We start from the raw sequence: 143,548 nt of genomic DNA on the forward strand, positions 1-143,548 counted from the left end.
TTTGTCCAAGACATTGTTTCAGCTCCCTAATTGACTGACGGAAATTTTTAAAGCAGAACAATGAAATGGCATTCTTCTGGGAAAAAAAAAAAAAATCTGGTTGTCATCCAGCTATTTGCAAATAGTTCTGATTGCAGAAGCCAGAGTAAAATAAAGTTATTATTTGTGAATACGTTTGGTATTTTGTATTTTTCAATAGATTCTGCTTACTTGGGCATTGCTCTGTTTGGAGAAGGGAAACCTATTTCCCATCCAGCATCACCCGTTTCTCACCCATTTGATCCTACTCAGTAAATACAGTCACACAGCATAGCAGCTCAGCTTTCCTCCATCTTATGCTCCATGAAGCTTTAACTCATTCTGATAAGAAACAAGATATCTAGAGGTGAACAGGAGGCCCAGCTAAAAATATAACTGAATTTAAATCTCACTTTTTGAATGCCTTTCTTGTTATTTAAGGCCTGCTTGTCAAGTGAGGTGATGTTCAGCATTGAACTGGATCTCAAAATCTCAGGCGTAATCATTTCAGCTTAATGCAATAACCTCTTGAATGAAATAGTTTATTTCCTGGCAAAGGGCTTAACAAAGAAATTAGACTGTGCTCTGGCATGGCACTTAAATTGGCTTCCAGAAAGCTTGTGATTATCTTCTGAAGCCCATTGAGCCAAGAGTCTGTTCTTTATCAGCGCTTCTTGGTCTGTTCTCTCCTTTTCATACCTGTTCCACACAGACTTCAAGCTAATGACTGGGATAACTTGGGAAACTGCTCTGATTTGGCTCAGGACATGACTTCTAATTTTTTTGTAACTTCATTTTCTTGCGGCAGCCTGTATCTTGTGCACATGTAGGAATCTTGATCACCATGTGAAAAAATGACTCAAGCTCTTAACCGACTGCTAATAATCTCCCTTATTGATTATTCTTCCACTCATCTTTCTTTTCACCCGTCTACTGCTCCACCTGGTTACTCTTCCAAACTCAAAGTGCTGAGCTTCACAATTTTGTTCTAGTCTAACACCCACTGAAGTCAATGGAAAGACTCATATCGACTTCAGTGTCTCTGTGTTATGGTCTAGGTCTAGAAAGACATTTTCAAGTTATGATAATCATCATAGCTTAAGAGATAAGTGCTTACCTCTGGGAATGCAATTCACAGTGGTAAGTAGGCACTTACTTGAAAAAGAGAATTATCTTTTTCAGCTTCTACAAAGAGAGTTGTGCCTCATTCCTAGCAGATGGGTAGGCACCATTATCATTGTTTGAGGATACACTAGCATCTGAACAGAGAAGCCAATATTCAACCAGTGTATTAATGAAATTATTTTATTATATTATTTGAGACTGCATCCAGAATATTGTGTCCAGTTCTGGGCCCCTCAGTTCAAGAAGGACAGGGAACTGCTGGAAAGAGTCCAGCGCAAAGCCACAAAGGTGATGAAGGGGGTGGAACATCTCCCTTCTGATGAAAGGCTGAGGGAGCTGGGTCCCTTGAGCTTGGAGAAGGGGAGACTGAGGGGTGACCTCATCAATGGTTGTAAATACGTAAAGGGCGAGTGTCAGGAGGATGGAGCCGGGCTCTTCTCGGTGATGGGCAATGACAGGACAAGGGGCAACGGTTACAAGCTGGAGCACAGGAGGTTCCACATTAACATAAGGAAAAACTTTTTTCACTGTGAGGGTGACAGAGCACTGCAACAGGCTGCCCAGAGAGGTTGTGGAGTCTCCTTCTCTGGAGATATTCAAAACCCACCTGGACGTGTTCCTGTGTGATCTACGCTAGGTTGGACTAGATGATCTTTTGAGGTCCCTTCCAACCCCTGGCATTCTGTGATTCTGTGATTCCATGCCCCTGTGATTATCTCTCTCTGAAAGGTTGTCCCTCCAGAAAAAGACTGGAACATGTGGGATGAAAGAGATGTTAAAGCTTCCATTGCTGCTGTTTATGCAGTTCTTGTTTTTAACGATGTCTAAACTCCCACATTATTCTGTAAACATGAGTTTGTCAGACAAAAAGCCTGACTGTGTAAAAGAGAAAACCACTTTTATTATCAATATAATAGATCAGTCACAAAGGACTATAGAATGACTTTCTTCTGCCCTTGAGACATTCCCTCTACAGGTGAAGTGGTAGGTGATCTCCCTGTCATTCATTTTTTAGTCTATTAGCTTGGAAATGGCCACAAACTCACAGAAAATACCAGGCAGTATGAGGTTTTTGACAGACGTTCCCATGAAGGGAAATGGGACTGCAAGTGTGAAACATTTTTCAGTGTGCTGCTGGCCAGTCTTGAATTATTACAGCTTGCAGTCTAGAAGTGAGTCACTAGGAGGTGAAAAACTTCAAATCCTTTTTTACGAATCCCTTGAGGTGGTCAGGCCCTTTCCTCTCTTGGGCACAAATGCAGAAAAAGAATTTTCCAGAATGCTTGAAACATCTCTATCTAAGTATTTTTGCGTACGCGGGCAAAACATGCAAAACCATTAAAGCAAAACCAGATAAGTACAGAGGAATGTGAGCTGTTTTAAAGTGACCAAATGTTACAGAGGGTCCTTCGTGAAACTTAGGCAGTTTGTTAAAGAAAATGAAATGTTAAAGAAAATGGTTTCTTCCATCATCCTGGAGAAATCTATAATAGGAATACAAACCTGTTTAATTCTGGAGAGTGACCAAAAGGAGGAAGAAGTTAATAGAAACAACTTTTGCTCTATTGACTAATAACAGGATATTGAGTTAAGGGAAGAAAACAGCAGGAACCACTACTTCCATGGTGCCATAAGAAAGGTGCTTCAACCCTGATCTGGATTGCTGACAAGCCCCAAGAAGTTTGGGTGTAGCCAGTCAGCACCAGGTTCCAAAGCTAAAGTCCATGAAGATGTTACTGGCAGTGTGCCGGGAACTTGCTCTCCTCTCCCTTGCTTTCCAGCCACTAAATTGCTTTAAAGGAGAACCTAAAAATACATCAAATGCTTCCCAATAAATATTTTTCCACTTACACCATTTCTGTACTTGTCATAAGGCTGTTAGGAGAGTGAAATGTTCTACCAGCCACTCTTTCTGCTGAGATGCCGGGCACACAATGACTGTGTTTGAGAGCCTGGAATTTGAATGTCAGTAGATCCAAAGCAGAGGAAACCCAAAGAACTTCATAGCTCTAACAGGGATGTGGAAAAGCTTCCTGGTTTAAAAAAGTAATAATAATAAAGAAAGCCTGTGAAAACTGGTAGCTCCACATTTACTCCTGGTGTTATGTGATCCTTCCTCCCTTTGAGTTACAGTGGATACCTTGTTCCACCTTCGGAAAACATCCGGCTCAGTGGAAAGAGGATGTTTGTTCTGTTCTTCTGAAGAAGTTTGAAGCAGAGCCCAGTCTGGGGGCCCCTGATGAAAGGCTTTATGATGCCGCACTCCCTTGAGGAGATTTTAGAGGAATCTAATTTGCTGTGAGATACAAACGAAACTGTTTACTTGAACAGGTTTTCCCCTTTTGTGTGTAATGCAATCCTCCTTTTAAGCTGGTGGATTCCTGTCGTCCAGTTTTGCTGAGGCACTCACTGACATCCAGTTACACTGTTAAACATACTGAGTGCCCTGACCAGCATGGCTGGCTTATTCGCAACTACGAATTACCAGACCTTTCAAATTTGCTGGCCAAATTTTTGGTCATAGCAACATGTTTCATAGCTGATAATCTGGGTCACCTGGATATTTTTAAGGCTGATGTCATTCTTTGTTTCTTTACGATGACTGCAGAAGGTATAAAAACAGTTTGTGTCTGGTTTATATTTATCCTGGAAAAGGGATAGGAGAACTTGCAAAAGTCTTATATAAAGTAACCAAAAATTAGTATTATCGGGACAAAGTATTTTGTCCACTGTTCAAAGCGTAGAATTTTCATTTATTTCTGTCATTGCTACCCATTAACTCCAATTTCAGGGACATACCCTGAAGAAAAGCCTATCTGTTCAAGATCCCATACCTCATATTTGTTTAGCTGAAACTGCTTAAAATTCTCTGCTGAAACAAAGGAGAAAGCTGATTTCCAGATTTTTAAAAGATAAACAACAATCAAATAAATTCCCAAACAAATGGATTGCGATGCCTCTAAAAATACACCAGTGAAGCCATCTCTGTCTCAGATGCCTGGTTCTTATATCGTTAAAACCAAGGCAGTTTATCTTTCTACGCTGCACCACTGTGAGAAGATCAGTGGTGCTGAGTGTGTCAAATTCCCCTGAAACTGCAATCTTGTCTTCTTTAGCTAATAACTGGCCAACTGGGGCCATGCTTGGCTGCTGTTGACATCAGTGATTCTACTGAAAGGACTAAATAAACAGTTAAATGCCTAAAAGTGCTCACCCACAGAAAAGCATCCCTACAATCAGAATTACTTTAGCTTTACAGTAGCAGAAACGGAGTCAGAGGCTTGCCCGGTCCCATTCTCATCCCTGCTAATGAGAAGTTCACTGAAGACAGCAGCTTCTGCCTCTAAATGCAGGTTGGAAATAAACCAAATTTTGCCTCCCAAAGTTTTTTTGGACTATGTGTTTGGCTTGTAGTGCTGGTCCTCATGTCTGTACTCCACTCTGGTGAAACCCCACCTGGAGTATTGTGTCCAGCTCTGGAATCCTCAGCACAGGAAAGACATGGACCTGTTGGAGTAAGTCCAGAGGAGGCCACAAAAATGACGAGAGGACTGGAACACTTCTGCTGTGAAGAAAGGCTGAGAGAGTTGGGGTTGTTCAGCCTGGTGAAAAGAAGGCTCCAGGCAGACCTTATAGCAGCCTTTAGGCTTAAAGGGGGCTTATAAGAAAGATGGGGACAGAGTTTTTAGTAGGGCCTGTAGTGATAGGACAAGGGGTCGTGTTTTTAAACTAAAAGAGGGCAGATTTAGACTAGATACAAGGAAGAAATTGTTTATGATGAGGGTGGTGAAACACTGGCACAGGCTGCCCAGAGAGGTGGTAGATGTCCCATCCCTGGAGACATTGCAGGTCAGGTTAGACGGGGCTCTGAGCTGCCTGGTCTAGTGGAAGGTGTCCCTGCCCATGGCAGGGGTTGGACTAGGTGGCCTTTAAAGGTCCCTTCCAACCCAAACTGTTCTGTGATTCTATGATTGTCTGATCTGTTCAGCAGATGCCAAACCCACTGCTTCTTAGAAAAAGTCGAACAGTCACTACGCTCTGCCAGTACAGCCTACCCCTGTAAAACCCCTTTGGAGCCATCTTGTATCTACCACAGAGCTAGAAAGACTTCAGAGCATTTTTATCAATCAAGCTTCTTGTTTGTTAAGTAGCAAACAAAGTGGATCAGATTGTTTCAGTTCCAGCTCCAGTGGGTACAGCTGCTATTTGATCTTGGCATGTTCCTTTTAAGCCTCGCTGTATGAAAGTGGTGACATTTTTATTTGTTTATTTGCAAAAAGTCCTTGTAAACATATCCACTGCTCCATTTGGGGGTAATTTCATGATGTTCAAATAAGTCAGTATTTAATCCTTCTCCCACTACAGCATGGGAAGCTACAGAAAACTGTTGTCACTTCTGACATCTCAAGCAGGAACAGTCCACATCTGGGTTTGACTTCTTCTGATGACATTCAAGAAATTCCATTCCTCGAGGAGTTCTGTCAAAGAAATACAAGGAGACAAAAACACCATTACATAATGCCTCGGTCTGGATGTCTTGGACTAGGGAAGCTAGCCAGAAATACTATCTTTGTCAGACCCCCTGAGCTCCACTGATTTTTGGACTGACGGGAGTGACACAGGTGTGCCTCCTCTGAAAATCTCAACCCCAAGAGCAACCACAGCCAGTCCAGCCTCTAGCATAAATTAAAGCAAACTCATAGAGACATCAGCTCTGCCACTCATTACTCCTTACTCAGTACAACCTTACAAGCAAATTTCAAATTTGCCTTTAAAAGAGTATTTATAAAGAACATAATCTTGTCCAAGTGGTGTAAGAACATCTTGCTAATAGCTTCTATGCATTATATAGGATGAAAACAACTGATTAGATACCCTACATAAACATGCTCTTGGCTTTGTGGTTTATCCATTACAATACTAAAAAAATGCTATGTGAAAATTCACTTTAAACATTTCATTAACCTTCTTAACTCTGACCCAGCATGATGATACATGCTAAGAAACTAACAATATATTTTACATAGCAAATATATGTCTCTGTCCCAGTAGTTTCCGAGCACAGAATAAATAAACATGGATTTTCCAGCTGCACCAGCTGAGGAAATTAAAGACTCTCCTCAGTAAAGCACTTAGCATCTTGTTAATTTGAACAGCTCCCAGGGAAAGCTTTAAGCAAAATAAATGACCCCTTCCCTTAACAAGAAGTTAGGGGCAGCAAATAAGCAAATTTGCATATGGGAAATACTTAGTACTCATGAGCACTGAATGTTTCCTGTTCAGATTGGCAACAGAGAAGAATCTAATTCTCTATAGCATTACTGAGGAGCTAGGACGTTAATGGCAGAAGGAAGACACTACCCATGTCTACCTCAGAAAATAAGCCAGCACTGATAGTTCTGCTGAAGTACTCCAGTATTCTGTATTAAATGGGCTATTCTTTGCTTGTTTAAATTTGTATCTAAATAAGACAGGTCTGAGGAGGGTTCAGGATTAATGCAGGTGGATTCTGATAATACAATCAAGCTTGCAGAGTCTTTTAAAAAACTACATAATAACTACGAGGTCAAAGATTAACTTTGCCAAGACTTTCAGAAGCGTCTATGATTTTTGGTACTACCCATTTACACTGTGACAAATGAAAAGAGCACAATTTCACAGCTGAGGAGGACTCTTTTTCCAAAAACAGGCTTTCTGAGATATTTCAAGGAGGCCGCTCAGATATTAAAGATGTTAGTGCATTCAAATCATCAGTGTCTTTGGAAAATCTTAGCCACAGGGGAACTGGCTTCTTAATAGTGTTGCAAGCTGTATGAGACAACCAGCTTGGCTTTACTTTTCTGGCTGGCTCATAATGCAGCCCCTTCTGAGAAAAGCCATGAAAACAGTTTGCTTGCAGTATTGCAAGAGGCTGTACCATTAGGGAAGCAGAAAAATCTTATATTCCTCTCTTGCTGTGCGACAAAATCCAACCAATAATGCCCAGATGTCATCTTTAAGTGACCTAAGAGAAGTGACTTCACCATTTTGGCAGCCATCCAGAGTGTGTATTTTGTGTCCAAAGTTGAGGAAAAAAGGCCATAGAGGCAAATGATTTTGCAGGAAGATTGACACCAAAAAAAAAGTGGTTGGAGTATTTTTAACAGAAGCAAGTATTTCACAGAGTTTTACTTTCAAAGGCCTGGCTTTGGCTTTTGTTTAGTTTCTTTTGTAGTTGGCTAGACTCCGGTGTACAATTTGCAGAACATGATCTGCCTTTCCTGTACCTATGGGTTTTTTTGGTAGCTCAGGATTAGCATCTGTTAAAAACCACATCTTGGAGAACTCAAGGCAGAATATTCAACTGTACTCACCAATATCTTCTGTTAACAAGATCAGTAGCAGCGTGGGGGTTGTATGACACGGGGAATAGCTCATCTTGGGCACCTCATCAGTCATTAGCAGTCACTGTAAAAGCCATAGGTTTCCAACAGTGACTGAAGGTGGGTATCAAATGTAATAGCAGCAAGAATTCAGTGGTTTTAGGTTGGGGGGCTTTTGTTTAAACAGCTGTTTAAATGGCATAAGACTGGCCCATTACAAGTATGTAGCTATTTCATATGAAGCACTGCTTATACAAATAGTACCATAAAGTAAACCTAGAAATGTAAGTTGGCTTTCTCTCAGCTGCACAGGTGCTCCAGTGCATGTTGGCTGCCCTATTCCAGTGATGCACAGCAGCCACAAATCTACTGGGATGTCTGGTGTGATATAAACAGCACAAGGTAGCAAGAACATGCTGGTAAATCTGACTGAGAAAGAGCAGGTACGCATGCATGTGTAAGGGATGTGAAGACAGAGTGTAGCTTGGTTGAAGAGTTGTGCCTTTAGATCTGCAGAGATCAGATCTCACCTGACACAGAGCTGTGTAAGGAGTTTGAAACTCTGCTGTCACTATATCACCCCCGTTCCAGCTGTGTCAGCAGGAGCATCCCACTGCACTGGACAGACAGTCTGGCCTTGGTGGGGAGAGAGGTGGAGGGGAAAAGTAGGACGAAACTGAGAATGGAGCGCACAGATGAAGAACATGTCGCTCCCACCTCTGGCTTTGATTTGAACATTGTCTTTATCCTCCTTCCTGCATCCCACAAAAACTTCGTATCATGTGCTCTCAGCAAGAGGACTGTTCTACGTTGAATGTCCAGCCTAAATCACACAAGGGCTGAGAGCTCCTCAAAGCCTTTCTACATTTCCTAAGTGACACTGAACAGCCAAGCTTTTTAGGCCACTCTCCACTGTCTCTTCCAGTGCAAGAGCATGGGGCCATCAGGTGAAGCTAGGAGAGGCCAGGTGTGGAACAAACAAAAGGAAGCGGTTCTTCATTCAACAGTTTGGCCTCTGTCCCCTTTGTCTCTGTGTTTTAGGGACAGGGATCAGTCCAACTCTCAAACAACTTCAGAGCCGTCCCTCAGAAACTAAGGAGGTTGAAGAAAGAGAGAAGGCAGAGAAAAGGAGAAGCCAAATGACTACAGGGAATAGTGACCGAAAAGAAGGAAAGAGATGGCAACAAAGGTTTAAAAACTCAAAAGTGAGGAACTGGAGTGGGACAAAAAGCAAAGGACTCCCCAACAGCACCACCACTCTGGTAAGCTGTTGAAACAGCAGTGCTGTTCTGTTGAGGAGCAGAAGGACGAATGAAAACAAGCCTCACAGTCTTGGGGATCAGTCAAGCTTAATCCTCCTATTAGCACAACTGTCTGGCTTGGCCAAGGCTGCAAAGAGGTAGGTGAGGAAGTCCCACAACACATGGTGGGGTCTTAGCTGGGACAAGTGCAAATCAAAAGGTGAGGAAAAAAATGCAGCCTCAGGAAGAGATTCTGGGGGAGCAGAAAGAGGAATGCAGCCTGGCAAACTTGAATTAAGTGGGTGCTAGGCCTCACCTTGCGAAAAAGATGTAAGTCAAGAAACATATTTGTGTCATAGAACCATAGAATCATAGAATGGTTTGGGTTGGAAGTGTCACCTGAACTGTTGAAATCATTTTGGCGACCAGATGGGACTTTGCTTCTACATCTAAGCCCATGTTTTGACTTGCTTATGGGCCTTGAAATGATTAGTCACTGAGCTGTTTTCTCTCTACCATTATTTATGATGTAGTTTCAAGGTTTAGTTGTCTTCCTGACAAATGTTAAACACTAGATAAAAGGTTAGAAAGCCAATTAAGCCTTTGCTACAGGCCTGAGAAACAAGTAGGACCTTGCTACAGGCCTGAGAAATAATTGATAAGCATTAGAAAGGCAATTAAGCCTCTGCTACAGGCCTGAGAAACAATTGATAAGGGTTACAGGCAATTAGGCCTTTGCTACAGGCCTGAGGAACAGTCAAGCAATGGCCACAGGCCTGGTCCTCCAGGCTACAGAAGGGGGCCTTTAAAGAACCTCTAGTCCACCCCTTGTCGTGGGCAGGGACACCTTCCACTAGACCAGGTTGCTCAGAGCCCCATCCAACCTGGCCTTAAGCACTGCCAGGGAGGGGGCAGCCACAGCTTCTCTGGGCAACCTGTTCCACTGTCTCACCACCCTTACTACAAAGAATTTCACTGCTTGAGTGGGAATTTTCCATTTTATATCCATAGTGATCAGATCAGAATACAAACTGGGAGACTAGATATCAGAGTGACTAAGATCAGCGAACAAGCAAACACGAAGAGAAGAAATCTCACCTTCAGAAAAGAACGTCTTGGCTAATGATTCCCCTGTACATAGGAAGTGAAGGCACAGAGATACAGGAATGATGACCGGACTCTCTTGGCTTGTGTTTTCAACAAAGCTTGGCACTGTTACAAGTACAGTTTTGGTAGTGCTGAGAAGTCAGGGATCCTGGCCACAGGGCTGCCAGTGCTGCATATGCCAGCAAGCCTTAGCTCTCAAGTCCACAATGAACACAAGAAACAAGAAGAGACAATAAACAGAAAGGGAGACTTTAAACAAAAATGGTAGGTTAAGGAGGAAACACTTATCTGTCTTATCTGTGACATTTAGAAGACATCTATCACCTTTTTTTCTAAACCCCAAACAAAATTACAAAATTACAGAGTTCAGAGGAACCACATATTTCTCTCAGCCTCTCTGGAATGACAGTGGTAGGTGAACTGAATCTTAAACAGATGATGGATAGAGGCATCTCCTTCCTTTTCCAGAAACTGGAGTCATTGCTGAAGTGGATGGAGGAAGACAGCTGGATGGAGGAAGACCAGTTTGTGGTGTAAACTTAAGTGCAAGAACACAGAATTTTTTGCTGGGTACCAGCTGTTTCGGAGAGTCATTTGGATGATTTTTAAGTATAGGAGCTGCTTCATTTTACACAGAATTCATAATTCTCTCAGGAAATCCTATCCAGCTCCCACAAGGAATGCCTTGTCGTAAGGGTGAGGGGAAGATGCCTATCTAGCACTATGATATTCACCCACAGGGATATAGTCTTCCTATCAAGTTAGAGGCCCTGTTTTGGCCCCCTGTACTTAGATTACATATCTTGTTCACTGGGAGTTATGGTCTTTGCAAATGCGTTCCAAATTCTGCTTGATTTAATCACTGTAATTTTCTCTTTCCTAATGGATTGGCCTCTCCCTCTGTAAGCCAGGAACGCAGCTGCAGCGAGAGCAGGGAGGGCTCACTGGTGTGACAGCAAACCTTCCACCATCCTGCTGTTCACCGTGTTTGTTTCCCGCTCCTTTACCAGCAGCAACTCCTGTCAAGGTCCACTTCAATTCAGCGAACTTTGCAAGAAGCCCTGTCACTTCTTACGGCCATCTCACTGCCACTGTAAATCCAGGCTCCTTATTCACTCCGTGTCACTTTCTGGCTGCCTCCTGTCTCTGCAGTGACAACCTGCAACCTTCAACTCAGGCTGATGGAAAAATTATGCCATCACACAACTCCCTCCTACCTCCTTTTGTCATTCCCAGGACCTCACAGAGACCTTACCTCCAAAGGTTGTGGCAGAGCTGCTTTTAACAGGCTCCAAGGAATGGTAGGAGTTTGCCCCAGACCTGCCCCCACATCCTGACTTTCCTCCCCTTACTTCAGTCAGAATTCAATAAATTTGTCTCTTTTCCAAGAATGGAAACAAAGGAGAGAATATCACCTTTAATCTTTATGTCTTGTTTTCCTCATCAGTAAAAAAAGGATAATAAAACACATTTGCACACCTCTGAGGGGCGTTGTGAAGGGTAAATTAATTAATGCCTGTGAAGCATTCTGTAATTGCTTAAAATGTTGTAATGAAAAGTGTGAGCAGCATATGAAAAAGGGATCACCTTCAGAGCTCAAGTGATGCTGAGCTGAAGCCTTACAGAAAGAGCCATTTTAAGAACAGCAGCACTATGTACTGAGCTCACTCTTGATGCTGATGAAAACACTGTACTGAGGAAAGTGGGGAAAAGCCACCAGCCGTGGGAAGTGCCATCCACGTTGGCCTAAAGCTCTTCATTTGCTCAGAAGGAATATAACTAGTTGTGGAGGCACAAGCAGTGCCTACCTGACATGACTTTTGAGGAGTAAGCAAGTATCAGGAAACCTGTTGTACTGCTATTACACAGCGCAAACTGCGCACTTGGTCTGTGACCAGATGTGAACAAGTCTGTGGGACTATGCAAAGGACATCAAAAGCGGCACTATCAGCAGCGCAGATCTTAAAACATCATGACTCAGATTTCATTACCATGAAATTTGCTTAAAAATCTCAACATTTCCTATAGGTAGCAATTGTGGAGAGGGGTTCCCCTTCCTTCTAACTTCTGAGCCCTGAATTCCCAGGTCCTTTCTTTGCAACTCTGAACACTAGAAAACTTCCAAAGAAATAAACGAAAGTTGAATTTCTCACATAACCACTCGATTCTAAAAGCTGGGCTTTAATGTAAAATGCAACGAATTATAAATGTCAACAGCAGAGCTAAGAGCTTGCAAAGTATCCTCTGTTCTTGGCAAAGGCTTCCTACAGGTGGCAAGTTTGGGCTCTGGTCTGTCTGCTTCTCGTAACGCACAGAAAGGGGCAGGCTGAGGGAAGGACACCTGTCACAACATGATCCCTCACATGCGAAATCACCTCTGTGCAGCGAGGATTATTGCTAAGGTATAAAGTCTGCATAGATTTGTACTGATTTGCTGAGCAAGTGACTTCAGAAATAGGTATGGCTCGTATCTGTCCTCACATTTTTGAGTCATTAGCCAGCAAGGCTGTGGCTCCGTCGCTTTCCTGCTACATGAACAGCAATATTTACAGCACCCAGAAATAGACTGAGGCGGCAAGACACCCAATCAGTCTGAAAGCCAAAGAGCTTAGCTGGTTCCATAATTATGTGTTAAAATACCTGCAGTCACATCTGGAGAGCAAAGCAGGATATGTGTTCTCCTCCCTCTTCCTCCTCCTTTCCATGTGAAAGGTATGGCACTATGATGCAGTGTCCGAGGGCTAAGGTCATGTTTGCTTTGATCTGATAACAAATTGTATAATAATAGCTGGTTGGCATTCAAGAAAAAATCCTGCTTGTTTAAACTTGTGGTTTGTCATCAGAAGTGGAAACAAGGATTACTTCTTTTCAGGGACACACCAAAAGAAGGACAATTTTTGCAGGAGCTAAATTCCAGGCAACTGGTCCACTCTGAAGCAACAACACAATAAGCCCCAGCTTTTAATGTAGCTTCCAGCTAGTTCTTGTACAGGAAATTTTGATGGTTGTGAGGTGGCGTGGGCTTGAAGCCCAGCAAGTCCCAGGATCTATTCTTACTTCTGCTACAAGCTTGTTTTGCAACTGCTTATTAGCTTCTAGAGAAGAACTGAAGAGTTCAATCTTACTTAAAATAAATTCCAGGGCGTATCACCTTCAGCAAGCTTCTGTATGGAGATAATACTGTTTACTCCTTAGCTTTACAAGGGTATTTGGGCTGTTATTACAACTGTAGTACTTTGACCATGTAAATGCTACGTTGTCATAATTTTCTCTCCTTCGCTCTGTTATGTCTAAAACAAGACTTCGAGATTTATAGGTCTCTCAGTGATTCTTCTTTCCTGAGTGTCAAAGATGTCAGGAAATCATTCTTGCCTGTGACAAAAGCTTGTGATTCAATATTAAATACAGCTGAAGCTTTGACTCCCTTTTGGACCCTGTTATTACATCACTAGAAGAAAAGGTAACGTGGCTAGAAGCCACAGATCAAGGATGCATAGTTTATCACCCGCTCTGTCGGTACCAATGGCACTCACAGAATCATCTTCTTGGAAAAGCTGGCCCTCTGACACCATTGAGTTTCTTTATTTCATAATCAATATTATCAACAAACCATTATTTCCTCCTTCAAGGGCAGATTTTTACTGCAAATAAATGTGCTTCAAATTCTGTCATCTTCAGAACTGTAATTCACATTTTATTGCTTGGAATAAAAGTGTTATTCTTAACATTAATATCTTAACTAAGTCAAAGCGTACATTTACCTTGTGACTACAGACTCTCTCTGATGCCAGCACAGAACTCCTATACAGCCCCTTGGATATGGGCAGAAATTCTGACATATGAAGCAGTCCTTCAATTAAAAGGTCACTTAAGATTTCTGGTTTTTAAATGCTTCAACTCTTTCTCCCTATTTGAAACCCTCTAAAGTCTCAAATGAAGATTTCTGTCTTTCCTGCTGAACGGAAGTCCTGTTGCCTTGCTTAGTCATTTTGAAAGGCTGAATTCTCACCATTTTATTTAAGAACGGGGAGAAAAGCAGTGGAATATTCTGTTTCGCATTTGTTAAATATATAAACGAGATGATCAGCCTCAGGGGACTGGAAAGGGAGGAGGGCTGGAAGATAAATCACAGTGGAAATCCAGTAACTGTATTTCTCTTTTAAAATAGCCTTGCAATAATTTCAAAAGACATTATTTATAGAGCACCACATGCAATAAGAGTTTAACAGGCAAGTCAGGCAGAAAGTTTCAGTCCCAAAGCACGGTTCAGTATTCAGTCACTGGACTGCCAAAGACCACTTGCACAATCGTCATATCCCTGAACTCCCACTCTTGCCTGCACGTTCCCACCTCTCATCGCCTTTACTCTGTGCTGACACACTTTGGAGCCACATCACAAATTGGATCAGGGAACTCTGATGCAACGGAAAAAGTAACTCTGCAAAAAAAGGGCCAGTAATATTTTTTGGTCAGATAAGTTCCCTGGTCGGATTCATCACCCAGCAGCATAAACCCTGCAAGCCCAAGGGCAGCACATGGGGAAGGGATGGCCGTAGTGGGAGGAGGAGAGGAATGTCACAGTGTCTGCTTAAGCCACCAGCGATGCTGACAGGCTGATTATTAAACTAGGCCTCTGGTGCCTTCACCCCGATGGTCTGAGGACAGGCTCACTTTGGACATGGTGAGTCATTCCCTTCACTAAATGGCGCTGTTCACAGCAAAGGAAGCCTAAGGTTGTCCCCAGTTCTTATGAGCCTGAGCCTGGAGCCTCAGCATCCCTTTGGAAAGGACAGTTTAACTTGAATCCCTCCTGGCAGTGGAGGAAAAAAGCATGGAAGTCAGCTCCTAACAGCTCAAAACACTTAAAGCGAAGAGCAGAATCTCAGACCCATAACAGCAAAAATATAACGACTTCACAGCCCATGCTACACCAAATGCATGGCTTTTATTGAATTCTTTTTTATTAGCTATTTTGTTTCCTGTTCATTAGGGGAAAAGCAGAGTTCAATGCATCCTACTTAAAAAAGTGTGTCCCAAGAGGAGAGCAGCAGAGTGTAGACCAGGATTAGGGGCACGAGAAGACTGAGGGGCAAACAATTTTGCGAGGAAGGTAAGGGGGGAGAGGGAAGGAAGAGAAGGGCATAGGAAGCAAGGACAAGATGGAAAAAAAGTCAAGAAAGAGACAGAGAAGACCTAAGGGTACCTTTACTCCGCATGAATGAACTGGCCGGGTTGCAGTACACACTGTAGGTATTCTAGCTCAGCAATCCATCTCATTACTGCACCTACCTACTCGCTAGGCTGCTATAGTGCGCTCTGTAGGTGTAGCCTGAATTGAATTGGCCTTGCAAAAAAAAATAAAGAGCTCTGGGAAGATGCAGGAGGAGAGGGGAGACCAAAGGCAGGCATTCAAACCAGGGGAGAAGATAATAGCTGGCTGAGCAGATGAAAACCATGGATTTTATGGCTGGTTTCAGCTAGGTTATGGGGAACAATAGAGAGTTTGGGAGGCTCATTAGAAAATCTTTTTCATGCATTTTGTCATGCATAGGCCATCCAGCTTTCATAGCTCGGTACTCACATGTTGTGACCAATGGAACTTTTTAATTAAACAGAGTCTTGCTTCAGCATGATGCCGTGCAAGCTTCAGTTTCAGTCATCAAAGCTTCTTCTGTTCCTGTGCTACAGCAAATGCCCTTGCAGCTTCTTAGGGCTCGGAAAAGTGTCAGCACAGTTCTAAGGCAGAGCATGTGACTCCTGAGACTTGTGTCTTGCATGGGATCAAAGTTGTGTCAAAAGCCCTGTACTCATGGGAAATCCTCTTCATAATTAACATTTATATAACGACTCCTTTCCTGGCCAAACACATGTTTACATTCCTCCAGTCTGTTTTTTTAAGAGACAGTTCTGGCCAGAAGTTTTTGCAAGAGCACTGGAATTTGGTCTTTGTTTTCAGCTATTTTCCATCTACCCATGAGATGTTTAGCAAGTCTCTAAGGGGACAAATGCTCACACACATTCCTTTGTTTACAAAGAACCTGGATGCATTTTGCTTTTCTTGAGAGTACGCATCAGGGAGAAGTGATAGAGAGCCTGTGGGGTGACTGAGTCATCATCCTACCTCCCCCCACCAGCCGGATATGGGGCTGGGGTAGAAAAGAGATCTGAGGATCTTTGAGGAAGGATGACCAACAAATGTCTCTCACCTAAGGAGGTCACAGCTCTGTGGAGTGTGCTGCAAAGTGAATCAGTGGCTCTGACTTGAGGAAAGGCAAGATTTCTTTGGGGCCTTTCGTGTCTTTGTGCCTACTCTGTTGGTGTTTATTGTCTGTAAAACCGTGGGCTGTAATAAGCTTCACCCACTGTGACTATCGGATACATCTTATAGACAGTCTGATGTGTGCAATCATCAAAGTCTCAAAAGTCGGAAGCTGGTACAGGAATAAGATGTGGCCCAGCTGGCTTTTGAGTAACTCTTCTGATTGCAAGTTCCTCTTCAATCTGGCTCACAGCCCCAGAACTATCTAAATGATTTAATTTTGGCTGTAATCACAACCTCACTCAGGAATGCTGCAACCTCATGGAGGGTCAGAAACCCAAATTTGGGAACTATTGCCTAAGAGTGCTCATGTTCAACTGTGGTTTCTGAAGGATAGTTTTTTAACAGGCAAACCATCTGTGCAGGGAAAATTCAGCCCTATGAAACGATGAGCTGTCCTTTCTAGGAAACAAAATGATCTGGTTTAGAGAAACACCAAGACATACGTTCTGTGATGCACTTTTGAAAAGTTCTTCAGGTAACTGTTTCTTCTAAAGCTGCGAAATGTCACATTTGGGAATGAGATGATCTTTATAGTTAAGTTCTTGAAAAAAAAACAGTTAGCATTTCTAAAGACAGAAAAGGCCAGCAAATGTAAATTGAGTAGCTGTCTGCACACAGCCCTCTAGTCCAGGGGCCAGTGTGGCTCCCGTACTGAGTTGTGCTGTCTACAGAGAAGTGAACGGTGAGAGTAGATGCCAGATGCACTAATTTATTGGATATCCTTCACAACCTTACTGGCAGGAACTCAAATTGCAATTTAAAGCAGTAAAACTTTGCAGGGAGGGTAGCAATGCCCCTCCTTAAGGAATTTCTCTGGATTCAGTCCTCACTGTTTCAGGAAGAATCACTTTTACATTTTTGTAACAGGACTGGTTTGAAGCCCACATCTGATTTCATCAGAGGCTTTCTTATCGGACTTTTCATAAGTTTTTCATGACTCTTGAGAGTATCTTTGCTTAAGGATGTGCGCTTGAGAATGACAGAATTCTGCCCTTAAATTTGGACAAGAAAGTATCTGCTCAGTAAGACACTGCGGTTCCATCATGCACAGGCAGGTGCTACACCTAGGCTAGATGTTGTAAGCATTAATAAGATGTTTACTCAGTCGATGTTTGTTCCTGTTTAATAAAGAATTTCTCCCATGTTAATAGAATACCTCTAACCTCATTGAAACCCAACTTATGCAACTGGGCACATAGAAATTAAAAAGTGGTGGCTTTCAACATCTGAACATTTGAAAATGTTCACTCAAGTTGGAACGCCTTGCAATTTCATTTGCAATAAAAGACTGGATTCCCAAATAAACAACACTACTCGTAGGGGACGATGTGTCAGTAAGAATGCCAGGGTTTACTAAAACGAGCTTACTGATTTCAACATATAAGTATTTTTCCTCAAGATTTTCATGATCAATCACTTTCTCTAGATTTTGTTTCTTTCAGTAGTTCACAACTTTAAAACCGTGCTCTGTTCTGTTAAAATATGTGGATAATCTCTGGTAAACCACCATATTTGATTTAGTCGAATGTGTTTGAATAACATTTTCAGTTAGCATAGTTAGTTCATGTTCCAACAATTACATTTTTTCATTCCCCACAAAATCAGGACAAACTGTACGTCTCCTGCTGTGTCCGAAGCCGATTTGGCTAACTTTCAGCTATGCTAATTAAAGAATACAGCAATCCTATTTTTATCTGATTTTAAAATACTACAGATCGCTGGCACTTTTACTTGTATTGATGCAAAATTAGTTAATTGCGCAAAAAGTTCAGCGGTTTGTTTTCTGCTGCTCATTTTCACATCCATGCACAGACCCACACTCAGATACATGCCGTAATGCTAAAAGATGTCAAACAATTACAAAGATTTATCAAATCCACTTTCAGGATAAGGCTTGAGAATATAGATTTGGATAAACTTCAGTAAACTGTCATGGAACAGAGGAGAAAGTAAAAGAAAGAGACTAACAATGCCAAGGTTTAAAGACCTTTACTGAACAAAACTTGCTATGATACCAAAAAGTTCAATAGAATGTTTCTAATGTTTCCAAATACTTTGTTTAACCCTTTAAAAAATATTTACTAAATAATGTTTATTAGCATTAAGCACTGCAGCTGACAGACCTTAAAATATTGTGGGCCTAAAAAAAACCTGATTGATATAATGTCCCAAGAGTAAAAGGGTTTTCTTGATTTGAAAATAAAAGCATTAAGATCAGGCAGGCACTAAATTTGCAGTACCAACTCCCTCCTCCTCACCAACACGATTCATTTCTATACTGCATTGGTATTGCTGGCCGTACTCTTAGCTTACAGGGCCAAAACCTATTCTGTTTGAAGTCAGTGGGCATTTTGCCATAGATTCAACCGAACAGAGTTTGGCACCTGAAAGCATACTGCATGTGACGAAATATGGACCAGCAAAGTATTTGATCTGTGGTTTTACCTGCCGACACTACTGTTTTCTTTACAGCTGTTCTTAGTTAAATGTTCTTTCAGGCATCTGATCTTTCAGGTCAACAAGCTGTTGCACAAACTACTTATCTTCTCCTGTTTCCTTCAACTGCGTTATGTAATCTGAATCAGTTCGATGCATCTGATATTCATTTTTGCTCTTTATCTTTTGCTGTTTTTTTTAGGCTGTGAGGGCTAAAAAACACAGGTGCACAGACTGTTCGTCAGCATCTTGCTTTTGTAGCTCTTCCTAGGTTTCAGCTGTTGTTGCAATGCACAAAGTCTTCAGCAATGAACAGGCTCTTGGAGAATGTTAAAAGTGAATACCGACACATGCAGGGTTAGTGTTTGACTTGAGAATATCCCAGTGCAATTTGAGAGACTATAATCCTTTCTTTTGGATCATTATTCCTCTCTTATTCCTCCGGTAGCAAGCGCTGCCAACACGTCTGGCTTTCCAATGAAAAGGGACACTGTATGAAAAGGCAAGGGAGGGCTTAATTGATTAGCGAAAGCATGCAGAAGAAGTGGTCCAAAGAGAAAAAGTGGATAGGTGGACACGTTAGAAATGAGATAGAGATCCTCTACCACTCTTCGCTCCTGCATTCAGATAAAAACGACCAGTAAAAATTCTGGGGATTTTGTGATCCATGGAAAGTGAATTTGTTGGCCTGCAGCCAGTTGCCAGTGGCAAGGTCCACATCACACAACTTCCAACACAGTAGGCATCTTCTGATCTGAAGCCACAGAAGTCTGTTGCCAGATCCACTTGTAGCTTTAAACCGATATGGATTTACCAGGAGGCTTCCAAGGGAATTTTAGCCTTCTTGTAGCCCCTTTCCCACTCCACTGCTGTAGTTCTGGCAATTCACTTGTTCCCAGCGTATCACCTCATCCTCTCTCTGGCACCTCAAGCCCATCTGCAAGCAGTGGGGAGTCGGAGAGAAAGCACGACCTGAGGCAGAACCGTGAGTGCGTGTTCTCCTGCATGTGGCCCTGCGCTGTGGGATCTCCCCGACGAGCTGGCAGGAAGGTGGGTGCCTGACATATGGTTGTGAAGGGAGCGCTGTGTCCCTGCCATTCACATCTGGCCTGCATCTGTCCCTGGCCTCAGTGGAGGAAACAAGCAGAACATATAATCCGATGACTTCTAGACCGGGTCGTGGCTGAAGCACATTATCAAGACAAGCCCGCACCACTGCTACCCAGAAAGTGTTGCCTTCTGAGCTCTAAGAAATAAAACCAGGAAGGACAGGATGACAGAGAAGGTGAGAACAGTCACCCAGTATTACTTGTAATTCTTTGCTTCTCAGATCGTGAAAAACAAAGCAATTTTAAGTATCCAGTTCATTTCTTTTTTTATGCATTTCCTCCATTTCACTAAATGGAAAGCACTTTCGTTTATGTACTTGTGGGGAACAAATTAGGACAAATATCCTCTATCAATTTTAAGATTCAGAATAGCTTATACACCATCAGAATATTGGGAGGCATTTAGTTAACGTCCTTTTCAGTGCAGCAGCTTGATTTAATCAGCATGAAGGCTGCCCACGTGTAAATGCAGTCACTGACCCCTGAATCACAGAGCCAAACGCTGATAGCCTGACTCACTCCAGCGGGCAAGATTCAGATCTCATATAAAGACCGGGGAGTGGGACCTACCTATACAAGGCTTGAAACCGACTCATTGGCATAAATGGATTTATTCATCTGAGGAAGGGAACCAGGATTTACTTTTGCTGCACAGACCCAGTCGTGAGAATACTTTTCACACATAGGTTTTCTTCTGGGTGAGAAGCCCCATTCAAGTCAGCATTGGCAGGACTGGACCCAGCTATTTACTCTCTATAGTTGGCATTGCCAGCATCAACATTTTTGTTTCAGCTCCACATCAAAATTCATGTGGGTGTAAAGCTTTCCCAGACATAGAGCATGAGCACATGAGCCTCAACATTAATGAGGGAAGCTATTAAGCTCTGCTGCACGTATGTGTATGCGGGAGTGTGAGCATGAGTACCAATTTTAGCTTGGCAGCAGGCTGAAGAGGCTGTTCCATTCATAACCTGCATTTTCATTTGCTTATAACTTTCCTTAAAAATATTCTTTTGGGGCTGAAGTGTGTTATGCTTGCTTTTGGCTCAGAGGTGACTGAAGAAAATGATCGGAGCTGCTTCTGAGTTACAGGAGCCCGAAAGGAATGCGGCTCCTCCTGCACTCGCTCTGCTGGCTTGGTGCTCGTGAACTGGCGGGGGAGTGAAATGAATGACAGTGCCCTCGCAGAAGTGCCCAGCGAAGGATTCTTATCAAGTGCTATCTCCTGCCAAGTCTCACAAACACTGTCAGCCTGGAATGATGGGGAGAAGTATTTGGCAGCAAGGCCCTAGGTTGTCGAGATGATGGAGGGGGAAGGGATGGAGACAGTGTGGCTAGCTGGGACCAGGCCACTTGTTTCTCTTGTGTGAAAGATGGTCTCCAGAAACTTTGGGGAAGTATATTGGTGCAGGTATCATGCCGGTAAGGCTGTGTTGCAAGGCTTGTTTTACCCCCCGGAGCATCTGAGCGAGTTAATGTGGAGTGCCCGCCGCCGAGAAAGGATGCGCCACAAAAAGTCCTTAGGGGAGAGCAGCGGGAGTGCGTGAGGAACGCTCGCTGATGGGCAATGCATGGCAGACACAGGGGACAGCACACCTCTCGCTCTTCAGAGGTGTCAGTGTTTGACACATCCCCTGGAAAGTGTGAACAAAATGTAGGGGAGCTTCTTTCCTTTCTATCTCACACTCGAAAAGACATTTGTTACAAGCATTTGTCGGTCAGGTAGCAGTTTTGAAGGTATTTGCTTATAGCATCAGTGACACTATCCATTTTGCAGCGTGCGAGTTTCCCCTCAGGGCAAGGAGAGAAAGCTGTTACAACACACGACAGAATTCAGAAGCATCATATTTGTTTTCCACCTTCTCATACGGCATGGGAGCTCCTACCCAGATATCCCACTCCTAAGTGAATGCAGTAAAATGATTTCTGATTGCTCCCCTCCCGTGAAGCGGTACTGACTCACTTTTCTCTCTTCCTACCTGCTTTTCTCATGTCACAATTAGTTAGCTCTCGGACAGCTGCTTTCTTCCTTGACAAAGTCGGCTTCCTTTTGGGGAACAGAACAGCAAGGGACATGGACAACTAGTTAACTGGAGCTGATGAGAAGGTGACACAAGCCGCAGAGCTCAGAATACTACCTATGAGGAAGAATGTTGGATTTGGGTCTTACATAGAGAGGCACAAAACAGGAAATGTGAGGGGAACAAAAGAAACATCAAAGCTGTCACCATTTCCAGAAAGAGGGACGAGAATTAAAAAAGAGATGGCTGATTCAACAGGGACTTGAGGAAAGTGGCTTTGTCTGCAAGGACTAGATGTGAGGACAGTGAGGAGCTAGGAGAAAAGCAGGTGCTGTGAGAGGAATGCAGAGCAATAGGTGATTGCAGCAGGAACATTCTGGATAGGCTCAAGGTGAGTATTTAGATGGAAGAGGATGATGTATTTGAAGCAGGAATGAACGGAGCATGGAATAACGATCATTAGGCAAGGAAGGAGCTGAGTACTTAGCGTTTGAAGGATCAGAAACCATTTCATACAAAGTGAATACAAGAGAAGCAAAAGTAAAATCTGGTGGGTCTTCATGTTACACGTGGGCAAGAGGAAATGTTGGAGGTGTAAACAAGCACATCTGGAGTAGCGGAAAGGGGTATCCATTTAAAAACTATCCCAGCTCCATTGTGTGTTACGGCCATTTTGCAACATTCCAGCAGTCCTCAATGGTCACGCCGCCTCCTTCCCCCCACTTTGCACAGCTCTGCTGGCTGCCTGGTCGTGTGGGCAGCATGAATGAGTACTGGGAGCCACGCGCCTGCGCTACGTTACTTCACTGTGCCACTAACAGGTGTTACTTTGACCGTAACTTTTCCATGTCCCAGTTTCTTCATGTTTATCTTCTTAGAGGTGTTACAAGAACAAATTAATTATTGTCCGTAAAATTATTTGATGAAGTTGCTATGGCGACGCAATTTATATTGGATCCTTATTATAGTCAATCTGGAGTATGACTCTAATGTCTTTCAGAGAAAAGCAACATAGGGTACATCTTTACCAAACTCTTGGAAAATGGTTTTGAAATTATTATACTGCAGTTAAATGGGCAGAGTCCTACTAGGCTGGGCAAAATTAGGCTACTCAAAAGTGCATCAACATCCTCGGGTTGTTGTGGCCTGGTTCCAGCCATGCAGCTGCTCTGGAGCTCTCTACGTTGCCAGAGGTGCCTGAGAAATGAACCATATAGCCCTAAGAGACCACGGACACAGGCACATGTCGTAGCTAGCTACACCCGGGAAGCCAAAGAGCTGGTGTTTTCTGTTGCCTACAGTCCATGCTATATCCTATGTCTCTAGCTTAAACGCTAAATTCCTGGGGCTGACACTAAATTCACCCTTTAAAAGTTGGGGAAAATACTATAACCCTTAACAGTAAATGAAATTGTGGTGATCCTTGAAATGGGTCATGGGAAACATCTGGATTGTAATGTTTCCAAGTCATTTGTACAACACTGAAAGTGTTTCTTAACCAGTGCTGCCTCTGGTTTTCCTCCCCACTCCCTCCTTGCCCCATCGCCATCCCTCTTACCCTTCCCTTCAGCAGTTCCACCTCTGTTGCATCAGCCCAGCCCTATTTTGACTTTTTTGCCTCTGCAACTTTTCTTCATCAGCCCCCTTCACGCCCCAGATTATGGTTTTTCAGGGGTTTTGTTGTTCTTTCCAGACATGCCCTCAAATCCGTGGCCACGAGCCTGCTACAGTTTATTAGCACGTGCTCAGCTTTGCGCCTCACCAGTTTTGTGCCCCAGAAGGGCTGATCTCTAACAGACCTCAAATTCAGCCAAAAGACGTGTTTTAAATCTGAAGCTACATCTGATTAACAGTGCCCCCACCCCACAGCTTTCCTAACCGCTGCCACATGGAGCATGGAGAAAGGGCACGGGTGCCAGCAGCACTGCGAACCCCGAAGCACCCAGTCGGATCACAGCGTGGCAGGCCCCGCACAGAGTAGAAGTGACGCTGCCGCAAGAAGGTGATACACCGAGTAACTCACAGAGGTCACGCTGAAGCAAGGTTTTCAGCGCTCCACCTGGGCAGAAACAGCCCCATCAGCTTGTCTGTCCTTCCAGGCAGGGTAGCTGGACGCCAGTGAAACACTGACATTTTTGGGAGCTTGTGAATCCAAGATGCAGTGTTTTCTCAAGAGCTGGATCCAGCCTCTGGAAGAACTTTTCACAAGAGAAAAGAACGCTGTTTCGGTTTGCTGCTTTGCCAAACACAGGACTCCTATCTTTGTATTAGTTTCTCTTCAGACACGTACTCCTTTCTCCTTTCTTTCTCAAGCACACCCAGGCACACAAACAAAAATAAAGGAGTTACAAACTAATCAAACTTGTTTTCTTCAGGTTGGAAAGGAAAAGAGATAATATTTTGATTTCAATTTCCAAATCTTTGGGAGGTGCTCAGATATTATCTACCACAGTGCTTCAAGTTCCTCACTGTAATGGTATCAAGTGGCTCCTAAGCAATTAAAAAGCAGCAAACAATTACAACAATATGTTTTCCCATCACTTCTCTACCCCATTTCTGCTTATGAACAAAAATAACGAGCAGAATTTTTAACTGTGGGGTAAAACTGCGAGGTTCCTGTGCTTATGAAGAGCTGTAAAAAGGCTAAATTTATTTTTGGTTTTGGACCTAAGACTAAGGTCACTTTTTTTCCCCTTAGGAATGAGATATTTTGTCCAAATCTGGTCTCAGTAACTCCTAGAGTCACAAGCTTCCTCTGTTTGGATAGTTTCACTGTTCCTGGAGAAAGAAATGGGCATAATCAGAGAAGAACCCATGGAGCGTAAATTACTTAGGCCAATTCCATGGAACTTGTCCAAATAGCAACTTGAAGTGGGGTGTTGAAATCGCCGTTCTAGCTGAAGTTAGCATAAAAAATACCAGCAGTGTCAAAATTATTTATATCTCTGATTTACAGTATAATTTGCAAACAATACCAAAAGATGATGTATTCACAGTGATATGTGTCGCTTTGTCAATAGCCTATAGCAGGCTCAGTGTTTTCATGGTGCGAAGCTTTGTTCTGAAGCTCTTATCTCAGAGTCCACCACTGTACATGTCAGTGATTGATTTCCCCGGAATGGATATTTGGGACTCCAGAAGCAGTTCAGAAGGAGCCAAGAAATACAAACAAGACAGGATCTTCAAAGAGCCCGGCATTATGAAGGAAGCAAATTCTACATGTGCAAGCAAGCGCACCTTCCACACACGCAGCAATGGCATTATTTGGGTTCGGCTTTCACCAGACGTCCTTCCTCTGACACCGATTTTCCTTACGCATTATAAACAGATAATCCTACTTATATATCCTGTCAAGCAGACAGAGACGAGTATCGTATGTATACTGCTTCTGTTTAAGTTGCCTAATAAATATTTCAGTGGCTTCATGGATGAGGGACAGTTCCAAGACAACTCCTCAGGAGGCACTTCTGGGAGAGGAAGAACATTTGTCTGCTGGAATCCTGTGGTTTCGCTGTATTATTTGCTGCTGAGCGCTCGGGAAGGAGGAGAAGAGCCCTGTTGTAACAAGTGATGAGAGCTGCGGGTAGCTGGGAGGCTGTGACTGCGCTTGGGCAGTGCACGGGCGGAGGGAACGACTCCGGTAGCTGCTCCTCATCGTCCGCTACTGCGTCTGGGTCATACAGGCACCAGGCTTACAGCCGGCAGGGTAAGGAGCAGCCAGCTAACTTCTATGAACGGGAACATTAAGAAACTTCGAAGAAAATCCCAACGAGCCAAAGACAGACCCCCCCCCCAAGTCCAAGAGCTCTGACAAGCATTATCTGAGCAGCAAAACAGTGGGAGGCTGATCATGAAAGACCTGAAAATCACCCATTTTTTATGCCTGCCGTGATGTACATTCGAGACATTTTTGGCCACCTTTCCAAGAAAAAATAAGGAGAAGCACGATCACAGCAGCGACACAGCTCCAAACTCCTCATCGCCTGCGAACACCGATCCTTCCCCTACACTTTTAATTGTCTAAGGTGACACCGAAGGAGTTTCCACGAAACTTTTCCAAGCTGAGAAAAAAGGAAAACTTCCTTCGAGGCGGAGACACCCCACTTGCTCCATACAGCGCTTTCACCCGCCCTGCTGACCTCAAACGGGGGCCCCCCAGCGCTGCCTGCCGCCCCGCAGGCTGAGGGGACGCCGCCCGCCGACCCCCCCCCCCCTACCAGGCGCGGCCCGGTTTTGGCGGGCTCTGCCCGTCCTCCGCCCTCGGCGCTGAGGGGACGGACCCGTCACCCGCCCCCGCCCCAGCGGTCGCCCCGCAACGGCCCCAGCCCGCCACACCCGCGCAGGGGCGCGCGCGGCGCCACGTGACAGTCGCTCGTTCGCCCCCCCCCCCCCCTCTGCCCCCCGCCCCCTCCCCACAACCGCCTTGTTGCACGGCGGAGCTTGGCCGGCGCGAGGAGGGGCGGTGCGTGTCACGTGGGCGGGGCGCCGGTGGGTCACGTGACGCGGGCGGCCCGGAAAGATCTCGAGGAGGAGCTCCGCCGCCGCCATTTTCCTGCGGCGCCCAGTGTGTGTCCCCTGTCCCCGGCCGAGCGGGAGGCGCGCAGGGGGAGGGGACGGCGGCTGGGGGAGGGGGGTGGGAGGAGGAGGAGGGGTCCCTGCTCGGGTGACAGGTCCGTCCCTGAGGGCGGAGCAGGGGCCGCCTGCGGCACGGCGGGGTGAGGAGTCCGTGCAGCTCCTTCCCCCCGGTTAGTCCTCCCGTCCCGGCCCCTGAGGAGGCAGCGGAGCCGCTCGCAGTACCAGCGCCGCCAGCAACCCGCCATGTCCGGCCAAAGCCTCACCGACCGCATCACGGCGGCGCAGCACAGCGTGACCGGCTCGGCGGTCTCGAAAACCGTCTGCAAGGCCACGACCCACGAGGTCATGGGGCCCAAGAAGAAGCACCTGGACTGTGAGTACCGAGGAGGGATGGCGGCCGAAGGGCTTTCCCCGCGCCTCTCGCCGGGCTCCCCTCTGTCCCAGGGTTCTGTGGAGCGGAGTACCCGCTGTGGGGCTGCCTCATTTCCCACCGGCCTCGCAGGAACGGGAAGCCTCGTCAGGCAGAGGAGCTCTGTTTCAGCATAGGACATTCTCATGGGGGTGGGGGGGTGGGGTGGGCGTAGGATCGGGGACGTGGCGATGGAGAGCTTGGGAGAGGCTGTTCAGTGTATCTGCTCTCCAGAAGGGGCCTTGTTAGCTCTTCCCTGTGTACAGGGCCCTGGAGAATGTGAGCTTCTGAAGGACAGGACTTGCCTGTACCCCTTCCTTGGAACCACGGAGGCCAAGCAGAGGAATGGGCTGTAATTTCCGTACTAATTGATCTCGTTTGTGCTTTTCTAGGGCAGTACTGCCCCATTCTGTAGAGGAGGTGCAGGAGTTTCGAGAAGGAATAGCTGATCAGTTATCTTAATTCTTTCTAGTTTCTCTACCAGAAAAAAAAAATAAATTGCTTCTCTATTGTTCGTTTAACTCTTCTGTGTAAAAGAACATGTGAAATGAGTGCTTCAGAGGCTAACCTCTCTCAGTAAGGGTGTTCTTAGTCTTACCTTTCTAGTCTGTTTTCTTCACTTGGGAAGGTGGGCCTAAGAGGACTTCTTTAGACCTTCAGTACCTGAGCTCAACATCCCATACAGGGACTGGCCATTTTTCAGCTTCTGTTAAAAACACATCCCAGGTGTGAAGGTCTAAAAGGTTTTTGTCAATTCTGTTCCATCCAGGTGATTATGAAGAGAATGATGAGCACTGAAGTTTGTATTAGTCTGTCTCCCACTAAGCTATAAGCTCACAGGACTGAGGATGTTCTTGGCTGGAATACTTGATTATCTTGTATCTCTTTATTCTAGGCCTTTTCAGGACCCTTCTCTCCCTTCCCCGCACCTTCCCTCTCCAGTACCTTTCATTACATATTGGGGGAAGTGATGTGGCTATGCCTTCTGTATGTGTGCTTTCTCATTTTGTCTCACCCACGTCTGTGAGGAGAAGGTTGAGTCTTCATGTGTCTTGAATTTGTGCCTTCTGAGTCTCTCTATCCAAATGAGAAGACCAGATGATAGTGCTAGGATTAATTGAACCATAGTTACTTCTTCTTTCCACCAAAACATGTCTGACTTAAAGGTTTGAGAAATTCTTGTTCTGTGAGTACCCAAGAGGGTTGGGGTCAATTTTTTAGGGTAGCCCCAGAACAGCTGTCTCTGTTTCTTTCTGGTATTCCCTCTTCCGTGTCGTCTCTTGCCTGAAGACTGAGTAGTAATTGAGTGACTTTGTTATTTTGGTCAGCCCAGAGTGTCAGAAGGCTGAGGATATCTTTGGGCTTTAAGTAACTTAGTCTCAGGTAGAGAAAACACCTTGTTGTATGGCTTATGTATGAAGTCGTGGTGTTACTGCATTTCACACAACAGAAGGGAGACTTTCTGGAAAAAAAAAAACAACTTTGTCAGGTTTAGCCTGGGATAGTGCTAAAAGTACAGTTTCAGTAATGAGGCATTTAGCAGCTCATTTATTTCATGGTATAAGCTTTATGAAAAACGCTATCAAACTGACCAAGTGACTGCTTCTCAGACTGGCATATGTATGCAGGGGTTGTGTTCTGAACGTGGTTGCTAGGGGACATCCTTATGGTGACCTTTAGGATGCTGCTGGGGAACGGTGCTTGACCTTCCTAGAAAGCTCTCTGGTAGTTGCTGGATGAGAAGAACATTTCTGTATTTCCTTTCTACTCTAGACTGTCAAAACTCCCAGTTCCTGCTGCTTTCTCAGGGAATTCTATTAGAGCGAAGCAAACTTGTTGGGTTTTTTTTAATTAGTTTTACTTCTAGTCACTTTTTTTAGATAGTCTCGTGCTGCTCCTAGTATGTTTGTTAGGAACCTCTGTTCCTGGCATCAGGAAATGACACACGGTTTTGCATTTTGAAAATTTTCTTTGTTCATACCGTTTATGGTTGTATGCTTAAAAATGAATGCTTTTTGCACAAGCTGTGACACAAGCTTAGCCCCCCCCCCACCCCCACCCCCGATTTATCTGCACATACCTTCCTTTTACAACAAAGGGTTTAACTACTAGGTAGGTCCTGTGAGCTGACATCTCACTGTGAATGACAATTAATATACCAGTCTTTATGGGTGGCATGCTGCTTAAATATTTTTCTAATTAGTTTTTATTGTGATAATGACAGTTAAAACTTACTTTATTAGAGGTTATGTCCAGGATGAGTTGATAAGATGAGTTTTCTAATGCTGCCCTGGAATTAAGTCTTAGTTTTGTAGCATTTTCTGTGACCATGATGTACATTCTTGCTAATCTGGTATTTGTATTGCTTGTACAGATCTCACTATTTCTGACTGTGCTGTTTCTGAAATTCATTCTTTATTAAACTTGAGCCATCATGAACACGTGAGTAGCTCAGCCTCACATTAACCCATACAAATGGGGGGAAATTCAGCATAGGTACCTGTGCACGTGATTATTCCTGTCCTTACATATCTTGCTCTTGACTGTCTATGGAGTTGCAAAACTCCTCATCCTAGGTTTGTATATTCCCTCTGTATTTCCCTCGGTGACCGTTACCTTAATAATCAAAGGCTGTAAGAAGGCATTCTTAGCCCATAGTGATAAAAATATAATTACTGCAAAGAACATTCTTTCTCTCCCATTAGAAAGCTTAGTTGCTTGTTTGGTTTGAGGGAAAAAGAATTCTAATTTGCAAGTGCACGTGGCTTATGCTGGGTAGCAGCAGTCATCTTACAGTCATATACTTGTACTCGGGATATGTTGGGGTTTTTTCCTCCTGTTTTGAAGGTCCAGTCTTACAGCTGAGATAAGGATTCTCTGTTTTCTCTGATTCTGTCTAGGTGCTGCTTTTGTAACGATGGATTGCTTGTTTCACAGTAATCAAGATAGGTTTAATAGTCTTGAAACCCTCAAAGCACAGTTCATGAAATTTCTTTCACAGAAAACCTAGTTTCACTAGGACTTTGTCCTAGTTTTTATACCTCTCTGAGCAGTGATAGCTCAAAACTGGTTTGTGGGTCGAACTTGTACCTGGGATTTATACAACCCTTTCTTTTGTGTTTAGCTTTGTGTTGCTGTGTTCAGCACTGTATAGTGATGGGAAGAAGTGGTGCTTTAGGTCGTTTGAATGTAAATGGTGCTGGTTTCACTCTTTTACATGATTCTAATGGGGAGAGGGTGTGTGTGTGTGCTTGTGTACCTATGTGTGGTGGATAATTCCGATTAGGAGAGCCAGAAGATACATAGTTAATGCCAAGTAGGAGGCTTCACTAGGTCAGTTCCCTGAAACCTCTGTAGCAGTGGTATCTCAGTAGCATAAAAATGTTTGTGTGCGTGTTGTGGAGCGTGGTTAAAACAGCTTTGATTGGAAACACGCTTAGGGTTGGGCTCTTGAATGAGTATGGCCTAGTAACATCTGCTTGTAGCTGATGGAGTAGCGCTCTTTAAAGGAGAATGTGGATGGATGGCTTGGAAGGAAGCTGCAATGCTGTAATTATCCATTCTTAACAGGAAATCTCTCTATAGTTATGCCAGAGTGTGACTTCCTTGACTTCTTATTGTGAAGAAAGACGTGTATTTTTAAGGAGGACGGTAAACCAGAACCCTGCCCTCTGTTGGGTAGATGTTTGTGAGAAGCTGTGTAAGTGAAAGTGAACTTCACTGAGCTCATTGGGAATTTACTTCCCGAGTCACTAGTGTCAGCTGTTTTGGTTTTGTCGGGAGGCCACTACTAGTACAAATAAAAGTCCAGCTAAAGACTTGCTTTATGTCTGTGTTGGGGGCAGCTTCCACTTCCCAAAGAGACGGTATGCAGAGGGAATCTTACAGAACCGAGGGACAAGGGTCGTTGCTTTTCCTTGTAACTCACAAGAGACTTGTAGTAAAGCTGGGAAAAAACAGTGGTTTAGGTATTTGCCTGCTTTTACATACTGAAACATAAATGGGTTATTTCAGTGATGCAGTGAGTTAACTCCTGGTGTCTGTGGATACTACTGTGTTCTCCAGCAGAAACAATTATCCACATTCCTTTTATGGTATTGTAATACTTCACCAAATTCATACTTTCTGGTTTTGGCAGGATTACCTGAATTTTCCCATGACTTTGCCTCCCATTTTATAGTTGACTTAAATTTCTGGAGGCAATCCGTTGTTATTTTTGCTTAGAACTGTTCTGTGTAACTGTAATTATTTCAAATACAGATAATTGCATTATTATAACTTTCTTTTGAAGTATTCATTTTCCTCTCCGAGCTCTTCCATGATTTCTTTATCATTCTTCCTTAGCCAACTTTTCCTAACTTTTTCCTAGAATTCCTTTGCAATATTTGTTTGTGCCTTTTAGTAGAGTACAAGAACTATCATACTCCTTTAGACTGCTGGAGGGCCAGTTTTCTACCACAGCTGCTCATTTGCAGAAAGAATAGCCATTTAGTTTTGCAGCTGTTGTTTTATTTCACTTAGCCTGAAGCGGTATTCCACTTTCGGTGAAGTAAGAGGCAGGAGCTAAGGAGGAGAAGCTGTAGGACACCTGCAGTCAGCTTACTGTCAATCTTCGTACTGCCATTGTTCCCCATCAGCTGTGGTTATTCAGGTGCCATGTAACTGTGGGCTACAGCTCTAGTTGTGATTTTTAAAATTTTTTTTAATGGTGCAATCCTCTCTTATACCATCTAAAAGTCTTTGGAAGAGGCGTTCTTTTGCAGTTCAGGCTGTGACTTAATGATCTATTTCCGTCTTGGGTTCCTAATCCTAAAATCAGTTTCTGATCTGTAGATGTGAAAGTTTTAACGTGTTCCTAGTGGACTGGCTGACAGAGTAACACCAGTTTGCATAATAATACACAAGAGATGACTTGTCCAATGTGGAATTTAAAGCTTCCCTTTTTTGCTTTGTATATGTTGCCTTGTGTAAAGTACGTGAGTGAAGTACATGATCAGTAAAATACTGATGATGGTAGAATGCTGAGAAAGTTCAAACATAAAACATTACTGACATCTCGCTTTCCCTGGAAAATTCAACACCTCTTCTGAAGCAGAGACACCTTTTGTATTGGAAAGCTTTTTTTTTTTTAACAGCCGCTTTAAATTTCAGTTTCCCCGTATCTTTTAAGTCATCTCAATCATTATTTCTCCAACATCAATTGCTTTTTTAAAAATAGCCCAGTTACTGCTGGTCGGATGTGTGCACTCTTATTTTCTGTAAACCGTGCAGAAGCTGTTCCTCAAGCATGTTACAAGAAATCAGGTAAGTATTGTCAATGACTTGTTTATAAAATCTTGAAGTCCTGTAGTCGGATGGTTATTAAACATTTCCAGATAGTTCATAATACAAGTTTAAAGCAATAATCTCAACTATATGTTCTTACTTCTGAGTATCTTGCCAAACTCTAATGCTGCAGCAATGAAAACTTTGCTTTGTGTCAAAGAACTGGGTTTTTCTGTCCATCAGTATGTGAAATCATTCAGATTTCCTGCCCGTTGAAGTCTTAATGCTAGAAGTAGTTGTAACTTGGAGCTGAATGTTATCTGGAAAAGGCTTAGGTAGGAGAGAGATTTTTATTACTGATTATATCTGCACCAGATTAGAGGTAAACAAGAAATAACTGGCAAAAAGCTGCAACCAAGTAGAAAGGAAAGAAGCTGATGTTGATGTAAAATTGTTGGGTTTGATGTTTTTCTTACTTTCCTAGCTGTTTTCTCCATTATGAAATGTGATTGTGAGCAGGCAGGGTATAAGCTATGTATGCTTCTAAACTCAAAGTAGAAATACTGTTGTACTTTGTATTTCACCCCTAGCTTTACATCAGAGCTTTGTCAATTAGCTGGTAGTTTTTAAACCTCAAAATGATGTTAGTGAATTCAGTGCGAACTTGTGGTACTTCCAATTCTACTGATGGCAAATCCGAGTTGTGAGTAATATGTGACAAATCGGGTATTGAGATTTGAGAAATTAGGGAACTAAGCTGTATTTAACTGTATGAAAATAACTTAATGAAGTTAAGCGTTTCATGAAGACTTAACAAATACGCTGGATTTTCCAATTGTGACTAAACATCTCCTGTGCCTTTTTGCTAAAGGAGCTTTATTAAAGTAATGCTTATCTGGATCATTTGCAATATTAAACATGGGTAAACTGGGCTTTTATAAGTTTTACCTCAAAACAGAGGGTGTAAAATAACAAGATCTGCACCAAAGCTTACCCTGGGAGTGTCAGTTCCTAGCATGAAGCATAAGGAAAGTCTGGAGTGATGCCATAAAGGAAAATCCTGTGGTTTATTTTAGTTCATGTCATGACATATACATGGTCTATAAAATAAAAATAGGAAAGGTGGGTTTTACACTCATACTGAGCTCTCCTATATAATTCCATTCAGAGCTATGTTAATTTACTGAGGAAGAGCTCTCTGCATCAACCCCTTTTTGCCTTTCTCCTGAAAAGAGACTTTTGAAATCTTTGCTTAATGTTCCTTATTAGCTTCGCCCCCAGCAAGCAGTCCTCAGCCACAGCACCTGTACGCTCTACCAGTGGTGCCGTCCTAGCAGCAGGGATTCTTTCTTGTGTAGGAAGCGATAAGTTTGCACGGGTTGAAACTGCTCTGGTATTTCACATATTTACTCTAAATACGGTACTTGCAGTAGCATGTAGCTCAGCTATTCCAGTTGCCAACCATGTACTATGACATCAACAAAGCATCTCTAGTGTTTGTAACTGCTGTTGATTTTTAATAGTCAGCTTAATACAATTTAAAGTGCAAATTATGGGTCCTTAATAACACTGTTTCCTAGTCAAATAGTGTATAAAAAGTTTTGCCACATTAAAAGCTTGTAAAAATTAATTTTTTTTTAATCTTGTTGAAAAAAGTGATAACAAAGTTCGTGTCATTCTTGAATTAGTTTTGTTGGGAAAACAAAACGAAACAAACCCAACAGAACAACACAAACTCACTGATACTCCTCTGCATGGCAGAAGTTTCTAAAGTAACAATAGTAACCTGGATTTCAAGACCCTGAGTGGATAATATCCCAAGTGTTAAACTAAACTCAGGTTAAAACCAGAAGTAAACATGTTTTAAATGTTTATTTTTATTTTTTTCCTGTGCCTTTAATCTGGCAGTAACTCCAGTAAATCGAAGCATCTCGCGTCTGATTTGTTGCTCCATCTGCCAGATCAGGAGGCTGAGTGTCTTGGCTATCAAAAGGTAGAAGCAGGTGTCTTCATGTTCCTTGGCTTGCTTAGGGGCTGCTTGTAACTCGTGTTGCTGTTGGCGATGTTTGGATTCTGCTGGGGCGGATACTGAGCTGTAATGCGATATGGCATCGTTTCTGTACCTGTCTCTTGCTCTTCGAGTGTGTGCTTTTGCGTTTGAGTTTAGTTTTGTTAGGTAGTGTTGTGGCCCTCTTCCCCCCTTCCCATAAGCTCAGAAATCCCATGCGCATTTCACCTACAGTTGTTTGCAGTTGCTCTTGGTTTATTTGCTCTGGCTGACAAATGGGTCAATATTTAATTGGAAATTGGGTCACACTTGAATTTTAATTTCATTTATCCCCTTCCCCTCCATCCCCACCCAGTGTTGCTGTAGTAGTTGCAGCCATCATTGCAACCTATTTCAAACTTCATGAATTTTTCTGATTCACAACTCTTGTGTATTCTTTATCTTACCTTATTTTTTGTGAGATGTTAAAAGTCGTTTAAATTATTGTGATGGTTAAGCCTTCGTACTGAGAATGGTGGTGTAATGTGATCAGATTTAGTTGTCTGCCTCTTTTTCTATTTGCCAGAAACTTGGTGTTCATAGTTCAGCAAATACACTGTTAAAAAGAGATTAAAAACAATTTTCATTTAAAAATCAGTGTGTTAGGAATGTTTACTTGCTTATGTATGACAGCTACGTACAGCTGTAGTTCACAAAGCAATTCTTCATTTCTGTACTGATGTAAAGCCATCTTCATGGAATCTAGCTTACTCATGAAATGCCTTCGTCCTTTTCTTCTGTCTTACAAGGGGTACTGAAGTTTAATATTTACATAAGTGATTATGTCAGTTTGTCATTTTTAGGGGTGAAATTCAGGTGTTCTGCAGGTTTTAATCATCATGAGCTATAACTAGTACCGTTGAAATCATAGCTGCAGTTAAACATGAAAAAATGCCTTTCTGAACAATACCCTTGTGTTCTTTTTTTCCTCTTGACAAGCCAAGTTTGTTTACTGTTTAGAGATATACTGGTATCCTTAGGTAGATTTTAATTTTAAATTAATTCTGAGGGTGACAGTCCATGTTGCTTTGCTTTCATTGATACAGACGTGCTCTAATTAGCTGGGTTTTATTCAAATTACTGAATTTGGGTTTATTATCCTTTTAGTAAAATTTTCTGTAATATACTAATAACCTGTCTTAAATTCAGTAGGAGATATTTCTCCCTGGAGTGCTGCATTCAGTCATGAGTGTGACAGTACAGCATTGCAGAATGAAATGTAGAGTATTGAAAATACACGTGGAGTGGGTTTTAATCACAGGAATCAAGGAGAAGTCAATGGAAACCAAATATGAACACTTCTGCATTCCTGGGCTGCAGTTCTTTATTATAAAGAGCCACAAAAACAATCAGGGGGCTGGAGCACCTCCCCTATGAGACCTGGCCGAGAGAGCTGGGGTTGTTCAGCCTGGAGAAGAGAAGGCTCTGGGGAGACCTTAGAGCGGCCTTCCAGTGCTGAAAGGGAGCCTGTAAGAAAGATGGGGACAGACTTTTTAGTAGGGCCTGTAGCAATAGGACAAGGGCTAATGATTTTAAACTAAAAGAGAATAGATTTAGACTAGATATAAGGAAGAAATTTTTTACAATGAGGGTGATGAAACACTGGCACAGGCTGCCCGGAGAGGTGGTAGGTGCCCCATCCCTGGAAACACTCCAGGTCAGGTTGGACGGGGCTCTGAGCTGCCTGATCTAGTTGCAGATGTCCCTGCCCATGGCAGGGGGGTTGGACTAGATGGCGTCTAAAGGTCCCTTCCAACCCAAACTATTCTGTGATTCTATGAATAAGGGTATGAAATGCATAGTAAGTTGCTGCATTTGGTTAGCTGTCAAATGGAAAAGCTCAAGATGCACAACTGCTAGCTGTAAACCATTTGGAAGACAGGGACTAGCACACTATGTTGGGCTTGGGGGGAAAATGCTGTTCTGCCTACACACCTTCAAGTTCTTGGTAGTTAACAGGCAGCTAGCGCAAACTTTCTTCCAGATCCCTTCGGTTAGAATGCTTTGCCACAACAGTAGCATCAAGCCTATCACATGTGACTAAAGCTAAATATATTAACTAAATTCCCTAGCAGATTACTTTGCATTAAAAATATGGAATATGGGGAGTTTGTTTCAGTGCTGAGTTGGATGTGTAAGTGGATGGAAATCCAGAGAAGCTTTTGTGTTAATTCTCAAATACCAGGGAACAGCACAGTTAGTTCAACGTCTGATGTTTGGAATTGCGCTGTTACGAATCTGAAGCTCTTGCATCTCCAAGGACTGATTTTTCTGGTTTGTTTTGTTCTGTGTGTTTTTTCTTTATTTTTTTTTACACACAATTATTTTATAAGGAGACTTCAGATTTAATTATCTGTGAATAAAATACAGAGCATTAAGTAGATACTTTTGTCCTTTTTTTAAACTGTTAATGAGGAGCCTTTGTAGACAGGAATGTGGTCAGCCTCTTGGTATGTAGTAGGGCTGACACAAGGTGCTGTAACACCTAGTTTTACTATAGCTCTATATTCTTTTTAGCTCTTTGAGGTTTTAACCAGTGAACAAATCTTACTTTGAAGCAAATGGAATAACTACATTTTTGCATTGTTAGAACTTTTATGAAACAATTTCATTTTAAAAATAGAATCTGGCTGGAGTAATCTTTCTTTTACTGGGGACCAAAATTTTTTGGATACTTACTTCAGTTTATCGTAGAGGCTGTTGGTGATAGGGACATGTCCTTGTGCATGGTGAATAGAGCAATTCCTGTCTGAAAGCTGTGGAATACAGAGGAGTTCTTTCAGTGTACAGCTTCCTTTACTGGTGCAGTTTCAGGCTTAAGGGTTTGAAGCTCCATGTTTGCTCTAAAACTTTGTGAAGCTTGGTAACCACATGGTCACTAATAAAGTGCTCAAGAACGAGGTCAAAAACCGTGAGCCGAGGGGAAGAGCTGATCTGGATTTGTGGAAGTTGAACATAACAGCATTGTAGGAGGGTGGGTTCCTCTTTGTAAGGTCCTCTGCTTTATCTACTGAAAATCGGTAAAGCTTGATGTATGGTGCTGGAAAATGCAACTTTGTTTTCACTCTCTCTGGTGAAGACCATTCCTGCTCCACCCTAACCTATATCACAGTATATTTTGAAACTTTTACTCTCAGAAGCTTTGACATGGGCTGTAAAGGATGGTGGTGATCCGTTAGTTGTTGTGCCCTTGTAAAAGGGTGCTGTTCAAATGGGTGTTGAAGCTCTACTTGGGATGAGCCAGGATGAGTTTTGTTTGCTCAGAGCTCCAAATATCTCATGGGAAATGTTAGTCTAAATTGAAGAAGGAAGTAAAAGCTAAATTAGGCAGGCATTTCCAACATTTCTATTAATAGCATGGAGGATTTTAGCTGTTCCTTTACTTGACTGCCTCCCTTCATGGGAGAGCTGCATGCTACAGTACATGAGCGCCAGCTGAAACAGTTTTGTGAAGATACCTGTGTTTTGATGGGGAAGAAAAGTGTTTGGTTTGGTTTTTTTTCCCTTTGAGCTCCAGTGCTCTTGTTTTATCCAGGTTGCTAACAGTTCATGTCAAAATCTGATCCTGCATTGGCCAAAAGAAAAGGTAAGAAAGTGGCTGTGGGTGTGACAAATCTCCTTTAATGAGTTCACCTACTTTAAGTGCAAAATGTGACATAGATGGCATGGAGTTGATGGAGCTTGCATTACAATGGCTGCAAGAAATAGTCTAGATCCAGGTATCTTGAGTTTTAGTTACTTAAAAATGGTAATTTAGAAAGTAGTGACACTGTTTTAACCAAAATTACTGGAATTTTGCATGTCACCAAATATGTTAGCATGGAAGGAGGAGCTTAATGTTTTTGTTTTGTTTTTTAATGCTGCTTTCTTCTGTTCCTGCTGGGAAAGAGTAGACATAAGTCATATAGAGATGGCTGGTATGTAGATGGCCTTCCACATGAAGAAATCACTTGTGAAGGTTAGGGGAGAAGTGGAAGGAATAGAAGGAAAGCAACACAATTTCGTGTTTGGAATTGATTTCAGACTTTGTCTCAGTCCCCATGCTTTGTTATGAAGCCGACTATTTTCTTCCAGTTTTTCAGCATAGACAAAGATAAATCTCAGACACATTCTGCAAAACTGTGTGTTCAAGCTGTTTTGTATAACACCAGGGAGTACAAAACTTAGCCTGTTTGATCTCTCAGTTAGTAGCCCAGTAACCCAACTGTGTAAACCTGTGCTGTGTTGTGTGATTTTTCTGATAGTCAATTTGTAGGAGAAGGTTGGTGTTTGATTTTCGTTGAATGATGAACATTTGAAGTTTGAGGATTTGCTGCTTTGCACATTCAGGTCATTTGTCAGGATTTTTTTTTTTTAAGAAAACACATTGTATGATATAATAGGCAAATAATTTAAATTGCTTTCTTCCTTGGTCTGTTAACTGAGAGTTGGTAAGGAAAGCTTTGCAGCAAGCTTTGGGCAAGTGTTTTTATTGCCTCTGCATTGTCAGTGGAGAGAGAAATGGTGAAATCTTGAGGGTTACTTGTTTGGGGTTGACCAACAGGGAAAAAAAAATTCCTCAGCAAAACTCCGTAATGAAATCTGTTTTGTTTTGTGGCTTATTAGCAGCATTGTTTTCTTTACTTTGCCTTATTTTCCCCAGTTTTCCCCTTTTTCCACTTCTGGTGGGCTACTTATGTTGTGGTCTATAAGATCTTAAATCAGAGCTACAGTTTTCATTAACACCAGTTAAAACTCTGTTTAAACAGCCAAAAGAGTGGGCGATCATCTGACAGGGCGCTGCTGTAGGTATTTTCTGAGAGATCAACAGAAAAGTAAGTCCTCCACACAAGATAGGAAATAGTGCATGGCTGGATTGTGGCATGGTGTCTGTAAAGTTTATTCATAGTAAGAGTCTGGGCCGAAGCCTCCTATCTGAGGCGTTTTGCTCCGGTAGGTGAGCATCGTGCTATTTATAAGGAAAAGCATATAAATAGTAATAGTGCTAATGTAAAATAAAAAGCTAAATAATTTGGACTTCCTTCTGTTTCTTATGTGTCAGAAAATGCACCACTTGCAGTGAGTTTGTCCTGGCTTTTTGATACTTCCTATATTAAAATTAACCTAAATTATTTAAAGTAATTTTTGCATCTTTGATGTTGGAACAACATGATTTAATAGTCATACCATTTTGGGATATGGCTTAAACTTCTGTGATGTTAGGTGCAAAAGTTTCCCAGATTTTTGCCTTTATCGCCTTAAACTCCTGATTTTGCTACTTTGTGTAAGTATATAAAATTGAAATGTTGAGTGTTGTTTTTTAACTAATGTACTGCAGGGACAAAAAGACCTGTAATAGATGCTCTTGCATTATTAGAATCTCTTGACAGTACAGCTTATTTTGTACACAAAGTAGCGTGAACTCTTGACAAAAGAAGGCATATTTCCACGAAATAGGTCTGAGTGTTTTTTGCCAGTAATTAACTGGACAGCCCTTTACTGTAGGTGAAGCTGTAGAGGATGGTATCTGCCAAGAGGTGTGTCCTACCATGCATTTAGATCGTTTTACAATTACATTGAATGTATTGCCCTATAGAACTTCTGGTTTGCTGAGGACACCGTTACACTCTGTGCCGCAGGCATTGCAGAGTCTGGGAGTCTGTGTAGTAGATGATGTGTTTTGGCATAAGCGCTTTCCAGACACTGGAAAGCCTTTCATGTAGAGGAGGTCATAGGCTGACGAGAAGACTTGGCTGTACAGAGGTGGGTACATACACACATCTTCACCTATAGCTTTAGCACTGGTGGAGGTAGGCAAACACAGCAGCACAACTCCTTTAACTCAAATATGTGTCCTGACAGCTCCCAAAGGCATTCAGGAAAAATGTGCTCTTCTTGCACTGAATTAGATTCTGTTTAGAAGGAAATCTAATTTCCAAAGTCTGATTTTTAAGATGGGAGAGCATAAAAGATATTCCAAAAAACTTTGCTAGAATAAGACTTTTAAGCTAGTGAAGTGAGACAAGTGTTGAAGTAGGAAAACCTCAGATCAGGTGGCTTTGGTTGTTTCTTATTTTTGTTTTTGTCTATTAAACTGTCTAATTAAAGATGCAGCATGCCATTCAAAGGGAGAAAACGTGAATTATGTGTGTGTGATTAGTTCTAAAATGACAAGCAGCAGGAGAATTTTGTGGCTTGGAAATCTGTTCAGTGAGATGTGGTGGCAGGAGGTCAGGCTGGTGTTACCACACTCAATGGTTTCAGTTTCACTGGGCTGTGAAGTGATGGTATACCACTACTGCAAAATTACTCTGATTCATCTTTTAGAATAAATTGATGTGGAAGTTAAACATCTAAGAAACACCTAAATTACACTTGGGTGAATACTTTGTCTATTTAGAAGATGCATAGATTCAGAGGCTGTGCTAGGAGTGTTTACTGACAAAATGTGCTGTGCACGTCAGGCGTGTTTTCTCTGTGTTTCTGTGATGCAGGATTAAGGAAGTCACAGACGTTGGAAGGCGGCGTAGGTACTTTGGCCACCTTTGGGTATACTTTTTAATGGGTTTGGTCTGAATCCCATGAGGACCAGGTGAGCTCTGGGACTGGAAGCTTTGAAGACAGGCCGTTCAGTTTCATCACAAATGGTGGCATCACAAGTGGCTGGCTCCCACAAGTTGCGATCAGGAGTTCTTTGCAGGGTTGAAGAGGGTTAGAGACACTGAAGCAACCCTAGTTATGTTAAAGGCCCACCTTCTTGAAAAAATAAAAGCCATCTTGCTGCAAAAAAACTGTAGAGTTGTGCTTATTGAGGATTTTTTGTTCTGCAGTGTCTGCTCTTGACAAAATGGTTTCTGTGTTCCAGTAGGCAACAATAAGGTTCCTGTACCACTGCTAGCCAGCTGCCAGGTAAGGGCATTTGTTAGTCCTTTGCAGGAGTGCAGGAGGTGTTGCAGAGCAATCTGCAAGGATGTGTTGCGTACTCTGGTCAGTACAACAGCGACTTAGAGGTGTCTTTCCCAAGAGTTGTTTTTAACACATGTCCATTAGCACACCTTCTTTTTATTCTATGGAGGTGTAGTAGCTATGGAGTATTTACAGACGTAAATTCCTTTAGAGCAGAAGGAAAGGGCTGTAAGTGCATACTATAACCAAAACTTAGGGTGTGCATAGGCAGATGGCTTGGGTGCTGTTCTTGTCTGAGAGAAAGCTTGATAACATATTCGATGTGTATGTGATCATGAAGACACCTGAGGGTTAGTATCTTTGGCATCACATACCGATCTCTCTCGGCTATCTATAAACTGTTACGTGCCTTCTCTATGCACCTTGAGGTAAAATCATAGGCTAAATTGCATGTGTGCAGGCTGTTTGCTTGAAATAGCTTCGTGGTTGCATTAGGAGAGAAAAGTAATGTTAAAGCTGTACAATTTTCAAAGTAATTAGTCTTGGTCAAAATAAAAATGTTTCACCTAATGCAGTTCTTTGTGCTTCCATCCACTGGGTATACTAGCCATGGTATAAATATTATATTGGATACTTAAATATTTATTACAATATTTAATAGAGTGGTTTAATATTATACTCTAATATATTAAACTTAACTATTTATTTCAATATTGAATCAGATTGCTGTCTTGCAAAATCGAAGCCTGTCTGATCACCTGTCCTAATGTATTCTCAAACATTGCTGCCCATGCAGAACCCTTAACGTATGTACCTGCTTTGTAGCTTGTCAGAATTTAAAGACTGGATGCATCCTCAAGTTTGCAGTTATGTGCTCTGAAAATACTGACTTACTCTTGAACAGATAATTCATACCCTTATTATAGAATCACAGAACAGTTTGGGTTGCAAGGGACCTTTAAAGGCCATCTAGTCCAACCCCCCTGCAGTGAGCAGGGACATCTTCAACTACATCAGGTTGCTCAGAGCCCCGTCCAACCTGGCCTGGAATGTTTCCAGGGATGGGGCATCTACCACCTCTCTGGGCAGCCTGTGCCAGCGTTTCACCACCCTCATTGTAAAAAAAAAAATAATTCTTATTTCTTTTTTTCTGTTCAGGAGTGTGTCGAAACTAACATATGATCAGTGAAAAGAGTATTTGTCTCTCCCTGGTTTAAATAGGCCAATGGGTTAAATACTCATATTGAATGTACTGCTTATGCAAGAATTGTCATGTTAGTTGGCAGATACAGGCATTTTTCATCTTGTAATCAAGCATCACCTTTAGAATATGATTCATAGGCTCATTATTAAACATGTTTGTAAAGATAGGATCAAGGCTCTAAGGTTACAGACATTTTCAGTGGGAATAATGTGTTAGTGTACATGTGGGAGCTAATACTTATTTTGGACTAGATTTCATGATAAAATGCTTTTGAAAGGTACTGTAGGAATTGAATGTAGAGCAAAAGTGTTCAGCAGTTGTAGCATATCTTGTATATTGCTCAGCTTTAGGGTGCTGAAGCATTAGTTGATTTCTTGTCTTTACAGGAAGAACTCAAAGTATTTTCTTAAGAATAATGCAATATTGATAAATGCTTTAGCAGAAGCAAAATACATGGATATCTGAAAAGTCATAAGAAGTGTTACTTAAATTAGAGGGAGAGAAAAATCTTAGCTGTGTGGGTAATCTTATACATTCATGTCATCTTTCTATGAAATACAGGCAGTTGACAGACTTTTTGAGAATGACAATGTATAGATGATGTGCAGGAAGAAAAGTTTGATAACGGTGTGAACTGAATCATTCATGCTGATAGCTGTGCGTCCCTAGTTTAGTTTGTTAAACTTGATATAGATGTTTCGGTTAAATAAGTGTTGCATCTGGAAGGTTGTAATTTTTGAAAGGTCTTTCAAACTGCTATCATGATAAGTAGGAAAGCAATGTTATCACTTTGAGGTATGAGATGATTCAAAGTCAAGCTTTCACATCCTCAGCCAAGACAGTTCTAATGAACCATGGACTATTTGATGTAGGCTGAGCCGATAGAAACCTCCACTGGTACGAACACTAGTTGGGAATCACTGTTGACACTTTGTGCCCAATATAGCTGTGAACTTCCATTTCTTTTGTCTTGTATTCATTGAGCATAACTTCATCATATATAAATGACATCACTATATGTGTGTACTTAAAAACTGTCTCTGCATGTTGCATTTGTAATAAAAATGTGTATTTTTGTACTGAAAAAACCTTGTAACTCTTTAAAATGGCATATGAAGAAAGCTGTGATAGTAGGTAACAGAGAACAGTGTTTTTCCATTGTGTTAATGGCTGTTGTGTGGAGGGTAGATAGTCTGTCTCCAGAGAACGACAAGAAGTTCCTTTCTTCATCTGCACTGGAACATCGGGCTTTTGGGCTACAAGGTAGGTCTGAGGAAACTTGGAATTATGGAGGTGTGGAGTAACCGCTGAAGGCCAAGGCAGACATCTTTGGACAACGGCGGGTAGATGTAGCTGCATGGTTGAGTCATATAGTAGCTCATTGCTGCTGAAAGTGGGAGGACTTATCCACCTCCTTTTTTTTGCTTGTTCTTGCTTTTGCATGTCATCATCTCCTCTTCTGTAGTGGCTTTTGCCAGTTTTGGTCTTCTGTGAGCCATTTTTTTTATCCTGTAGGACAACGGAAAAGCTGTGTGAGGTTGTGTCCCCCATGTGTTGTCCCACATCATCCCACCCACCACCACTTAAGTTATTTTTTTTCCTCTTCTGAGCAATTAATGTGTTTCGGAGAGAAGTACACCAGTGCTGGCATAACGTAAGCAATGGAAGTGTGTGGCTGTTAGCAGGTAGAGACGGGAATGGGACCACCCTGTTCTGTGTCAGTGAGCTGCCATGAAAACATATCCTGTGGGTAATTGTGTCTAAGGTGAAGCAGGGGAATTGCATGTTAACTGAGGTCCCTTCCAAACTGTATTGAAATCTGTGATTTGATAGTGGTTGAGGTGTGATAGGCTGAACTGAAGTTATGAGGGGCTTTGAAAATGAAGTAGCCAGTGTTTGAAATGATATAAAGGGTAGTTAGTTGAGGGAGTCAGAAGGAAAGTGTAGTTTAAGGTGCTCTCTTGCTTCTCCATTGAGTGTTCTGCTAGATTAACGGTTTGTGTAACCATGCTGACCCGTTCTTAGGAATTTGTGGTGGTCTGAAAAACTAAATTGCGTGATATGTTACACTTGCATCAAGATCTACATGAATTAAGCTATGGTTTGTATTCAACTTGAGGAGTAGAAATGTTGAGAGAAGGAATGAGTTTGTTTGTAGCAGTAGCCACATAAGCACGGTCCATTAGCTCCAAGTCTGTTCAGTTGTGAGCTTGCTGGCCTTTTCCTTCTGTAAGGGAGAGGAAGAGTCATAGAACTGAACAAAACTGGTTGTTACTGATACTGGTTCCACAATCAGATGCCTTTGAGAAGTCATTCCTCAGAAGGATCCAGGCTTCAACAACCTGTAAGTTTAGTCAAGACTCTGCAGTAGCTGAGTGGAGTTTAGCAAACCTAGCTGGGTCTAAATGGATCCGTTTCAGATGTGGTATTAGAGTAGATGACCTCCGTAAGTTCTGCCCAGTGTGAATTATTTTATAACTCAGTGATCCTAACTGTGTATAACTTACTTCTTCTGCTATGGTTATTTGGCAGTTCCAGTTATTTCCTTATATTGAGCTTAACAGAATACCAGCAACTTCTCTTGTCTGAAAGGGTGACATGATGATGCTTGCAGGATGAACGGGACAGCTTAAAATTGTCATTTTGTCCAAGGAGAAATGTGTGTGATTAGTTAAGCAGATAAGAGGAAGGCTCGTGGTGTTGGTATATTCAGTTTCTAAACGGCTCTTACTTGTATGTTCGTGGTACACTTATGCTTGTTTAATTGTGCCTGTAACTGTTTCTGGTTTAGCGAGACAAATGTACTTGAAATTAGACTGCGTTTCACCTGGCTGGAGCTGCTGCCATGGCAGCATTTTAGTGTTAGCCTTTAAAGTGTGACGGGATTGCTCAGCAAGTTTAAAGGTGAGAAACTATTTGGGAAGCAGTGTTCTGGAACATCTTGAGAAGTTGATCCTGTGAAGGTAGTTTAGCCAGAATTGTCACTTCCTCAGTATTTGTTACTGTGGCAAACTTTGGATAATCATTATGAATGGTGGATCAAAATGGTGATTTAGCACCTACTTGTATGTGGGAATTAAGATGAAAAAATAGTAAAAAAAACCCACCAACAAAACGCAACAACAAAAACCCAAACAAAAAACCAAAAAGCTTGTTTGTCAGTGTGACTTACCTGTTGGTTTTTGAGTTGCGCTCCCCTTATTTTTAACTTCTTTTACTGTTTCATTTATTGATGCTTTTGAGTTTTGGTAGACAATTCTAATGTTACCCTGAGAAGTCTTTGCTGAAATGATTGTCCAGCTGAACCCGTTTACTTGATTTTTCACAGAAAATATCTTAATCACTTTTTTTTACAGTTCTCAAACATAAGTAGTGAATGTTAGCCAAAGAGTTTTGCTCTAAGAGTGCATCTAGACTGTTAGAGATGCCTGAGGCAATAATGCTGAGTTCACAGGGTTACTGATAGAGATTTAAAATAGTTTCTAAGAATTGCAATTAGAAATTGCAGTTTTAGGTAGGAGAGAGAACATGATAGTCTTACTTAAATTGGAAGAAAATTGCAAGATGCAACTTGATGAAATGAAAATATAAATTATTGGCTGTAGAACAAGTTATTCTACATTATATTAAACCTGCTCTCTGCCTTTTTTTTTATTCTGCTTATCTAATATAAATAAGATTAAATCACATTCCTATTTAAACATGGAAAGCCCTGAACAGAGTGGGTCTTCTCAGATTTCTTTAACTCTTGCATATTTCCTGAGTCAGAGAATATTATTATATGCAGAGGAAGGATTTTCAACCAGAATATTTATTGTTAATTATAAAAAAATGTGTAGTCTGGCTTTCATTATCACTCTTGAGGCAACTTGGGTGAAGTCTGGTGTAGAAAACTCCTTCTGGTAAAGAAGTTTGGTACAAATGGGCTTATTCAGAAGAGAAACAAAACCAAATCTAGAACAAAAATTGCTTATGGCATATTTTGTTTTAAACTGCGAGTGTAGATATTTTCTGGTAATTGTGAAAACATTTAAGTACCACTCAGTTTTCAAATACATGGTGGTTATATAATACTCTTCTGTCAGATTAAATGTCATTTACTGGCTCAGACTGAAATTTAACATCACTCTCTCTTTCTAGCTTAATCACTTAAGTATGCCATTTGGGATTTCTTTGTTTTGGCACAGTCTTCATTTGCAGTTACCAATTACATCTTTTTGAGGAAGAAATCACTTCAAAAAATTGTCAATTTTGCATGCCTGATGATTGTTTTTAGACAGATTGTTTGAATCTCTAGTGAAAATTGCTTATTTGCATCCAGCAACTTTCTAATCCTGTTTTCTATATTTAAATAAGGACATCCCTATTGAAGATGTGGGAAATTATCTAGAAATTTAAATGCATACATTTAAGTTATCTGGGTTTAAAAAGTCAGTTGGAATGTGTGGAATCCAGATTTGAATGTGTTGGGTTTCATAGTCATCAGAACTGTTAATCTGCAGAAGCAGATTTTAATAGTAGGTTTTTACAGCCAACCTCTGTATTTTGTTCTTATTTTAGTATTTCTGATTTGCGGTTTTTTTATAAGTGTCCAAAATACCTTTGTGGCACAACTAAATCCTCTAAATATTGAAGAAGAGTACATGTTAAATGTTCTATAAATGTTTTCAAGGGATTTTGCTAGAGTTCACAAACTTTTCAAGTAAAACTGGTATGTATTTGTGAAATAATTTCAAGTTTTGGGGCTCTTTGGAAAATATTTTTTTGAAACTGGGTAAAATTAGAATAGGAAATATCCGAAGTGCTTGTTACCTTCGTAATCGGCTTGTCAAGATGAGTGGAAAAAAATAACCACCCTAATCCAAAATAGTTGTCAGCAGCAGCCAGTTGAAAAAAATCTTCTCTTTGATACTTTATACAGGGCGTTTGAAAACAAGGGACTATGTTGACTTGCCTTCTATTCAAGGTAGGAAGATGATCTGTTATGGAAACTTGAAGAAAACAGTGCAACTAGAAAAAAAGTATCTAATATAGAGAGATTAGGTAATTCTAATCTTTCATGTTAAACTTCACACAAACCACCCAGGCTAAAAAGAAAGTTTTAGTTCAGCAAATGACAGAATTGAAACTGACCATGGAAAACTGCAGCTGCTGCTGCTGTGCCTAAATTGACAGCAAATCCTGAATGAAGCAAAAACAAATGTTCCATTAATTAAACTGGAGTGTCTGTTTGTTTGTTTGTTTTTTCCTCAATAACCTCTATTTTTCCCTATTGCGTAACTTTTTTCCATGTCCTCCTGGAAAGGAAAGTTGTGGCAGGCATGTGTGCCTTGCCAGGACCTGTGATGGGACTATTTAAAATCAACTTGTGTGCATAGATAATGTCAGCTGTTTTGGGGATGGGGGAAGTTAATCCTGAACCCATAAAATTTCTTTAGAAATAGTAAATTAAACTTTACACCAGCACTAGTGTTTGCTGTAATTGTATTCCTAACACAAAATCAAAGGAGGGAATTTCTTGTCTAGCAGCAAACTTCCTATCGGCATAAACCCTGTCACTTGATTGTTTACCGATTTGGTGCAAACTTGCTGAAATCTTTGAAGTTTTTCACCAGATTCTTAGACAGTTGGTGTTAGCTGCTACTGCAGTGTGTGTTGTCATGTGGGAAACAGTCATGTCTCGTCCAGCCCTTGGTGATGCCCTTACCTGTTGAGCTGTGTAACAGATGTTTGTATTCAGCATTTGCATTTCAGTTATGGTCGCTTACCAAATGGGGGAACACTTCACCTTTGTTGCTCTGTTCCCGTGATCAAATATTTGTCTAGAGTGAGAAGTATTAACGTAAGAAAATGAGACCCTAACATAGTGCAAGGTGGTGTGACGTGGGAGTTACGTGAATTGAAATCTAGACAGCTAGAGAAAGGAGTTGACCGTGGGTCTTAGAGCAGACACCTATATGGGTGTTTCTAGTTGAGTTTTTTGGTGTTTCAGCTGTTGGGTCAAGTGGAGACACCAAAATCTTCCCCACTGTATGTGATTTTCAAAAGTGTAATATAATGACAGCATTTCAGCTTTGAATGTTCTGTCTTGTGGAGAAGAGGTGCTCCCCTAGAGGAAAGAAAATAATCCTGTATCAATAGCTTTTTAAGTCTCAAGCACTTTACTAAAATCCTTTGGTAAGGCCGTAGGTGAAAGAGGAAAAGACTGATTTTAAGCAAATGCACGCTCTTTTTAAGTATAGATGCTGTCCCATATGCCACCATTAATGATTAGCCACAAGTGTTCCCTCATGTGAGTGGAATGTCAGTCACTAGCATGTTATCTCTTCAGTTTGAAAGCTAATCTGTATGCTAAATGGGTTGTGCTCTACTGAACTGCTCCAGGTGGACATAATTTTATAAGAATACTTATAATTCAAGAGATGTTTTATAATTTTTTTGTATTTAAAAAAAAAGTCTTTGCTCTGTGTTTTGGCTTCAGTTATAAATTTACCAATTAGGTAAACTTGATCTGATGCATACTTGGCTTATACTTTGGATCCTTCAATATGTATTTAAATTCTAATAATAATTTTTGGCTTTCGTCCTGTTAAGAAGAGGTGAAGTGTTAAGGCGAGTCAGAGCTTTCTGACAGCTTCATGGAGTTTGGGTAATCTCACATCTCCTGGCATGCTGAACTTCTGGTTGTTTGTGTTCTAGAGTATTTAGATTCTGAGAGTTCTGGTAGAGTACGTTATTAAGAGTTTTTCGTGAAAGTGTTAATTTGTGTGTGATTATATGTGTAGCCCTTCTATTGCAGTATTTTTCTTGTCTGGGCGTTTTGTTTATCTGAAATAAAGCAGCATGTGCTGTCTAAAGGTGTATAGTCTATTCAGAATGACCTTTAAGCTCTGACAACGCTTGTGGTAGGGCAGAGATATGTAACATGCACATCTGCCCAAAGGTAACAATATGAAGAAATTAGCTATTTGCTTAATTTAGTACAGTGGTACTTCAATAATTTTTTTTTAAAAAAAGAACTATTCATATATGGCAGTTGTTTTTGGGCATAACTGTGTAAGCATGTTTGTGGAAGATCACAGAATAAATTGGAGACTCCTGTTGGACCTGGAGGTAAGTATATGCATATTCTGGCTATATAAGCTCAGGCTATTAACATGTGGTTTACTTGATTAATCATCCATAGTGTCTTCTGTATGTTGATTTTGTGTTCACTTGGGACAAATCAAATATTTGTTTAATGTGATGAAAGTATACATGCCTGGCTCTAATTGTGCCTTGTACTTCTAGTGTTTGTCAGTGTCAGAAGTTACAGGCAAACTTTGCCCCTTTTGCTGTTCACATGGCCATTTCCCTATTGAGTCTTGCACTAGGTCGTGATGCTGCATTTGTGACACCAGTTCCTGTGACCGTGGGTGGATGTCAAACACAGGCCTGACTCCTGTAAGAAGCTGTTTTGGGGAGCACTGAGTTTTTGTAGCAGTAGTGCCTCTAGCAGGGATCAAAACACATGCTGTCCAAACATGTGAAAACCGGGTCCTTTTAAACCAGAACAGTAGTAAACTGATCTGATTGTCTTGTGGAGCTCTTCTTTTTCAGCTCTGTTTTTAATATCTTTTTAACAATAAATAAATTGGGCTAATTCTTAAAATGCAAACTTCTTGAGTTTCTAGCAGGACCTGCGACTTAGTTTGTTTTCTAGTTGTAGTTAGTCTGAATATTGTGTATGAGCTGCTTCCCAGGATTGCAGTACGTGTTTCCTGATTGTTTTCCAGTCAAGTTCATAAAACTGCAATATTCACAAACGTGTGTGAATGAAGAGCAAAGTGCTCTTATTCTGAAGATTTTTTTGGTCCTGTTTTAGACTAAATTTAGCCAGTCTGGAAGAACTATACATTACTGTATTTTCACTTCATTTTTTTTTTTTCATCAACACTGGGGTAGTGAGCTGCTTCATTGCAACTATTACTTGGAGATGCTGTTCTGTAGATAACTCGTTCTGTTGTAGCTTCCCAACTTAGGAAGACAGGATGTAGTCTAGAATCATTTCTATTCCCAAGTAGTTTCCCCGTAAGTGTTTTTTGCAGCAGTTTGTCCTGGGCAAGCTCAGCTGCCAAATCTTGCACCAGTATAGTCTTAAGTCTTTAGTTGTTTTAGGAAATATGAATTCAGATTCAATGACATGTAGAAAACGGGCAGGTGAATTACTGGGCAAAGCGGTTCAGCATTTCCAGCTTTCTGGTGTTCAACCAAAACTTATTATGAGGCGTTGATTTCATCGGAATTTCGTCTGTATCTGAGGGAATACGTAAATAAAGAACTAACTGGGATGTCATTTACTTTACTCTCCTTTTATGTTTTTGGTGAGTATTTTTATCGAAGAATGTAATGTGTTTAACTCTTGGCACTGCGTGTGCCTACTAACGTTGAACGATCAATATTTCTGTTCCCTGCTTACTGCATGGATACTGTCTCTCATGTTATAAAAAACCAAACAATGAAAACCAACTGTCAGCATGTTGGAGAAGATAACCAATTACACGCTCGCGCTAGATAGCATCTCTGTTACAGTAGATGAAAAAGCAGTAGCAAGATGGGAATCTGTCACAGTTGCTTGACCTATTTTGGAGTACCTAGAGGTGTGGGGCATGCTTTCTGGCCTGGAAGATCTGGTTCTTGTAAATATGTTCAGGTTGATACTTATGTACAAAATATTGTTCAAAATATAGCTAAGCCATTGGAAATAATCAGTACACGAACTATGTCATTCTGGCTTGTGTTCATTTAATTTACCATTCAAGTTACTGCAAATCATACAGTCTTAGCAAAGGCTATTTTCAAGCCAGATTTTTATGATCTTACAGCAAATTAATATGGATAAGATTCTGGTAAGAAATTCATAAAATGTGTTCAGCTTACCTGATGGTTCTTTTTGTGGGGAAGTAAACTAGTTTTTCATAGTTTCATCTTGGGAGGCTGCTTAGTGCAGACGAGGTTCTGCACAAGGAGTTAGGCCACAGGCACATGCTGAAAGGAACGTGTTCTCTAGGATAATTTGTGGCAGATGCCTTTGATGCCCTATTTCATAGCCCGACTGCCTCGTGTTTGCCATGGGTCAAGACTTACATGATCACTTGGCATGAGTTGGCTGACCCTCACTTGCATGCCTAGTGTGGAGTATGCTGTACTTCAACATCTTAGCCTTGTAGTAGCTGCTTCGTGTAGAGGATTGCTTCTTGTTTCTTGGGTATGCATCTTCAGTCTTGCTGTACTTTTACTCAACTTTTCAACTTTATACTTTTCTCACCTAGTAACTGGCAATAGGTTAAAGCAATGAATCATTTAGTTCTTTCCTGTAATGAAGGCTGAACAGTTGTAAAGACTGTAGATATCTTAATTGGGAGTGCAAATACATTCTTTTTGTTACCCAGAGTATTATACGGTATTTTACTGCGTGTTTTGTACTAGTTGACTTCAGTAGGGTTAGGCAATGTAATGCCTTTGATACAGGCGCAATTGCAAATTCTCAATGTTACTGAAATGTCTGAAGACCAGACCTTTGTAATGATCCTTTGCAAAATCTTGGCATTGTTGGAAAAATGCTGTAAACCCAAACAGAACTGAATTATGTGAGTCACTTAGCAGTAGAAATTTTAACTGTTAAAAAAAGAAAGATATGGTTTAGTTTCTTCTAGTTAAAAACAAACTAGAACTGTTTTCTTGGAATATCTAGTTTTGATACCTCTGCTGAAAATGGTGTATGATTTAGTGTAAGTAGGTAAATGGAGTTCTTCAAAATGTAAGTCTCTTCACTTAAAAAGGTCTAAGGTTTTAAAATCTTTATAAATGTACTCCTGTTGGACTACTCTTCTGGACTTTAACTTACTGTGTTAAGTCACTTCTCTGTTTTGGCCAGTCTCCATTTTTCTCCTTCTCTTTCCATAGACAACACATACAGTTGTAGGTTACTTGAGGTTGAACGGGACCTCAGGAGGGGCTCTAATCAACCCCTGCTGTCAAACTTTAAAAGAGCTGTGTTTGCTTTCAGGCTCTAGTGCTTGACCACGTTCATTGTGAAGATTTCGAATTTCTTCAACTGATAAGAATTTCCCTTGTCACAGCATGTCTGCTGCCTCTCATCCTTTTGCTGTGAACTTCTAAGAAACACCTGGCTGTGACAGTAGCATTTATATTCCCCTTCCCTGCCTTTAGCCTTCTGTTCTGCAGATGGGATAAACCCCCCAACTTCAACTGCTGCTTGTGCATTGTGTGCTCTAAGCCCTGGCCATCCTGGTGGCCTTTCTCTGGGCTGTCTCCAGGTTCATCCGTGGCTATGACTGTGCATTCATTGCTGTCTCAGCTTCCCTCATACAGCTCTCCCAGCCAGCTGCAAGCTTACCTTAAAATTGTTGTTGCTAACCGCTGCCCTCTTTGAAACAACAATCCATGTTTATTATTTGATATCTGTATGTTGTGAGTCTTATGCTGTGGAAGTTGTAGCAGCTTTTGGAGTTGGGAAGGTGGTTTGTGCTTCCCAGGAGAGTTTCTTTCTTTTTCAGCTGTGAGGCGTTGTGGGCATTAATGCAGAAAGTCAATAGGGAGAGTGACTTTCCTTTCTGTAGTATTGATGGGGGTAAGTATTCAGTCCTCCTCTTTCTGTTCTGTGACAGGAAGTTCCCAGATGAAGCGGTCATCTCACTTTCACCAAGGGTTAATCTTTTTTGTTTGCTTGAAATTGCTTCTTTTTTTTGTTCTTTTCTAAGGTTAAAGATATTCCCCTTAGTGCCTTGCCCCTTATATCTGCCTGTGGTATTGCTCATACCATACCCAGTAACTAGCAGTCTTGAGATATGTTGCTTTGGGCACTTAGGTTTCTAAATATGTAGCTAGTATTTTCATAGGTGGGTGTGAGACTAGTTCTGTAAAGTGTAGGATGTGAAAATAATTATATATTTGTTCTTCTCCCTTAATGAAGGGTGTCTGTGGGAATAGGATAAATAAGCGAAAACACTCCATGTGACAGTCTTCCTGAACAGGCAGTGCAGCAGTGTGAGATGCAGAGTACTGGCTTCTCTTCTGCTGCGTCTGTGCTATGCTGCTTCATGGTTAGCACAAAAATTGCTGACCTAATTTGGATTTAACTGTACAAATATTTCTTTACCTAACTATCATCGTTCATGTGAATACTTTCAAAGAAGCTTTTAGACAGATGTAACTTTTCTGAAGTGTATGTGATATAGGCACTTTGGGGTATCAGGACATACCAGATTATCGAGCATCTGTGTTGTTCAACCTGCATTTTGTAGAGAAAGAAACTTCATGTTTTGCTAAACTTAGTTTGTACTAGCTGGTATCACAATGACTCCCTTGTTTGCATTTGCAAATTTAATTCCATTCAAGGCTAAACTTGCCTGTGTGCTTCAGGTCTTGCCTATGTTCTCTCCCAGTTGGCTACTAGTTCTCCTTCCTAATGTGCCTGCCCTCTCTCCCCCCGCCCCCCCAAGTTCATTCATGTGCTTTTCACATAAACACGCATCAGTTCTGTGAGGGATGACTTTCTGCAGGGTTACAGAGCCTGTGTTCTTTCACACACTGCAACAGGTACCAAAACGTGATTTGGAAGTCCAATGACATTTTAGAAAACATTTCTTCCAGCACAAAGTATCATCTAGAACGGATAAAATTTTCTTTAGTAACTTTAGAGAGTGGATTTCCTGTGGCACCTCTTTCTCTGTCACTGACTAGTTGGCAAATCTTGCATTTAGGAATAGAAGTTCTCACTTTCTAATATGCGTTTGCACCTCTTATGCCAAAATGTATGACTTGACATCCTGTGATGTGTATACCTTTGTATTTAACGTGCGTTCCTGCCAGATAGCCTTGCACAAAAGTGCTTGTGTTATTACTTAGTGGGAAGACCTGAAGATCAAGAAGCTGCAGGGCTTGGTTTTAATGATCCAGCTCAGAGCATGTCTCTTGCTGAGTAATATCCTAGCATTGTCTTAACAGCCCCAAATCATCATCCAGTAATAGATAACTGTGACTTAAAAATGAGGTCATGAATGCCTGTAATCATCACAGTTTTACTTGTAGATAAAGGAATGGCTAATCTCTCCGTCTCATTACATTTTGAATGTGGAAATCATTTCCTGCTTGCTTCCTTTAATTCTTAAAGTTGTAAGTAGCAGCTTTTTTAGTTCTGACCACACCGGTTCTGAGTTTGTGGTAGCCATGCTTACCTGCTGCTGTCTTTCAGGAGTCCGTTGTGACGAATGATTGTTCATAGCAATCACGGGTATAAAACTGACTTCAAAGGTTGAATGTTTTGCTTCAGATTAAACGGATGCTTCCAGTTAGTCTTAGTAGCCCATAGACAGGCAGGCATAAGGCTCAATAAGGACCAAGACTTCTGTAAGCCTATCTGGCCTTTGACAGGGCTAGCAGTTTGAGTGAAAATTACTCTTTTATTTTTGGGGTGGGAATAGTAGTGAGATGTCATCAGTACTATGTTGAATTAAGTTAAGCTTCATATTAAATGATGGCAACCTGTGTTCTATCACATTTGGGTGTTAATATAGTTGCTCCTGTTGTATTGGTCACTATAGCATCGTAATCTTAAATCATAGTTTCCTTCATTGGCATGTGGAAATAAGTTACTGGATTATATATGATTATATTGGTTGTATTGCAAGTGTAGTTTTTCCTGGTTATACAGTTGGGACAGTAGCAAATCTAGAACAAAGACAGTAACTTTTTTTAACAACTATTTGAAGAGTCACTAGATCCTGTCTACTAGAAATCCAGGTTGAGGGAAAACTGGATAGCTTTGTTTTAACTAGCCAACCTTGGGGTTTACTGTGCTCCTAACCATCTTTTCAGTTAACAACCCACTGTGTTTTAACTAAATTCATCTGTCAACTTCTGACATTGTAGCTAGAGGCTCCTTTTTTTACTTAACATTTCCTTGCCCTTTTGAAGATGCTGATTGCATTGTATATTTGAATCTTTTATTACCCCCATTGAGCCAATGTCTAGAAGGGTTTACTGGTCCATTAAGAGGCCAGAAATCTGAAGTTACAGTTAATTCTAGTCATAATCCTTCAATTAAAACTTGATTAAATGGCAGTGTGTAAGAATTATTTTATTGTTTAATGCTTTAGATGTTTGAAAGCTGGCAGTTGTTAGTCAGAGATAGTGTGAGTCATTATGGCACTTCTGGTCTAGGACCTTCTAAGGCAACTGCAAAGGCAACTGAGGACCTGGAATCTTGGCAGTGAGCAGTGTAGAGGTTGTATTACAAGGTTCTGGTAGACCAGTGCCGTAGTGCTTTTCAAACGATTATTTATTTTACTGGAAAGCCCCTCACTTTTCATGGAAAATATTACTATACAAAATGAGTGTACTGCTCTTTCTTTTGTATGTTATTGATCTTCACAGAACTCATAATAATACCAACAAAAAATTCTGTATTGCAGATTTAATCCAGTGCACAAATGAGATGAATGTGAACATCCCACAACTGGCAGACAGTTTGTTTGAAAGAACTACCAACAGTAGCTGGGTAGTGGTCTTCAAATCTCTCATCACAACCCATCATCTAATGGTATATGGAAATGAGGTAATACAAAAAATATGTCTGAGAACAGTTACAGCACTTCATTCCTATACATGTCAGCTAAATGCTTCCACTAATTATCTTTGTGAGATTTTTGTGTCTAACTTTGCATGAACACAGGTCTTGTTATATGTTTGTCCTCTTAGTTTGTTTCTACTTTAAAGCTGGTAAATCTAGAATCAAAAATAAGTGTCCTGGGTGCTGGAGGTACCTCTGTTTGTGGTGTTATTCTAATAAATCAAACAAAGCCAACAGAAATGAACTTGAATGGGATTCTGAAGGCTGAAAATGGAAGTGTTTTTTAGGTTCATGCTCTAGCTAATCTGGATGGTGTTTTCTCCCAGATGACTATTCTGAACTGGCTTCCACCGTCACCTCCTAACCTTTTGCAGTGAAGACAAACGTGTGCCTGTGAGCTGGCTTTGAGTGTGAACAGCTAAACAACAAATGCTGTAGAACAATTAAACAAACAAAACCCCAAATAAACAAAAAGGAATGTTTGTTTTGTTCCACAACTGGAATTCCTATGGGGTCTTATTTTTTGAAATGCCAAGCATAGCAGCAGCTTGAATTTTCTGCATTTAAAAAACCAAAACTATACTTTTAAGTCTTTCTTAAACATTCCCTTTTACTGCAAACAGTCAGTAGAATGTAAGCTATATGAATCTGGGAATTAAGAGGGATAGCTTTAGAAAGTTACAGTAGTTACAATAGCTTTAGAAAATTACAATAGGATTTTGTAGAGAGGACCAAAACTTTTTCATTTCAGGTTGCATTCAGAGTTCTTATAAGTCATGTAACTACTTCCTCTGGCTGACTGGCTGGATTGTGGGGGTTTTAAGTTTTAGGTTTTAAAAAAACCTTGTAGGTTAGCCTCAGCGTATTTCTGGTCTTGGTGAAAATCTATTCTTTGAAGCTAAGCAAGCCACAAGAGGGCAAACTTCTCATGTTGACTTTAAGCATTATCGCTGGGATAATTGACACTTTCTGAAATAGAGGCTATATGCTTTTGCTCTGCTTGCGCTTTCAGTCATATAAATTTTAAACTGATATCAATGCTCTTCATAGTAATGAAAGGTATTTCATGGGATCGTTGTCTGAAATACTTTCCATTTTAAGAATAAAACTGCCAGATGTGTTACAGAAGTAATGAGGGTAAGATTGCTGCTCAGGATGAAACTTTTCACAGCTAGAAATAGTGCTTGGAACAATGAACGTGGAAATTGAGTGCTTATGAAAATGTCTAGAAGTTTATAGATAATCTGTAAATCCTTTTGTAAAAAACGGGAAAGTGTTTGGTCCTCCAGCTTTTGCTTATTTCATTTATAGCTCAGCACTGAATGCCTTTACTCTTTTCCAGTCTTTTTTCTATGTAACTCATGTATTTATGCTAATGAAAATAATTCAGTAGTACATTGCATTAATCAGAACTATTTTTTCCTCTGTCTAAATGTTATTGCAAGTGACTGATTAATTTTTGTAGCAGCTTCCTATACAATGGTTCATAAGACAATTGTTTTTCCTACTGAATTAAGATGTGGTACAAGTGATCTGAAATGTCTTTACAAGATGAAAATAGCATCATTAATTTTGTGAAACGTAATTCAGAATTATGTGTAACTAATGAGGTGTATTAAGTGTGATACTGTTAATGCTTCGTATGGATTCTTATGTTTGTTTAATGTTTGATTTATAAGCAAACTAACATGTTTATCACCTTATTTTCATATTTAAGGAGTTGTATGCTGAGCAAAGATGCTTTGGCTAATTGGTAAAGTGAAATCAACTGTTACAAAATTGCAGTCACTGTAGCTGTGAGCATGTAAAATGAAAACATATTCGGGGGGATTTTTTCAGAAGTTTCCAGTTCCATATTCTGGCTTAAAATAAAGTCTTTCAGTCAGAGGCTGTCATGCAATGTCTACGTGACTTTGATTTGTTCAGATATTTTTTTACATAAAAAATAACTAGCTTCATTTGAGAGTTCAGCTAAGTTTTTGTAATGGTTTCCAGATTTAAAGCCAGTCTTAAAGCATAAAAGCTGAGTTTCATAAGCTGGCTAAAAAGAGTTTCTAGTGCTGTTACCTTAGTTCCAGCTCATTGGTAATGTAATAAAAGCATTCAAATTTTTCCTTTTATCTAGCGTTTTATCCAGTATCTGGCGTCCAGAAACACATTGTTTAATTTGAGCAATTTCCTAGACAAAAGTGGATTGCAAGGTAAGGTATCTTTTCCTTTAAAAGTTAGTGGTGTGCTGGGGGGGGATAGTAATTACAACTTGGTAACTCTAATGGGCCGTGTCGTTTAAGAAGTAATTTTTCTGTCTGTTTTACCCCAGACTGCATTTCTTAATTTAAAATGCTGTTGTGACATGGCAGAAGCTGTCTGCTGGAGGAATTTGTTGCATCTTTTAGGAAAGGCTTACTTATAAATGCTTCTAACCTTCTTGGTTAAACAGATCTGACTTAGTATTCCTCCTGTTTCTGAAGAGATTTCACCATTTGTAGAGGTGTATTTTGATTAGCAAGTTAAACTTTTTTAAAAAAGCATTATATATATATTAGATACAGCATGTCAGTGAGACAAGAACTGTGTATAAAAAAAAATAAATTAACTTTTTTGGAAAATGTTCAAAGACAATTTCATCATCTTTGAGACAAATTCTGTGGGCAAATTTCTCTCTGGTTCAGGGTTTTCAACTGAAATACCCTTCCAAACTGTTATGCTGCAGTTCTAATCATACATGTAGCTGTTGCCTCCTGAGCTGGTTTCTTACTTTCTGTGCTACTTTATATAATTGCTTCCGATTTTTCCCCAAACATACTAAAACAGGCACACAGGGTGGTTGCCTGGGCACAGAAACCTCAGTGATAACCAAGAGTCTACCAAATTGCCTCATTTTATTGAGTTGTAACTTCTGTGGTCTCGGTGTAGATTATGAACAGATCTTTTTCTTGGTCTGTATTCTTAGACTGACAGTTATCAAAATATTTTGTCACCACTGTCTTAACGTAAGAAAATTTCTGTCATGTCTCATGTTTCCTTCAGTGCCTCTTTTCTCTATTCCCTTGTAAGTGAGAGATCATGTTGTGGAGTTGATGTGAACATCTTTTGAATGGGTCATTTCATTTTTTTTGGTAGCAATTTCTGTCGCAGCATGAGAAAACTTGCATAAAAATACTTTGTATTGCTTTTGGAAGTAATTTACTTGAAGTGTAAACGTCTATGTAGTTCATGTTTTCGAGATATTTGCAGTAATGTCTGTTGATTTACATGGTGACTACAATGACATACATGGTTCTTCGTGACACAGATTAACTATATAAAATCAGGGAAAATTATTATCAAGCTGCCTTGTGTTAATAACTTGGTCTTTATTTAGAATAATGTTAATTTAGAGTAATTGTTGATTGACTAGGTAGGTAATAAGCTTCTGAAACTTGTTTTTTAGGTTATGACATGTCAACGTTTATCAGACGGTATAGTAGATATCTGAATGAGAAGGCAGTTTCCTATAGACAAGTGGCTTTTGACTTCACAAAAGTAAAAAGAGGGTAAGGACTGTGTTTTGTTCTGCTTAGCTTGACGTTTTGTCTTATGTCCTGTAATGCAAGTGGAAAATACCGGTGTTGGCTCCAACCTAGTACAGATGGCAATGTCTGCTTTTGTCAGTTGAGTGTCTCCCATGACACACAAAGGCTCAACTGCTCAGTTACGTATGTTGCAAAAATATTTTACTTCTGTAAACGTTAACAGTTTAATGTAAAGAAATGAAAAATGGTACGTATCAAAGTATGTATCAAAAAAGTAGAAGTTTGGACAAATCTTCCACAATACATCACGAAGTTACTTAGTCTTGCATGTAGTACACGGGACTGTGCAATTTACCTGTGCTTCTAGCTCTGGAATGGTTAAATGACAGGCGTTCTGAGAAACACTGTGCAGTCTCTCCTGGTGTTTCTCTGTTCTTGTCCCAAAATGTCTATGTGAAGTCTACAACCTTTGTAAAAGTAGTGCAATTCATGCTTTTAACAGAGAATTGTGGTAGATGCTATTCTGAGTTTGTCTACAGGAATTTAAAGTTTCCCTGGAAAGTGAGCTCCTTTAAGAGAAATAGGTTGGTTGAGACTAGGTACCAATTTACTTTGTCTATCATCTCTGTATGCAGTGCTTTTTAAAGTTTAAAAACATAACTTTAGTTTTACGTTTGGTCATCCTTTATAATCCATATATGGGATAATTTATACCAAAAGCCTGATTCTTAACCCACAAAAATCTCATCTTAAATGAGTTAACTGCCGTAGTGGGCTGTCTAATGATATCTTGCATTAGCATTACAAAGGCATTTGGAATTGGCCTGAGAATACTGTCCAGATCCCTTCGGTTTCCTTGCTAATACTCTACAGTCCATTTGGTTTTGAAACATGATGGCAAAGTAAAAAGGAAACTCTTGGGCTCCTCCTGCTCGTTCTGCCCTCAGAGGTGGTTGGAGCCCCAACACCACAAAACACTGAGCCTTTTCCACATAGACGATGTGTGAGTGGTCAGGTGGCTGCAGATACACACTAGAAAGATACACAACTGTTTCATAATCAGGTGTTTTAGGTCTAATGAGGTGAATTATTTAACCCACAGCATGTGCCTGGAGGTCCTTCTGTGAGCCAGCAGGGATAACTGCTCTGGTGGCAGTTTTCCACGCCTCAGTTTTTCTCAGGGGCTCTGCACCCACACTCTGCCACATTAGGTTTATTGCAGTTGCTGTTAGGAGAGAGCACACAGCATGAGTAGAAAGCTGGAAGCAGCCTGTTCCCAATTGCCTTCCAGTCTGGAGAGGAGCCACAGCCTTTTCCTTGCAGGTGCACTGTGAGATTTGCACTTGCAGGGGAAATTTGGTTTGCTGTGTGCTTACTGATGAACTGCAAGGCTGTCTGATTTGTCTTACAGAAAGCAGTTGTTTCTTGTTACTGAGGTGTTTTAATCTCTTCCTTGGTGGCTGCTTTTCTTGGATTTTTTTTTTATCTTAAGTGTACTTAATCTGGACAGTTAATAAACGAGCAAATATTGGTAGTCAGCCATTAAAAGGAAGCATCATGTAGTCTCTGTCGTCTTCCTGAAAAAACTTGAAAAATGTATTGCCACCTTTGTTCATTCTTACTGCTTTTAGTTGAAAAGAAAATCATGCAAACTGACACGAAATAATAATCAGATGATTGGAAAAAGAGCAAGTAGAAATTTGCTTCAGAAATAACCTTCAGAGCATTTTTTTTTGGCTACATGATGCATCATAGCCCTGCTATATTTCTAAGCACTATGAGTTTCATTTCCTCTGAATAAAAATTCACCTTGGATTCAGATTTTGGCCAAATAAGTGTTGCTTTAGTACACTCTAGTTACAGTTGTATTGGCTAGACAGCATTCCTAAACACCAAAGTACCTGCTTTGAATGGCAATGATTTAAACATGTTCTCCAATGACCTGTTTTATTTTCTATGTCATGTTTCTCACTAACAACTGCCTTCGAAATTGAGGTGAAGAATTTTCTTTTGTTTTGCACAACAGGGCTGATGGAGTGATGAGAACAATGAGCACAGAAAAACTCCTAAAAACTGTACCAATTATACAAAATCAAATGGATGCACTTCTTGACTTCAATGTAAGTTTAGCAGCATGTGTATGTCTAGCATACCATTGACTTTGTTGTACAAACCTGCACAAGCTTGTAAAATAGGTCAGGATTAAAGGTTTTGAACCTGGTTCCATGTTATCTGCACATCTTAAAGAGCACAAATTGTTCTATTCATTGGTGTACCCCCAAGAAATCAGTAAAAAGAAATATGATGCCCACTGGCGAGAATGCTTTGTGCTAAAGCAGTGTTATGTGTGTACACTGTGTAAGAATTGTTTATTCATTTAAAAGTTGATTGTTTCTGCTCTCTGTCCTCTGGTTATGTTAGCGAACATTAACATTAGTGAACAAAAATGACTGCCAAAATGATTTAATTCTGTGCTGAGAGATCCTGTGTTGATTTGCTATGCTGCTGCTTTCCACTAATAGCCAGTGAGATGATTGGAAAGCATGCCTTGGGATAGAGTAGTGGAGTTCAACTAGAAGTTTTCCAATGAGGGATCAATTCAGTTAAATTAACTTTTTTCTGATCTTCCTAGGTCAATAGCAATGAGCTTACAAATGGTGTAATTAATGCTGCCTTCATGCTTCTCTTCAAAGATGCCATTAGACTGTTTGCGGCATATAACGAAGGGATTATTAACCTCTTGGGTAAATATAACTCATTTTTCAATGTTAAACTGGGGAGGGAGCTCAGTAAACAATCGCAAAGAGCTGCTCTGTTTTGAGAAGTTGGAATAGCCTTACGGTAAAACATCAGAATATTACTGTAATTTCCAATTCAGATTTATTTCCAAGGTTTTTCTGTCCAATTGAATTTTCCATTGCATTGTATACAGGGTTGGGTAAATTTCTGAAAGCAAAGCCTGTTCAAAATTTACTTACCTTAATTTTTTTTTTCTGGCACTGCATTGTTGCTGGGTTTTCTGGGGGTGGGGTGGGGGGTTGGGGTCTTATTGTCTCATTGAACTGCATGGCAAACCCGAATCACGGTATTGATGTGTTTTTCTTTAAGAAACAAGATCAGATTTTGTATCTTATTAAGTGGAATAAGTTATAGCCAGTTACAAATTTGCAGTCACAGCATCTGTGGTTGCTTGAGTATTGAAACTGTAATGTTGATTGGTTAAATAATCGGTTGGCTTAGGTTTCTAGAGCATATCTTACAGTTTAAGGGGAATTACAAATTCAGGGTTCAAGCCCTTTCACTTGCACACACTGGAGATGCAGGGGAGCCCAAATCTGGAAAATAATTAAGTTCAAGTAACCTGTCGATTTGCTTGGCTTGATAGTATTCTATGATGGGATCAAGCTACCTGATTGCTCTTATTACCCGATGCTTGCAAAATGGAAAGCGAGATCCAGAATTAGCCAGTGAAGGACAGTCGTGCTTCCAGTCTGAAGCCCTGTCTACTTCTCTTCCCTCAGTAAGAACAACTAGCAGGCAGTTGCTTTCACTCGTGTTTTGAGTGAAGCTTAATATAGAAACAGGACTTGAAAGGGCTATTTCAAAAAGGAGAGCGGGACCTTCTCACTCTGGGCACCAGTGTTTTGTTATCAGTTGCACCTTGCTGCAGACCACACCATAACAAGAGGCATTACTGGCAGAGAATATCAAAATCTTACCTGATATGTGGTCACTGGGATAGAATAGGTGTTTGACTGCCAGACTATAAAATTGCCTTTTTTTTTTTTCTCCCCTATGAGGATGAATTTACATTTCTTTGGGTGACCTATTCTTAAACTTAATTGTCCTCTTCAGGGTGGTTATGCTTTTGTGAGATCTGGTACCTGCAAGGTGATGTGTAATTGCATGTGTGTGATTGTTAGCTCATGTTCAAAGGAGCTTTTGCCATTTGGTGCAAGTTAGGCATAGTGACTTCTGCAGTTAATGTGATAAAACAGACCTGCAGGTGTTTTCTGTTTGTCTTGTTCTATATGCTTTTACTTTGCATACCCTTTGCAGAATGCTTGATTTCATATTTAATGCAAGTATTCTTACTGTTCATAGAAAAATACTTTGATATGAAAAAGAACCAGTGCAAAGAAGGCCTTGATATATATAAAAAGTTCCTCACTAGAATGACACGGATCTCGGAGTTCCTTAAAGTTGCAGAGGTAAACTTTAGTTGGCCAAACTTTGCCCTTTATGTGAAACAGTTTGTGAAGTGCTTATTTTCTCATAAAGCAGGTACTTCTTCCTTCCAGCCTCATTGCAGTTCCATCAAGGGTGGTCTTGTCAGTCTACCCTGGTGATTAGTTCATTTGAGGGCTGTATTGAAAAACCTGAGTACAAAATACTTACTGGTTTATCTTTTACTTTAGGAGGATGTGTAAATAATGCGTTTTAAAATTTCCTTGGTTACATAATAATTGGGAGCTTTCCTTGAAAAGCCTTGCTTTAAACAAATTAAGTAACTTGATGCTGATCTGTTACTTTCTATGATTCTAGCTGTATTCTGGTTTGAAACCCACAATTCTGCCATAAGTTTTGGATGAAATAAGTTTCACAAATAATCTGAGACAAGTAGATGAACATGGGATTATTTTTTTTAAAGATGTCTTGGCTATAGGTGTGTTTAGAGGAAGAAGCGGCTACCCTGCAAAATGTTTGTGGTTTTTTTAAACTGTATTTAGTCTGTTACATTCTTGTGTCTGAAGCATTGCTGAATTGATGTCCTAGTGTATGGAATTCCTCAGTTGAGATGCACCCATGTTCTCATTTTGCTTTCCTTCATTATTCATATCTCACTTAACAAACAATTAAGCTTGTAAAGCTTGGCTTGCTGTCTGCCCTGACAAATATCTCTATCCAAGATACTACCTTCAGCTGTCTTCAGCTGATAACACGATCAACTGAAGTTGAAGGTATTAGTCTTTCTAATGTAACAATATATAAGATGTTCTGCAGCAGGATATGTTTGATCTGCATTTTAGAAAACAGCTTCTTTACAAAACTTTGAAGGTGCTTTGTTTTAGCAAAGATATGCTTGGTGTCAGTAGGTCTGAGAATTTACTGTGGAAGTTGTGGGATAGGCAAGCCTCTCTAGCCTTAGTTCTGAAACACTTGATTTCACTCTGTTTTATTTCTAAGGTTGTATCTGTTAAAATATCTGTAACACACCTACTTCAAATGTGTATACATTAACAGAAGAATTTATTGTAATCAACCATTATACAGTTGAGATTGTGGAGATTTAAAATGTATATGGGCAGGTTTGTGCTTTTTACATGACTTCATCTTAATGTTTGCTTTTTGAGCATCTCAGCCTTTAACAAAAGCAAACAGGTTCTCAAGCTTATTTGTTTTATTACAGCAAGTTGGAATTGACAGAGGAGACATACCAGATCTCTCACAGGTAGGTAAACCTATTATGTGTTTGCCAGTACATGTCTGTTTGGGGGTTGCATAATGAGAAAAACTTGGCATTATGGCATTCGCTGATGCTTTCTTGTGTATATTGTCACCAAGTTATTTCCAAGTTGGTGATTAAATCCAACCTCTGTCAGAGCCTGGCTTTTGTATGCAGTGATCCTATTGTAAAATATTACAAATCATTTCTGTCATACTTCAACTGAGTATGCTTGAAGATGCAATTTATATCTGTGACTTCACATAATGAAACTTTTACATGATGATACGAAGCTGTGGCTTTTGGCAGGCTTGCTTTTGGCTGCATGCCCATTTAAATCATTGTGAAGGCTTGCAGAGTGTGCACGTAGAAATGACTTCAGGTACAATTTCTTTCTTAGTGTCTCTTGAAATACTGACTGCTTCTGATTGTCTGCTTGCTGTTTCCTAGCTGTTAATTTTAACATCTCTTGACATATTTTGTACTTACTGGTGAGTCATTATGACAGAGTAATGTAGTGAGGAGAGTGCATCACCTGATATTCTCAGTAATTAAGTTTGTACAGGATGCCAAGATGCAGTATAAGTATTCTGAACTGTTGTACCAGTTGCCCTGCAGTTGCATTCTCTGAAAGTCTTTTAACTACTGATTTGCTTTGCCTTAGATTCTTCAGATCTGTTCCCAAATGTCTCTTTTTGCAGGCACCGAGTAGCCTTCTTGATGCTTTGGAACAACATTTAGCTTCTCTAGAAGGGAAGAAAATCAAAGATTCCACAGCTGCAAGCAGGTTCTTATGCCCTTGTCCTTTTAAACCATTGTTGAATTGAATGTTAAATCCATTTTCGATTTATTTTCGGTTTCATTATAGACTAAGGTTTGTGTAGGCTTGTGTTGAAGACACTGTATTAGCAATGTGGAATAGCAAGTTATCATCTCTCTTGCTGAGTAATTAAGCTTCTTCCAGGTCAACAGAACTAGAATCTAGGGAGCTGCAAGCACTTGCTGTAGAATCCCTTGTGTAGTAGTTAGACTTTCAACACCTAATCTTGAACGTCTGAAGAGAAACTTAAGGTTTTTTCATTTACTGCCTGCAAGTGTTCATTTTATGTTAATAATTAGACTTCTGTAAAGTATGAAACATTTATTTATTAATGTCCTTAGACTCCTCTGTCTCAACTGTAATCCCTTTTCTGTCAAAAGCAAGGAAGTGCTCCCAGAATTAAGAATGTATTTTTTAAAGTAATTGGAGATTAATGCCATAACATGTATGGTAAAAGGTATTCACAGATTTTGAGTGCTTGCAAAAACATGAAGTGCAATGTAGAGGAGTCCTCTAGCAACTACCTTCATTGTTTAAATTTAAAAACGCTGAATGTTGGGGGAGAAGACCTCCAAATTCAATAGCATTTCTTTATTGCATGTTCAAAAAATAAGGCAGTACTATTTTATATGTTCTTTTTTTAATGGTAGTGACAATATTGGGTCTTAGCATCTTTTGTTAGCTACTCTTCCGAATATTTGCTTTCTTTGGTAAGATTACTTTGGTTTGGTTTAAAACTTAAGTATTTGGTTTAAATCTTTTTGCACACTCTTAAACCTGATGACAAACTGCAAATGATTCCTCTGGGGTATAGTAGTTGCATTGATAATTTCTTAACTAAACCTGTTAAATTAGCAACATTTTGAATTGGAGCCCAGATCATATCGCAGATTCCCATGCGTCTACAAATATCGCCGTCTTAGGCAAACAGGAAAAGAGCACGGGCTTTAAACATGAATTCTGTGGTGCAGTTTGGAGAGGAAACATTTAAGGGGGAAAAATCCAAAGTCCAGGGTATAAAAGTAGGTAGCATGAGTTCCAGGTGTTTTCATCTTGCAGTTGATACGGTGTATCTCATTTAAACTTAGCACTTTGTATTGTACAGCGATAACCAATGTTATGAAGAGTTCAGGAGGAGACTGGGTGGATACAAGCAAAGTGTTCTTTAGACATTCCTGTTACGTGCCACGTATTAACAGCCAGCTCTTCTCCTGTCCAATTACTTTAGGGCTACCACCCTTTCCAATGCAGTCTCTTCCCTTGCAAGCACTGGCCTGTCCCTTACAAAAGTTGATGAAAGGGAAAAACAAGCAGCGCTAGAGGAAGAACAGGCTCGCTTAAAAGCTTTAAAGGTAGGCATGCAGAATTTTTAACTGAAAACACTTTTCCTATGTTCTTGTTGATACCTTACTAGGATTCTTAAAGGAGCAAAGGGTAAAAAACAGTTATTAATATTGAACATGTACTGTTGGCAAAGCGCTGGAAGTACAATCTGATGTATGTACACCGTACAACTTGCGGAGGGTTTGTTAAAATAGTTTCTGAAGGATTTGTGGCACCGCTGGCTCTTGTAATTATAAGCAGCTGATACTGGTGCGTGGAATAAAGAAAAAAAAATTCTGTAGTTCTGCTTTACTTGCCTCCAAAGTCATATACGCAAGTGTTGTTTCTGCATCTCTTACGCCAGCTCACTTTCCCAACAGGAGCAACGTCTAAAAGAACTCGCAAAGAAACCTCATCCCTCTTTAACCACTGCAGCTTCTCCTGTGTCGACTGCAGCAGGAAGCATAATGACTACACCAGCCATTGATATTTTTTCTACCCCTAGCTCTTCAAACAGGTATGCTTAATGGTGTTGCTTTGCTGTGAGATGCACTGCAGTGAGGGTTTCCTCTCAATTTCTGCTGCAGAGTGTACATTGAGGAAGGTTGTTGGGTGTAGAGTACATTAGTGATGTGATAATCAAAACCATTATTTCTTTAAATTGATGCAAAAATATCCTGTTTCCATAAATAACATAAAAGGTGTGTTTTCACCATCTGTTTGCAGAATAGTTTCTGATACGAACCAGCCACCAACACACCTTGTAGGTGTTCTCAGTGGGTGAGCCAGACGGTTGGAACTTTGAAATATGCATGCTTTGCCCCCAAAGAACCTTGCGCGTTAATTTGGGGAAAGTCACATAAAAATTCAGTTTGGGAGGTCATAAAGGTAGTTCTGAATTTAATGTTGCATTGCTAGATCTTGAAAAGTAACAACTGTTCTTGGTAGACTTTCAGAAAAAGGAAAGCCTGAAACAGGGTTTGAAAGAAGAGAGGCAGGTTTTGCAGTCTTGAGTTGTATCTGGAACATGTCTGTCTGCAAGGACTTGTAAAGATAGTGCAAGAGTACTCACTGCACACTAATCCTGATCTTCAACTAGCAGGAGCTGTCGGTGTGATCTTCATTCTGTAAAATGCCTGTCAAATCAAGCAGTAGCAGAAGGTACAGTGCTTTTATCAGTATAGAAGGAAGTAGCTCTGAAGGCATGTTTCTGCTCTGAGTCTGATCCTAACCTAAGGGACTGCGTAGTTGTTTTGTTAGAGCTCATGTAAGAATCTGCTCTTCTTTTAAAGTAGTCAGCACTTTGACAGCCTTCTTTCCCTGTTGGAAAGCTGTTGTAGGAAATTACTTGACGCTCAATACATGAAAAATAGCTAAATTGCATAGAAGGAGCTAGAGAATCTGTCAGTGTTGGTAACTGAAAGACTTCCTTGAAAAAAAATTTTCTTTTAAATTGCTTTTTCAAGGCCAAAATGTTTGAAATGGGTGTATGCTTTGAACTAGCTTCTTAAGAGGTCTGAAACAGAAACATCTGATAAAGCTTCTTCAAACAGCCAGAAATGCTACATAGTGAAGACAAGAGCATTTTATTCTAAGAAAACAAGTGCTAGTTTGTCTGTGTTTAAATTCAGTTGCTGGCAGTATGACTGCTATGAGCAAAGAAGTGATCTTACAGCAGGAGCTGCCATGAAGGGGATATGTTGGGTCATAAGTTCAGTTGTTTGCTATTAGGTGCAATGGGTCTGATTAATACCTATCATTAACTCTAACAAGCTTTGCCTTGAAAAATCATCTTGGTTCTGCTGCTCACATGACAGGGCTGTGCCAGACCATGCTGCTGTTCAATAGGAGCAGTGGTGGCGACATGTGATTTCAATCACTGTTGAAAAGGAATAGTGAAAACTGAATGATGCAAGTGATTGGGTTGGCAAGACAGAGATCTAAGATGTTGCTGCTAGTCTCATTTTGAAAGATGCTTGGGTGCCACAGTGACGTAGCTTCTGTCCGTAGTAGCAGCTGTACGTGCAAGTTTTGGTTCATTTCATGTGCTAAAAAGTTCTGGGTGGACACCAGTACTCCATATTTTTTTTCCCCCAAGACTAATTTGAAGTATGAAATGAATTCTCTGCAAGAGCATGGGTTTTACTCTTCCAGTTTGACTCTTGAAACTATTGCAGCAGATGTATTTAAGACTTCACTCATCACTTACATGTGATTTATTTTTTAATTTTTTTTTTCTAGGGCTCAGTTTGGTTTTGAATAATATAAAATGTGTATTTAAATGAGTTTCTGTTTACATGACTGATGTGTGACCAAGTGCTACAAGGCTTATGTTTTGGACTCCCCAAAGTTGTTTAATAGCTGATAGATGTAAGCCAGTTTCTCAGCAGTGGTTGATAGTGCAAAGACAGGAGTTGTGGAATTTAGATGTAACATTTTGGTGGTGCAGCCCATTAGAGTTCATTCTCTGTCTGCCTTTGTCATACTGTAGGGCTTTCATGAGGTTATTTTAAAAGTTGCTGTAGATTGCTGAACGTAACGTGCTTTTTAGCCCTGGTATTGGACTAAGGAAGATAAAGCTCGCTGCCTTTCTGTCTTAGCTTTGATAAAAGTCTCTTGGCATAACGTAGAACTTGCTAAATTATGACTTTTCTACAGAACTGAAAATGGGAAGTTCACCAAACTTTCTGATTTTGGCTTACTTCTATCCATTTTGCGACAACCAGTTTGTAACAAAGCTTTCCTTACTGGTGACAGTTGCTAGCATTTGCCTTGTATTGAAAACTGCAATGTAGTTTAAAGAGTTGTATTAATTTCTCTTTGTAGCACTTCGAAGCTGCCAAATGATCTGCTCGATTTGCAGCCAACTTTTCATCCATCCATACATCCTATATCTGCTACTCCACAAGTAGGAGGTACCTGGGGAGGTAAGAACTCTGAATCCGATTACAGTTCTAGTGGCTAGGCCATGTTCTGGACATGTTTCCCCTAGTCTGTGGGCTGTTTCTTCCTTAAAGACAGAGGTCTCGGAAAGGCAAGCTACAAGTAGATGAAGGGAGCGGAAAAAGTCAAATCTGGGTATGGATTAAAGTAGCACATCAGCATGTGGTGATTACAAAGGATTTTGGTGTGAGAGTTCTTAGCAGCAAAGTTTCTTTAATCGTTGACCGGCTCTGTCAGCTGCATAGCTGCTGTCTTGAAAGAGTCACACAGCAAGCTACAGGAGCTTAGTGAAGATGTCTGCCAGATAGCCCTTGTTGCGTGCACAGGAACTTGAATATGAAATTGTTTTAATACACATTTTATATTTTGTCTAATGTTAAACCAAATTTTCAGGTGATAATAGAACAGAACTTGGATGAGGCCTGAAAGGAGGCAGTTGTGACAACTATGCATAGAAGGCAAGAAAATGCAGAGTTAGTTACTGAAAACAAAATAAGGCACCTCTTTACAAATTCTCTGCTGTATTTCATTTAACTGCAAAGGAAGATTAGCCAAAAGTTGTGGTTGGATCTCTTTAAGTGAAGAGACAAAATTTATAAGGAACTCTTCCCTCTGAAATTTGCTTCAGAACACCCAATTACCGTTCTGCACAGTTGCCAGGATGGACTGAATAAGATACTAGATTACCCTCATTGGTACAGGCAAGTCCTTCCAGCAAGTAGGCAAGGAAGAGCGCTCTAGAAAGTCATGAATGTTACTTCAGGATTAGTTTAGGTCTTACAGCATTCACTTATCTACTCAAAGCCATTTCTCTCTGCCACTTCGCACTGTTCAGAACACTTCCGGTGTAGGTAACGCATTGCCTGCTTGCACTGCTGGTTATACTGGTGGAGGATTAAAAATATTTTATAAAGATGTTTCTCTTTACTTTTCTACGTAAATGACACTTAATAAAATAGTAAACTCCTGAACTGTATGGCTATTTCCAGATTATTTTTTATATAAATCAGATGTTTGCAAAAATGCTTTCTTTTATGATGTGAAAAACTGGGAGTTGCTGCTTCAGAAAACTTGTAAGCATCACAGTAATCCTGTCCTAAATTTTACTTCACTGTTTCTTTTTGAGCTGTAACTTTTCATAAACATCTTTCCAGTACCTGTATATCTTGATAATAAGCAGTGTATGCATTCTGCCTTCCTTTTTGCTGTGTGCTTTGTGTATTGTGTACCTTCTCACATTTGTTTGTGGAGAAATAACACACAATTTCAAGTGATGGAGGCAATACTAATATATGTGGTAACTTCAAAAATAAATACAAGTAGTTTACTTGTCCTTTAGTTTTGCTGAGGAGAGCATCTTTGAGAAACATACTCCTCACTGCATCTTGTGTTATGCATACAAATGTCGATGTTTACTAGGTTTAGAGGTTAGAAATGGAGAAAAAGGTGTTGGCTCATCTTGTTTGCTTTCTGGAAAATATCTTCTGTTGCAACTTGTTCTATTTTGTTCCATGAGTGAGAGAAAAGGGGAAATTATCTTCCTCTCGAAGGTCACGTCACAGCTAGTATTTCTTTTTTAGCCTGAAAGTCTGTGTTTGTTCAGTGTTGTGTAATTCCTGCTAAGAGTCTCCAGTAACAGTCATTGGTATATCTATTGACACATTTCTAAATACTTCTGCGATTTAATTAACTGTGAAGATTTTGGATTGTCTGTTAGAATTTTAGGCTAGAATTCTGGGTTCACAATTTTTTGTTGCCTTTCATAAAAAAAAAGAAAAATCTCTTCAGCTTTACAGACATGAACACTCACTTCACACAGGTGAGGTAGATAAGAAGTGCTTTCCACATTTTACAGATGGGGAAATCTGAGCAATTAACTGACTTGTCTGAAGTCACACGGCAAGTCAGTGGCAGAGCCAAGAATGGAACCTGAACTATTTCCAGTCCTGTGCTCTAACCACTGCACGGCATCCCTCCCTTAGGTAATTCTCTGACATGGCGATGTTTGTGTTGGTGTATATGGTGACTTGAGACGAGTGTCAAACCAGCTACAAGTTGCAATGGACAAAAGTCAATCACTGTTAAAAACTTTATGCAGCAGCTCTTAGGTGTGTGATAAAATAATAAATTGTTACAAAAGGGTTATAGTTGGGTTCCTGCCTTTTGTCTTGTGCTTCCAAAAGTATTAAAGCTAACAAAGTTAAAACTCCTGGAGAATGGGTTCTGTAACTATGTTTTCAGTTTACTTTTTGTCAAACTGTGACAGATGCCACTGAAACACCTTTGTTATTGTTCTCTCAGGTAAAATACTGGTAGTTGGGTACCTTAAAGGTAGAAGTTTGCAAAATTCAAGTTACTCTTTTAAATGCACCTGAATTGTTAGCTGCATAATGATAGCCTGAAGGTGCAGACTGATTCCGTTGACACAAACAGAAGCCATATGTATTCAAGAATGAAAGTGGTCATTAGAAATATTGAGGTGTTGCTGTCAGGAGAGACAGCAATTTTTAAAATCTGGATATAAATTACACAAACCAAATTAATTTTCAGTTACCTTTGTCGCTAGCATTGGCAAGTTTTGAGGCTCGGACAAGATTGAACACACTGGCTAGAATTAGAGTGAAGCAGACAAGTGAAGAGTCTGAGAACAGATGACACTTCTGAGAATCTTGATAATCTAAAGTTGTGTTGCATTGTCTTACAAGTGAAGCACGTGAAGCTCCGTGCGCAACCTTGGGATTTGGGAACAATGTAGTATGTAGTAATCTTCCTGCTGAGTGCATGTGTAAAATAATTCCAGTGGACAGTAGTTTCAAACAAATATGGTTTAAAAATTTCTTGTCCTTTTTAGCTTCTCTCATATTGTTTGACCTGACCTGTTTATTGGGATTGTTCAGAGACCGTGCCAGCTGTGTCTGATCTATTTGCCAGCTATCAATTTGTACCTAAACTTCAGAAGCAAACCAAATGTATTGGTGTGGAAATAATCAGTTTGACCTATCTGTTTGGATTTTTTCCAATTACAAGGAGAACCAATAGCATCAGAAGAGTTGTGAAGCAGCAACAAAAAAAAGCTAGTAGCTGACTAAAAGAGAATCTGACCTGTTTTATTATCAGATCTGTTTGTTCTACAGCTTCTAGAAGAGCATTCAAAGCAGACAACACTTTTAAGCAGTACCTGAAAGCAAGGACTTGGTTTCAGGTGACTGGCTGAGTGGCATGTCCACAAGTGCGTTAGTGGTAGTGCTACTTTCTAAGACGTCAATAAGGCAATACAAATTTTTGCATTGCTGTTACATATTGCAAATACTCCATGAGCTTATTCTGCTCATCCTTTATTCAGTGTTTGACACTGTCATTTTGCTGACTGAATGATTTAGAAAAAAGGCTTTTTAAGGTATTTCACTCTTTCTTGCAACATAGCCAGGCAATTTGGGAGAGAAGTCAGGTCTTGCTGAATTAGGTGTCTTGAGATTTTGTTGCAGGAAATCAAAGCACGTATTAAGCCTGCAAAGAATAATGCAGTTACGGTTTTAAAATTTCGTTTTCTTTAGGACTTGCATGTGACTGCAATCTACACGTTATCAAGCTGTGTGGGATGTACAGCTAAGAATCAGGAGGTCAGAGTGAGGGAGAGAAGATAACTTATACTTTGAAACTGCTGCACATATCGTGGTAGTATTTCCAAGAGTTGTGGAGAAATCTGTAATCTTACCCGTTGTTAGTTTTGGGGTTTTTTAAAGAAAAATGGGCCAGAAACTGAAATGATTATTATTCAGACATTTCTCTGGTGGTTTTGCCTAGAAGAGTAAGCTGCACTTCTAGGCACTGAGATGAAACAAATCGGGCTAGATACAGCTCTTGCTGATCTCACTAGTGAGTTGTTGAGTTTTCCATCAAGGGTTCATGTCCTTTGAAGCCAGTCAGCTAAACCACAGCTCCTTCTGTCAGCAAGTGTAGCTGCCTTTCCTGTCCCTTTTATCTGTTGGATCCTGGACACAGGAGTGTTTTAGCTTGGCCACTGTATCCGTCCTCAGGAAACCTTGAAACTCTCCTGTATGCCTTAGGAAGTGACTCGCCTAGATCCATGTTTCCGTCGTTCCCCAGTACGGTCCAATGTTTTGGGTTTTTTTAATAAGGAACACTTTCTTCATCGCTGCTTGCTGGCTGTTGTCCCTCAAAGCAGAGCAGGTTTTTGCTTGCTTGCAGCTGATGGCATATCTGCCACAATCCTGATGCCCCAGGTAGTAAGGGAAGTGCTGTTGTCCTGTACGTTACCTTGGTGTATTCATAGCTCTTGAAAGCCTCCCCTGTGAGGCCAGGCTGAGCGCTGGGATTGTTCAGCCTGGAGAAGGCTCTGGGGAGACCTTAGAGTGGCCTTCCAGTTCTGAAAGGGGGCTACAGGAAAGGTAGGGAAGGACTCTTGATCAGGGAGTCTGGTGATAGGGTGAGGGGGTAGTGGTTTAGAACTGGAAGAGGGGAGATTGAGATTAAACATTAGGAAGAAGTTCTTCACTGTGAGGGTGGTGAGACACTGGCAGAGGTTGCCCAGAGCAGCTGTGGCTGCCCCCTCCCTGGCAGTGCTCAAGGCCAGGTTGGATGGGGCTTGGAGCAACCTGGTGTGGTGGAAGGTGTCCCTGCCCACGGCAGGGGGGTTGGAACTAGATGATCTTTAAGTCCTTTCCAACCCAAACCATTCTATGATTCTGTGAAAATTTCACGATGCCTAGTAACAAAAAAACCCATACACGCTGTTCTTCAAAGGATGAAAAGTACAGCTCCATTGTTGTTGTTTGGGTTTTTAAAGCTAGCCTCAGGATGGTATTGCATGGAATCCTTGCTTAGCACCTGGGGTTCTGTTATGTTAAAAGGCAGTTTCTGCTCCAGAGAATTTGTTGCAAGTGTCACGACATGACTGAGTGAAGCAAAAACTGATTGTGTTTAAAGAGGAATAACATACTAATTTTCAGTATAAGACACAGTACGGTAGAAGCACACTTGATAAGACCAAGATGCTATTAATTTAAAAAAAAAAAAAGTGGTCAATATCTCTAGTATTTTTCCTGAGTAAAGAATAGATAATTCTGGACAATTCAAAAATTAAACAATTAGCTAGGTCATCCCAAGTTTAGAGATGACAGGAGAAAACTATACTTCCTGGACTCTTCTTAACTCTTAGTCTTCTATACCTAGGAAGCAGCATGTAACTAAATACATCTCCCTTTTCTTCTTTCTCTTGCTCTCTGGAATTGAACAGATCCTTTTTCTGCTACTGTTGATAGTGTTGATGATGCCATTCCAAACCTAAATCCTTTCCTTACAAAAACTAACGATGCTGCTCATCTGTCTGTGTCTTCTGATGTATCTACTTTCACCAGTAGGACACCCACACATGAAATGTTTGTTGGTAAAGTACCATTTTAAACTAATTTCCTATTTCCTAAAAAATTTAACATTATTTCAGTTTCTAAGGTATGTTTGTGGGGCCTTCCAGAAACTATAAGCTGATCATTTGGGGCTGATTTTGTGCTGTGTTAGAACTTGATTTAGTAATTGTACCATGAAAATGGTGTTGCAATCCTTGCTTGGCTACCTAAATGGGATTCTACCTGATGAAAAGCAGCTTAGTTATAGTTAAAGCGGTTGCTTGAGTGCGGTTTTGCACAAAGTCTCTTATGCGTAGGAACTTTAAGGTAGAACACTACATATGCCTGAGAACGAAAAGGAAGCCCTGCTACTTTGTTCCTCAGGTTGAAATGTTCTTGTTAAACAGAGGAGCTTGATCTAATTTTTTTGGCAGTGGGTGTTTTTCCCCCAGTTGCGTTGGCATTAACAGAACTGGTAAAGCCATGGTGCATGGCCTACTCAAACTGTTTACCTACTAGGCGATAAACTAATGACTCACCTTAAAACTGTTGAAATCTTATTTTGGAGGAGGTTCAGCATGGCTGTCATGTTAGAATCCTTCTCACATTTCTGTTGGTGCAGCTACAAGTAATTTGTTTACTTTTCGATATGAAGAATTAAGTTAGCTTTCACAGACTAAAAATCAATTGATGACATGTCAGTGCTGTTCTTAAGCAAAGCTAGGTTTTAAGACAATTGTGCTGCATCATGGGCTGTCTTTTTGCAGATTGAACCCTGCTAGAATTGATCACAGAAGAACCCAGACTCTTATAACAAAGAAATCTTTGATTCCTCTGATATTTGTTAACAGAGATAAAACAAAGGGATCTCTTTAGAGATCATTCGTACCGCCTCTGCTTTGTCACTTCAGCTAACTAGTTTCCTAGCTTGTCTTTGGTTAGTGGAGAGAGAAAGCAAGCAAGATCAAGCACAAGAACTCTTGCTGTGAATTCCCAGGGAGGATTAGTTGGCTGAGGCAGTAGCATACAAATACCTTTAGCTGGTCCTACTGTGTAATAATCTGGCCTGTGCTTCTAATTGGCCTTTCTCATGCTTCCAATAAAATGTGTGTGTCTCATGTGAATGTAGAATGTTCATTTGAAATACAGCTTTTTTTTTTTTTTGGTAGGGTTGTTATTCAATCAGATTGGTTTTCTCTGCATAATTTGTTCTGCAGTCGTACAAAAAGTTGCAGCAGTGCAGGGCTGTGAACAAGGAGCCTGGGGGGTTTTGTGGCACTCTCTGGTTTGTGTGGTATTTGTCACGCAACAGCCCTGAAGCTGCAGGAGATAGATGGCATTGGTGCATTGCATTCCCTTCCAATGTCTCATTCTCTCAAGATGTAGCTAGAACCAGAGCGTGACCTCCTGACAGACCAATATGTGAAATGTAAATGCATTTTTAGCTGTAGCACAAACAAGGTGCTATGACAATGTGAACGTGGATTTAAAATTACTGTTTCTGGTTCTTTAGATCGTTACAATCCATTTACTGAACTAAACCCTTTTGTGGCAACCAAATATGAATCCACTATTGGGCGGTATCCTTATACTTCAGGTATAAGAAAAATGCCTTGAAGCTTTTACACTCATTTCTTCCAAGGGTGTAAAACATGGCATTTGCTTGAAAAAAAGTATTGATCCCAATATAGCTGTAACTTTGAAACCATGCTTTCCCCTTTTGTGTTCTAGATAACGTAAACTTGTTTCTTACTGTATGTCTGTGTATTGATTTCATTCCGTTGGTTTGATGTTATTAGAGTACATGTGGATTTATAGACTGAATTAAATTTTTGTATAGCAGATAAACAGTTTATCTTGGTTCTCTTTCTGTAACTCTCCCTCTTCTCCTTTCCTGGCTTTCTCTCTTGTGTGATACGCCTTATCAGATTCTTTTTGTGGTCCTCAAGCTTACCCTAATGCTTCTCATTTCCGCAATGAGCCTTCTTCTGTAGCTGGTCTATTTGGAGGTAGGTAATGGGATACAGCCTTACCACAAACACAGAAATTCCAGTGTGTTGTGTGCCTAGAGCTAGTAGGTTTGTTACTGACTACGGAAGCGCATTGCTATAGTGGCTCCAACTTTTATTCACGTGCTTGCACTAGGTGTGTTGTCACAAATGATATATATTTTTTCAGTTTGTGCTAAACTAAGACTTATTTAGTCTAAATGTGAAATGAGTATCTCCCCATTTCAGGATCTCTTGTAGTTTACGTGTTGCTACATACCACACAAGACTTGCATGTTATAACTATCTTCTCATCTTGCTCTACCTCATCGCTTTTAAGACAAAGGGATTGGGATGTTCTTGCTGCTTGTGCTATTTTTGTTGATACGTTGCTCTTAAACAGCTCACTGAACTAGTACAAAGCTTTGCAACGGAACATGAGAAAAAGGCATCTGCTTAATTAAATTCCTGGCTAATCATTTGTGCCGCTGTATGATGTCTGTATAGTAGCCCAGTACTGGTTCTGGAATACCATCCTGCCAGCTGCTAGTCGGGCTGTGCGCTGTGACACATGATAATCTCTCTAACCAGATCAAACAGAGTGTGAACATTGTTGCTATGCAAGGTTTAGGAATACCTTCAATAAGTTGTTTGTGGAAGAGTTAGTTCTTAAAAGCACCATAAAGTCAAATTTTGGTTCGATGTCCTTGAATAGAAATTAGCTAGAGTCATTTAACAAAAGGTTAAATACTGTGTATGACTCTGTTCCCTTTGTTCCATACCCAAAAAGCAGGATGATTAGTTTCTGTCAAGTCTTGTTGGTTTATTCCCTCGAAGGAACGGCATTCAAAATACTGACCTTTGCACCTTTCGAAACATCCATGTTAGACAAAATGCCCTGGGCTGGTGGTTGATACTGGGAGTAGGATTTGATGTTTTTCAGAGGCTGACTCAAAGGAGGCCTACGTATTATTTTGTCTTCTGGCTCGTCTCATCTAGTTAGCTTCATACAGCTTGAAACTTCCTAAAATGTGAGAGCAGGAAATGCAGCTCATCTCAGTTAAGGAGGTTTTCTAAGGAAAAATATGAGCTATTGTAAGTCAAGTTTTCTGTTGGTACAGGCAAGGCTTTAAGAGTTGCAGGACATCCCATCAAATGAATTCCTGTCCACAGCTGAGAATCTCTGAAATGGCTTGTTACGACTTGGTGGTATACTTGTCATAAAGATACTCATTTTATTTTCTTGTTTATTTACTCCCTATCTTTTCCCACATTACTGCTTCCCATGTTTTGCTGTATGCTGTTTTCTTTGGTTTGTGTTTAATGAAAAGTACATTGTTTAGATTCTTAGAGATGGATGCTTTTGAGTTGAGTTCTGTGTTTCTTTAAGACAAATAAGAAACAACAGGTAATCCACACTTCTGTGAAGTTTATGTTCAAGGGTAGCATCCTATAGTTCTTAATTTTTTAGGTGAAATATGATTTATTTCAGGAAGACAGTAAGATTGAAATGAGGTGCTGTCACAGCAAGCTAAATGAAATCCAAGAAGTATTCTTGGTCAGTTATTTACACTCACTGTGATGTTTTACTGCTTAAGTACTTGTGATCCTTTTCTTTTATTTCTCCATATCATCAAAATTTCTGTTAGAAACCAGAAGAGCTAGTTTTCAAGATGGCATTGCATTTTTTTTGTGCTTTCATATGAAGTTAATAGTTGCTTCTGTAATTGCCTAATTGTAAAGATAAGCACAGTTGTGTGCATGATCATATGTAACATTAAAAAATACAATTTTAGAAACAAATCAGCATTACTGAACTATCAACTTAATCTGCCAGATATCATACGCAATGTGTTGTACTGCAACAAAATTTTGCAGCATTGAAAAAATTGTGTATTTGGAGAACACTGCTTTACAAATACATAGGAGACAAGTGAAGTAAGTTCAGACAGGAACAGGAGGTTGAAACTTTGCTTTAACTCCCTGTACCTTGGCCATAATTACTAGAAACTTGCCTGCAAAGCATGATCACCTGCAAAATGTGTGTCCAAAGATAACTAAGCAAATGCTAAAAAAAAATTATTAGTATTAAGAGTGTCTAATTGAAGGCCCTTGGGAGGATTTGGATCTTACTTCAGTTGTATCTAAGAGAACTGCTCAATTAATATAAAACATGAAAGGAATAATCTTCAGGCAGGTAATCTTGAAACAGGTTCTGTACCCAGCCAGCTTCTTTTCCTGGAGAAGTTTGGTGATTATTTCCTCACTAATTTTATTGTAAGCATTTGGTAAAAGAATGTTGTGAATAGTTAGTTCAGAGGTTTAGCAACTGGGGGAGGAGGAGTGTCTCTTATGGCCTGTCTGTCCAGTTTTTTGAGACAAAACCTTTCTTTGGAGGCATAACTCCGAATAAACTTCAAATAAACTGCCAGCAGCTCTCTCTTACACGCTTCTCTGTGTCAGGGTGTAATCTGGACCTCTGAGGTACTTGTAGTGTTTCTGCAGTACTTAAATAATCTACATCTTTATTTGGTTTGTCTTGCATAAAGAAGGTAGATTCATGGGAAATGCTGTGTAAAAACATTGAACTCCTTTCTGTTTTCCCCCCAGGGTTCACGCCATCTCCTGTTGCTCAACCACAGCCATCAGCTGGCCTTAATGTTGACTTTGAGTCTGTGTTTGGGAACAAATCTTCTAATGTTGTCCTAGATTCTGGTGGTAAGACACTTACTAAAATAAATGATGTATGTCCTTTTTTTTTTATTCTTGAGGTATAAATCTCTTAATCTGTATTTACTTACACTGCTGTGGCAGTGTTCCAGCTGAAGAAGAGAAAGCTGACTTTAAATGGTCAATTTCATTCTGGCATTCTTCTCCCAGTTTTTCTTTATTAATCAAATAATTTTTCTGTACAGACTATTTCTACGTGCACCCTGCTGAAATGTTTGCATTGATTTCCTTCACTTAAATATTTTGTGCAGTAAAAGTTCACACAGTGAACAGCCTGCATTTTGACATGCTGTCAACTGAAATTAATGTCTGTAGTTGTAGAGTGTGGTCAGAAGATTAGTTAGATAAACTAGATAAAGTTGCATCTCAGTATCTGTGCAACACGTTTTTGGCACTTCTCTGCCTACATGTTACTCTTGCGATGTTAAGATAAATTATCAAAGCATACGTGGCCAATTTGGATTGTAGTTGTAGTTAGTACTCTCTTTTGAGTGTCTGCAAAGTAAATACTTTCTGGTCTTTTGACGTTGAACTCTTGACATCAAATTCTTTTTGGGCAAATCATTGATCCACTAAAAGCAAATGCATATGCACTTTTATAAGATTGAAATACTTTCAATATTTATTCTTTATTTTGTTTTACATTTTGATTGCTTTGCAGTCACTGTGAATCTGTTCCATGGCGGCCTGATGCCGCCTAGCTTAAACTAGTAAAGTGAAATTCCTTTCTGTAGAAAATATACTCTTTATCAAGAGGTGTAAGTTTTATCCTTCTTGTATAGTGTAGCATCACTAGGTTAGAATTTGTATTTTAGCCATTGTGCTGAACTTGCTGTCTATTTAACTGCATGTTGTGACATTCACAGGAGGCCTGTGATTCAAATCACTTTTCTGTTTCTCATTCCAAGGCTTTGATGAACTAGGTGGTCTCCTAAAACCAACAGTGGCCTCTCAAAACCAGAGTCTTCCGGTTGCCAAAGTACCACCTAACAAATTGGTGTCAGATGATCTGGATTCATCTTTAGCCAATCTTGTAGGCAGTGAGTATTGAACCACGAACATATGAATACTTACTTAATTCTGCTAAATGAATAGAATTTCAATAGTATCTTTTTCTAATTTGTGACAGACTTGGGCATTGGAAACGGAACTACTAAAAAGTGAGTATGCTTAATCAGAAGTTGAGCATTTTCATTTTCTTGTTAGTAAAATTTTATCAAAGTGCAGGTTCAAACCTGTGCGTAACAACATAGTGTTAACCTTCAGAGCAGGTTTGGGTTTGTACTTTGTTTCATACAAGGTAGAATGACTTGTTGAAAGCTGCTGGAAGGTCACTGTAGACTGAATGGTCGTGACAGTGATAACAGCAGGCGAGATGTCCTCCTGTCTCTGGTTCCTTTCAGGCTTTATATATATTTAGGAAATGAGTTCATCAAAATGCTTTTTTGCAGTTGTAGGTAATTTTAGCACACCGTATAAATACTTTGTGTGATCTAAGTGTGTGTGGAGCTGCGTTAGAGACTGTGAAACAGCAACCTCCAACTTGTGGTTGACCTTTAAACAAGTGAATTTTGAAGCAGGGCGTATTCTACAATAGTGAACATCTGCTCTGGCAGCGAAGTTGAGAATGTGATTAGCAAATTTCAGGCTTATTGGTACTGTCTGTGCCAGCTCTGAAGTCGTTCCAACGTCTAGTATGCAGTTGCTCCTAACTAAACCTTCTTGACACAAGGAAAGGCAGCTAGACTGACTTACCTGTATTGGGGGACTCACCCGAGATGAGATAAAGCTGAGGTGGCTCACATTGACCATCTTACCTTAGTTCTCCTCACCAAAACAAGCTGTCATGAGACCTTTTATTCAATCCTTTGCTAAATGAGTTCCTTCAACAACAAAAGAAGCCATATTTCCGAGAGGAAACAGTTTTTACCTGAGGGAGTTTTGTAAGAAAATCCAATGTTTTCTAACAATTCTTTGAAAAATTTATTTGAAGCGATGTAAACTGGACTCAGCCAGGTGAAAAGAAACTAACAGGTGGTTCCAACTGGCAGCCCAAGATTGCACCTACAACTGCGTGGAATGCTCCAACGTTGGTAAGCAAATACTCATTTTGAAATAGTGAGTTCCCTGCAACTTAGGTATGCAGGCTTAGATAGCCACAAATTTGAAAGTGGTCTATAGTTGCAGGGAAAGGGTAGTAGAAAATGGAAGAAGTGGTCAGTTTGAGATGTGTACTGCTTGGATTTGTGTTTCTTAGCTGTGTGGTTCCAGTAAATAGTTTGTGATGTGACATGTGCAGGTTTAGCATAAACTTCAGTCGTGTCTGACCAGCCTCTCATGGCAAGACAGCAGCCTTCATGTTTCACTCAACTGACATAAAACTGTGAATTTGACGGGGGGGTGGGGGGTGTGCACTTTGCAGTCTAGAAAAGTAGAAGTGTGAAAATGTGGTCTTCAGGTGCACTGGTACCTTACAACTCAGCCTGCTCTGGGGGAGAGAACAGGCTGAGAAATTAATGCTCTTGAGACTTGTGGAGGGCTCCGTGCACAGCGCAGGCTGTAGCTTTCTTCCTGTGCATCACTACTGCTTTCCTGCCCCGGTGTGTGCGATTCTTTTTAACGCATGTCAGTTCTAGTGGTCAGCTTCCTAGTGCCTGTTGTAGCAGGTAGTAGTGGCAGGAGGTAGAGTGAGGGCTCTGAATTACATGTAAAAAAAAAAAAAAAGGAGGTTAAGAGTTTGTGTGAGTAGTTCTCACAATGCTAACAGGACATTTTTGCATGTGAATCCTACTCACCCTTTCACTGCTGACCCAGAGAACTGTAGGTGGACAGACCAGGTAACAAATGACCCCTCGGGATTTATTGTGTTTGACTCTGTAACTGACTGGGGGAGGCTGAATCCACGGTGTAGTGATACAGCATTGTGGATTTGGAAAGAGCGAGCTTGTCTCACTGGATCCACCACCTCTTCCCTACTGGGTGTCCCCTGTCAACTCACTACGTTCATGTAGGGAGAGATGTTCATGGAGCTTACTGGAGGGTGTGTAGGTATTGAAGAAACACCAACTGCTGACCTGCTTTAATGACTGGTGGTTTGAGTTTACTTGTGTGCTTGAATCTGTTTAATAACTCATGTCTTGTATATACATCTTCTTGTGATAAGTCATTTCATTTAACAGCTTTTATTATTTAGAGGTACTGTTGAGACACTTCTCTTCCTGTGAAACTGTTCTATTAACATAAAAATCTTGAAACAGAAATAATCCAGGGGGAAAAAAGTTTGTTTTCCTCTGCTGGTCTATTTATTGTGGAGTTGCTGCTGCTTGCTAAATAAATATGCTTTTGAAAATAAGGCTTTCTTGTCTTTGGAAAAAAGGCATATACCAAATAAATGGACTGTGCAAAACAATTACAAACCTATCATGACTATGTCTCAGTGAATGACTTGAATTACAAGAATGTGTTGGGGTAAACATTTAATGTATTTGTGAACTAAAATGCTATCTGTGTATATTCTGTTGTGTAAGTATTTGCTTCTAATCCAGTGTTATTGCATTATGTAATTGTTCTCCCTGGGAAATACAGAATGGCATGCATTTTCCACAATACGTAAGTGAAACAACCCACAGCCTTTTTGCAATCGACTGGCATGCTGATATTAACCACTGCTGTTGCAGAATCTCATAACCTTCTTGCTATTTACACATTTCTCATTTTAAAATCTTTGGTGTGCCCAAAATTGAGCTTTTCCTAGCATATACAAACTTCATAGGTGGTCTGCAGGCTCTTGACTCGAATGATGGCATGGGAAATACCAAGATTATTTTTCCTTGCTTTAAACTGTACCATTTGCTGCCAGAGAGCTGGGGTGTGTGTCTGTGCTGCCTTCAATGCACTTGGTGAATTTTGAATGAAGATAAAAATGTTTGTGTTTGAATAACTGCATGAAACCTCACAGGCTTCTGTTATACTTTGCACTTTATACACATCTATGGTAGATCTTGATTTTGTTTGTTTGTTTGTTTTTTGGTGGGGAGAGACCAATATGTCGTTAATGCTCATATTAAAACAAAGAAAATCTGTGCTGACAGTTTACAAAGGGCAAGCAATAACCTGTGCTTGCTGTCTGAGGAATGCAGTCTTTAATTTCAAGGGGTTTTTTTCTTTATGTCAACAGTGATATTGGTCTTTCCCTGTATTCTGTTTTTATTGCAGGGTAACTCTGTAACTAAAGGATTGTAGGTTGGTACTTGAGCGCTCAAAAATAAATTTAGTCAGCATGCTTGTATATGTGTAGGTGTGGATACACAAGCAAAACAGTGATTTTCAGGATAGCTTTGCCAGCTGTGTGAAATACATGGATAGTACACAGTCTGGGTAATTCTTGATTGAGGAAGCCTGTTCTGATGGTAGTTGAAACGCCAGTGACACTGGCTACTGTCTATGAAAAGGCAGCTGATACCTTAGAACTAAATTCAGAAGCAGCTTTGCTGATGTCCTATTTTTGGTGTTACAATTGCCCACTTTAAATAATCCAGTATTACTAATATTTTGTCACTTCCCTCTTTCTGTATCAATAAACTCTGTGTACCAAGAAAGACCTATGGTCTTTATCTTGTCAGGAATAGTAATCCCCACAGCAACAGCATGAAAATTAGAGGTTTGTTTTTTTTTTCTTAAAGGAGGGACTAAGAGGAGGTGCAGTGGATAGACAGCAAGTCATCTGAGTATTTATAGGCACCAGTTTATAGTCTAGGAAAAAAAATTGTCCTTGGAGGAGTTAATACTAATTTAGAAAGTAGATAATAACTGTTAAATAAAGAGTATGGTTAGGGTATGAAGAACCATCTTTAATATATTTTTCTTGCTAAGAGTTATCAGCTCGTTTTCTATGTATACGTTGCCAAGCTGGTTACAAAACATAGCTTCACCCCAGGTTTTGTCTCTTGACAGCAATTACTGTAATGTCATAGAAGTTAACTTAGGTTAAGGGTAAGATAAACGTATCTGCAAAGTACTAAGAGGACTTTTAACTTGTTCAGATTCATCGTACTAATTGGGTGAGTGAGAGGGAATGCAAGTTGAATATTCATGTTAGAGTTGAACTTAGATTGAAGCATGGTAGGAGAATCCCATAGTGGGTACATCCTGGCTAAAGACACAAGAATTCCTCTAATGTCGGCAGAAGCAATGGTAACTTGATCTTTCAGTCTTGAAAATTCTCTCTTGAGACTCCTTGTGTACCATTACTTGTGATTTTGAAATACAGGTATGTACTTTATGGGATTAAAAAAAAATGCTTCTGCTTCCTGAATATTTTCTCTCAAACTTCTGTCTCATACTGTGTTCCTTTAAACAGGATGCTGAGGGAATGGTAGCTTGCAGTTTAGTTTAGTTAGCCAGAATCAACAAGCTAAAAGCAAATATATAATCACAGATTTGGTGAGATCGCCTAGAAACTTTAGCTTAGGTATTGTATTCCATCTGAAATAATTTGGATACACAAGACTGCAAATCCTATTTATTCTTTGCGATGTTCATAATCAGTGAAGTGCTGCAGCTGACCCTTAGAAAGCTTACTGCCTTACCAGTGTGCAGCTGACCTCTTCTCCTCTCAGCTCACCCCTGTTTTTCACACCAGGCACCGCCGGTAATGGCGTATCCTGCCACAACGCCGACAGGAATGATGGGCTACGGGATGGTGAGTGGAGCTTCTGCAATTCAAGATGGTCAGATGCTGTATATGGTTTGATTGCTTTTATAGCTCGGTAGCAGGTTTTTTTCTGAACTACTTTACTGAAGGCTGAATTTCAGCTCCTATTGGTTTATTCTTCACCAAATCATTAAGTCCTGGTTTGCTGAACTACTTCGGTGGGGTTTTTTGGTCTGAAATCGTCTGCTCGCTCTTATCTCACTTAGTTTTTCATAAACTTTTTAAAAACTAAGTGTCACTTCTTGGTGGGCTTTAGTGGTGTAGAAATACGCGTATCGTGTGAGTATAGATAGCTGCATTCACAACAGGACTGTTCTATCTGTGAAGTGAAACCTTCTGTTAATACTTGCTCGCAACCCCAGCAAAAGGTGTGTCTGTAAGGAGCGACGCTACAGAACTGTGAGTTTGTGACACTGCTGGGTGTTGTGGTGTCGGTTGAGAACTGAATGTTAATGACACACTAGTACTGGAAGAATTTTGACATAAACCTGACCTTGCTGCTTGGTGCTCTGAAAAGTTGTTCAAATTTTTGTTCTTATCTCAAATGCTAAAATATTTCTGAAATTATATGCCTTAACTCTTTATTAGTACGGGTTCGATGTAGCACACCTTCGCTGGGTGAATAAAATGAGAGAGAACTTCCTTAGAACAATTATTCTGTTAAATGGCTCACAGATTAGTAGAAGGAAAATAAGCTAAAAGTTCCATCATGTAATCAAATCAGATTAATGATTTAGGATTTGTATACGCTCAGGAAGTGAACTCCAAAAGTGGCAGCTGTGTTCTTGAGGGTCTTTTGGGACTGTCTTTTCTTGAGAGTCATGTTCCCTATTACCTATCCATGAACTCCTGTAGTATATATCCTGTGCAAAGTCGTCGTGGTTAAACTACCTTTAGTGTTGATTCAAACTTGATCTCCACAACTTTGCACTGATGGCACTGGAAGCATTTTCTTAGTTATTTTGATTCAGCAGCTGGGGAAGGTAACATACTGCATGTATGGAAAATCTTGCGTGTTTTGTAAGGCAGCTTTCATCGTGGGGTTTAAATGCCAATGTGAAATGGAGACTGGCATGAATAGGAGCCGTAGCTCTGTTATCCTGAGCTGCTGTTACTTGTTTGAAAGAGTGCAGTGTCTGAGCAGATGGGCGAGATGGGCCCCTACAGTAGGACCAGCAGCTTTGTAGCACATCCTGAACACTGTCCTGCTCATTCAAACTTTACTCAGGACACTTACTGCTAGGAACCTCTGAGATGTCAGCCCATTTTACAACCCTTGTGTTTTAATTTTTCCTAAAAGCAGTAGTAGGTACCATAGTTCTGAGCATGGCCATTTCTAAGTGGCAGTCCAGTAGCAGGCTTTTCCCCTGGCGAGGGCATACTGGGACAGGCAGTTGTGTTAGTACCTTGACATTCCCTGGTTGCTTCATTGTGCCAGCAGTTATTTTTAACTTCTTTGTAGGGTGTTTTCATCAGGGTCAGTTTCTTGAATGGGTTCACCATGTGATTGCCTAAACAGCTGGTTGGCATGGTGGGAGGAGTACCAGGATTAGTCAAGGAAAAGCTGCTTGGAATGGGGATTGCTTCAGTAGGACTGCTGCTGGCCTTCCACCCAAGCCTGAGGGGAGTGCCAAAAGCAGTGCCAGAGATGGGCATCTATATGTAAAATAAATAAAACCTGACTTCTAAGACCATTAATATATGTTAAACTCTTAATTTGGCTCAGCCAGACTCAGTGACACTTTAGACTGATTGCACAATGACTTAACATTTATCGTACATACAGTTCTCGGTTTTCAATTTTTCTTGAACTCTATCAGCTCAGCATTGGTATCTGTAAAACTATTCTTGTGCTTTCAAAGGCAGACAGGGAAGTGTTGTCAGACCTCAGTTTTAGGAGCAAAAGGACCAGCGCAAATGTTTGTGCCTAAGCAAGTATTTTAATGTTTCAGATCTTTGCAGCAAGAGATTAAATGGCTCAGTTGTTATTAAGAGTATTCCTGGAAAAGGCTCTAATGTTCCTTTCTAGAAAGCTTTATTTGCGGAATAACGTAGAAGGATCTTACATGATTGCGTACGTCAAATATGACCAAGACTGTTCACCCATTTACCTTTCTCCTTGCTCTCCTTAAATACTTGCGATGTATTAATGCCATGTGTGATTTGATGTTGTCTGCATCTTTTTTAGCCGTCACAGATGGGAGGCATACCAGTAATGACACAGCCAACTATAATATACAGTCAGCCAGTCATGAGACCACCAAACCCTTTTGGCCCTGTACCAGGAGCACAGGTGTGTATATTCAGAATCGTTGGTGCTGGGTCAGTTTCTTTAGAAGTATTTTAATATTTCCTTGTGTTGTTTGAATGTGTTGCACAAGCCCAATAGTTCATGTAAGGTTTGCTTCCTAGCTTCCTATATCCAGGCTGGCATCAAGTTTATTTTAAAGAAGCAAAGAGGAGGGTGTTTTAGGGCATTGTTTTTCTGGGGGTGTGTCAGAGATTATCCTCAAGGCCTTAGTGACAGGATAAGAGTAGTTAATGTCTGTGCTGTTGGCTGAGGACAGGCTTATTCCCCAAAGTTCATGTTCTCTGCTTTCCCTCCAAGTGTGGCTTTGAGACTGCGCTGTTGCAGCTCTTCCCTGCCTGTCTGCGGCACTGGTTTTTGACCTGTTACGCTGGAAAGTGTTAAGATTATAAACTAAACCTGGCAGCAGCTGTAAGCTTTTTTAGTAAGCTGAGTGCTTATGTGACAGTGTTTTGCAGGGGACAGACAGGGTGCGTGTAGCCTTTTAAGTCCGGTGGTTGTAGATGGGTTTGAAAAGGATGGGGTACTCTCCCAAGGTCCCTGTATTCCTCCACATTTTTGCAGAAGACAGTGTTTGCAGCATAGTGAAGGTGTTCACTAGCTACACCAGCCTGGCCTTTCCCTGTGAAGTGAGGTGTTCCTTACATTGCTGGCTTTTTTTGCTCCTCGTGATAATGTTGTCCATAGATTCATTACCTGACGTCCTGGGATAAAAGAGTGTGCTGAAGGGTTACTCTGAGCACTGAGAAGAACTGACTGTATCAATACTGGACTTAAGTATGCACCTTCTGTTCTTTGTTTTGCAAACTTTTGTCACTGGGAAGTTTCTGTCTGAACTCCCTTTAACCTGACAGCCCCTGAAGATGGGTTTTTGCAGTAGGAGGAACATTTAAAGAAGAACAGCGGCAAGCAGGGATGGACAGCTTTGAACACCTTCGTGCTGTTTTCAGAAAGCATTGAGATCGTTAAGACTTTGTTGTGTTTGTAAACTGTAGTCAGAGGCAGAGCCAAGTTTAGCTGGCAGATTGAAACTCCAGTATTAACATTTAGTAGTTAAATGTTCCTTTGTCAAAGTTCTCACTGTACGCCATGACTCTTAGAAAAATGGAATCTATTGGGGCTGTATTTTGAGCTTACTTATAACTAGCTCTGTCTTTAGGTGACTGTTTAAAAACATGCATGTATAACTTCACTTGGGTATACATTTGTATATGTGGTTTTGGGACTGAAGTGTGGAGGGAAAAGAATTCAGCAGTAGGTCGGAAGGGAAGAGAGCCTCAAACCTCTTCTGATGCCTGAATCCGATCCAGGAGAGGCTGTGCTGTGTGCTGCCAGTGGGCAGCATGTCCATTGTCTTCCTTAAAATAGAGCCTTGTGGATAACTTCTTTTAGTTATTTTTTTTGAAGGCTTTATCTGAAAGGGATGCTGTTAGATTTATTTAGCTAGAAATGCAGTTTTCGGTTCACTTTCTCTTGGACATCTGAGCACTGCTTTGCAAATTCGCTGTCACTTGAGAGGTGATTTGGTATCTTTCACATGGGATTTATGCTATTTCAAGGGGACAAAATGTTTGTGACACTTCTTAAATACAGAGCAAGTTAAAGGATCCTGAAGGATAAGAGATGTTTTCTGCAATTCCCAAAACATTGATTTTTCAAATGTCCCTATTTAAAAAAATTTTAAAAAAAATCTTCCCACCTGCCTGATTCAGTTATAAACAGGTAGGTAGATGTGAATAGCTAGGTGAGCCTTTCTGCTTCATTTGACGTTGCAGGGCTTGGTCTAGGTTGAATCCCAGCGGGCTGTCATAACAGGAGAAAGTCACACAACTTAGTCACAAGTGGGGTGTGTAGAGCTCTATTTACTGCGCTTACCTGACAACGCGTTTGGCTTCTGTGAGAATTAATTTGACAGAAAACACACCCTTTGAACTGGCGTTTGCCATGTGACCAGGAAGGGTTTTTCCCTGAGACGCACAGTCTGCGTTGCTTGCAGTTACTGGGTTTTCAGCAGTCTGACATCGGTGAAGCAACTTAAACGAAACTCAAACTGCGTGCGAGAGCCGCTTCCCCGTGTGCGGCAGAGATGGCGATTGCAAACACGCGGCCACAGAGGGGAATTGTGATGATATTACGCTGAACTTACAGTATGCTTGGTCATGAGGCCCTTCTGAGAGCACGCGTGTCTGTTTAGGTTTAGTCCATGCTCCTTCTTGTGCTAGAAATAGAAATGAGAAAATAAAGAATTAAAAATGTGTGTTCTTGGGGTAAGCAAACAAACCTTAAAAGGATGAATAATGCTTGTCTGAAAGGCACACACTTCAAGCTGCTGACATCCAACGTGGGTTGCTCTAAATGCTGTTATTCTAATACACGTTTTGTCCACAGTGTCATCACTGCCAAAACCTAAATTGTTTTTAATGTTTATGTTTAAAGCACTAGATTATATCACTTCGCTCTAGTCTGCAAGTAGATTTTTTGGTTGCTGTCGCTTTGGAGGTACGTAAAAGCGTAATGACAGATACAAAGTTGTTGCTGAAAAATTGTATTGCCTAGTTGTAGCGTGTTGGGAGCTCCTGCTTTGTGTACTGACTGGTAAAATAGGCATCACAGGATTGTCCAGGTTCTTTATCATTCAAACTGGTATCCCTGCTTGATTTCTCTTAATCAATATATACCTTTCCTACCGCTAGATGTACCTGTTTTGTCTCTTTCAACTGTGCTGTTCACCTGCATGCAATTCTACCCTTGCTTTTGAGAGCAACAGTTAGAAATAATCTGGGGTTTTCTTTAAGGGCAAAATAATTTGAAACAATTAGGAATGAGACTATAACAATTGCTCTTTGAAAATCTAGGTGCAGAAGATATTTGTAGTGTTAAAAGAAACTGATGTGTACCTTTTTTCTTTGAAACCACTTATTGTGCACTAGGGTCAGTATTTTCCACTTGAGAAAGAAAATAATGGTTTTCAGCATGCTAGAATGGCAGGCTTTCTTCCTGCAAAATGTTACATCCTGCTACCCAGAACAGTGACAACGGTTGGAGTTGTTTGATTAAATTTTAGCTGGTGGTGAGGTAGAGTGTGTATGAGGAAGGGACAGGCTGAATCAGTGGTCTAAACAAGGTGAAAGAGTAGCCAGAGCGATGGCGGACGTGGTACAGTGCAGCAAACACAGAATGTTTCAGACAAGCCAGATCTGAATGATGTACAGTTAACTGGAGTATAACGACCCATTGTGAGACCGGAGTGTCGTAATCCACAACAGCAGTGCTTGGATGCTCACCACCACCAAAACATTACTGTGTTGGCCAACGTAAAATCGTACAATACTGACAAATCAGTGGTTGCTTCAAGTGTTACATATTCTGGTCTGATCAACCCCAAAAGGACATAGCCTTAGGAGGAGAAGCATCTGGGTAGTGAGAATTTAAAGATTTAAAATAGAATAAAGAAATTATTTGGCCTACTGCCTGCATCTGTGTGAATTGTAGCACTGCAGTTGTTAACATCACTGGATTGTACAGAAAAAGTAGTGGCAGTGATTGCCTGGTGATGATGAAGGGTAGGTAAATGCGCGGATGAGCAAGTTGGTTTTGTGGGTGGTTTTGTTTTCGTTTTGTTTTGGTGGTCTGGGGTGTTTCTTTTGAAACTGGAAGAACGGGTATGAAATTCAGGACAGACTTAGGCCAGACTTTACAGGTGCTCCTTTTGGCACATTAATCCCAACATAGATGCTAAAACAGTGTGACAGACTTGTTTAATGAGAAACTGGTATCTAGCTAATGATGGGAAACAGCACAACACTCACTTGTGGATGTGTTCTTCTGCGCTACTGTGACTCTGGGGAGTTTTTGTCTTGGTTGGAAGCGGCGAGAAGCAGTGACTGCCGTTGGAGGTGAGACTAAGCTTTGGGTCTGATCCAGCACAGTACACTGCATTTCAGATCACATGAGCACGGGGCAGTAAGGAGGGTAAATCCACAGTTCTAGACGTGTTAGCACTGGAGAAACTGATGGCCAGGGCTGTTGTTTTAAATGCTTCTCCTTAGAAGCTGCCAAGGTAGGTTCCATTTTTCAGATATAAGCAGTATTCTGGATAGATGCAGTGTAGAAAACTGTCTAACTATACTTTCCACATTTTTTTAGGCCTCCTTTTTTAATAATTAGAAGAATCTCATTGAAATATATATTTACTGTAAGGTACTGTGTCTCATCTGAATTTGGCTGTGGCACGTAGGAAGTAGCATTGTCAAGTTTTTTCCCAGTGTTTAACCAGAACAGGCTCCCTGAAATTTCACCTCTGTTTGCGGTTACGTGCTGATGTGGCACCAATGACAGAGCTTTAAGCCTACCAGTCTTCCACACTGCTTTCAAACTGGGACATTACTTTGGGCTTTATCAATTGGAGATCTGGCAGCTCAATTTAACAGGACTTTCGCTATGTCACTTCAAGCCATTTGACAGTGAAGAGGAAGAATGTCTCATGAAATCAAGTTGCAGCAGGCATGCCTTGCTGAAGTTATTTATGACTGTGTTGGACTTTATCATTAGTCTGGCTCAAATCCTGGAGAGTGGTGGGGTGTGAGCTACAGCTTTCCAAAGGGAAGAACCAACTTTAAAAGGGGAGCTTCTGACGTCCTGAAACTGCTTCTCAAGCACTTCCCATTCTGTCTCATGACTTTTCCATAATCTGTTTATGGGGACTGGATTCGAGTGTCCCAGATGGACTCCAACCCAGATAGAGTACTGATCCTGAAAGAACTTCTCATGTGGTTTGAGATAAATATTAACGTGAAAAATCTAAATTTGCAATGGCAATATTTACACTGTGGGCGTTTCTGCAGGCAGTCCCCATAAGCACAATCCCTGTCATGCGTAGGTTGGCAGGCAGTCAGCATTTCCCAAGGAAATACGCCTTCATACGGTGTGTTCTGCAGTGAGTATGAAGTGCAAGTGTGCACCGGTGATTAGTGACTCAGTTATGAGTAAACTGTTAAAGTGATGGAACCTGAAAAGGGGGAAGGCTGACTTTTGCTTGTAGCTGCAAAAACATGCAAGCTCTATGAGGGAGGAGGGCAAACAGAATTTAATGAAGCACCATTTATAACTGGGAAAGTACTAACAGAGAAGGAAAAGGGAAGGAAAACAAAAACCCAACAAAAAACCAAACCAAACCAAAAAAAAACCCAAATCGACAAATGGTAGATACTGCTGCTCTTACAGCTTGCAGAGTCGTTGTCACTCGCAGAAGCAGCCAGAATGCCAATATTACCTGCTTGTGAATAGTGTGCTTATATGGCTGAATTTGCAGTGGGGTGCTTGAAATACACGGCTATAGGATGTGATTTTTGTTGGTATAGATGCTATAGAACACCGGTCTCAGTCTTCAGTTCTCACCTAAAATGGCAGCAGTTGACAAACATCTTTTTTTTTTTTCCTACCCCCAGAATACATCCTGTGTGCTCATTCTAGGCCCCATATTGACAATTACCTGTTGTCTGCTCTCCACCTTCTTTTTATACACATCCTATTTTGAGAGGGAAAGATGCTGAGAGCTGTTTCTTCTGGAAAGCTGCCACACTCTGGCCAGAACCCCAGTCTCATCTCTCCCTGCCAGGATGTAGTTTTGCCAGTGAAGTGGGGAGAGCGCTAATCTGTTTCACAGGAGTGTCCAGCTTAACGTTTTGTGTCAGCCTTTGAAGAGAACTGCTGAGAAAGTGCAGGGTTATCTGCTTGTTTGGCAAAGGCCAACTGAAGTTTCCTTTCTTGGAGGGTCATGTCCAGCTTGTTTCTGCATTACACCAACCATTGCAGAGGCTTTCTGTTTTCCATATGACCAACCACCTTGTTTTAACAGTTAATTTCTGCCAAGTTTGCCTCTTAACCTCCCCTTGTCCTTTCATTACACGTTCAGCTTTCATATTCTGTCATTCTGAGACCTTTTTTCTTTTTCTTTCCCTTTCTCTGTCGTTTTTCCTACTAGCTGTCTGCAGCATCCAGCCCTTCCAGTCAGAGTCCTCACAGAGCCTCAGGAAAGGATCCCTTTGCAGAGCTCTCTCTCCAGGATTTCTTGTAGAACAACTTAGGTATTGTCCACTGTTCCGGGGAGATGCTGGTTTTTGTGATAGAAAACAAATTTGAAGTTCTAATTCGAGTTTTATTGGCATGACGAGAACTGTTTCTGGAGAAAATGAAAGCAGGTCTTGTTGAGTTGGAAGCATTGTGGAAGTGACTTGGAAACCCGGTAAACTTAACTGGAGCAGCTAAAAGGCCCGATCAAGTCATTTTGGTTCAGTCCATTGGAGATAAAGTTTGATGATTCCCTGCTGACCTGCGGGAGCCAGCCCACAGGGTACTTGCTGCAGTTAGGGAGGAGGAGCTGGTAGTGCCTGGTCCTTCCCATTGCACCAGGAAAACGGGTCGGGTTCGTGGTGAGCAGCGAGCACTGCCTGCTGCTGGCGGTCTGCGCCTGCGCCTCGCCAGATCGCTTGACCAGCACGCTCCCTTTCTGCAGGAGGCGGCGCTCGTGTCACGTGTGCGAGGGTGAAATTTTGGTACGGGTGTGCACTGGAGTTGGTTTTTCTCAATGGGGCAGGTGGGGATTAGATACTAAAATGAGTGAAAACATGAAAAAAAGCACGAATACATAGCGTAAAGAAAGTGTAGGCTTATTGCACCCAGCCTCTGCTTTTTTTTGTGCACTTCCTCTGGTTCAGCATGAAAAATGACCTTGAGTTGTCTTCGTAATGCTGTTGATTTGTGACACTGCCACTGGTGACAATATTGCGTGGGTAAGTCGGGGGTTTTATTGTTGGACAAGCCAGCTTAATGCAGAGAGTCGTTCCGAAAGCTGGAGTAGTTGGAAAAACATCCTGAGGGCTTTCGGTTGTTTTCTGGTCCCGATTCTGTGAAATTCTTATTTGTGTTCAGAACTTCAGCTCTTGGGGTAACTTGGGCATTTGAAGAACAGAAATGTTTGAAGAAAACAGGTTTGTAGTGAAGTCCTCCTTCTGTTGGATGTTAACACGAGGATTTCTAATCTTTCCAGATTCAGTTCATGTAACTGGGTTAGATGGAAGAGAAAGGAACGTTTCCAGAAAGATGTGCTCACCAGTAAACCCCCACTTCCAGGCAAAGATGAACTTCAGTCTCTCAAACTCTCCTCTTCCATTAAATGATGAAGACCGATGAAGGAACCTGGAGCAACTCCGTAAGAAAACATCAATATGCGATAAAAGCCAAGACTTGCCATGAATTAAAACCAAGATCTGTTTATTGTCCTGGTGACTAACAGCTTCTAATAATATCTGTAGTCGGTAACGTACGAGGAGAAGCCTTTATTCTGGAAATTGAGGTTGGTGTTTGGAAATGCTGTCTGGAGTGGAGAGGTGTCCTTTACCGTAACTCAAACCAAGACTTCGGGCAGGGGAGGGTCAAATCCTAACTCTTAATTCTGCAGTTACCTTTTCTTCAGTCCTCACAGATGTAGGCACAGCAGTAATGGAAATTAACTTTTTTTAAAAACTATGTATTCAGTTTGCAGTAGACATTCCTTATGTATTATTGTTTGTATTTATTTATGATTATCAATTTAACATTAATATTGTATCAAAAAAACCTCCTTATGAAAATGAGTATGGATGTATACAGTATGTCTGATTTTTATCCACAAAGAATGAATCTGATTCAGAATGCTTTCCAGCTGACATACAGAGCACTAAATATTTTAAAGGTCTGAATCTAATGAATTCTCAGTGTATGTGGGAATTAGGGAAGAGCTGTAAAACGCGTTAATCCTTATAGTCAATTCTGTGCCTAGGATTGTGCAAGGGAACAGTTAACTGACTAGAAGAAGCACTACACTTTTAATTCAGCATTAGTGCATTGGGAAGGAACTTTATTGCTTTGTGCTTGGCATGTCATTATTTTTACATTTGACATTATAAGGCCTTTCCAAAATGAATGTGAGGAATTGCTTTCACTTTAAGACTTTCCTTCTTTTCTGTAAAAAAAACAAACAGGTGGTGGGGTCGGGGTGGGGGGAAGTCTTTCATTTGGCTAGTGCCATGTTTATGATCCTGTACCTTTTAAAAGCAAAAAGGGGGAAGTAGCTCCTTACGTAGGTCTAGTGGGCGTTTAGTTAACGAAGCATTAAAGTAGCACTGTTGATCGGTGCTTTGTGTAAATACAGCTTAACTTCTGGGTGGAGTGGGGCCTTCAGAAGGATAGTCAATGATATGAAAGCAATTCTGTACATGAATTAAGCATACTTGCTGCATTGTCTCTGCAGATTCTATTTTTGTTTAAAATATTAAAATGTATGTTAGCAAAAATGGGTGGATTTTCAAATAAAATGCAGCTTCCACAGAACTTTTGTTACGGTATGAAAGTCTGAGGTGCTTCTTTTCTTTTTGCTGCTTCAAATGTGCACTGATAATTGCTTTGTTTACTTAATAAAATACCAAATATATTTCATATGTGCATATTGTATTGCAGGAGGTGCAGCAGGATGAATTCTGTGAATGACATGACCTGTACAGAACCTTTCCGGTGGTGCTGCCTGTGGTGGTTGGCCTTAGACAACTCCTTGTAGTGGAACTCAGGAGCTGGATTCCCTGCTTGACAGAATATTTCACGATCTTCTAGTTTTCAAAATATTCATGGCAATAAACTTGTACTGAGCAGGAAGCATAAATCTGCCCCCAAAAGTTATTTATTAGCAGAAGGTAATGCTGGAGAAACTTTTGAACAGTTTGCAGCTGTCATCTGCAATTAGACTCTCGTTTTCATTGCAGGGAGGTTTGCTAGAAGTGGAAATTTCCTCTCTTCAACTACCTGAGCCTTGTCCTGCAGAGTGTACATCAGGAACTGATCAGTACAGAGCAGTAGAGTTAAAATTTCTTCTAAAAGCATGAGAAGAGAATCCCGAACCTGCTGTTGGTAGAGCATATGATGCCCATGCCCAGATCTGGGGCTTCATACACACTTCGCTTAAATCTTTACCTTCCTGCAGCTGAGGCTTTCAGCGTGGGGCTGCCCCACCAGAGAACACCTTCTTTGTAGTTTTTGCTTCCACTCAGAATATCAAAAATATGAATTGTCTGACTCGGGGGTCAGCTGGACAGAAGGGGTGTGTTTGTCTCCTGTTCACTAGATCGGCGATGCCCAGGGTGCAGTGTTCTGAAACACGCTCCAGCGCTTGTGTGAAAGATGAAGGTAGATCCTCCTCCTCCTCCTCCATAGCCCCATGGGCTGCGTTAGGATAAAGCCAACACCAGCCATGTCACCTCTTTAGGTCTGTGACGCTCTCTGCACAGCCGTTTCTGTCTGCCTGAGGACAGATCTGCTTTCTTTGCCTTGCTAATAAACCTTGCCTTTGGTTTACCCTTCAGAGACAAACTGGCTTGAGAATTTCCCTGAGAATTATTTTCCCATTTACATTGTTCCTAATAAGTACATTTACTCTCAGTGTTGCTGGAATAACACTCAGTTGTGGCTTAATTTAAAAAGCATAGCTCATAAACATGTTTCTTTTGAATTGCTGGCTGTTTTCAGTCATGGGGGGTTGTGAAAACCTGGCGCTCTTCAAAATTGGCTTCCGAGGCTATTTAACCTAGAAGAGCAAGCTCTGTCCAGGAAAGCTGCCTGCTCTTAGCAAGCAGTGGAGGAGGTGGTGCTTTGGGGAGGGATGTGGTTCCTTGTAGAGCTTTGTGAAGAACAAGTGTGTCAGAATTGTCACGATATTGTAATTATTTTTTTAAATCAGAATTAAATAACTAACTAGATTTATCTCTCAAGACAATTACTTTTGCCAAGATAAGAACCTGAACAGCCAGCAACTTCAGTTTTCTAGAAGCCCAAATGTAGAACCTGTATCTGAAGACAAACCTAAATTCGTTTGCTGCTTCTGTTGAGTCAGACAAAACCGAACTGCTGTGTGCAGTAAACCGGCACGGACTGCAGTACCTCAGGTAATGTTTAAAAACTGTCTCTGCAGGACTTCACATGAGATCAGATGGTCTCTTCAACCAGCTGCTGGAATAGGTCACAGCCCTTAAGGGACAGGGTGAAACCCTGCATCTGTTATTGGACAAAAAGTGTCGGTTTTCAGAGCACGGTATCAATTTTGTAGGGCGATTAAATGAATTGCAACTCGAAGGCCATGACATAATTGAGAGGAAGATTGTGGCAGAAAAGTGAGAATTAGGTGCCAAAACCACTGGGAAAGCTAAGGAGTGTTGATGGGAGCGGAAGACTGACAAGATAATGTGAGGGGCTGTGAAAAAACATGCTGAATACCACAGAAAAGTCGATGCTAATGGGAGCGCATGTAAACTAAGTAAGAGCTTCCTCCGTGGCCTGTTGGCAATCTCCTGCCTTGACCTTTGCAGCTCGCTCACTCGGCCGTGGAGAGAGCAGGAACGGGCTTGACATCTCTTGCTGAATTTGCCCAGCAAGAAAACTCTGAGTCACTGATGTTTTTCCATGTTCAGCCTGGAGAAGGAAGGGGCTTGGCTGATGGGTCCGCAACGTCCCAGCTGGAGCAGGAGAGTGAGCGAGGAGGAGGGAGCCCCGTGCAGGTTCCCCTGACGGTGTGACGTGTCCGCCACCCGCTTGGCGCCCTCTTGTAGCGGGAGGCTGAGTAAACGCTGTGTCCCTTCCACTCGTGGGGCATGGCTTGCCCGAGACAACAAATCAGCCTGGGCGTTGAGCAAAACACATTTCTTATTTTTTTGCTTCCTTCTCTGCTGATGAAATTTCCTGAGGCCAAGATCAAAAGGCCTTGGAACAGGCAGCCAGCTTCCTTTAAAAGTTCTGTTGTGTGAGCTGATCACGGTACCAAAAATGGTTGGAGGCAGGCGTGTCCGGCAGCTGCGGCACACGAGGAGAGCTGAGGTCTGGGTTGGTTCCCTGTGGTAACTGCTGAGCTTCCCCCTGCCAGCTACAGCAATTGCCCGAGTATTTTTTCCTCTAAAAAGCAGTGTTTGATGTGATTTTAGCCTCTTGCTGCACTTTAATCACTAGAAGTGAGGAAAAGATCCAGCACCATGTCAAATCCCAGTTTTCCACGGCTCGGTGGAGATGTTCCATGGGCCACGTATGGGAACAGTTGTTGGCATCTTGTTCCCGCGTCGTGTCCTAAAACAACACGGTGCTTGTGGTCGTCTGCAGAACAGGAGCTCCCACGTGTAGCATTACAGGGAAACATCCTCACTTCTCCTGTGGACTTGAAGTCCCAGGGAAAGACTTTTTCAGAGGAACATCCAGCTGCAAAACATCAGTGGCTTAAGGCGCTAATACCACCAGATTCTCTGTTCCTTGCTTGTCACTATAGCGTAACTTCAGTCCATTAGCTTCTGCCTTGACCTTATTCTGGCGAACTCCTGTTAGCCCCCAGGAGCAGAGCGCTTAACAACTTCTCTCTCAGAAAGGAGCCAAACGAGAACAAATGCTGCAGAACAAGTCTCCCACCCGCATTTCCCCAAAGACGCAGGTCTGAACCTGTGGAAAGGTGCCTTGTTACAGAAGCCAGCTGCAGCGGAGGCTGCAGCCCTCTCGGCAGTTCCATAACTCTTGTTCCCCGCAGTGCAGGCTGGGGGCAGGTCGCTCTTGCACAGCCAGCCTGTAAAGCGATAGAATCCCGTTGCTTGTCTCTACAGGGAGACTGGTGAGAGGGCTCAGCCCGGCGGTGTGCTGAGGCCAGCAGCTCCTTTCACCCCGGCAGAGGGTACAGGCTAGCGGCGCGCTCCACCCCGCGCCGTGGTGCTCTCAGGCGTTCGCTGGATTGACCTTTCCCGGTTGCAGCACACGGACTTCAGTTCTAGCGAACTGGCTTTTATTGCCGCCCGCTTACAGGCAGCTTGGGTGACGCTCCTGTTTCTTTAACTTTGATTTCCAGTGAACGCTTGTGAGGTTTTCTTCCTGTTGAAACTGCGTTTCTGGGAGTTGCGTGCCAGTGGAATACCTGACTGCCCCTCAGCCGAGGCTTTGCTTGGATGGTGGTTGTGGGGACACGTGGACACTTCGCTGCATCTTGCAGCCTGAGTAGTGTCGTGTAGTTGTCTTGCACAACAACACCGTAAATCAAAGGTATTTTGTAACACTGGGAACTTAAGGGCGACTCCTCTGTGTGTTTTGTCCGATCTCGAGTAGCGAACCCTGGCTGCCGTTGTGAGGTAGGAGTTGGGAGCGTTGGCCGTGCTGCCAGCAAGCGGCAGTCGATCAGCCCTCCGTTCCGCAATGCGGTGCTCGTTTCTGAGAGATTTTGCCAGTAACAAATTTATCAAATGCAGAGGCCTCGTTTGCTGAAGACCTCGCTTTCTCCGTATAAAAGCCTCACGCTGGCCGGGGGGAGGAGTCTGCGGTGCTGCAAACATTACCAGCTCACGGGTATGGATCCCTGTTCTCTCAGCACTCGAGGGCTAGAAGTGACCTCAGTCTTTGCATAACTCCGCTGGGTTGAGCAGGGACACGTCCAAACTCATTTAACTGTGCACTCCATGGCCATGTGAGAGATTCGGTGAAGAATCCTACCTTTCCATCTGCTTGTGAGCCTGGTTTCTGAGGAGCTGCAGTCAGTGGAGCCCCAAGAACAGCTTGACTCACCTGCAACTCAAGGAGACACTTGCTGGGCAGGAATGTCTGAGTTCACTTGAAAAATGGAGAATGTTTGCACTGAAGTACAGGATAAGCAAAGACATTGCACAGGTACAGGTTGTTTAAAAAGTTTAAGTTGTTTAAAAAGCTTTATTCTGAACAGCTGATTAACCCGTCAAGGGTTCAGATCAGATTATTCGGTGTTTCACAAGTTTGTAAAGAGGAAACGCACAGGTCAGAACCCTGCTTGTGCCTGTGGGAAGTACCTGTGTACTCCTGGTGGGGTGTCCAGGGTGTGTGACGAGAGGGGGGAAAAAACCCCACTGAATCCATGCACTAAGGTACGTGTTCATAGAGACTCGCCACAAACCAGAGACAGGGTTACACAACATATTTGGCCAATTCTAGTAAAGAAATAAATAACTAAATAAATATTTAAGACTTTGAAGATTTTTATGCTCTGGTTTTGGTTTTGGTTTTTTTTTTTTTTTCCAATTAATTTTTGGTTGTTTCAGTATATTTAAGTAGGGGGTTTATGGAGACAGATCAAATGCATTCAAACATTCAGTTTCTAGCAGTAGTTGAATTATGCTTGGATAAATTATATTCTGCTTTAGCGGAGTCTTAAGTGTTTTGTACTGGGTCTGCATTTTATGTCAGCCTGCATGTACCCATTCAGTGTCTGATGGAGAGGGCATTCCACATTTGACAGACTGCAAGTGGGGAACCACAAAACCTAAATATTAACTCGGATCCTTTATTAGATATATGTGTAGCTACTTGGATTGAGAAGCCAAAAAGTGCACAAGAGTTCTCATAGCGGTAAGGAAAGCAACCTGTCAGTTCACGGGCTTGCCAGTGTGATGCCCATCTAGAAGAAGGGCCGGAAGGAGGATCTGGGGAACTACAGGCCCATCAGCCTGACCTCGGTACTGGGGAAGGTTATGGAACAGTTCATCTTGAGGGCGCTCATGTACCATGTGCAGGGAGTCAGACCCAGCCAGCACGGGGTCATGAAGGGCAGGTCCTGCTTAACCAACCTGATCTCCTTCTATGACCAAGTGACCCGCCTAGTCGATGAGGGGAAGGCTGTGGATGTCATCTACCTGGACTTTGGTAAAACTTTTGACACCATCTCCCACAGCTTCTCCTAAGAAAGCTGGCAGCTCAGGGCCCAGACAGATGCACTCTAAGCTGGGTTAAAAACTGGCTGGACAGTTGAGCCCAGAGAGTGGTGGTGAATGGAGTTCAATCCAGCTGGTGACCGGTCACAAGTGGTGTCCCCCAGGGCTCAGTATTGGGACCGGTCTTGTTTAACATCTTTGTTGATGATCTGGATGAGGGGATCGAGTGCTGCCTCAGTGAGTTTGCAGATGACACTAAATTGGGTGGGAGTGTTGATCTGCTCAAGGGTAGGAAGGCTCTGCAGAGGGACCTGGACAGGCTGGATCGATGGGCTGAGGCCAATTGTATGAGGTTCAACAAGGCCAAGTGTTGGGTCCTGCACTTGGGTCACAACAACCCCATGCAGCGCTACAGGCTTGGGGAGGAGTGGCTGGAAAGCTGCTGGGGGAAAAGGACCTGGGGGTGCTGGTCAACAGCCAGGTGAACATGAGCCAGCAGTGTGCCCAGGTGGCCAAGAAGGCCGACAGCATCCTGGCCTGTATCAGCAATGGTGTGGCCAGCAGGAGTAGGGAAGTGATCGTGCCCCTGTACTCAGCACTGGTGAGGCCGCACCTCGAATCCTGTGTGCAGTTTTGGGCCCCTCACTGCAAGACAGACATTGAGGTGCTGGAGCGTGTCCAGAGAAGGGCAACGAAGCTGGTGAAGGGTCTGGAGAACAGGTCTGATGAGGAGCGGCTGAGGGAACTGGGGGTGTTTAGTCTGGAGAAGAGGATGTTCAGGGGAGACCTGATCGCTCTCTGCAACTACCTGAAAGGAGGTTGTAGTGAGGTGGGGGTCGGTCTCTTCTCTCAAGCAATAGGACAAGAGGAAATGGCCTCAAGTTGCACCAGGGGAGGTTTAGGCTGGACATGAGGAAAAACTTCTTCACCGAAAGAGTGGTCAAGTACTGGAACAGGCTGCCCAGGGAAGTGGTGGAGTCACCATCCCTGGAGGTGTCCAAAAAACGTGTAGATGTGGCACTTTGGGACATGGTTTAGTGGGCATGGCGGTGTTGGGCTGATGGGTGGACTTGATCTTGGAGGTCTCCTCCAACCTAATGATCCTATGATTCTATGATAATTAGCGGCCTGCACACAGACATGCCTCTCGTTAAACTTATGTGTGTAAATCATGAATCGAGCACTCAAAAATAGTTTCCACAAAGCCCAGTGCCACACTTTTTGAAGAAGAGAGCAAATCTTTATTGAACTGAGGATGTTACATTTCTCAGTTAACAGCACAGCTTGTCTGTTTTCAACCAATCTTTTGTTTAGATAAGGCCTTGATCATCTGAGCTGTGATATGCCCATCTGATTTACCGGTAATACCATCTCCTTTGTGGCTCCTGCTTGGCATTTCTTCTGGCTCTTTGTGAAGAGGCACGGCTCTTCCAACCACACACATTAGCTTTGTCTCCAGAGGATGCAGTTTTAAGCATTCCTTAGGGTGAAAAAAAAGAATATTATTCTTCTGCAATTACATCGAAAAGCAGCCGTTCTTCAAAACAAAACCCCAGCAACTTTCCTTTGTTTCCTACCCTTCCCTGTTGGGAAGTGCAGAATGTCAGCAGCACCTACGGCCCTCATGGGGCGACTCTGGAGTGCTGACAGCAGGAAGAAAGGAGCAAAGCTGGTGTTCCTCCCCCAAGGCAACAACTGCAAGGAAACAAACACCTGGACAGATTTTTTATTGTTAAATGTTCAGCTTTCCTCCATAATGACTCTTCAGGACAGAGCCACTCCTTAACTTAGTCTCTGATCAAGGCAACAGGATGGTTTCTCTGAACCCAAATTGCAGGGTATTAATCAAACTAATGCCAAATTTCTAGAAAGAGACTTACTGGGTTTTGGGTTTTGGGGTTTTGTTGGTTTTGTTTTTGGTTGTTTTTTTTTTTTAACCCGTTGTTGAGTATGCTTCAATAGAATATTCAAGAGTAAAGGAATATCGTGGAGAAGTATCTTCACACAGCAAGCCCCGCACCACGTCGATATCATCTTCCTAGATTTCCAGTAGAAATCGATGATGTAGAGGAATACATTTTCTGAGAGTAATTAGTCTATTTAGAAATGTATTCAAGTTTTCATGACTCAAGAGTGTAATATCAAAGGCACCCAGGAAATATCTTTTTTGCAACCCGGGATCCTGAAGCTGGGGCCACCGCCTCTTTCAGGAACCACACCAACTCTGCCTATTTACACGTAACCTGTACCTTGTTTTCTCAACCCCTGTGTTTTGCGCCCAGGAACACGTTCATCCTGGCCTCCCATTGAAGGATTAAACGAGTTGTTGACCCTTTAACGCTACTGTGCAATGTAAGTTCTAAAAGGACCAGCATCCGAGCAAGCCAGCACCCATGCCATTCCATAGCAAACTGTCACCTGGTGACATTCAGAATCCTTTCTAGGGGGAATCTGACACTCCTATGCTGATTCCTAGGACAGCATTCAATTGCCAAAGGAATTGTCTCATGCTATCGGAAATGCCCAAAGGCATCCAAAACACTCCTGTGAGGCTGCCCTGTGTGGCAGAACCTATGCTCCTTTGGCCCAGCTTCTGAAGGACAGGCAGTGTCCTCACCATCTCAGACAGCACCAGATGCCTATGATGAAGCTCCTGAATTGTACACTAGGTACAAGACCTGGGAGTTTTTTCTGCCCTAACACCACTGGGAACAGAACGCTCCTGGCAGTAGCTCATGCTCCACACAAAAATGTTTGTGTTAATGAAAGACTCGACTACTTTAACTCATACCTGGAAATCTCTTTCATCTTCACACAACAAGGTATCAAGCGTTGGAGTGAAAGACTTTTCCTGCAGCTCCTCGTCACTGGCTTGAGGCTTCTCATTCTCTGATTTACAGGGAATCTTTGCAAAGGCCTTATTTTTCTGACAGGGGACTGTGGCACTTCTGAGGCTTTCATCTGCATCTGCTTTTGCTTTTTAAAGAGATGAACCACGATGTGTAAGTAATTGCTAAGCTTTGTGAAGACCAGAGTTAGTATTCAGTATGAGCATTGCCAGCAATCTGTAATGCGGCTGGGCCGGTGTGATGTGATGAGCAGCTTGGTAAGATTTTTAATTGGCAATCCAAGCCAAATGTTGATTTTGCTCACTGATTTTTCTATGTTTATTTCTGTTCTCAATTTCTGATCAAGATCAGGGACTGAAATTGGTTGGAAGTTAGAAGTAAGGGGTCTGTGGGATGAAAAACACAGCTAGTCCACTCCCGCCAAGAGCTCACGTTTGCAGCTGACTGATCCTCAGGGTGACAGACAATTCTGGACATGAACTGCCAAGCTACATGTTTGCCTGGGACAGTGACTCGACCCCAGCTTGTTGGAACAAAACCTGCTCCTCCCGGGAGCTGCTGTAAAGGCCTCGCAAAGGCAATAGGGCGGAACTGTTCAAAGTAAACGGGTATCTAACTCGGGAGCCTTGTGTTTGCGGTGCCTGGTGGTCCTGGAAAGGCCCACCCACCTGTGGCTGGAACTGATCAGAACTTCAACAGACCAGTTCGTGTACTCATAAATGCACAGCTTCAAATTTTGGAACTTACCTCTTGAATTTAATTTTGTCCTTTTTCCCCCCTCTTTCTCACAGAGTGAGTACAGAAAACATGTGATACTAAGGAATCCACAGAAACCACCCTGAATGGATAAGCACACTCATACAGTCCTTCTTGCCTGATGGTCTATCGTTTTCCTGGGAAAACCTACCAGAACAGATGGAGATTCAGCCCAAAATTCAGTACCAAGGTTTTCAGTTCAGGCTGAGCTCCACATAGCTTCATCTGCTCTTGCTAGGGATTTGTTTGTGATTTAACTGCGGTGCATCTCCATGAGCTGAGGGACTGTAACGTGCCTGGACACTTCAGAGTGTCCTCTCAGGGGCAAGATATAATGAAGTTATGATGATGTAGGTCCGTAAAGAATTGACTAAGATGAGAATTGTATCTTCACAAAAGGCAGCCCATGCTGTTAACCACGGCCCTGGCTAGCTCTGCCTGAGTAATTACGTACAACAATCCGAACACCAATGTCAATTTAAAAACTGTATTACAGGTAGATTGTGGTTTTGTCTTCACGCAACTCAAAGTCTGTCATGGCTGGGGTGGCTGCAGTTAAGTGGGAAATTAAGTGTTCACTGTGTCAAACAGGCAGTTTGATAAGAAATTTAAGAGATAAAAAGGATGTAAATGTTCAGTAACTTAGAACTTAGAAGCTGCTGGCAGGTGCCTTACCTGCGTACTCTCTGTACGCTACTTCTTTAATTTCATCCTTGGGAAATTCATCTTGCAAGCCAGCTGCCTGGGTTAGAAACAAGTGCCTATGAAGTTGAACAGGTAAAGTGAAATTCATATTAGAGGTCGGCATTTTTTCTCTCAATTGTCCTGTGCAATCTTTTGGGGTGAGGGGGAGGGCACGCTTTCTACTTCTTTGCTGCTTAACCACAAAAGCAGAGGAGCGCGATGGTTTAAAAATGCAGCAGAGGCAGCCAGGTAGCTTAGTGGCTAATAAGCTGCTCTTTTTCATTCTTAGTGCCTAAGTTCAGCTATGTCCATGAGACTAAAAGAAAACAAATGCTACAGTCTCCAGTCAGTCCAAGATTCAAACCACAGCTGGCAGCTCTCACTTAAAAGCAGTCCAAAGTTTGGAGGGGAGAGAAAAATGGTCACTTCTTAAGACTTGGAACTTTTAATGCAGTATGGCTGAAATCACTGAGCTGGGACTGGAAAATGAAGATGGATCATTCCCATTGTTACATTGTGCTTTTGATACCATTAGTGTTGACGTTTTCCAGCTAAATTAATCTTTCTCTAGGGAAGAAGTTAAGTAATTTCAATAGAAAAGAAACTAATACCACAGACACCTCTACAGGCAGACCGATCCCAAGGCCTCTTCCTTACTCGGTTCCAGGTCGACTGTTTCACTTGAGATAGCAAAACCCCATATATTTGCATATTAATCTTCACATCCTTAAATATTTTGCCAGCAATAAAGGAAAAATCCATTACTCAGCATTTGGCCTGAGAAGCTGGGTCTGAGACAATCACAACAGAAATAACCTATTCCCAAGCCCCAGTGGTATCCCCACTGAAAGGCAGTGAATGTTGCTGGGTCACACAGAGTCACACCCAGAGTCACACAGAATGGCAGGGGTTGGAAGGGACCTCTGGAGAGCATCTAGTCCAACCCCCCTGCCAAAGTAGGACCACCTAGAGCGGGTTTTGTAGGTCCTAGCAGATTATTAAAGAGCCCAGTTCCTTCCCTGAAGTTTGGTATTTAGGAGGTTACAATGTCCCTGTCATCCTTCAGAGACACAAGTCCCACACGTACTCCGTCAAATCCTGCTTCCCCTCAGTTAGGAAACTACCTTGGCTTTGTTGTGGGAGAGCCCAAATAGCTCTAGAGGCAGGAGGCAGATTTTTCTTTTTTTTTTTTTTTTTTTTTTACATTAAATCACTTTTGACTCTGTAAAGGCATCATTTTACCTGGGTACTCTCAGATTCTGAAGTCTGCCATCAATCAGTTGTTTCACTAAACCGATATTTTCTTCTTCCAGAAGCCAAATAGAGGCTTCCAAATCACTTACTTCCTTTTGGTACATTTTAACCTTTTGACAATTAAACAAAAAAAAAAGGATCATCTTAGAAAGTCTATATCATTTTGGAGAGCTTTCATAGTAACTCTCTTAATAGCGCATACCTAGAAAGAATGCAGCTGTATCAGCAAGATTGCATGTTTGGCAGAGAAACATAGCGATGCATTTTCAGGCGAAGGGAAGGCCTCTCTGATTCTTTCCCACCTTTTTCAGAACCCTTTGCTGGCAAAGCTCTCTCAATCACAGCCACGTGTTTGGGCTGTGCAACCCTGATAGCAGAACCTTCGCATGTAGCCAAGCAGGTCTGGGAGACAGAAGCTCTGGATTTTTCTTTTTTTGCTTTCACATCAGAGCTTAGAGAGAGAAAAACCTTCGTTGCAGAGTTAAACGCAGGCTCTTGCTCAGCAAGTGTTGCTGTTCTAATCCCTACCTATACACAAAACCTTCTCACCCAGAATTAGTGAAGCTTTCAGTCCCAGTTAGCCACGACATTGGCTAAACCCCAGGTTCTGCTTTCTTTTGGACTGGTAATCACCCCATTTTGCCATGAAGTTACATTAACCAAAAGATACCGGCTATTCGGTTCCCGCAACTCCTCTCACTTTTCCTGAAGTACAGGCGAGTTCTTACCCCTTCACTGGGAATGGACTGTGGGACGGTTACCTCCCCAGAAATCGCAGCCATATGCACGTTTAACAGTGGTACGAGTGATCTGAATGCATCTGTTCTGACCAAAGCCAAATGAACCCAGCTAGAATCCTCCACATTTGCAGCTAAAAACCAGTTCCCATTTCTCCCAGGGATTAAAAAAGGTGAAAATGACAGGACAGTAACCAGTGACAGGATGTGGCTTGGCACGATGAGGTGATGCAGCTTTGTGCCATCTTGGTGTGACACAGTAACCATGGAAAAATGTGACTGAAGTCTCCAAATCTGCTCAGATTTGGAGGTAACTAGCTTAGGGCTGTTTTGGTAAGTCATTTTTCAGTTCAGTGGCCAAGCTGAAAAAATGGTAAATTTTGAACTGGGGCAAAAGTGAGATTTTTGGATTATCTCCCCAAGAGAAGATACGGGAAGAGTCTGTCAGCTACATACAAACATTAGCCTGAAAGAAAATATTTCATCTGTGTAAGAAAAGCAGAGAAAATGAATGGCTGAATTCAGAGGCCCGGAGAAGGTAGTGATACTAGTTTTGTTTTCCACAATATTTCAAAGCACTATTCCTAACCTAGGAAACCAATTCATGGCATAGGAATCTTCTAGTTGAGAGGCAAGAAACCCAAATCCCTCAAACCCAAGGTGAGGGCCTGTCAGGACATACGAGTGCTGCAAAGTGGAGCTCCCTTCTTGACCCTGCCTAATGTGTGCAACATTCCTGAGTGTTCAGTGAGACAGGGAGATGGGAATTCATACTCATTCAGTGACAGGAGGTAGAGATTCGAGCTCCTGTTTGATTATACAGACCAGAACATTAATTCTTTCCTAATGACCCTGCCTCATTGCCTCAGAAGCTGTGGGTTGGACACCCTCCCTGGAAAGCTAAAGGTGGAGGCTCAGAGCTCCTTAAGGGGAAGAAGGAAAGCCGTATCCCTGCTTACTGGCAAGTAACTTAAACTAGTCAGTACAATGGAGAAACCTCTGCCAGGTTTGTTGATGTGGCACTAAAAAATGTCAAGTACATTTATTAGTTTCCCAGAAAGTTTTGCTCGGTTCTAAACAGTGAGGTTGTAAAGGCGGGGAAGGATATTTCCTGTCTCCACTCTCTTGCTTAGATTTGATCCCAGCAGAGGACCTGTATTGACCGGAACAAACACAACCAAATTTTCACCAGGGAAAAATCAGCTTCCTAAATCTGGCTCACAAAAAAGTGTTTCCTTGACAAGAAAAGTTACAGCTATCTAACAGATAACTCTAAATTGCCAATAAAGGACAGTATAAAAGCTATCAAGGAATCAATTACAAGTACATGTGATTTTGATTTTCCTCTCTTCAGTGTGCTAGGCTCCAGGGCTTCTTTATTATCTCCCATTTCAAGCTGTCTCAAGCAAACAAAACGTTTCCAACATCCATATCCATTTTCTTTCAATACGGCATCACTAGAACTTGGATGCAATTCAAAGTGACATTCTTCAGACACTTACATGGTTGGGCCTTTATGCCATGGAGTATCCCACTCTCCACAGATACAAATACTTAATTGTACGGAATGTTGTAGTCCTCCCTACAGCTTCTTGGGCATGAACAGGGGTCCCTCATTCGTGAAACTAAACGTTTATCTTTGGCCTTTATTCACCACATACAGTGTTTGCTACTCAGGATGACAGATTAATTACAGGAAAATTGCTCTCCTTTTCCTATGAATGTCTTCAGAGGCCCATCGCTGGAAACAGTTATGACTGCAGGCCATGGTATTTCAAACCTGAACTATCACGATAAACTACCCAAGTGATCCTCTTACCTCTTCTTTTAGCCATGCATTCTCCTCAATCGCTCTGCGACTCTTTGTGTCCAAGTATCTCACAGCGTTCTGAGAAAACACAATTTCAGATCATGTCGTCTGAAAGCAGGACTTTGACAGTGCTATGGACTCTAAAGAACCTTCTGCTGTTTAGCAGGAAATAATTAAGAAACATCCACACAACCGACTGCAGCATCCCCTGAGGGATTACCAGGGGATTTAGTCCACAGGGCCAGCTGCTTCTTCATCATCCTGACTAGTGCAGTTTCTATGTCAAGCAATTTACCAATATTTTATAATTTCCCATAGTAAAACAGGACATTCCCTTTTTACTTAACAAGTTCTGCTGTCTTCCCACTGCTGCTCCAGTCTTCCTGTTTTCAGGAAATCAAACCTTTAGCTATTTAAAAATCCCAGCAAAATCACCAGTGAGCCTGTACTGATCTGTGACCAGTGACTTGAACATGCAGAGGTCTGTGCTAATGAGCCACGACTACAATCTAATTATTGCTATCAACTGGGAGGGAAGACGCCCCCGTAGATGACCATGAGCACAGTCCTTTGGATTATGTTCTCACCTGACTGAAAATTCCAGAACTGAGGTCAGGGAATTTAGGTACCTAATGGGCCCAACCAGGGATTTGTGCTGAAGTACGCTCTGCGTTTTGTGAGGGTAAGAAGTCGTCATCATAAACACTTTGTAAATCAGGTTTGCAAATCAGAGCTGGCAGAAATGACAAAAAATATCTATGTATCAATAAGCCTAAATTTTGCTGTAGACTGCACTATTTTGGCATTTTAAAAGTGTTGTACTATACAAGTACAAAAACACCTTTTTTTTTTTTTCCAAATTGATGAATATTTCCATGCAGACAATCTCTTAGTGTGTTATTGCTTTTTGAAGTCTATACAAGTGTCAAAATCAAGGTCACAGCAAAAGTGCCATGTTCTTGAACAAGTCATAGCAGTGCACGGAGCCCCAGTTTCCCATACCTCGTTTGTAAAATGCCCTCACATCCACACATTGTTAGTCTGGTGTAAAAAAAAAAGCAAAAGGTGCCTGTGCAGATAACAATAACCAATGGCATGTTTAGTAAGGAGATTTACAGTTTCTTTTACTCTCAATTTATTAGAAAAGTTCCAAGTCTTAATTCGAGTTAAAATAATTATCAATGCAGGGTACGTTGATCCTGTGATGCAGTTAGCACTTTTAAAAAGGCAGAAGGAATACCTCAAGGGCCTGCTCCTTCATTAGCTTCATGTGCCTCTCAACCAGGCTGTCATTTTCTTCTTTCACTGCTTGCAAAGCATTTCTATAATATTCTTCAAAACAAAAAAGAAAATCAGAAATCATTATTTGACATCAATTTCTCCTGACAATAAATAGACAGTCGGCGTGATGTGCCCAAACTGGAACTTATCAGCCAGCATCACTGGCGTAGATGCTCCACAGAAAAGGATTCAAACATCCTTCTCCATAGAAGCTCTCCCCCTAAACCCAAAGGACAGTAGCGTTAACTACAGGTCCAGAAATCTGAATTGGCTTATCCATTTCTGTTGGCAACTACAAGAGCTGAGCGATTCTCTGCTAAAATATTGATATCTTAATATTAAATTTTGTCTCTATCAATGGCAGAGCTCCTGGAGTCACGTGAGAGATTTGCCTAGACAACTTATTCTTTAGGTATAGAAGCATACTGCATCACCCTCAGCGAGTTTGCCAACAAAACCAGGCTGTATGGTGCGGTCATCACGCTGGAAGGAAGGGAGGCCATCCAGAGGGACCTGGCCAGGCTGGAGAGGTGGGCCCATGCAAACTTAATGAAGTTCAACAAGGCCAAGTGCAAGGTCCTGCACCTGAGTTGGGGCAACCCCAAGCACAGATACAGGCTGGGTGATGGGTGGATCGAGAGCAGCCCTGAGGAAAAGTACTTGGGGTGCTGGTGGTTGCACAGATGGACATGAGCCAGCGATGGGCACTTGCAGCCCAGAAAGCCAATGTCATCCTGGGCTGCATCACAAGAAGCGTGGCCAGCAGGTTGAGGGAGGTGATTCTCCCCTTCTACTCTACTCTGGTGAGACCCCACCTGCAGTGCTGCATCCAGCTCTGGAGTCCTTAGCACAAGACAGACATGGACCTGCCTGGTCCAGAGGAGGGTCACAAAGATGATCAGGGGGCTGGAGCATTGCGGGGACAGTGGTTCAGGCTTAGCCTGAACCACTGTCCCCGCAGAGCACCTCCCCTGTGAGGCCACGCTGAGAGTTGGGGTTGTTCAGCCTGGAGAAGAGAAGGCTCTGGGGAGACCTTAGAGCGGCCTTCCAGTGCTGAAAGGGTCTTGAGGGGAGGGAGGGACTCTTGATCAGGGAGGGTAGTGATAGGATGAGGGGTGACTGAATGAGGGGAGATTTAGATTAGACATTAGGACTGTGAGGGTGGTGAGACACTGGCACAGGTTGCCCAGAGAAGCTGTGGCTGCCCCCTCCCTGGCAGTGCTCAAGGCCAGGTTGGATGGAGCCTTGAGCAACCTGGTCTAGTGGAAGGCGTCCCTGCCCCTGGCAGGGGGGTTGGAACTAGATGGTCTTCGAGGTCCCTTCCAACCCAAACCATTCGGTGATTCTATGATGATCTGATGCACATGGCATTTTTTTCAGATAGTCATTATACAGAGCCTAAAAAATCTTCTGACTTACCGAAGCCTTCCAGGGGGTTCTAATTGGACAACAGGTCAAAACGGAGAATGTAGCAATTGCCTCAATGATTTGCTTTCGTTGTTACTTGTGGTCATTATTTAGAAATGTGTCTTGTGTCTGAATTTGTTTGGCTTCAAGTTCTAGTCACTTACTATGTAATTATTTCATCCTTCCCTTCAGTTGTTTTTGTGCTAATCTAAATAAATCCCTACTGCTGCTTGGCATTTTCTCCTTTTGAAGGAATGAATGAGATTGTAGTAATTTTCTCTGAAGGAAGGTATTTCATACTTGTTCCAGAGGCTTGAAATTCAGCCTAGCTCTGCACTTGTGTTGCAGACAGCCTGTTGCTGCTCTGGCTGCAAATGAGTATCTGGTCATGGACCCACTGTGGAGTCAAAGGCAGTCAAATATGAAAGGTGCATTAGTTGTTCATTAGTTCTTAATTTAAGACTGTGGAAGCTGGCCTGCCTTAATCAATCCACCATCTAAACTTGGCAGAATGAAATGGAATTACTTACATACTGTAATTAATTCATCTTGTCATTCTTTCAGACAGCTAAACAACCGGAGCTGAACTGGGAGAATGAAGAAAAGGAGCAACTGTTCCTACGGAGGCTTTTTCCCTAACTCACTGCAACACCGTGTTCCCCACACCTCACACAAGTGCATGGCTCTCTTTCCCTTCCTCTCCCCTCCAGCAGTTTTGTTTAAACTGTCATCTCCAGACCACAGGAACTGTGCCAGCGTCAAGCCCTTCAGTGGTACCTACAGAGACAGACACCTCTTCACCTCTGCTTATTCCCCAAGCCCGTCACACACTCGAGGAGTGAAGAAGCTCAGTTTGCTGCCGCATCACTCTGGAAGCTTATTAGATTTCTTTTTTTTCGTAGGCTGAATTTCAAGTACCTGACTGTTCTCCCCAGCTGCTTTGTAAGTTCGGTTTTAGGCAGTTGAGTAAAATAGTGTGCTAACAGCCAGTCCTGGCGACATCGTTTTGCAGTATGTGAACTAGGCAACTGCTATGTGTACCTCTGTAACCGGCTTTCCATAAGTACATTTCCGTTTGACCACAAATTTTTGGCTCTGCACCCTGTGACATGCAGGAGGTCAGACTGAATGTTCCTACTGGCTCATGCTGGCATTCTACCGAGAATCCCATTCTCTTTTTCATTTCCTATTTCAGCAGCTTTACAGCAAAGTTTTAAATTGAGTAAGAACACAGAAAACACGTCATGAAAAATATCAACATCTCCTGAATACAGAGGTGGATATCTGACAAGCTACCTGGCAATGGAGAAAACCCAGTGCAGACCTTAATCGTGATAAAACGTGTTTCAAGAGACAGAAAGATAGCTAGCTGGCTCTTATCCACAGTAGCTGACGCCTGGTGATGGTTGGCACAGAATATACAGAGACCCTTAGAGCAGTGTCACTGCCTGTTACTACCAGCTGCTTGGCTGCGGTCATGCATACTGAGAGGGACGTAAAGGAAGAAAAGCAGGACGTCCTTCTCCCGCTAGAAGCATGGGGTATGCAGCAGCAAAATATTTAAATAGTTTTAAGATAATGCAGTAGTAAAGAAATCTTTGTAAAGCACTCAGCACCAGAACACATAAGCTGTCAGATTAATTCCACTGCTGGATCAGAATCAAAGCTGTTCCCAGTGTTTGTACACGGCTGTACTGGCAATTTTGCAGGGCCTCATACACGAGGCCATGGAACTAGGAGGCAAAGTTCTGACCACTGGCTGAACAGCTCCCTCTAGTCCTGCATTTGCACCCGTACGCTCCGTTGAAAAGACTGCTCCACGAATGGGCTCGCGCTGCTTTCCCGTCAAAGGCGTTTTCAACATGGGAAGGGCTTGTAGCACGATGAGGAGCAGCAGAATCGACGCTTTCAGGTACGGCTGCTAAGGGAGTCCTGTGTGTAGGTGAACTAAATATATGTAGACTTATTTTTAGAAAACTGCTGTCCTTCACAGGAACTTTTTTTTAAAAATGGGTTGCCTGTATTTTACAAGAAAATCGTCAGAAGACGAGCTTATCAGTGTCTTTAAGTGTTCATAATTTCTGTGACTTTATCCGTTTCTTTAATAAAGGGACTTGCACAGAGAGAGAGAGGGAGCTCTTCCACTTTACAGGATGATGCAGCTCACCTTAGGTGTGCTGTCTGGAAAAGTTGACAGAAATTAATAGAACTTGGCCTCAAATTAAATTTATAATTTAATTGATTCCTGCAAGTAATACACAAAGAGCCTGCAAGACTTGCACTACACTAGCTGTAAACTGACCTGCAGTTCTCTGAAGGTCATCTTTGACTTCCTTAATGTCATTTTCCAGACTCGTAATCTTGTTGGCCTGTGATTTACTTACTATATTTTTGTATTCCAACAAATAATCTCTCTCACTCTGCTTTACTGAAAGTCTTTGGTGAGTTTCTTCAATTTGGGAGTGCAGATCTATTAAAACAAGAACATCAGAAGACAAGTTCATTACCAATTTCTAGAACTGATAGTTCACAATTCTCACAACTTCATCAAATTCTTTAATAAAGGCACTTTCACTGGGATTGAAGAAAGAAAGGTGATTTTTCTACACTACAATGCATGACAACATGATGGCCTCACATAGTGTCAAGGGCCACCATCGTTGCTGAAAACAGCTTGATCTGACACTGCCAAGGAGAGACAACAGTTGTCACTGAAATGTTGTAACCAAAGACACATGTCTCTCCCACAGAGAATCCCAGGGATGGCAGCCAGAACTTTCAACAATCAAAACTGTCATTTTTGCTGCCATCCATTTTTTTTTTTTAATATTCCAGTACAGCCAGTGCATAGGGCTTTCATGAGTTTCAACTTTATAGGAAAAATGAAGCCTCCATACTTGCACAGTAATATACATCACTTGGAAGGAACAGATTTACTTATAAGCCCTCCACAATCTCATACCACGTTGAGAGAGCTTGATTTAGGGGAGGAACAGCTTTATGCTCTTCATGCCACAAGGAAGTTGAATCTCTATTTAAAATGAAAAAAAAAACCAAAAAAAAAGTACTCAATTCCAACTGTGTAAACCGCAAACCACACTTCCACAACTCCCAACGTACCTTTCAGAAGCTGTTCTTTGTCCGCAACATACTGCCATTTCGCTTTCAGTGCCTCTTCCACATCATCCCTAGTTACAACCTCCTTTTCATCTTGTTCTTTCTCCTCTTCTTCTATTTGTTTTAGTATGTGCCTGACGTGTGCCTGTTGTTCTTCCTTCAGGCGGTGGTTCTATGAAACAACAACAGAAGAAAAAGCACATATTGAACCATTTTCAAACTAGTTTTCAAAGCGACAAACTTAAGTAATGCAGTAAAACCCGACCTAGTGCCAGGATGCCCTGCAAAACCACTCAGCTAAACACCTACTCTTCGTATTCGAAAGGGATGGAGCAGAAGGGAGAGTGCGCAAGGCTCAGAAGTTTCTCAGTAATTTCAAGACCATGACAAGGAAATGAGAGACAAACAGCGGCTGTGCTTGGTGCAGCACACCAGTAGCCCTCCATCGCCTGGAAAGAAAGTTCCCTGTGGGTCAATTCAATAACAATATTTATTTGTAGGAGTTCTTGACTTCATGTCAACATTCTTCATGAGAACGTACCACCTTCATGCAGAAATGTCCTCAGACAATCGGGTCATTTGCATATAACCACAGTAGAGAGTTTTGTCAGAGCTGGAATTAGTTACGCCTCCTGATTCCCCAGCTGTGATTACAGCCCCTTGGCATCACCCGCTCAAATGACACTCAGATTATTTGGAATTACTGATTGTGTATGTTTGCTCCCCAAGGAGACCATAAGGGGCAAGTAACCATACCAGCCAAACAGTCACAGGAACTACGCAGTAGAGAGAGTCTCAAGCATTCCTCACTCCTAGAAGGATTAACTCTGAACCAATCAGAGACATTAAACGGGAAACAAAGAACGGAGCTCAAAGAACTGTCAAAACATGGGTAAATTACACAAATAGCACTTCAAGCATGCCCTGAAGTACCTTGCACAGCGTAAAATCTCTCCGTGAGAGCCCATGAACTAGCAGCAAACTGGGGGAATAACCGTAAGAGACTTCAGATGTCTGCAGAGAGAAGAGCCAAACGCCACTTCCACTGGTAGTTCAGGCCACGAATGAAACACCATCCGGGCTTCACGACTGAAAGGGACACCAAGGAAAGCTGAACGGATACTTCTAAGCAGGGCACGTCTCGGGCATGGGAAGGGCAGAGAGACCTTGTGTGTTTCAGTGTTTCACTGCTGCAGGAACTGCAGGCTGCAGCGTTGTTTAACCGCGTGATCCAGTTTAAGGATTTTCAAGTGATTTGAATTTGTTTCGTTAGGCGCCTGTATGTGTACCCACCTTCAAGGTTCACCGCTCTCAGCCATCAGATGCCATGTTAGGGTTCTTCATTTACACTTCATAGATATGGTTCTTTGAAGTGTCACTCCCGTGCGATCAGTAGTTAGATAACCTTGTTCTAAAAAGCACCCAACAGCACTCCTAATCCATAAGAAAGTGAGTCTTCATCAAGAAGTGCCAAAAATCGCACCTAGTCAGTTCTGTGATGCTCCTGCTTTTTTGCCCAGTCTTCACTGTAACTACGTTTGCAAGAATAACTAAACCCTCACAGAAACCTGTGCAATTCCGTTACCTCAGAAGTGAATCAAAGGTCAGCAAATCTCAGCCCGTGGTTAGATCTGCTCATACGACTGACAAAATGAAGTTCATACAGTTTGTGCACTGAAATACCGAGGAATATTTGCAGGAGTGTTTCAAAAGGCACATCTGAACGTACTGCAGTGAAGTTACCTACTGAAAGGGGCTTTGCTGCAGAGTGAGATTCAATACTTCGGTGGTTACTGAGGATCTCATGAGCACTGGTAAAACACCTTCACTGAACTCACTTTACCTTACTGCTCCATCCTGTTCCGCAACATTCTGCTCCTGCAGCTGCTTTTTTTTTTGGCGTGGTTATGCTTTATGTCACATTTAATTCAGGTAACACTTTACCTTTTAGCACGTAAAGTGACTCACTAACTCCAGTTTCATTGACTGTAAGAAATTCACTGTAATTACTAGTTTCAGTGAAATGTAATATTAGGATTAAAAGAATGAAATTGAATCTGTGTGTTAAAATACAACATATAAGATGTGTTGGGAGAAGGATGCCTGGTCACTTACCCTTTCATGATATTCTTTATTCTTTTTTTGCACTTGTTTCAGAGCAAACAAAACCCGATCAATTGCTGCTTCTTTTGTCTCAATTCTGTGAAGAAACAGTAAAGAGACATTCTTACAAAGGCAGAAGAGAGGGGAATGTTGTTTAAGCTAGATTAGAGGTAAACACTGCTGAAATGCTTATTTTCGTATCATGTTGCTTGACTCAGTTGGGTAGTTACACCTGTCTGCTTGCTGCACGTAAACAAAAGACTTCCCACCTACATCTGGGCCTCTGAGTCAGTTTGGATCTCAGACTCCTCCTGAGACACAGGCTCCCTGAGGACACAATTCCTTTGTAACCGCTGCGGAGGATTAAGGTGGTTTATTCTTCCTGGGTGTGGTTTAGCTGCCCTATCGCACCGGTCTCTTTTAGGACAAAATTATTTGTGCCTCAAAAATACTTATTACTCACCACTCACTATAGAGGAAGCCTGGGCAGCTCACTGGGACATAGGTCAGATGAATCCCAAACTGGAGAATTAAATGGGATCGATTCTTCTGAAAAACGTCAATTGTTGAGCTTCATAAACTGCACTTGTGCACCAAGAACTTGTTAGCCTTTAAGAAGCGCTAAGGGAACAGGGACTGGCCCGAGCTCTGGGTATGTTTGTACACTTTTATCAAAGAACTAGCTCACTGCTTTCACAATTTTCATAGGCTCCTTGTCATCCTCTTCGCCACAGCTGTGAAACGAGTGGTTTTTTTCAGGTGTTCTGTCTTCTAAAACGAGAAATGCTGGATGGCAAATGGTGCCTATTTGCAAAATTCTCTGTAATCTTCCCCTGTGTTCCCGTAATTCCTTCACCATACGGCACAACAGAGGCAAGTATTACAATTATCACAGGATCGTTTTGTGTTTCAACAGCTACTGTTCCTTGCGGTTTTGTTTTGGTGGTTTTTTTGCCCCCCCTCCTATTGTATTAAGTTGTTTTAAAAGACCATTTTTTCCTGGCTAAGTCTGGATCACTCAGTTACAGAAATTGCAGGTTACTAGATTTGCACCCTCTGGAGTCAGCGTGCTCCAAGATATTCTTCAGGTTTTCCATTAAGCACAAGGATATTAGTAAGGCTAGAACAGAGATATGGGGGTATGGTGGTGACGGCTCCAGCAAATATGTGTCACTTATTAGACAGAGGTGACAGCTTGGCCACACAGTGTGACCTCCTAAATTACCTGCCATTTTAAACTATAATTTGAATACTGCTGCTGATGTTAATTTCTGCTACTTTAAAATTTTGCATGAAGTGGCAGTCTATGCACATCACTTCGTTAATGGCAAGAATTCATGTGAATAGAATTTGCTATTTTGTCTGCTACATACTGCAACTTTGCTCTTTATTTTTCTATGGTATTTGACACATTAAAGCTAGAAAACAGTGAGACTGACGATTCCTTTGATACTATTTTTCTCTACTCTGTATACTAGGTTTCATATAGATGCTTTAATCACCTAGAAACAACACTTCTCTCTTGTACCATGCTGGCATCTTGTCAGTCATCTCTAGGATGTTACTAGGGCAAGTAATTCACAGGGTTGTTGTTCCTAACCAATCCTGAAACAGAAAGCTGTACTGAAAATGCAAAATAACCAACTTTGTATGAACAGCAACCATCCTTCAAAGTACAGGAGAAAAAGCAGGAATGAAGTTCAATAAATACTACACAACTGATAAATCCCAAAGCGGATGTGACAGATGACACTCACTTGTATGACAGAAGGGCAACGAAGCTGGTGAAGGGTCTGGGGAACAGGTCTGATGAGGAGCGGCTGAGGGAACTGGGGGTGTTTAGTCTGGAGGAGGCTGAGGGGAGACCTGATCGCTCTCTGCAAGTACCTGAAAGGAGGTTATAGTGAGGTGGGGGTCAGCCTCTTCTCCCAAGTAACAAGTGATAGGATGAGAGGAAATGGCCTCAAGTTGCGCCAGGGGAGGTTTAGATTGGACATTAGGAAAAATTTCTTCACAGAAAGAGCAGTCAAGCACTGGAACAGGCTGCTCAGGGAAGTGGTGGAGTCACCATCCCTGGAGGTGTTAAAAAACCATCTAGATGTGGCACTTCAGGACATGGTTTAGTGGGCATGGTCAACGGTTGGACTTGATGATCTCAGAGGTCTCTTCCAACCTAATGATTCCATGGTTCTATGATTGTGCTGCTTGGCTCAATCAAGTGGTACAGAGAAGTCACACATTACAGAGGCGAAGAGAGAAAGGGCAAGAGAAGAGATAAGGAGAACAATAAAAGACAAACTTTCTTCCTTTCCCCTCTACTGTTGCTGCAGAAACTAAATATCCTGTGTCAGTACAGCGCCCAGTTCAGTGCCAGACTCTTCAGACAAAGGAGTCGTTTGCTTGGGTATCTGAATATGCTTCACAACAATTTTATCAGAGAGTGGTGCCATTTTTTCTCAGCAAAATAGATGGGTTGTTTTGTTGACTTTTGGGATGGTATTTATTTGAGAGAAGATTCAGCTAAATCTGGTCTGGTTTGCTATGAAACTTGTACTCTCTTCTTTGGAAAGCGAAACAGAAAATCCCACCTGAACCCTGTAAGCTCCTATAGGTGTCACTAGAACTATATGTGGTTGCTCTTCAGTTCGCTTACCCTGCTTTTCATTTCCACACCAAGGCACTACTTCTTGCTCCCTAAACGCTGATAATTGTTGAACATTGGATGCTGTTGAGGTTTTTCCCTTTCAATTTGTGTCTTTTACAGAAGTCACAGAGTTAAATTTTCCTCCTTTCAATCATCTACTCAAGAGATTGGAGGTCAAATAAATTGGACTATTTTGTAACTACTTCAGATGTTCCCATCTTGGCTCTTATTTTTCTCTGCTTGATTTTAAGAGATCTTTAAGTTACCCCTCCATTATTTTCAAAACAAAGCACTTCCCTTTATGCTCTGCTCTCAGCTGCGCCAAGGGAGCAAACTGTAGGTCTTGAGGTTCTGGCTGGTAACTACACACCTCTGAATGCCAAGGATTCCTAAAAAAGACAGTCAAATGTGCTCTTCCAACTTCAGAGGATGCTGATCAAAAGCTTGCTACTAACAGACAAAAATGTGGGTTTTTTTGGTTTTAATAAAACTTTTTCCCAAGTTATAACCTACCGGCATAAAACTTTTTCTGACTCACTTAAATGCTTTCTCATAGGTATAGTTTAAAAAGCGTTTATTTCTGAAATAGCCTTGGAAACCGATGGCAAGAACACAAAAGAACAGTACACAACTGCCACAGTCAATCAGCTCAGGCTCTGAACTGGATAAGTGGTGTCTGTTATCTGCTTTATCCAGTCACATGTTCTATAGGAGTGAAAAGTTGAGTATATTAAACCTACTGATATTTCAGTAAGGCTTCTGGGAAAGCTGATTCAGGTTCTGCAAGTTTCTCTTCTGGTTTCTCCTCCTTCTTCTCCTCTTCCATGCTTTTTGTTGTACTTGTGCTAGAAGTTAGATCTAAAGGGAGGAAAGGGCAAGCAGAAAAGAAGAAAAACAAAAAGATAAGTGAATTATGTACAAAATGTCACACGTACACCAGCCTTTGTCACTTGTTACAACTTCCTAACCATTCTGAAATAAACAAAACAGGATGATTTAACAACAACAATCCTGCCCAGGGAAGCACTCAGGTCTGTGTTCGGACATCCTGAAGCGTGGGCCTGAGGAAAGGCATGTTCATGACCAGTGGCCTCTATCACTAGTGACTTACTGCCTCCCTTGCTGAGGGCTGTTTTACATTCTTGCCAACCAAACAAGCAGTTGTTCCTTTCCCAGTCCTTTGTCAGGCTTGTTTTATCAAGTCCACTTGTTAATATGCATCTCTTGCCCTCTCCTTCTGTTCTCCTAGCACGATGAATATTTGCCTTTCACTGCAACTCTGATACCAGTTTTTATTGTCAGAGCTGGAACAAAACCACTCTCTAAGGGACATGCATGTCAGCAGTATTCCACGGGCATGTTGTCACAACTGCCAGCCTCAGAATCCAGCTGACAATGACTCGTTCTGTAAGGGAACTGGTAGCACATGTTATATAAAATAAAAAAAGCCAAAAGAAAAGGCACTTATGAAGATTCCTCACTTCTAGAGGTCACATAACCAAATGCCAAAAATCTATTAGCTCAACTAACATAGGACGTTTTATTACTGAATGAGTGAAAACATTGCATATAACCTGTTTTCATAGTGAACTGCTTTTCTGAATTCACGCTCTGAATTCTAACAGTGATCACTCTAATAGCTAAAACTGGTACCAACTTGTTCTGTGACTAAATACAGCAGGCTGGATACTTTTCCTATGAGCGCAAGGAAACAGCAAAAAAAAAAAAAAACAACCCTGTGAAAAGCCACACAGCGGCCTGCCGAATGGATGTAAAATCACGGGAACGAAGTTAAACCAGCTATCGACAGGCGCGCGCTAATCCATACGCCGGCGCACGCCTTCCCGCTGGGCTCGCCGTACCCTGGGGCGAGACAATGTCAGCTCCCTGCCCCCAAAATGACTTTCCACCCTGGATTAAGCGGTGGATGCCTGTGATGAGACCAGTGTGGGTGCTGGGGGCAGGCAGCGGGCGGTGTGTGGCAGAAAGGCGTGTGACAGGAATGCTCCCTGTGCAGCAGCTCTGCGAGGTGAGTGACAGCGTAAACGGGCCTTGGAGCCGCTGTCCCCACGCAGCTCCTTACACCTTGGGATATCTCCTTCCTCATGTTTTATCCAGAAGGATTTTACTCCCACTCTGTTGGAAACCTGCTTGTGCAGATTTTGGTTGTTCTGCTGCTGACGAAAAGGTCACGTTCATAGGGGCAATTGTCTAGAGCTGTCAGTCACCGTCTTTGCACCACCCAATTATCTGTGTCACAGATGCATCTCATTCCATTCACAGAAACCTGGAAAATTCTGACTCCCACCAGCAATAGCTCGACCTTCCGAAATGTCCCAGACCGAAGTGGCAACGGTTGCTGCACATCAGTAAAATATTTCTGCTGTGGAACTTTGATACAAAGACGCCCGTGTCACAGGATCGCCACACAGCTGCAGTAAACCCGACTGACATTTACCATCCAAGAAAAACTCCTTTTGTACCTGAGTACCACTTGAGTCTGAAGCCATATCAAGTCCTTAAAATTCTCACACAACCTTTGCAGATACTAATTTAATACAATATTTTTCACGAAACTTTTAAAAAAACCTAAACACATGACTGTTGTAAGACTGAGATTTTTTAAAAACAACCAAATGAATCAAGAAAAAGTCTCACTGAGACAGCAAGTCAGGTACTTAGCTCCCCTAGACCCCTTTGAAGTTTCCAGCCCAAATGCACAAGCGCAGGATACGGTTTTTTAAGTATAAAAAAGAATCTGTCATCCTTCTTCAGTGCAGAATTAACTGGATTGGTATTGATTCCACTTTCACTTTTACTGATTTTCCTCAGAAATAGAAGATCACTGCAGCAATCCCTAACTTTTTTTTTTTTATTATTATTATTATTTCTGTCCCTTCTACTAAAAGGATAATCAAATCTCATGCTTAAAACTGGATACAAACTGAAACATTTTGAGCAGCAGTACTTTGAAAAGGTTTCGGGGCTTTTTTTTTTTGGAGCTCCAGTGACATATTTATGAAATTCTTCCTGTGCAGGGAGAAACAAGAAAGCCTCCAAGCTGTACAACAAAGTAAAAAAAAAAAAACCAAACCCATACTCTCATAACAGAATTGCTGGATTTTGCAAACCGTAAAAAAATACACACGCATGAGAGAGAAGTGAATGTACTTCAGGGGACTGAGAATTGACTGCAGGTTTCAAACCAGCAGGAAAACATCTACAGAGGGCAAGATCTATTTCTTCTCCCAAACAAACAAATTATGAGGCGTAACTCTTGACATGCGCCCAGTATCGCTACCAGCACTTTCTCGATCAACAACCACCCTGCCATTCCATCCGCAGAAGAAGCAAGCAGATCCCAGACACTGTGACTTTCCAGGCCCCAGCTGCAGGGACCCGCCTCACCGCTCACACGAGCTCAGTCACCACCACCACCAGCACCACCCACACCAGCCCCTGCACCCCCCCCTGTTACCCCTGCACCCCGAGCACCCTCCGCTCCCCCAGCCCCCAGCAGGACCCCCCCCCCCCCAGCGCTCCGCAGCCGCACCGGGACCCCCTCCCAACCTCCCCAACAGGCTGACAACCCCCTCTGCCCTCAGCCCCTTCCTGCTCGGCCCTTGCGCACCTTCCCCGCAACCCCCTTCATCCCCAGCGGACGAAGCTGGGCCGCCTCCCACAGCGGCCGGAGCAGCCACCAGACCCCACCGGTACCGTCCCGCCGTGCCCAAGCACAGCCCCCCCCCACGCCCCCCCGCCACCTCTGAGCACCCACCAGCGGCGGGTTCCCCGCACGGCCAGGCTCTGAAGGACCTCCCGCACCCCAACGCCCCTCATGGCCCCGCGCACCTGCGCCCGCCGTGACCTTAAACGGGCACCTCCACCCCCCGCCCCCCTCTCCCGTCACCGGCCACAGGCCTCTCCTGCCCGCCGGCCCTCCCGCCGGCCCCCAGCCGGGGCCTACCGCCCGCCGCGGCGGCGCCGCCACGCCAACGGCCGCCGGGGCAACGGGAGGCCCCGCCCCGCGGCGCCTTCCGAGCGGCAGCGGCGCCCTCGAGCGGCGGCGCGCGGGATCTGCCGCCGGGGCCGAGCCCGCCAAAAGCGCCCGCCGGCCCTCAGCGGCGGAGCGGCCTCCGCCCGCGGCCTGGGGAGGGGGGCGGCTGGGCCACACGGTGCCGAGCCGCTGCCGTGGAAACGGCCGGCGCAGGACGGCGTGTTCGCCTCGTGGTTGCCGGGCCGGCACCCCGCCTGCAGCCCCCTTCGCCCCGTGCCCCAGCGGCGGGGACGGGCACAGGAAGGGGGCGAGGAGAGCTGGAGGCCGATCCCGCCCTGCCTCTGCTTCTGCCGTGCCGCCCGGCGGAGCTCCGGGCTGTCGGTGGGCTCCGTGCGTCGGCCGCCGCCACGGGACACCGGTGCCTGCACCACATAACCCGGGGAGCCGTGCTCCACTGCGAGGTTAAACTGAACATCGCTGTGACACGTGTCTGTGTCCTCATTCTTGGGCAAAATTCACATTTCCCTGCTTTGTTCAGGGGGTTTGTCCAGTCCCGTGACAGCTTACGTTATCCAGTGACCAGTCCTGTTTGACACAGTATGGCAGTCTCGGTAATTAAGGCATATTCATCAAAGCAAGGATAAAACACTTTCAGCCCTATAGGCAGAGATCATCATTTGCAACGCGTCTATGTTGAAGACAGTGGGAAGATGCTGTTTATGTTCACTCAGTGGCCCCACGTAACTGTTCAGACGAGAAAGCAAAAAAAGAAAGAAACAAAAAAACCCGTATCATAAAAATCCAGTGATTTTCATTTCCTTCTCCTATATTATGGGCTGAATGCTGCTGTTAGGACACAGTAGCCAGCTGACACGTAAGCCAGGCACTGAACGGAAGGCAGCGAAAAGAAAGAACGTTTTCAGTCAGCTGGCAAAGACAGGCACAGCCTTGACCTTCGTACTTTGTGGCACAAGATCTTTAACTTGGACGTACGTAAATCCCACTGTGCCAAAAAACAACAGTGCTGAAACTTGACTGTGGGCAACCTTTGCCTTTTCTCTCTGCACGGGAAGCAGCCACTTTGTAAACCCCCGAGGTGTCTGACTACTCCAGGAAGCGTTGGAAGTCCTATTCTGCTCCTCTTAAAACCTGCTCCTCTGCGAAGCCTGAGGTGGGGTGAAGGTGATGGGCTGTTCCTGGGGGAGAAACAAACAGCTCTGGCTATACTGAAGGAAGGATGGACCAAGAAGACATTCTTCTCCCACATGCTCCTCCTGAGCCATACAGAAAGCCCAGTGAGTCTGAGGAGGCAGAGGTAGGAGTTGGGACGAGCTCTGAAAGGTATGGGACCTGGTAGCAAGGCAGAAACAGAGCATATTAATATTGATAAAAGGGCAGGGGCAGGAGGGCCATTTGCCTACTTAAGTAACTAGTGAAAGTAAATGAAACCTTGTGAACACCCTCTAGGACTGGAGGAGAAGAGTTGGCTCTTTTGGGGCATTTCTTTCCAGGATTCTCAGCCTTGCACCCTGAGGAAAAGAAATGCAGAAAACACAGACTGCACCAAGGAGAGGCACCGCAGAGAACATGGTTTCCTTCTCGGTGACCTGGGCTGCGGAAGGTGCTGCTGAATGAAAAGTGTTACAGCAAAGTTGACTCCAGAGAGCTGGTTCCTACCCTGACCCCATCCCTAACACCAAGTTTCCCACTGAACTGTCCCACTGGCTTCACAACAGGAAGAGAAGTTCTCGTGCTTCTTTAAACTTTCTTTTTCCTTTTTTTTTTTTTTTTTTTAACTTTAGAAATCTGATAAGAGAGGGTAAAGCCACGGTGAGATTGGATATTTCCATGCAAAGTGCCAGAACTGTATTTTATATATCACTGTTACATGGAACTTGTTTTGGCTCCGTGTTCTGATCAAGTTTAAAAAGGCAAATTCACCTTTTTACAGACACGTGCGCGTACAGGACAATCATCACAGACTAAAACTCCATATGGAAAAGACCGGAGAGCACCTAGTATAAAGGGTTTAATGACAAAGGACTATCTAATTAAACATGAGACAGCCTTTCTCATCAGCTGCAAAGCAGAAACTCTCTTGATCAGCCCTTGAGGAAAACTGCCGTTATTCATAGACTCGTTCTCACCTCCTGGAAATCATCAAACAGCAAACTGGGGCTTCGTCCCTTTTCCACAGCTGGGCGTTTGAGAGCAACCTCTAGCAACGCCCCAAATAGCGCAAATGTGAAGGTGCTGGTCGGCGGCAGCAGGACTTAACGTTTGTTTTGTCTCTTGGAGCAAAAGAGCTCTGAGAAGGAAGAGGATCGGGCCCTATTCCTGCTCACTTGCTCTTCAGAGCCATCTCCTTCATCATCACTGTTGTCAAGCCGGTCTCTTCCTTACCACAGAGAGTACCCTATACAGCTACATTACCCACGCCGTTTCCTTTCACAGTTCACACCTTCGGTACACGTGTTCTTGTTAGATTTTAAAAGAATTTTAAAATTGTTTTTAAAATATTTTTGAGGACTTATTTTTTAAAGATGTGAAGAAATGCCCTCTGTTGGTAAGACGGCAGAGGATTTGCCTCTCCCGTGTGACACGACCCAGCAGAGGTCAGAAGTAGCACCCCCCTGCACACGCATGCAGAACAGAGAGCCACTCACCCCAGCAAGGAAAAAAAAGGTAGAAAAGGAGTTTAACAGAAGCCAGGACAGACGGTGCTCAGCAGGCGCAGGGCATGGGCAGACAAGCGCACCCACCAGCCCTGTTTACCTGTGACTGGCCCCTTTTATCCCCTTATCCCACTGTTTTCCCATGCTTGTTCCTCTGCAGACAAGCTTTGTCCCCCCCTTTCCCCCATCTTTGGCTCTTCCCCCTGAGTATCCCTCAGTAGGTGTTGTGCAATCTGAAAACCCTCTTCCCTTGCATCCCGCAACCTGTCCCACCCCCCAGGCAGTGACCCCCCAGTCTGTCAGGTGCTGAGGCTCTGCTGGGAAGGGCTGAGCCTCTGAAGGGGTTATTGGGGCTCCCCCACCTGCCCTTGTGCCCCAGTGCTCCTTTGTGTGTGTGGAGATGGAGCTTTGATGGGTGCTGCCTCCTGCGGTGGGCTTGGGAGCAGCCAGGCAGGGAATTTTTCAGGCTCCTCCACCCGCCGTTGTTCCTCTGCCTTCCTCTGCGTGTGGAGGAGAGCCTTCTACTGCATAACCTAACAGTGCAGAAGGATTTAAAGGGGGGAAAAAAAAAAAAAAAAGACCTTGGGGCCCAGGATCCAACTGAAAATGCTTGAAACTGAAAAGACAGATAATTTACCAAATTGCAAATCAAGGGGTGATGTGGTCAAAGCCACCAGCCAGGGAAATGTCACTACAGCAATGAAATCATCAGCACGAGTTAGCTGTGACTGGTGTTAGGTCACATCAGGGAGTGGCTGAGTATTCAGAGGAGACTGAGGTGCTGTCTGGATGGAGCCGGAGGAAGGAAAGCAGTATCAGGTGGGTTTGCTTCGCTGGAAGTTACCGTCTCTTCAACTAATACCTGCCATTCTGGAACCACACCGAAGCACTCATTTGTTTTGCCGTTAATGGGAGAAAATGGGACGACTTCCCTTCTGCTTTGGATAATGGCTAGAGGGAAAGACGTGCTGAATGAGGGGGCAAAGGCAGAAAGGCGACCCGCTTGCTGAATCTGACAGGGATACCATCACGGAAAGACACCTGGAAGGTTTTTTCCTGAGGACGCCGTAACGCTTTGGGTTGCACTGCAATCAAAACCACGCTTATGTCTTCTGATTGCGCTGAGAACTTAACGACTCTGCGACTATGTTTGGGGAGGATGAAGAGGAGGGTTCGTAGGGCCCTTCTGTCACTGGCTTTGTTCCTCTTGGTAGCACCTTTGAGAGTGTTCAGGCTCAATTCACATGAAAACCGGCCGTTTTGTGCTTACACAAAACCCGCAGATTTTGTGTGAGCAGAGCAACTGTGGGGACAGGCTCACACTGGTTGCAGGCTTTTTCCATCTGAAGTTACTGAGGAATCAAGCTGAAGGTCCTTACCACGCACGCTGGTCAGGTATTTTCAGTTCTATCATCTTCATTGCAAACACTCAGGCTATGAACTGGCAACCAGTCTGAGCTGGGACAGCCCTTGCATACATAATCCCACAGATTTAATCTGAATCCATTTCAAGAACAAACTGCTGAACTAAATGTGAGCAGGAGAGAACACATATGTATTTTAACAGACACAGCACACACCCCGTACACAGGTTTGCAACTGTCACTTGTCACAATACTGGAGGCCTCTGTCACCTGGAGCTTCCTGGCAGCAAGGAGCTGCTTTTCTCTAAGCTTGGGCCCAAAGTCCTTGATTAAAGGGGGAATCAGTTTGGGTAATGGGTACACCAAACCCATCCATTCTAGCAGAAGCCAGGTGTACCCACAGCTGCCAGCGGATACAGCGTGTCTGGTCTAAAAAGGCTCAGTTTTACCCCTGCCTTCCTTCTTCTTCTTTGGGACTGCTGTGAGAGGGGGAAAAAAAGAGATATTTACCACAACAGAAAAACACATTCCATGTACCAAGAGTGCCAAAAGGGCTTCTGCTTCTAATTAATGTACCAAACGATGTTTCTTGATCTGCACTGAGCAGGAGTTCAGTGTGGGTTTGAATAGATATGGCTTAGCGTGCTGCATTAGGATGAAGAAAGAGGATGTGTGGACGAGAGATGCTTGAATGGAAACTATTGCAGGCAGAAACCAAATTTTAAGCTTTCACAAGGTCTCAAATTCACTTTGATCCTTGTGAACTGAATGGAAGCCTTATTAAAGGATTATTAAGCCAGAATTTTTCCGGGTAGTGCATGAAGCATGGTCTAGCCCTTAATTTTGTCATTGGGAAGGGCAAGCCACATATAAAATACATGAAATTGAAAAGAGACCTAGTTTACCAAACCTTTATACCAACAGCAAGTACACTAAATTTTCTTTAAAAAGCTTTAAATTGTTTCCCCACATCCGAGCTTGAGTAGGAGGCGAAACACAAGAACTTATGGTTAGCAGGCGGCCAGAGCTGATGGTGTAGGATTTGGGGAGCGAGCGGACTCAGGCTGGGAACGCAACGGAGGAGCCATTTAAAACTGGGCTGCCGCAAGCGAGACCTGAGCAAGTGCCTCATGGGCTGCCCGCAAGGCCCAGCAGGCCCCGCTCCCGGGCACTCCAGGGACTGAAATTCGGATTTAATCAGGATCAAAACGTAAAGCAAGCGCTGCGAGTGGAACAGCATAACGGGACACCACCACCGCAGCAGCCCCCCGCGTGGCAGGGGGTCGGTGCTGTCGCCCTGCTCCGGCTCCAGACATCGCCTTCGCGCCTCGGCTGCTGAGCGAGACGCGCCCCAAGGGGAAGGTCCCACTGAAACACCCGATGAAACGGAGGCGTGTGTGTTTTGTGCCGGTAATTAAACAGAAAAGCACTTACAGCGGCTTCCCGGACAAATAAAACCTCCGTTATCGCTGCCTGTGTCTTTCCTCAAACACGGGCGTGTGCTCACACCTCTCAGGTCGCCCGCCACCAGGTGAGGTGAAATACGGACCCCTTCCCCTCGAAGCAGCGGGCCGAGCCAGGCCGACACCCCCCGCCCGGACCCTGTGAAACACCCGCTGCCCGCCCGCCTCCGCCAGCTTCTGCCGCGGCGCCGCCCGCTCCGACCCGACCCCGGGGGCTCCCGCTGCGCCCAGCACCGGGCCCCGCCGCCCCGCCCGGTCCCCTCGGGCCGCCCTCCCGCGGCCGCAGGTGACACGCCCGGGAGCTCGGCTCCGGCGGGGGGCGGGCCCGAGGCGCGGGGACCCGCCCCGCTCTGAGGGAGGCGGCGCCGCCATTGGCCCGGCGGCGGCGGGACGGGGCTGCCTCGCCTCGCCCTGTGCCGCCGCCTCCCTTCCCCTCAGGCGAGCGGGGAGGCGGCGTGGGGCAGCGGCCGCCGGCCGGGACGAGGTCGGTGACGCTGCGTCGTCTGACCGGAGGGTAAGGGCTGGAGGAGCCGCGGAGGGGGCGGCGGGACGCCGCGGGGCCGAGGCGGGACGCCGCGGGGCTGAGGCGGCGGGAGGGGTGAGGCTGCCCCGCGGGGTGTCGAGGGGCTCTTGTTAGTGGAGTGACTCAGAGACACAAAAAAAGGGCTATAACCACCCGTGAGGACGAGTCCGTCGGCGGCTGAGGAGCCCTGGCTCCACGCTTTCGCAGCGGGGCTGCTCTGTGCTCGAGTGCTTTCGCTGCGAGCAGCTCGCAGGGCCCGCTCGCCGCGGGATGGCGGAGCTCCCGCAGGTGTCTCCCCTGCCCAGCCCCCGTTATTGAAGCCGGAGGGAAGCGCCGCTTGCCAGCGGTTTTCCCGGGAAGCCCTCCGGAGAGCCGGCGTGCAGAGCCGCAGCCTCGCCGCCCTGCGAGGGGAGCCGTGCGCTGGGGCGCCTTGTGCTGCTGGAGGGAGCTGCTGCCTGGTGGTGAGGGCTGGGTAACTGTAAAACCTTCCTGCACCCAGCTTCTGGAGAGGCCTGCTTGAATAAAAGGGCTCTCTTTATTTAAAGAGGGTGCTTAGATCTCAGTTGAGAGATGCTAGTGATCTTTGTGTACGTAGTAAACACTTCCATTTCAGAACACTAAATTAATTGCACCTTCTACGCTGTCTCTGGAGTGACTTGCAGGGTTGGACCTGGCCCTAAAGTCAAATGCACTCGGTTGTGTCTTTCCTACATGAGCGGAAGGATCTGTTTATACGATTGGCATTGCAGGAGAGAGGTCGCTTACATCTCGGGACAGATTGTCAAGTGGCAAGACAAACGTTTCTGAACTTTCTCAGAAGTGTAAGGGGAGGGGACTCAAAAGGTGCTTGACAGGACGCTCTGAAAAGAGGCTTGATTTTCTTTGATAAGAGAAGCAATGGAAATGTTGCAACAAAATATTGGTGTGTTTACGTGGAGAACTGGGGATCTCTGTGGTGGAGTGTTTAAAAGACTGATGAATCAAACACTTTACTAAACTGATATACATCAACAATACCGATTTGCAGTCGTTAGTTCTTAATTACCGTAGTCATTATCGCTGCATTTTCCGAACAGTTCTTTACAGTCACATCTGTAAGCGGTAGGAAACCTAGGAGTATACAACGCCAGGGAGCTGCTGCCCATAGCTCTGATGACTGCAGCTCTTCATGGTCCCGGCTGTCGAGGTCAACCCGAGCACTTGAGAGCTCTTTGGCAAGAGAAGCTGGAATCAAAGCGAGCATTTTGTGATTTTCATAAATTACCATCCTTCTTTGCTTTTGTTAGTGTTTTATGCATCCTGCTGCCTCCCTGGAAGAAAAGGGGGTGATCTCATCTGCCTTCGATGTAGTTCACATTATTTTGAGGAGTAAGCCTCTACCCTAGTTTTGCTGGGCATCTTTCTTATGTCTGATGGAACCAGAATAACCCTGCAAAATAAATATCTCCTCTTTCTTCTTGTTTATCTGTTTATTTTGGTTTCACCTGACATCTTTCCTGCCCGCACTACATCCTTCGCTCTTATCTTGCAGATTTTACTATTTGCACATGTTTTCCTGCGCACTGTTTGGGCACATACGCTGCAAGTCTCTGTCGATTTGCACTGACGTGTTATTTATATGGTCATGCATAGGTGTGTTATAAAATACCACTAGTAATGTTACACTGTTAGAAAATGTTTATGCACTGTTACCAATTACCATGTTTTAGTGTGCTTGTGTCTGGGTTTAAGGCAAGGAAATAATAAGCATCTTGCTTAGTCTGCTTCCTTCTTATGGGTGCAGCACGCCTCTGCTTTGGCTGTAAGGCACGTTCTTGAATTTTCTGAAGCTGTCATTGGACCTGTCTCATGTTAAAGAAATTTCCTTCCAGCGTCTCTTGCAGCCCAGAATAATGTATTATCAGTTTCACTGTCAGACTTTTAAAATTCAGTGAAGTAGGTCTTCATGTTCTTGTTTACCCATGCTGACAAAGGCCAGAGTAAACAATGCTCTATTGTTGCCAAAAATGAATGCTGGAAAGGTGAACTTGTCTTTTCTCTAAAGCACTGGGTAGAGACCATGGACAGGTGTATTCTCTGGAGTATTCTGTGGGAGACACTTGCCAGATTCCCAGGTGCAAGTATTGCTCCAGTTTAGTACTTGGAGAAAATCTTTGATGATTGCACAGAAGGTAAGATTTTAACTGTTGCATCTAGGAAAAAAGCTTAACCAGGGTGCTAAACAGTGGCATGAAGTCAAAAGAATTACTCGTTTTCTAGCCTGTATTGTTGCCTATACTCAGAACAGACTTCAAACAAAACCAACATTATTTGCAGGGAAGTGTGAAAGTAACTGGTAGTCTTTCAGTAGGAAAAAACATTTAATTTTAGTTTTCTTTAATTAAAGTGATGGTTCTGTCCTATGGAAATCAATCTTTATTCAAGAGTGACTTGTCTTGAACCATAGTAAAGAATTTTTTTTTTTTTCTCTGCACAGAAGGTGCTCTCCATCCAGGATGGCTGACTATCAGATAACTGCTAAAAGCAGTAGGTAACCTTCTGGCGCTCCCAGTCCATCACCTGTTGCATTTAAGGTCAGCTGCTTTAGGTTGCTCATAAGTCAATTTAAGGAGGGTCCTTAGTTTGGTCCTCCAGTGCCAGAATACTCATAGTGTGTCAAGCCACTGATGTTGCATTTGCTGTGTTAGCAGTCTCAAGTTCTTTAGCTTATTTGGGCATAAAGTGAGTGACGGCTGATTTTAGCAGACTTATTCATGCTTCATTCTTGTGGTAGGGAGTCATTCCAGTTCACCAGGGTACAGCAACAGGCTCTGCTAGATTCTTACTTATGGCACAAGGTTTCCTCTCCATATGTAACTTGACTCTGTTTATTGCATTGAGAGTGGCGACGGTAAGAGGTGTAATGCATGTGTGAGGAGGATGAAAAGAATACTTCTTCCCTCTTCTTATTTTATAGCCCTTTATCTGGATGGTAATGCCAGACTACTTTTGACCTGAATCCTGCTCAGCATCCTCTGCTTATACACCAAAATAATGAACAATTCAACAAATTTTTTTTCCTCCATCTTGCTATACTCCTTTTCCTTTATACTATAAATCTTCTAAAAGTAATTTTTTCTTTTCTTTCTCTCTCCCAGTCAAGGAAATTCTGCATTTCTGTCTCTGTCTGTGTCTCTATATGAATATGTATGTGTATAAATAAAAATAAAGGTAAGATCACAGGAGATGCTTATTTGCAGAGTTACTAGCAGAACTATATCCCAGACTCATTACCAGATGCTTTTATTTTACAAAAGGATCAAACCAAATATCGGTAAAGTCCATGTCTGATTCTGAGTGACAGATTGACAGCGATGTACTTCCGTACAGGCTGGCTGGACTGCAGCTAGCCTGTGCAACCTCAGCCATGGAACTAGGGCTCCAGCAGTAGATCAGCGTATTCAAGAACTCCTGGGTTAGAAATGGGTTTAGACCATCAGCTTTTTAGATCTTAAAATCTCCGCCATGCTTTTCTTCTCTACTAAATTTAAATGGATTATGTGATTCAAAAATAGCATTAAAAATAGAGCATCAGTAATGCAAAATTAAGGGTGAGGTCCAAAAGTCCTGTGTAATTGCGCTTTAGGCACCGTAAGCAAAAGGTATGTGTCTAAGTCCTCGGCACAAATCTATCAACCAACCAGAAACAGTGAGCCCTTGATGTTCTATTCTGGTCCTGCCCACACAAAACTGTTATGGTCTTTTTTTTTTTTTTTTGACCGTGCTGAGTTTGCAGGTTGTCTGTATTCCACCTGGGTATCGCATGACTATGTAGCTCTGAGTTGCGTGTGGTTGTTCTATTTTTTACTTTAAAGTGTGGGATAATTTAGGTTAGTGGACGTGTTATTAATTTTTGTCTCGTTTCATAGTGGTTATGGTACTTCTCTGGAGATTGAGAACTGGATTAAAAATTAATCAGGTTACTCTCCTGTTGCCTCTGCTTACTAGAACTGGACTGCTGTGTAGCCAGGAATGCAGGGCTGGCTGGATGAGGAGGGAAGTCAGGAGAGAGAGAGCTTGATCTGGAATGTGGTGGCCTGACTGAGAGAAGGTAGACCTGGGTTCTGTTCCTGCTTGCAAGGTTGTGACATCACTTTAAACTAATAGTCATTCTGTGAGATGGTGGTTTAAGCCTTGGTAGCGCAGCCCTAGGAAGGGTTAAAAGTGAACCCCGTGAAACCTCCAGAGACTGGTATATTTTGGTAAACAAGGGGATGTGAGTTTGAATCCTCTGGGGTCAGGTGTTTTTTGGGGGCTCTGGTTTTGGCTGCTTCCTGGGTATGTGCTGTAGCTGTTGGGCAAGACAGAACTAACACCTTCTGTAGCTATGCTCTGAAAGCATGAGCCACTCCTGCAAAACTAAATACCTGCTCAGGGACAGGCGTTGTACTCCAAACCCCAGCCTCTCAAACTCTAAACTGATTTTTCTTCCTGTGTCTGAGAAACGATTTCAATCACAGTCTTCTGCTCCCTCTTTCCTATCCCTGTGCTATACCACAGCATTTACAGGGCAAATCCCGTTCATGCACTGTGACTTGACACCACACCTCATCCAGGGCAACTGTAGGCTGCTACAGGAACTATTCCCTGCTCCTCACTTCTCGTGTGTAGCAACTGGGTTTAGCTCTCACTGTGCCCTTGTAGGCTCCTTGCATCACAGTGCACCTCAATGTTCAGTGCCTGAGTGCTCTGTTTGGATCTGGCTGTAAGTATTCAGTGAAACTGGTCTTAGCCAGGGAGAAGACTTGGTTTTGCATGACATAGCCCAGCCCAGCAGTGCAAACAATTAGTGAGTGAAGTTTTCATGGCTGATAGACTTCCTGTTATTCTTGCAATTTAATATCACCATTAAGGAGAACTGATGTTGCTGCTTGCTGGTTTCAACTCAGCCAGAACGAACCTGCTAGCAGGTGGAATATTCATGTTATGGGGCTGTCCTTTAAAAAATCATTATGCATGGGAAGGTGAGTGATTTTCCTCTTAAGAGGGAGATATGGTAAGCTTTTAAAAAATTTTTCTGTTAAGCAGTAACAACTCTGAAATAAACCATTTTGATTTTGAATTTATTTGGAAGCTTCTCCAAAGTGCTTTTTCTCCCACCTGCCTCCGTAGCTCACTTGTTGCTTCTATGACTGCAGGACTCCTAAAGAAAATTGTTTTTCCTCTGGCACCTGATTTCCGCTGGTAATTGGATCCCGTGTAAGGCCCTGTTTTCTGGTAGGTGTGTGCCTCAGGTGCTGTAGCAAGGGCTGGATTAACTGACGCAAGCTCGTTTAGTAGCATTCAGATTACATCAATTATTAGGTGGGTAATTTATCCTTAAAAACTTACACAAGTGAGTGTCTAAGGTCAGAGGTTAGACTCTTGTGAGAAAGGACAGCCAAAGGGCTAGTTTCATTTTTTGGCTCTTTGTGCACGTTAGTAATCATTTGAGCAGAGCTGCGGTTACAATAACAAGGTTGGTGGCCAAAAAGAAGGGGGGGGGGCTGCAGTGACAAATTAGATAGTGATTTAGGTAAGGGTTGATGATGTTTCCCACAGCTACTTGTTGATACAGTTAGTCGTGCCTGAGAATGAAGGAGTGCCTTTTGCAATGTTCCGCGTCATCCCAGTTTTGTGTTGGGCTACAGGCAAAGCTGCTCTGGTGAAGCTGAGATCGGTGGCCTCCCTCAGGGGAGGCAAAGATGACGTAAAATGTTGCCCTCTCGATTTGGCAGTTTTGTGTTCAACCTGTATCACGAAGCCGAAGCCGTAGTGTGCACCCTCCTGCAGAGGAAATGTGCTGCCACCGGTGACCTGAGTGGTTGGCTGTGACAGTGCTTTAGAGCAGATCTAAGTGATGCATAAAAGGGGCAACTGGTTAACCCACGGGTTCCTGGTTTTACGAACACAGTGGAGGGAAAGTCAGTCTGTCGGTGATGGTGGCTGTCCTTGCTCAGCTAGCTCATCACCTTGACTCGAATGAGGCGCTAGAGTCCCTCAAAGTCACAGGGATGCGACAGATACGGACTAATGGATTCCCATAACAATGAGATAAAAATCATCAGAGAAGTCACGTGGGCAGGCTTTGAAATGAACCTTTTTCAAAGTTTCTTCAGAAGCTGTTTACTTAAGAACCTTCCAATTGGTGTCCAAGACTGAACCTGCTCTACAAAATGTCTGTCAGCTCAACAGAGTGAGCATTAGTCTAACTATTTGAATGCAAAGGCATGTTTGCTATTTGTAATGTGAGTTTCTTTGCATCAGCGCTGGAGGTTCCCTTGTTCAGTGCCTCCATCGCCAAGAGTCAGGACTACACAGTGACTGTGTGAACTGCAGCTCAGTTCTTAGTTTTCATACAGAAACGATTATCTACCCAAGATGCAGGAAGCGTGTCACTTCCCAGTAGCCCCAGATAGGAAATGCTTGTTAATTAGTCACACTGTTTCACACACTTCCATTCCTGAGCGGTACAATTTCCAGAACAGTCTCCTATCTAAAAATTACTCAAGTGCTTGCTAAACGGTAGGAGAGCAAGGAAGCAGGGCAGAGGTAGGATGATTCCCCTGAAGTCTCCAATATCTAAACCTCTACCTTGGGAACATTGTAACTTTGATTTGCTTAACGCTAAGGTTTGCTAAAACTGAGAACAATACGTTTAACAACAGGGATTGTCATCAATTCCATGCCATTACTAATTGACTGTTTGTATCGAGGGAATTAATGTAGAAAACATCCTACGAGTACAGCAAAGGCTTTGTGAACACTTGCCTAGGAAGAAAACGAAATAAAGTAAATCACCAGTTGTGTGATTTACTGAGGGCTATAACTGCTCACAGAATCTGGGACTTTTTTTTTAAGCAAAGAGGAAGGGGACATAGGGTTAGTTGCCTCTTTGAAATTCCAGTAGCATAGAAAAAATTAGAAACGAGGCAGAGACTTCTTCTTGTTCTGATATTCTTTTGGGAAAGTCCCTCTCAGCTTTCTTATCTGTACAGGCATCGAAGTGAAGGAAAGCCAAAGCTGAACGAGGGAGAAGTAGAGTTGAAGCACAGTCTACCTGGGGGAATTCTGCCACTTCAGCCTTTCTTACAATTTTTATTTTGCCCTTTTTTTTTAAATAAGAACTTCCTAGTAAATAATGGATGTTTTGTTTGACTTGCTTCAAGAAACAATGCTCATTGGCCTAGTGCAGGGAATGCCAAACCTCAGACTAGAATACATATATTTTTTAGAAGAATTGGGCAAGGGAAGGAAAGGAAAGGGATTCAGGAGCTCCTGGTTATATGCAGATGTTCTCTGTGGGACACTGCAGGTGAGAGGAAGAGCAGGTGTGTTTTCCACCCTGCAGTGAAAGTTTGAGGTCATGAAGGTGCTGTTGGCCCATTCTCACTTCTGTTTTCCATTCTGAATCTGTACAGTTAAGATGGCAGGTCTCCAGAAGAAGAGGATGAGTACTTCTTTCCTGTAAAATGAAAGGAAGCCATTGGCATCTTCATAAAACCTCGTTAAGGAATTAATCAGCTTGCATTATGAGTTTAAGGTTTTGGACAAGGGCAATCTTTTGGCTGTTTCTTGTGGCACTTCATTGCTAGATCTTGTAATTATGTTGGGAAAACATTCAGAAAGAGGGAGCCGTTAAATGCTGAAGTGTGTCAGATAGTCGTACGTATGGTCAGGAGATTCCTTGGTGGGAAGTTGCTGGTTTGCTTCCAACCTCTCTTAAATGTTTTAGTGTTTTACTTAAATCTCTTTTCAAACAAGACATAAAGCTACTCTCTTAAGCTAGACCCTGTGTGGGTCTAAGGCCAATGCTGACCTGAAGAATGAGAGAGTGACAGTGGGAGCTTGAATTTTGTGAGTCCCCTCCCCCTTCTGCTTTTGGAGGGAGTCTAGTCCCCCTGTGAAGGGAGATGAGAATAATTGTTACACAATAGACAGTGCCCTGCCTTCAGAGATCTAGAGGACTGAGCCACCTCACTATTATATTTCCAGTCACCTACCCTGAGAAAACGTTCTTTGTGTTGTAACTCTTGATGAAAAGAATTAGCAACTGGAAGAATGAAGTTCTTGCAAATGAACTCCTATTAATTTGAACAATGTTCCTACTGGGATTAAACCACAACAAAGTGCCAATGGTATGATGTGCAAGGAAATGCAACTAGATTTGAACAACCTCAGAATTCATAATGAGATATGCTGATGTTATTGATATTATCTTGCTGGAATCTCTGTAATTTTGAAGCTGCTTCAAAAGTGTGTGTTTTTTTGAGTAGTTTTTTTAAAATAAATGGTGTGGGATCTATAATTAGTCAGACAAACAGTGGTCACAGGGAAAAGAAAAACTTGGGTGTATTTCTCTGAGACTTCTCTTTAATTTGTGAACCCCTTATTCCAGAGACCACATCCTCTCAAAGCCTCTGGCCTAGTAGTTGTATACGATAACGGGTACAGGGATTGACATTCTTAGGCACTGCTGCCAATATCCAAGCCCTATGAAAGAAATGGCAAGCTGCCATATGCGATTAGAGGGATTAGGCCACAACCAAAGCAAATTATTCTTTTCTAATTTTCCGTTGTTAACTTTTATCCTCTTTCTGTTATTAAGATTTTGCTCTCTTGTTCAGAGTAAATTTTGTGTAAAACAGAACAATTGCTTGTGTGGTTTTCAAAGTGATGAAGGTCTTGACTTCCACCGAACAAGAGTAAAATTAAATCCCAGGCAGAGCTGTGTGGACCAGCAAAGCAGATGTTCCTGGAGAAAAGTGGAATTTTTCTCAAATGCTTGTAGTACTCCAGCTGCATTTCTTCCTCTTCCAGCCGGCCGAGGATCATTATATAAGGCTGTCAGTAAGAATATTTTAAGTTGCAGCTATTTTGCAGGTTAAAAATAACAGAGATCATCTTGGTACTGTTGAGGAAGGGTAAAGTATGAGCAAGGCTTGTTGTGCATAATTTTTAATTCTTTTCTCCTGTTGTGGCTGTTTTGAGTAGTTGTCTGGTCCTATAATTGCAGCTAAATAGACTCTTTCCCTTAACTCTATTGTAATGAATATTGCACAGTAGAACATGTAGGTTTATTACTGGAATAAAATGAAGCATTGCTGTGTTTGTAAGAGCGACTTCTGTGTTGCCCTGTTATAGGAATCCCCCTTTTCCGCAAAGGTCCCTGTTCCACCCACACTCTCTGTAACTAGCTAGATAAGAACTTCTCTACCTCCCACTGACTAAACATACATGCTGTCAAATACTGCTCTCTGAGTTAATCTCTGGGACTATTTGGACTGTGATATGCTGTGTACACTTTGCTGTTATCATTTTGAAAATGCTCTGATAACACCTCTTGAAAGAGCAGCTGGATTGCTTGCAGATACGCAGTATCTTAGTGGATGATCTCTTCCCTTCTGCCCCTTCAAGAATTAGAATGACAACAGGCCTTCTTGTGTTTGTTTTAAGTTCAGGCCATTCCCATTGCAGGCAACCATGTTTAAAACTCTTGAATGATGACTTAAGTCCCTCTTGAAAGTTAACAGCTTTTCTTTCTCCACTGCTCAAACTGAAATCCTTATTCCTCTGACCTTCTGCACAAATATGTTCACAACAGTCTTAAACTATATGTGCTTGTGCCAGCGCTGCTGTTTAGCTTAATTAGCTCTTCTCCCTTCATGGCATTTGCCTCATGTTTTTACAGAAAAAATTATATTCTCTAAGCCTAGGATGGTGCTGCTGAATTACCTGTGACTGCACCGCTTAAATGTCAGCGGAGAATCAGATTTGTTCAGGAGAGTGTGATGAGTTGTTTGTTGTGTTTGCAAAGCCGTAGCTTGCAGGACTCGTAGTCAGAGGTACCGTTACTGCCTAATGTGACCTTCCAGGGTGGTAGGGGACAATTCTGCAAAGTTTTTATTGCTCTTAGCACTCTTCTTGGCTTCCTGGCTTCGAAATAAAGGTTTATTATTTCCTGAGCATGGGTGTAGGCCAAACTTGGTTACTTCTCTTCTGAGAATGAGTTTCTCTGCAGATGCAAATTGTTATATTACACAATTCCATTTATCTGTCTTCCTCAGCTTCCTGTTGCTTATGTCTGGACTTCCCACCTCATCCTTGTTGCTGGCACTGATATGTTGTAGCAGTGGAGAAATAAAGTTAGGAAAATACTGAGCTTTCAAATGCATAAAAGCAAGCCCTCTCATTTTTTTTAAGAGCTAATAGGTTACTTGTAACCGAGTGCTTTATGGGATGAAGATGCATAGAGATGAGAGTGGCTCATCAGCCAGGCCTGCAGGGTAATTGTTCAACTGAGGGAGTTGGAAAAATAGGAGTGTGAAAGCAGTCAAAAACGTAGGATTGGCTGTCACCTTCTTCCTCTTGTTAGAAGACGCTGGCTGCAAGACGTATTCTCTGGAGCAAAGCTCTAGCAGCTTAGGTCTACTGCGCAAGGAGCACTTGAAAAGTGGTTTTGCAATGTAAATTTAGGACCTTAAGAGGTTTCTGCATGCAAAAGGAAATCTTGATTTGGATGGAATCAGCTGACGGGGGTTCTGCTGTTTGTTTTATGATCCTGTTGATGAACTTAATGTCAGCCATGGCAAACTACTCCAACCTCTTCCTTGCCTCTCCCTCGTTACATCCCATAGGGATACACGGAGTAAAAACTTTAAAATCTAAACTATGATTGTGGCATCTTTTAATGTGATATCTCATAATGTCTGGAATGCAGTATTTGAATTAACATTTCCCCTTTTGTACTTGGGAGAAAGCAGCAGGTGGGGCAAACACCTGTAGGGTAAACAAGTTTGTGGGCAAGGTCGTCTTTCTGTTATGAGTTGTGATCTAGAAAAATGTACAGCCTTACTTAGAGGAATTGAGGTATATAACTGCCTGAGAGGTTTTGAGAAATTTTGTAATGTAAAATTTTGGGTTGAGTGCCTGGCCTAAAGCATTTGGGTGTTGTGAATGGCTTAAGAGTGTGTGCGTGTGGAAACTACAATTTGGGTTGTCTTTCTGTTTCTTTTATTGCCAAAACCTAGAAGCTTTCATGCACGAGTTACATAAAACATAATTTCAGATTCCTTTTTATTACAGGCATTAGAAGTCTTTTATGAAAGGGAAGATTTTTGTGTGATTTCACTTGAATTGAAGGTTTAAGAAAAAAATCATGCCAAATATCCCAAGATTCACAAATGTTAGTCTATAGCCTTTCTCTGGAGATCAGTCAATGTGATATTTCTATCAGTCTCCATTTAATCAGCCTGATATAGATCTTTCAGTCTTATTTGAAACTTAGGTCTGAAAACTTTATTGGCAAAGGAAAACTTCCCATTGAACTTGCAGTGGCACTAAGCTGTTGAGACGTCTCAGGTTTTTTCTGGCATGTATAAGGACTTTTAAGAGAAAAAATTGTCAAAAAACAAATCTAAAGAATTGAGCTTGGGGTGGTGGTAATGCTTTGGAGGAAGGCATTCATTATTTTTTATTATTTTTTTTTTAAATTAATTAGCTTTAAGTCTTGCAACAGGTGCTATACTCTAAGCCAGCAGTTTTTACCATCTGTGCTTGGAATCAGTGCTAAGTCTTTTGCAGAAAGCCAGCATTGCAGTACCTGGTATCAGCAGGTCTCCTGAGCTTGGCCCAGTACACTCCACACAGAAGGAGATTTCTTCTTGTTTATGCAGGCTAAAAACTGCTCTAGTTTGTTTGTGACTGGCGTGGTTCCCGTGACTAAAGGCCTGTTATCATAGTGAAATGTAGTACAATTTGCACCGTATGGGTGATACACATTAAAAGGGAGAGGGAGGGGAGCCCAACTATTATTGCTGTTGTTTTTTCAACTGCTTATCCAGTGAGATCAGGGGCCAGTTTTTCAGGTACTCAGGCATGCCTTAACTGAAGCTTTATGTTGTTTGCTCTGCAAAGGAATGTGAAGGGTCTCAGCTGCACTACTCGGGACTGGGGAAGCTTTTAATCATAACCTGGGGTGGGAGCAAAACCAACTAATGTGATACCATGTAAATCTGAATGCAGGATGTGTGCAAGTGGGTCAGTAGAACAGAGTTCATGTAGGATTCTCTTCTGAAGAGCTGGGAGGAGAATGTGCTCCAGTTAAGCCAGATGTAGTAAGTATGTTAAACTTGGCAAAACACAGCTTTGTGAACTGTGGAACCGTATTGTGTGACCTCTACCAGGAAAAAAAAATGGTTAAGAGCCTGCCGGGATAGGTGGTATCTTGCACCTGATGGTGCAACCTGAGTTGCAGAACTGCTCTACAGAATGGTGGTACCCGGGAAGTTTAGCAGCAGTGCATCTTGCTGTAAGCTCCCACAGCCTGTGCAAACTGTTGTACGTTTGGGGAGGAATGAAGCTCATCTTCCACTGGTTTTATTAATTTGTTCTGTGAGACATTGAAGAAGGCTGCAGCTTGTTTTGTAAATGCTGTCCAACTATTTCTTTTAGATTTATAAGTGCATCTAATTAGACAACACTTCTTTCCTCAGCCTTCTTTAAACACAAAGACATGGTAAAATACCATTCCTACAACAGCTTTCTTAAGACTTGATTGACCTGAGGCAAGAAACTTGCCTGATTTGCATGAAAAAAATCCTTCAGAGCTGTTCAGGTTTTGTGGTTGCAACATAAGCTTCTGTGCCTGTTGGCAGTAGTGCACATGCCATCCAGTCAGCATCCACGGCTTTGGATTAGCACTGGGTGAACCAGGTGGTGTGAAAAGTTTCCCTGTGATAGTCAAAATGGATATCCATGCCTGTTCATAAGCTGAACAGGTATGGTTGTTGTGTTGTAGATCCTCAATAAATTTAGGATTGTTGTGTTTGTTGGTAGCCCTATAGTAAGCACTTTTTTACTTCTGCCTAATTATAAAACTGTCATTTTCTCAATATAAGTAAAGTTACAGATGGCAGGTTGTTTGAGATATTGTGTCAACCTCATGGAACAAAGTCACAATGAGAATCATGGAGAAGATAAATATGGCAGCCAAACATAACCACATGAGAAGGTGGTTGGGCATTGGGGTTGTTGGGGGGATAATCATTAACCTGGCTGCAGCGACCTTCCATGTCTGTAAGAAATGCTGTTACCTGTAGAGGTGACGTTTCCCTTTGAGTGTTGCCCGTGCCAATACCTTGTTTTAATCTCCTGGTTGAACTCCGTGGCCAGAGGAGCAAGCGCAATGACTCGTTGCATGATTTTAGTGCTCATTGGATCAGATGATGTCAGC

At 42.3% G+C, this 143,548-nt stretch overlaps 2 protein-coding genes across 4 annotated transcripts; one reads left to right on the forward strand and one right to left on the reverse strand.

Annotated features, from left to right (window-relative positions):
• The first annotated feature begins 26,559 nt into the window (after positions 1–26,559).
• PICALM (phosphatidylinositol binding clathrin assembly protein) lies at positions 26,560–95,949 on the forward strand. 3 transcript variants are annotated; one of them, XM_086475801.1, is made up of 22 exons: positions 26,560–26,689; positions 55,602–55,744; positions 57,885–57,960; positions 59,193–59,295; positions 61,301–61,394; positions 61,907–62,018; positions 63,379–63,485; positions 64,685–64,726; positions 65,422–65,507; positions 66,769–66,892; positions 67,244–67,380; positions 69,690–69,790; positions 75,064–75,213; positions 77,101–77,181; positions 79,771–79,878; positions 80,799–80,930; positions 81,020–81,050; positions 81,884–81,983; positions 83,476–83,499; positions 85,532–85,591; positions 87,792–87,896; positions 93,895–93,996. In XM_086475801.1, exons 1-22 carry the CDS (start codon positions 26,560–26,562, stop codon positions 93,985–93,987), a joined length of 2,139 nt encoding a protein of 712 aa, XP_086331927.1. In that variant the 3' UTR covers positions 93,988–93,996. The 3 variants fall into 3 exon arrangements, with proteins under 3 accessions (XP_086331927.1, XP_009954577.1, XP_009954578.1); XM_009956275.2 differs by lacking the exons at positions 75,064–75,213; positions 77,101–77,181; XM_009956276.2 differs by lacking the exons at positions 75,064–75,213; positions 77,101–77,181; positions 83,476–83,499; positions 93,895–93,996 and adding an exon at positions 94,960–95,949.
• Positions 95,950–102,877: 6,928 nt separating this feature from the next.
• CCDC83 (coiled-coil domain containing 83) lies at positions 102,878–121,127 on the reverse strand. Its single transcript, XM_086481678.1, has 10 exons — positions 121,015–121,127; positions 117,643–117,727; positions 115,531–115,699; positions 114,713–114,880; positions 110,963–111,054; positions 109,732–109,800; positions 107,164–107,285; positions 105,913–105,998; positions 104,424–104,608; positions 102,878–103,112 (listed from the first exon to the last, which is right to left on the reverse strand). The coding sequence occupies exons 1-10, from the start codon at positions 121,098–121,100 to the stop codon at positions 102,927–102,929; spliced, it is 1,248 nt and encodes a 415-aa protein (XP_086337804.1). The 5' UTR covers positions 121,101–121,127; the 3' UTR covers positions 102,878–102,926.
• Between the last annotated feature and the right edge of the window lie 22,421 nt (positions 121,128–143,548).

Source organism: Leptosomus discolor, chromosome 1 (genome assembly GCF_034619465.1).
Source record: "Leptosomus discolor isolate bLepDis1 chromosome 1, bLepDis1.hap2, whole genome shotgun sequence".
In the NCBI taxonomy this organism is placed as follows: Eukaryota; Metazoa; Chordata; class Aves; order Leptosomiformes; family Leptosomidae; genus Leptosomus; species Leptosomus discolor.

Bases quoted from the DNA above. Each gene is read 5' to 3' on its own strand.
- PICALM (XM_086475801.1), top strand. From the start codon at position 26,560: ATGTCCGGCCAAAGCCTCACCGACCGCATCACGGCGGCGCAGCACAGC. The intron at 66,893-67,243 runs GTAGGCATGCAG...CTTTCCCAACAG, and splicing joins CTCGCTTAAAAGCTTTAAAG to GAGCAACGTCTAAAAGAACT. The intron at 80,931-81,019 runs GTGAGTATTGAA...AATTTGTGACAG, and splicing joins TTTAGCCAATCTTGTAGGCA to ACTTGGGCATTGGAAACGGA.
- CCDC83 (XM_086481678.1), bottom strand. From the start codon at position 121,100: ATGGAAGAGGAGAAGAAGGAGGAGAAACCAGAAGAGAAACTTGCAGAA. The intron at 107,286-109,731 runs GTAAGAGGATCA...AATTGTCAAAAG, and splicing joins ATGCATGGCTAAAAGAAGAG to GTTAAAATGTACCAAAAGGA. The intron at 105,999-107,163 runs GTAAAATGATGC...TCAACTTCATAG, and splicing joins CAGAATCTGAGAGTACCCAG to GCACTTGTTTCTAACCCAGG.